The sequence below is a fragment of the Dromiciops gliroides genome, chromosome 1, assembly GCF_019393635.1.
Source record: "Dromiciops gliroides isolate mDroGli1 chromosome 1, mDroGli1.pri, whole genome shotgun sequence".
In the NCBI taxonomy this organism is placed as follows: Eukaryota; Metazoa; Chordata; class Mammalia; order Microbiotheria; family Microbiotheriidae; genus Dromiciops; species Dromiciops gliroides.
Window position 1 is genome coordinate 554,225,044 of NC_057861.1, and position 129,599 is coordinate 554,354,642.

A 129,599-nucleotide genomic window follows, 5' to 3' on the forward strand; every position below is an offset into this window, starting at 1 on the left:
TAATTATAATAATTTAAATGGGAAGAACAATTAAAAATAACAATTTCAGCTAAATGTTTTAAAATTATAATGACTGGGGAAGCTAGGTGGCACAGTGGATAAAGCACCAGCCCTGGATTCAGGAGGATCTGAGTTAAAATCTTCAAATCCGACCTCAGACACAACACTTACTAGCTGTGTGACCCTGGGCAAGTCACTTAACCCCAACTGCCTCACACAAAAAATAATAATAATAAAATAAATAAATAAAATTACAATGACCAAGCTTGGTTCCAAAGAAGCATAATATAAAGGAATTTTCTTCCTTTTTTTTTTTAATTTTTTTTGCAAAGGTGGGGGACTATGTAGAACACTAAAGACATGCCTGACTTTTTCAATATGTTGATTAGTTTTACTAAACTGGGGTTTTTTTTCCCCTGTCTCTTTTATTCTTTGGTATAAGAGGAGGGCCTCTCTGGGGGAGACATATTTTAGAAATTTAAGTAATGTAAAAGCAAACAATATAAATAATTTTTAAAAACAAAAGTTACTCAATGTACAAAATAGATACCAAGCATATGACAGTTATTTAATTACTCTACCACAAAAGAAATACATAAAATACAAAAGACTCATGACACATTATAATCTGCTCAAGTGATAGGATAGACTCTCAGGAAATTTAAGAATGTAAAAGACTCAGAGGAGCTCATAAACAGATACAGAAACAAGCTACCTATCACTTCTATTATTCTGTCACTGCAGACGAAGGGTCCTATGAGACATGGTACTGCTGAACAGATTTCACTTTCCTCTTCCTCAGCACGATCAAAGCAGTAACTCAAAGAGGAAATCTTTTGGCCAGCCAGGAATCAGTGGCCCATCCTTCTGCTCATTTCCTCTGAGAAGGGCATATTTTCAGAAAATACATTCTGCTTCCAGTCAGCACCTAGGAAGTTTTACCTCTGAAACTCATAAGATAGACACCAAAAGTAAAAACACCCATCTCAAGATGGATCCATCTCAGTCTCTTGCATTCAGAAAATAAAGCACAAAACAGAAGAGGCAGGTAAGAAGTTGAGATAAAGTCTCAGACTTATCTAGACTACAAGAAGCAGGCAAATACATGTACTCACTGGCATGTATGTGTCACTTCCATAGCTAGTGGTGAGGAGTGGTAGGAGAAATAAATCTTTCCCTTCCTCCATTAGAAAATCCCAGAAATGATGTGGATTTCCCAAGCCGCATGTCCAAAAGAGAGGAAAACTTGAAGTTGTTTCTCCTTTTAAAAACTACTGATTTGGTAAGTGATCTTGAAACATCCCCCCCATAACAAAGACCCTGGGAACCAATCGGTAGCCTCTCTATGTGCATGTCCTTTATTTTTTAAACTAAATTTTATTTTTTCAGTCAATTAAACTCTCTCTTTTCTTCTCTCCTCCCCTGCCATTATTCTCACATTGAGAAAGCAAGAAAAACAAAACCCTTGTTACAAACACATAAGCAAAACAAATTCCCACATTTGTTATGTACCCAAAAAAAGTCTCAACCTGCACTCTGAGTCCATCACTTTTCTTTCTAGGGGTAGGTAGCATGTTCTTTCATGATTCCTTTGGTCATTGATTTGATCAGACTTCCTAAGTCTTATTGAATAGTTATCCTGGTTCTGTTCACTATGCTCTGCATCAGTTCATAGAAGTTCTCCTTGATTTTCTCTGAAACCATCCTTTTTATCATTTATAGCACAATGGCATTCCTTCATATTTGTATAAAATAACTTGTTCAGCCATTTCCCAATTGTTGAGTACCCCACCAATTTCTAATTCTTTCCCACCAAAAACCTACTTTAAACGTTTTTATGTGTTGTGGTTTGTTCAGTCACTTCTGTCATGAATTCTTTGTAACCCCATTTGGGGTTTTTTGGCAAGGATACTGGTGGTTTGCCATTTTCTTCTCCAGCTCACTTTATAGATGAGGAAACTGAAGCAAACAAGGTTAATTAAGTAATTTTCCCAGGGTCATCCAGCTAGTAAGTTTCTACCAGATTTGAACTCAGGTCTTCTGACTCTGGGTCTGGTGCTCCACTGTACCACACAGTTGCCCATTTTTGTATATATGGGTCCTTTTCCTTTCTTTTATCTCACTGAGGCTATAGACTTAGTAGGGGTATCAATGGATCAAAGGGTATGCACAGGCTAATAACTTTGGGGGCATAACTCCAATTTTGTTTATGTTTTCTAGCAAGGGTACTAAATATGGGCTAACTACAACCAAGGCACAGACTCAATGCCAGGAGAAAGAAGTTCCTTGATCCAGCAGATCAGGTCCTGGTTACTGCTATTACATAGACATAAATATGGATTCATGCCTATGGATTCAGCAAATAAATTACATGAGCATAAAGAGCAGCAAATGTAGAAAGGATCTAGGAATTTTAGTGGACCACAAACTCAATATGAATCAAGAGCATAATGTGACACTGTAACAGAAAGGTGATATAACAGCCAAAAAAGATTAATGTAATTTTAGCCTTCATTAATAGAAACATAGTTTCCAGAAACGGGGAAATAATAATCTAAATGTATTTTGTCCTGGTCACAACATATCTGTGTTCAGTTCTGAGCACTGCATTTTGGAAAAGACATTGTCAATGTGGAATGCATCTCTACAATGATAAAAGGAATGGTAAAGGAACTTGAAACTATGCCAAATGAAGATCATTTGTAGGAATGGGGCTGGGGCTGGGTGACAATTAACTTAGTAAAAAAACAGATTTAGGGAATCACATGATTAGTGTCTTAAAATATTTGAGAGGCTGTCATTCTGAAGAGGGATTAGATTTATTCTTCTTGGTCCCAGTGGATCAAACTAGAACCAATGTGTTGAAAGTACAGGGAAGAAGACTAGCTTAACATAAAGAACTTCCTAACAATTAGAGCTATCCAAAATAGAATACAGTAGTAGTAGAAGTTTCTCACCACTAGAAGTCTTGAAGATGAGGCTAGTTAAACACTTGTCAAGGATATTGTAGAATGAATCCCTGTTTCAGGTAAGACATTGGACTGGATGGTCTAGGGTTCTTTCAAAAACTGAGACTGATTCTATGACTGTGCTCACATACTGTTTCAAATACTCAACAATCTATCCTTCCTTATGTGCTCTCCCCCTTACTCTCTGTCCAATTCTCACCCCTCTAGGCTCCTGTGTAATATCTGGACACTTTTATATTAATAGTCACATTAGCAGAAATTTATTACCAAAGGATATAGTTTACATCAAACATAGCTGCCCTCTTATGGATACTCTTAGTAGTATGTAACAGTAGAATTTCAGACTCAGAAATCTTAGTGGGGGGGGCAGCTAGGTGGCGCAGTGGATAGAGCACTGGCCCTGGATTCAGGAGGACCTGAGTTCAAGTCCAGCCTCAGACACTTGACACTCACTAGCTGGGCAAGTCACTTAACCCCCATTGCCCTACACACACACACACACACACACACACACACACACACACACACAAAAGATGAAGAAAGAAATTATACTGAAAATAAAAATATTTTTAAAATATAAGTTCACAAACCTCATGTTAGATCAACACTCTCCTTGTACAGTTGAGAAAACTAAAGTCCATTGAGTTTACCTGATTTGGCCAGTGTCAGCGACTAAGCTGAAATTCAGACCCAAGTCTTTTGACTGCTAATTCAGTGCTCTTTCCATTACACCATGGAGTTAACATTAAGATTAAAAATGAAGTTACAAATCTAGAAGACTAGGGATATGGTGGCACCTTTGAAGGAAATAAGGAGGTTTGATAGAGGGGTGGATTCTAGGGTGAAAGATAATAAGTTTTGATTTGGAAATAATGAGTGTAACTGAGTATTACAAATTGATTCCTCTGAAGTCAGAGAGAAGGCTTTCAGAAATCAGCTGCATGTGCTTCTGGGAAATGTAGTCCAGCATAGTTTCTTCCAGGGCTTTACTGAAGCAAATTGGAAAGAATAGTTTTCAGGGTTTTTGGAGAGGGGAATCAGGGGGGAGGGCCAGTTGATAAATATTTATCTGCACATTCCTGGTGTTAAAGTAAAAATATTCCCACTGATTTCTTGTGATAGGTAAATATTGCCTAATAACACTATCACCACAAAAATTATAGAGGTTAAAACCTAGGTTTTATTAGACTTAAGTACAAGTTCACAAAGCTCAAAAAAAAACCCAAAACCCAACTCTGATTTTCAGTTAGGGTTTTAACAAAGCTTATATAGTTTCTAATTACATCAGAGAGATAGAGCAATGATTTTTGTTTTAAAACCTTCATAAGGAAGACAGAATCTCACACATTAACCAGGAAAAGCAGAAACAAAGTTTGACAGACATAAATTTAAGGGAACTACTTTTCATTTTTAGCCTGGTGACATTTGCCCTTCAAGGTCATATTTACAAAGGGCTAATTGAGAAAGGAAATTTATATGCCATAAGATAACAAGGTCAGAGCATGTTGGGATCCTTCCATAAATAAAGCAAATCAAATTACTTTAGGAAGCCTGGCCTCCATTTTTACTTCTTATCTCAAGAATGTCTGAGGAATTTTATTAAATTTTAATACCCCATGGTACAGGTTTCAACCAACCAACCAATCTTCTAAACAGGAAAGGTGGCCCTGAATCCCAAATAATAAAGATTAATTAATGGTTATTACTGACACTCTCTCCTGTAGAACAGGTATCAATAGGTATCAGTCTCCCCTCCCCTTTCCTTTCCACCAGAGTGGGGCAGAAGCTGATAACTAAATTTATTCTGTTCTTTTGACTTATTCTTCTAATTTCTGTTTCATTATTTTATTCCAACTTGTAGATCCATGTTTTATTAGTTTTTTTTTTTCATTTTAGATGAAATATGAATTATCTTACTGTTCTTGACATGGGTAATGCTTTATTTTGGAATGGGGAGCTACAAAAGAGGGAATGTCTATGATTACAGAGATATAGAAGAAAAGGACCCAGGTTTGAACTTAGCTTTAAAATGTCACACTTTTCTCCAGGCTGGGGACTGAGTGAAGTAAAAATAGTCTTATGGTTTTTATTTTTATTAATAATCCTTACAAAGTCCCCAATAGTAGAGAAAGATACATGAATCTGGACCATAGGTAATACAGTGAGGCAAGAGTGAATATGTTTAAGTGGTTGAAGGAGGCTTAATAAAAAAAGCATGTTCTATTCAGGGGTAAATAGCCTCACACAATTTTATACACACACACACACACACACACACACACACACACACACACACACACACACACCCTTCTACTCTTGAAGGCAGTTTAATGCATTCAATCTCTTCCTCAGTGAAGTATCACTGTGATATTAAATTTCCCTAAAATCCTTAAATAAGTCAATTTTAGAAAAAGAAATGAAAGAAGCCATCAATGAACTCCCCCCCCCAAAAAAAAAAATCTCGGGCCCAGATGGGTTTACAAATGAATTCTACCAAACATTTAAAGAACAATTAATTCCAATACTATGCAAACTATTTGGAAAAATAGCTGAAGGAATCCTACCAAATTCCTTTTATGAGACAAATATGGTGTTGATACTTAAACCAGGAAGAGCAAAAACAGAGAAAGAAAATTATAAACTGATACTAAACTTCCCTAAACACATTACAGAAGGGGAGGCAAGGGGGGGGGAGGTGGGAGAAGGTGGGGTAGGGGAACTACAGAGGGAGAGAGGGGATCTAGAATGAAATGTCCAATAACCAATAAGTGATGCCTACTGAATCTCAGGAAAGAGTCTAGAGCTGGATTTCACCAATGTAAGGATTAACAATCATGGAAGGTAATGATGTCTCAAAATCAGAGAAAAGAAAAGATAAGATGACCCTGGATAGAGCTTTGATTAACACCCACAGTTAGAGGGTCAGACTGGTAGGAAGAGAACTAGGAGAGAGAAGTGTCATGAAAACTCAAAGAGAGAATTTTGGAGGTGGTCAACAATTTCAGTTGCAGTAAGGATGATGTCAAGAAGTACGAGAATTAAAAAACAAAAGCAAAAAACCAAATTTTTTAAAATTTAATTTTTTTAATTAAAAATTTTTTAAAAAGAAGTATGAGAAGGGGCAGCGAGGTGGCGCAGTGGATAAAGTACCAGCCCTGGATTCAGGAGGACCTGAGTTCAAATCCAGCTTCAGACACTTGACACTAGCTGTGTGACCCTGGGCAAGTCACTTAACCCTCATTGCCCCACCAAAAAATAAATAAATAAATGAAATTTTAAAAAGAAGTATGAGAAGCGAGAAAAGACCACCCACCAGATTTGAGAATTAAGAGATAGTTGATAATTTTGAAAAAGGCAGTTAGCAAATATGGCCTTTACTAAATTGGTTGTTGAGTGAATGAATCCTGACAATAGGATTTACATGCTATATAAAACCAGGATGAAAGGAACCATATTTAATTAAACCAAGTACTTTTACAGATAAGGAAATTGAAGCCCAGATTAGGTGACTTGCCTGTCAGTGGTCATAAATGGCAGAACCTAATTTTCAACCCCACAATTTCTGTCCTTAAATGCAGTGTTCTTTATATCATTCGATCTCCCAAATTGATTGGTTAAACGTTTTATTTTTGCAAAAAATAGACAAAATGTATATTTTTCTAATATTTGTACATTACAAAACTTTTCCAAATGTATTAATGTTATGCAATAGAGGGCAGGAATTATTTCATTTCTGTCTTTATTCCTAGCACCTACCACAGTGCCTTACACATAGGGAATGTCTGATAAAAGTTTGGTGAATTACCTTTTTTTGGTAATAAACATTTTTTTTTTATAGTTTGGGGTTCCAATTTTTATCCCTCTTTCCCTCCCCCTCTCCCTTTCTGAGGCGGATGTCAGATATGGGTTATATATGTTTGATCATGTAAAACATTACTATATTAGTCATTTTGTACAAGAAAACTTGAATAAAAGAAAAAAATGAAAGTGAAAAATAGCATGCTTCAAGTCTGTGTTCAATCAATATCAGTTTTTTCTTTGGAGGTGGATAGTTTGTTTCTTCAATAGTCCTTGGGGATTGTATTGGATCATTGTATTGTTCTTTTTTTTTTTTTTTGTGAGGCAGTTGTGGTTAAGTGACTTGCCCAGGGTCACACAGCTAGTAAGTGTTAAGTGTCTGAGGCCGAATTTGAACTCAAGTACTCCTGAATCCAGGGCCAGTGCTTTATCCACTGCGCCCCCTACCTGCCCGGATCATTGTATTGTTGAGAGTGAATTACATTTTAAGTCAGGAAAGTGGCAGAAGAGAAACATTGCTTATCTTTCAATTTGCTTTCATGAATGATGAATTCACTACAGGAAGTATGGATGTGCATCAATGCTTTATGACTCTCAGCTTTCAAAGTCTAAATTTGCCTGCTAAATCAGAATCGCACACTTCCACTCTAAGCCTTAGGGGTGGTCAAGAAAAGCAGGAACCACTTTAATTCTTTCACTGTAATTCTGAACATGGGGGCGGGGGAGAGGGGAGGGGGGAAACGGGGTGGGGCCAAGACATCTGTGCGAAGGAAGCACACGCACGCACGCACGCGTAGATCCTCTCATGCTTCCCACCCAGTCCTCTCACACTCCCCTCCTATATTTCCATCATGCTCAGCGTCAGCCTATCGTTGGAGCAGGCTTGGTGCTACGTCATCAGCAGGCGCCAGCGCCGCTTAGTACAGTCTCGGCAAGGTCGCTTGGTCGCAGGGAAAGGGAATTGGTGTCCTAGTGGGTCTCTGCGACCCGATCCCATTTGTTCTAGGCGGCGAGATCGAGGAGATGTCGGGGTACACGCCCGACGAGAAGCTGCGGCTGGAGCAGCTGCGCGCCCTGAGGAGACAGTGGCTGAAGGACCAGGAGCTGAGCCCCCGGGAGCCCGTGCTGCCCCCGCAGAAGGCTTGGTCGGGCTTCTGGGATAACTTCCTGAAGACCGACTCCATCTGGAGGGGATTTGTGAGTGATTATGACCCCGGCCCACTTATTCCTAGGACACTCCTCCTCCCTCCCCAGAAAAAAAAGGGGGGCGTGGGGGGGCACCTCCAAAGGCCCTGCTCCTCTGAACATCTGTCCCAGAAGCATTTCCTCTTAAGTCTGTCAGTCAATAAGTTTATTAAGCGCCTCCTGTGTCTAAGTAATGGTGATACAAAGAAAAGTAAAAGGCAGTCTTTGCTCTCAAGGAGCTCACAATCAAGAGACAGTGTGCAAATAACTGTACAAACAAGCTATATATAGAATAAGTTGGAAACAATACAGTCGATAGTGGAACAGAGACATTTCTGAGGTTTCCAACCTCACTGAGACTCAGTTTCCTCTCTTGTAAAGTCTGCCTCAGTTTCCTCATCTATAAAATGAGGATAATAATAGCACCTGCATCTTGTGGTTGTTGTACTTTGCAAAACGTAAAGTGCTGATTACTACTAACCACTATTGTTAAAGTGGCCATAGCCACAAGATTGTTATGAAGAAGGTAAATGGTAAAGCCTAAAGGGCTATATAAAATCATTATCGGTGTTAGAAAAGATTGTTTCCCAAAACAATTCCTCTGGGGTACTATTCAAAACTGAATATAACACATTGTGGGAAGACTTTTCCCTCTTTTCCCTCTCCCTCATTAATACACTGCTCCTGGTCTCTTCCCTTAAATGTCTGGCTTGTGGTGGGGTTGTGAAGGGGTTTTTAACACCACATATTCCCTTTCTGATTCTCAAGAATGTAAGGGTCCCGTCCTACTCCACTTTTTTTTAAAGACCATACATTGTGGCATGGTTTAGGAAAAGCCATGTCTTGACTTAATTATGTTAGAATAAGGAGGCAAAGCTTTCTTGAGCTCCCTCTAAGATGCCCTGCATCTTATCCAGCCCTTGCCTCGACTAGTTCTGACAAGTAAAATTTGAATGCTATTGGTTGAAAGTTGCCATCCTACAGAACAGCCTGTGAACTTTCCCTAATGTCCATTGCCACCAAACTTACAGTGAGAACTTGACCTAGTCACCAGTCTACTTCAAATTAGCTGTGTCCTTGGGCAAGCCACCTAACTTCTTTGGGTCTTGGTTTGCTAATTCGAACCAAAATAAAAGAAAGTGGGCTTGGAATAGATGATCTCTGAAGTCCCTTCTAGCTTAAAGTATCTGTGACTTAAAGGCAAGCAAAGGCAATTTTATCTGAATGAGATATCCTTTATAAACAGGGGCATGCAACCTGGTAATAGAAGGGTCTTATTGGCAATAATTCAGAAAGACCAAGGTCACCCACTGTATCCTGGGCAATCACCAGTTATCTTGACCTTTGTCTTGCCTCTGGACTAAAGATGACTCTGAAGGAGTGTGCAGCTGACTTTTCTGCAGCCCTGCCCCACTCATATCTAATTCATTGGAAAGCCAAGACATCACTCTCATGATGCCATTGGTCCTCTTCCAGAAGGAAAGGATGAACAGTAACCACTGTCACCTCTTCTGTTTGGGATAGCAATAGGAAAGCTGGACATAGAATTAAGACAAGAACAAAATTTACTGTAAGTAAAAAAGAAACAGTTATTCCTTTTTGCAGATGACAGAATGAGGTACTGAAAGAACCCTAAAGAGTAAAAAAAAAATTAATTCAAATAATAACTAAGCAAATTTGAAGGACATAAAATAAATCCATAAAAATCATCAGCATTTCTATATAATGCCATTAAAACCTAGCAGGAAGAGATAGAGAAATCCCATTCAGAATTAACCAAAGATGTATAAAAACTACTTGAGAGTCTCCCTTTCAAGATATATACAAGAACTATGTAAATAGAACTGCAAGCAGCTGTTTACAAAATAAAGATATAAATAATTTGAAAAATACTAATTGCTTATAGGTAGAATGAGATAATATAAACAATGACAATACTGAATTAATTTACTTATTCAATGCTATACCAATCAAATATCAAATTATTACTTTATAAATTAGAAAAAATAATAGTGGAATTCATATGGAGAGAAAAAAAGGTAGACTGATCTCAAGAGAAATAATGAAATGGGATCAAAAAGGGCCTAGCAGGGGCCGCTAGGTGGCGCAGTAGATAGAGCACCAGCCCAGTATTCAGGAGGACCTGAGTTCAAATCTGGCCTCAGACACTTAACACTTAATAGCTGTGTAACCCTGGGCAAGTCACTTAACCCAATTGCCTCACCCCCCCCCCAAAAAAAAAAAGCCTAGCAGTGCCAGATCTCATACTATACTACAAAGCAATTATTATTCATTTGCTACCAGTTAAGCAATACCAATCAGTGGAACAGATTAGATATGCAAGATACAGAAAACTTAATACCTCACTATTTGATGAACACAAAGATTTTAGCTGCTCACTATTTGATTAAAAAAAAAAACTGCTGGGAAAATTGGACAGCAGTGTGGAAGAAATTAGATTTAGATCAGCATGTCAACATATGAAGGTAAACTCCAAATGGGTATGTGACTTAGAATTAGAGAAACATGGAATAAATTACCTATCATATCTATGGGTGGGATTAAAATTCATTATTATTATTCCAAACAAGTAATAGAGGATCACAAACTAGTGAGGATCAAATAAGATATTCATAAAACACGAAGCACAGTACCTGGTACATTGTAGGTGCTTAAAAATTCCCACCCCTCAAAAAACAAAACAAAACAAAAATTCCCATCCCTGGGGGCAGCTAGATAGCTTACTGGATAGAGCACCGGCCCTGGATTCAGGAGTTCAAATCTGACCTCAGACCCTTGATACTTACTAGCAGTGTGACCCTGGGCAAGTCACTTAACCCCAATTGCCTCACCAAAAAACAACAAAAACAAAAATTCCCATCCCTTCATACAAGATAAAATTGATCATTTTGATTTAATTTAAAAGTGTTTGTACAAATAAATCTAATGAAGTTAAGAATAAAAAGGAAATAATAATCTAGGGGGACAATCTTCACCATTTCTCTGGTATAAGTCTTATGTAACAAGTAAAATCTGAAATAACAGGAAACAAAGGTTTAACCTTCTGAACATATTGATACTAAGCAAGGCATGCCCAACTGCATAACAAGGCCTCCTTGACTTGGCACTGTACCCTAAATATGAGGGGAGACAGATTTTTATACATTAAAAGAAAACAGTTAACAGGATATAAACCAAGATACAAGATGGTTATCTGATTTCTAATTGGAAGAAAGATTAGAGACTTTTCAGGTTGTGAGCAGAAGAACAAACAGGTAAAATTTCCTAAAATCAGAAAAGGTATGCCACTCTCCTCAACCCCAAATGTCTGTGTTCAGTCAAAGGAACAATGTACAATAACTGATTGACTAGTACTGGGCCAGTTTTCAGATAAGACATGGGTTCTTGAGTTGTTGTTATTTTTTTCCTTCATTCTCATTCTCTTTTTTGTGGTTCACTCAATTCCTATACATTTCCAGGATATTTAAGGAATTGATTCAAATTTATAAGAAAAAGAGTCATTCTCCATTTGATAAATGGTCTAAGAATATGAACAGGTATTTCTCAAGGGGAGAAACCCAGTCTTATGAAAATGCCCCAAGTCATTCCTAATTTTTAAAATACAAATTAAAGCAATTCTACGATTCCACTTTCATACTCATCAGAGTGACAAAGATAACAAAAAAGGAAAATAATAATTGTTGGAGGACATTGAACCTGTGAATTGGTACAACCATTCTGGAAAACAGTTTGAAATTAAATAGAAAAGGTTTTTTTTCTAAATAAAATCAGCTATGCCACTGCTGGCCTTATACCCAAAAGAGATCAACTAACACTTGGAAAGTCTTTTGTTTAAAAAAAAATTATAACAGCTTTTTGTGAGGTGGCAAAGAACTGGAAATTAAGGGTATGCCCATCAATTGAGGAATGATTGAATAAGTTGTGGTATAGTGATATGGTGGAGTATTATTGTGCAGCAAGAAATGAGGGAATAGGTGATGTCAGGGGAGAAAAAAAGCAGACTTCTATGAACTGATATGGAGTGAAGTAGAACCAGAACAGGTTACATACTGACATCAGTATTATAAAAATGAACAATTTTGAGGACTGTATAAACTAATAGAGGAATGAAATGAGCAGAACAAGGAAAATAGTAACTTTGAAAGCTGTAAGACCCATGATCAATCCAATGGCCATTCATGATTTCAGAAAACTAATGATGAAACATTCTATCCATGACAGAGAGATGATCAATTTAGGAAATAGCATGAGATAGACATTTTTGTTTTGTTTTTTGTTTTTGGTGGGGCAATGGGGGTTAAGTGACTTGCCCAAGGTCACACAGCTAATAAGTGTCAAGTGTCTGAGGTCGGATTTGAACTCAGGTACTCCTGAATCCAGGGCCAGCGCTTTATCCACTGCGCCACCTAGCCGCCCCCGAGATAGACATTTTTGTATGCAGTCATTGAGGTAATTTGTTTTGCCTGACTGCATGTATGTTTCAAGATTTTTATTTTATTTTATTTGGTCAGTGGGGTAGGGAGAGGGAGAAAAAAACAATTTATTAATTTTAAGAAAGAGGGAAGGAGTGCTATACATGTGAAATGTGTATACTTTAACAGTTTTACTGTCATAAAAGATCTTGCAAAATGTGAGTAATCTATAAATGTAATGTAAAAACAAAATATCAATAAAACATTTTTAAAAGATCTGTCAATATGGTCAGGATTTAATATTATTTTCTTTCAGCAACTAAATAATATGTTGAAATGATACTTAATATCCAAGTCAAATCAACAAGTATTTATTAAGCACTACTGTGTACTAGGTACCATGCTAAGTATTGGGGATATCAAGAAAGGCAAGAATAGCCCCTACCCTCAAGGGGCTTCACTGCAGCTAAAATAGAAGTGTTTCATCCATATTGACTCTCAGATATTAACTATTTTAGTCCAATTTTAAAATTAAATTAAATTTTAAAATTTAAATTAAAAAAAATTTTAATGGGGGGGCATTTCAGGCCTAGCAGTCAACAATTAGTCATGAGTGAAATAGAATAAATATTTGTCTAATGCTTATTGTGTACCAAGCGCTCTATTAAGTGCACTTACCATGTGCCAAGCACTGTACAAAGCACTTTACAAATATGATCTCATTTGATCCTCACAATCCTTCAAGGTAGGTCCTGTTATTATCTCTATTTTACAGTTGAAGAAATTGAGAAAGACAAAAAAGTTAAGTAACTTGTCATCGGTAACATAGTTATTAGCAAGTGTCTGAGGCCTATCTTGAACTCAAGGTTTCCTGACCCAAGGTCTAAGTACTCTACACCACCCAGCAGCCTTACATAACTTGAATTAGGTAACTTACAGATCTAGTAGGCAGCAAAGATGGGACTCTAATTGACCTAGTCCGTCATGACTTATTAGTGACTCTTTACCTAATGCCTAGTATTCACATCTTTCCCCTCTAATTGTTCACATTGGAACATGACATAGAAGTAAATATAGCATTATTGTTATTTTGTTAAAGGTAAAATATATAGCCTTTTAAAAAAAACAAGGTGATTTTATGATTTCATGTATTGTTTTTATTTTTTAGTTAGATTAAGTTATTGCAATTGGGATAAATTTGAGAAATCAAGCAAGTCAACAATTTATCAGGTATTTTACCTTTTGTGAGATCACAGATTTAGAGCTAAAAGAGACTTTAGAGATTATCTAGTCCTTTGGTCTCATTCTACAGATGAGAAAACTACAAGGCCAGAGAGGTAAAAAATGAATTGTTTCCTGGTTAGACAAGTAGTAAATGGCAAAGCCAGAATTTGAACCCAGGTCTTCTGACTACAGATCAACCACTCTTTACACTGCACTATTCCATTTATCTTCCCAAACCCCAAAATTTTAATTTCTCCTTTTTGCCCCCCCCAGATGCTAGTGTCTCATTTTCACATTTTCAATACCTTTTATGTTAAGAATATCATTGTACAAAAAAAATATCATTGTACTTTATTAAAACTTTGTCAAGGTATCCAGGCAAAGCTTCTTTTCTTTTATATTTACAAGCTACATGTTGATTATACAGATATTAATTAACCCTTACACTATATTCCCTGTTTGATTCCCCATTACTGGCTTCCCTGTTAGTCCTCTCAGGAATGTTTTTGTGTTGAGTAAGTTTATGAAAAACTTCAGACCAGACAAATAAATTGCTGCTGATTCTTGCTCAGCCCCAGAGAAAATGGTTTTCTCACTTTGCAGATTTAGTGTTGCTTTCCTTATGTTTAGAAGCACAGAATAAATGATGCTTAACTCACCATACCTTTGGGATTGGAAATTGATGACGCCATGGGTTAACTTTACCTAGGGATTTCTATTAAACAAAACTTTTCCATGATTTATGTGTAAAATCTTAGATTTTATCAGGATTATGTAGTAAAAAAAATACCTCTGCTTAGATGATATATTTCTTTAAAAGTCTTACTCAGTTATTCTTACAAAAATCCCTTTGCCTTAATGCCTGACTTGCTCTGTAATACATAATTCTACTTCAGCAAATCCAGCTTTGAGTAGGGAATCTTAGGTCAAGGTTTTTTTGTTTCTGTTTTTAAACCTATGTAAATATCTTGTAGAGGTTTAGAAAACACATGACTTATATGTACAGATAGTGTTATTCCAGTGAATTCAGTTGATGTGTGTGTTGCAAATACTTCTTTTGTTTATTTACAGGTTTTTAAGACATACCGAAAGGGAATGTTCCTTTTTGCTAATTTCCTTGTACCAGCCTGGATTATTCACTATTATGTCAAATACCATGTACAAGTAAGTATTTGAAGTAAATATTGTTTGGAATTATGTGTTTATTTTGTTGTAAAATAATGAAAAGCTAACTGCTATCCAGGTATACCTTAAATTGCTTTACTTTATATATAATTTCCAACTTAAAAACTGAAGGGGCATTGTCCCCAAGACTCCTTCTTTTGAATTTGGTCATTTGGAATGCATTTTATTAGAGAAATAATGTGTGTGTGTGTGTGGGGGGGTGTCCTAAAGCAATCCATGAAATGCATAATATAGTTGAACTCTAGAACTAATTGTATTTGCCTTAAATTTGAAGCCTAGGGGGCAAGGGACCTGGCCTGGTAAGGTGGAGGAGAATGAGTTAGTCATTTAGCGTTGGTTAAACACATAATATATACAGGCATTGTGTTTGGTACTGGGTATTCAAAGGCAAAAATGAAAACATTTCTGCCCTCAAGGAGTTTGCCTTCTGCTTGGGGAAATCCTATATGCTCACTGATCAGTAAAGACTAGATATGTTCAAAGTGAACGGAGAATTATCTGGAGGGCAGGGGGACACAGCCAGGGAAGCAGAAGAGTCAAGTTAATGTTTGGGAACTGAAACAGGACGTGAAAGAGTAATACTGAATCATTCTGGAGAGATATACTAGAGCCAGATTGTGAACAACTTTAAATGCCAAGGCAGAGGAATTTGACACTAAAGGCAATGGGGAACCACTAAAGCACCTTGAGTAGAGAAGAGACATAGTCAGCCTCATGCTTCCGGGATATCAGTTTGGCAGTTTTCTGGAAGATGGATTGGAGGAAGAAAAGACTGAGTACAGTAGTAATGAGAAGGCTACTGTTATAGGTAAGAGGTTATGTTGATCTGAACTAGGGTGGTGGTATGAATGCAAAGCACCCCCAAATGTCCCAAATCCAGCCCTCTGATATCTACAACTTACTGCTTGACATCTCCACCTGGATAACCCCGTGGGCTCAGCTGAGCATATCCAAACCAGAAGTCATCTTCCTCCCCTGAGCCTGCCCCCTCTTTTAACTGCCCTATTTCCAATGGGGGTGCCACCAGTCTAACAGACTTCTTCTTAACTCTCAGTCCCATTTATCTCTGAGCCCATTGCTTACCAAAACTTGTTGCTTGTACTTCCTCAATGTTAGAAGGAAATGAAGACTATAAGTGTCTAATCTGCAAAAATAGAAGGTGTTTATACACTAAAGAGTTCACTAAGTCTTCCTGAATATTCTCAACTTCTTGGGTTTTTGCTATACACTTGGATAGTGGTTGTCTTCTGACAAGCCTGACAGATTCTTCCCTGCCTTTTTCACAGGATCAGTAGGAGCAGTCTTTTTTTTTTTTCCTTCTTTTCCCCAAGGTCTGTGTCCCACTCCCTTTATTTGAGTATACTCCAGTGCTCTTTCCTAGACCCTTCTTTCTCTCTCAGTGATCCCAGAAACTTTCAGGGATTCATCTTGGTCCACAAAGGCACTTTTCTTCTCTTCAGAAGTTAATACTTTAATTTCTCTTTTTGTTGCTTAAGCTTTATGCATTTGTATATAAATATATCAGGCCATGAATTTTTTTTTACTGCTGGTTCCTTTCTTGGATTTTGTTCTTCTGGGAACTTCCAGATGTCTCAATTTCTATTCTTCATTCACTAAAGCTATGTTATCTAGGTTGTGGCTATCCAGTTTTCTCCCATAGCCATCTTTTTTAGTTTTAAACCCCTTTGATTGGATTTACAAGATACTGTCATGGGGAAATGGGTGGTGGTAGTGGTGGGGTCCTTAGGTATTTTTTAAAGAATTACACCCTCTCAGCAAATAATCTTTTATTTAGGCACTAGAGAAAGGAGACCAAGAGAGAAGTCTAGTTCAGAGAGACATGGTTTCCTTGAACAGGAGAAAGGCAAAAGCTTTTATATATAAATGGTGTCGAAAATTAAATATAGTTTTTATTTGTCTGTCTCCTACCAAAAAATAATAAACATCAGAGAAATTAATTTTATAAAACTCCTATAGTTTGTTTCCATACCTGTCCTCCTATGAAAGAAACAGATCAGAGAACGTGTCTCCTACAAGAAAAACCAGATCAGAGACAGACCAGAAAAACAGTACCAGTTTATTTGTCCCAAGAAGAAACAAGCATGCTGGAGATCCCTTCCCAAGAAGCTCTGAGGGGCAGCTAGGTGGCGCAGTAGATAGAGCACTGGCCCTGGATTCAGGAGTACCTGAGTTCAAATGTGACCTCAGACACTTAACACTTACTAGCTGTGTGACCCTGGGCAAGTCACTTAACCCCAATTGCCTCACCAAAAAAAAAAAAAGAAGCAGCAGCTCTGAGACTCCCTCTTTCTGAGGGTATATAAGGTTTTTTTGTTGTTGTTCACTGGTTACAGGGTGTTGTCAGTTTCATTAACGTGATACAAATCAACCCAAAAGCAAATACTATAGCAAGAGTGGATGTAATGCAAAGCAGTTTTAACAATTTCAGTTATAACAAACAAGTATGAAAGAAATATGGAAGCACCATGATAAGATTACAAAGTTCCAAAAAGGAGTTTGGCAAGGATGAGGATGCCCAGATGTCCCCGCAAGATAGGGATTTACTATCCTGGAGAAAGAAGTCAGTAGATAGTGACTTATCTGCTAGCTATCTGGGTTCAGTTTGAAGTTTAGTCAAAGGGCATTTTGCACCTATCAATCCAGGGTTTCATAAAATACTTTTGGATAATAAGGCAGCTCCATCAAATCCAGGCGGTCCATACATTCATCCTTTTTTTTTGTTTTTTAGTGAGGCAATTGGGGTTAAGTGACTTGCCCAGGGTCACACAGCTAGTAAGTGTTAAGTGTCCGAGGCCAGATCATACATTCATCTTAACAGTGGCAGATGGGGTGATCACAACCTCACAATAGAAAGTTCCCTTTGGGGGTGGGGGAAGGCTTGAGTGAGGTGGTTTTCCTGGCTCAGATTCAGGTAGCAGCCACACCTAATGGGTTTATCTCTCTTACTTCTCAAGGTGTGTCCTTTAGCTAGTGGGCCAGTTTCCCAACCCCATTACACCCACCAAATAAACTTTCACCTTTGTTAGGGGCACTTCATCCCTGAGTCATAGTCTAATCCATTCTTGTATATGATGTTCTTAGTTACCATCCACTGGACAACAGTGGAATACACAGTTTGGGCCACTATGCTCTTCAGTTTCTTGTTTAGGATTTTGTAATTTGGGACAATACTTTTTTTTCTTTTTGATAATATCATTTGTGTCCACATGAATCACAAGAAGTGATAAGTAGTCATCCTTTTTTGGTTTTGTTTTCTTTAGTCATCCATTTTGATAATTCTTGGGAGTTACTTCCCGAGTAGAAAAAGAACCACCATTACTTTTCTTCCTTTGAGATTTATTTTGATATTGTACCTAAAAGCTTCTTTAGCTCTACTATTTCATTCCTTGAAGAACAAACATCTACTTTCTTCTCACAAGTTTTCCCTCTTAAAGTAAAGCCTTAGTTTTTTTTAGTTCCAAGTGTACATTGATTCTTTTATTTACTTTTTCTGTGTTTAATTCTTCCGTTCTTTAGCCTCTTGACAAGGGTAAATTTCCCCTCCTCCATTTCAGATACTTTTTTTAAAAAATTGAAGCCCTACTTCTATTTAAAAAAAGAAAAGAAAAGAAAGAAACATTTGGGAGACAACTAGGTGGCACAGTAAATAAAACACCAGCCCTGGATTTAGAAGAACCTGAGTTCAAATCCAGCCTCAGACACTTGACACTTACTAGCTGTGTGACCCTGGGCATGTCACTTAACCCTCATTGCCCTGCAAAAAACAAAACAAAACCAAAAAAACCCAACATTTTTTGTTCTCATAATTTTGAGTGTATTCAAGGTTTCCCTCTACAAGAGAGAAACATCTATATTTGAAACTTAATAGTCACTTAATGTGGCCAAATATTGCAAAATTCTACCTACTCTCCTACTGATTTCCATTTTGTAAAGTCTTTTGGTTTTTTGAGCTACCTATGTGTTGTTCAAAACACCCTTTAAGCCCCTGGACCATAGCTACAGCCAATCAACTCTTAATTTAATAGTCAAAAGCAATTTATGTTTTAGTCTGAACAACTCCATAGCTGTTCTCTATCTCCTCTCTCCTCTCCCACCTCCTTTCTTTCACCAGCTTACCTCACTCCTTCATCCATCCTCTCTATCAAATTGCTTTATGCACCTATTTCTTTGATTTACCCTCTCTTTCTTGTTCTGCCAACTACTGTGTCCTTTACCTTCTCTTTGAATACTTTTCTTCAAGTTCTTGCTCACTATTCCTTAATCAGACTCCCTTTTTCTTTTTCTTAATGGACAGAACAACTTTATTAACATGACACTTCCTTTGGTTAACTAATGTTGTAGGTAACATGTAGATAGAACCTGAATTCTGTATCATGAATGTTCCCTTTGACTGGGGAAGGCAGGGACAAGGGATGGACCACAAGCATTAGTGCCTTCTATGCCAAGCACTGTGCTAAGCCCCATACAAGTCTTATCTAATTTGAGCCTCACCACAACCTTGGGAGGCAGGTGTTGTTATTATCCCCATTTTACAGATGTGGAAAATGAGGGAGACAGGTTTAATGACTTGCTGAGGAACAAAAAAGTACTTTATATCCAACCTACATCTGGTGTATTAGCTGACATGAAGTGAAAAAAGAATGAATTCTTTGAGGCTATAGGATTCCTTGAAATAACTTATTTAAATAACATATTCTGAAAAAACTGGTGACCCTCAAAAAGTAGGCTCCTCTTCCAATCTTCACTTGTAGAATCTAGACCTGAAGATTTTCCTCAATTTCTCCAAAACTTTTCTTCACTAAATTTAGTTGCTGTCCTTGATGAACCAAAACCTCTCCAAACCACCAATTGTTTTCCTTCTTATTCAATTCAGTTACTTCTCTTTTTTTTTCATAACCTGTAACCCCTAAGTAGCCAGAAGCAGAACCTCATTTTACAGATGAGAAAAAAGACCTATAAAGATTAAGTGACTTGTCCAGAGTCACATGGTTAATAAATGGCTTAGTCAGTAATAGATTCCAGATTTTCTGACTCCTGTAGTGTTCTTAAAATACTAACATGTCTGGACTACGTAGCATCTAGGTCAGTGGTTCTCAAAGAATGTGCCACAATATAATAATATGCTACAAGTTTTACAAAATATGCCATATGTTGGATTTTATGTTATTACAGATAAAATAAAATTTATAAATGGTTTTGCTTAATATAAATTTTACTACCCCATACAGATTGTATCCTCTTTTCAATTTATAGCTTTTTTAGAAAGTTACTTAGGGCACTGATAGGTTAAATGCTCTATCCATATAAATCATTGTCATAAATTGTGACAGATCATTGTCAGAGTCATTATGTATTTAGAGATAAGACTTGAACCCAGGTCTTGATTCCAAGTCCAGCAGCTTTCTGTCCTCTGTCATTTTTTCTCTCTCTTTTTTTCCTTTCTCCTTTCTTCTCACCACCTCCCCATTTTTTTTTTAAACCAACCAAGCACATGTATGGCAAAATAGTATTTGCAAAATAAACAATACTATTATTATATGTATGCACTTAACCTCAGAATACATCAGAGCTCAAACTCACAAAAAAATCAACAAAAACAGTTATTAAAGGGAAACTACATATGCATGACCCTCCTCGCTCTCTCATGGTGTTGCCAAATTAAATATTTAAAGTGCCATAATTCCATACAGCAAAGAGTACTATGCTTTTTGAGAACCAAGTTTCAGAACTGACCCAGACCCGGAGTATACCTATATAAATCATTATTTTAAGTATATTATTTCTGGGCACCCATGTTAAATGAGTACATTGTAAATCCCATATCTGTGTTATGTTTCCTTTTTTTGGATAGGTATATACCATAATTTAGGATGGTTTAAGCAAAATTTTGCTCCAATTGCTTCCATTCAAGAAATGTAAAGTCTTATAAATTGAGTGATAAAAATGATGGGAGAATGATGGTGGAGTGGTTATTTTATTTTATTTTAGCAGGGCAGTGAGGGTTAAGTGACTTGCCCAAGGTCACACAGCTAGTAAGTGTCAAATGTCTGAGACTGGATTTGAACTCAGGTCCCTTCTGAATCCAGGGCAGATGCTTTATCCACTGCACCATCTAGCTGGCCCCCAGTGGTTTTTTTTATCCAGAGGTGTATGTAGATGATCTCTTCTCAGTATTCTTAAATGAGTTTGCTTTTCCTGGTCATCAAAGTTAATTTGGTTTAGTTTTATTCTTGGCTTATAGATTGAGAAATTCTACTATGTTTCAAGTGACACTTTAGATAAGTAGAAAATGATTTTTTAAATTGGGAGGAAATTTGGGGGCATTTATTTCATTGGAAGAAAATGTTCTTCAAGATTTTTGCCATTTGTGAATATAAAGGTTATTTTTATATTTCTGTGACCATATGACTTTATAAACTGTTTATTCCCCAAAATAATAGCTATATAACAATGTTCTTAATGTCCTTTCTGAGAGGAAGAACCATTTATGTTTTAAGTACCTATAACAAAGAATTTAAACAATTAGACAGGTGTATATATATTAAATAAGTGTTTGTTGACAACACTATAGTTTTAGAAAAAAGTATGAAAATACAATTAACATAACCTCATTTTTGTTGCAGACAAAGCCATATGGCATCGTTGAAAAGAAACCCAGAATATTTCCAGTAAGTCTTATACTTATTTTTCTGATTTTTTTTTCTTTTGGTTTTTTTTTTTTTCATTTCATGTTGTCTCTACTGTCATTTAACTAATAACTTTTACCCCTTGCTGTCCAGAGCTTGATTTATGAATTGTAAAAGAAAAGGTAGAAAATGAAAGCATTGCTTGGTAGTAGTAATGGTTGGAGTGGGCAGTCTGAATAGAAAAGTGACATGTTATGTGGCCTTGAACAGTGTTAAGTTGTTTTGGAGAATTTATGGTTCCTATAATTTGTCACTGGCAAATTACTTCTCTGCAGGGGTAGGAGGAGGCAGCATCCTGCCGTCAATTAACCTTCCCAGATGCTCACTGGGGACAATGTCCAAAAGATGCAGAACTCTTTGGCACACTTCCTGGATCACCTAGAGTAGGTTGAGTTGCTCTTCTTAATTAGCATGGTAGCCTGACCTGACATATGGGCACAGTGTCTCCAGTTCTAATCCCTGGATCATTCCTAGTAACCTGCTTGTCATTTCTTCTTACCAAAAGCTCTTGGCTCCATTTTCAAATTCTGATTTTAGTTGTATATATAGCAGTACATGCAATCATGGTAATTTAATGTCATCTTTTTGGATTCATAAAATTTGTCTCCTGCTGTGGGAAGGACCCTCAGTTCTTACTGGCAAAGCATGGCAGTAGGTCCTTTCAGACTGAAACAGTTTTGAATAGGGACCTCCAGTGGACTCTGTCACCCTAAGATTAGTTAATAGCTAAATGGGGAAAATAATCAGCCCTGCATGGTCAGCCGCCAGGTGATTGGGGGGAGGGGGGGTGCACAGAAACTCATTGGATCATCTAAGGTGTAGAAAAGTCAACATCAAAGTCATTGGTAGAAAGTTGAAATCACAGATCCCTGAGATGTTGAATTATGTACTCATAAAAGCAAAGTTAGTATTTATAGTCAGTCAACTAGCATTATGTGCCTTACAGATTAAGCTTCCTAAGACATTATTTTGAGCAAAGTAATAAACCCATTTATGTAAAACTTGTAAGCTCACAAAATGTTTTCCTCCAAAATAACTTTGTGAGGTAGAGAATGCAAATAATATCCCCATTTTTATGGGTAAGAAAGATGACTTGGATTAAGTGATTTGCCCAGGGTCACACAGCTACTAAGCACCAGAACTGGGATTTAATTTAAATTTAGATCTCTTGACTGCTAGTAAAGTCCTCTTTCCACTAAGCTGTGTTACCACCCTGCCATTCCTTTATCTCAGAGGCTTCCCCTTTAATTTATCATTTAATATTCTCCATATTTTGGCCCTAGAGCTTTTTGAATTGTGGAGTAGAAACTGAACCAGGTCTCTTGTTGCCTAATTTGAAATTGAAGAAGATTGGAATATTACAAAGCAAAAGTAACCACACATTTAAAACCTTTTTACTTGTTGGGTATAACAACTGCTGAATATTTTCTTTGAATACCTGATACAGCTTAAATTTCCGAAACCACAGACTGGAATCTCATGTTCTGAAATCACCTGAAGGTGATTTATGCAGAATGGAATTTCAGGTGCTTTGCCATCACCTATAGTTTTGAGCTGGGTGAGGGTGGTCCTAGGAGGAAATGTTTGTGTATCCCGTCTGAGCCCCCTTCTCCCCATCCCCCAGTGAAAACAAGATGCTCCAATAAAGGTTTTATTAAGCTAAATAATGTCCTAATAAACAAAAGGTGCCTTTTATTCTCCTCATGAACCATCTTCTCTAAATTTTCCAATTCTTTAATAATTTAATTAATAGGAGTTTCACTTTTCTGTAAAACTTCATGCACATGCATGGTAAATATAGTATAAAATAAACACTATTATTACACATATGCATTAATCCCAGAACACATCAGAGTGCAAACCTTTCCTCTTAACACTCATTAAGCCTGGTTATATTTACCCCTACCTCCTCCTAGCTTTTGTTAGTCCTGTCAAGTCTCAGAAGCTTCCTGGGGTTGTGAATCAGGCTGGATTTTGCCTCCAGAACTTAACAGCTTTGAGACCTTGGGCAAGTCATTTTATCTCTTTGAAACTCAGTTTAAATAAAATAAAAAAGGAGAATAAAAGTGGAAACCAGAGCAACTACTTGTAGGGTTATTGTGAGCACCAAATGAGGTATTTGGAAAACACTCTGCAAACTTTAAAGTGCTTAAAATAAGCTATTATTTTACTTCACCTCATAGTTACCTTTATTGTACAAAGCCTAGTTCAATTCCCTCTTTTGAAGCTTTCCGAGAATAATCTCTTCAACACCTATGATTTATTGTCTTTGTCACTTAGTGAACAAATAATCCTTTACAATCATTTGCATCACTAAATTTATGATCCTATGTTCTGAGTACATTTCACCAAGTCACCTCCATCCAATTCAGGACTAAAATTGTATAATTGTTTTTCTTTCAAGCACTGTAAAAATGTCAATAAATATCTTGCTTTACTTTGTAGGTTTGTAAGTAAATGGAACTAGCTAAACTATCATCTTTATTTTTTTATAGGGTGATAAAATTCTGGAGACTGGAGAAGTGATTCCACCAATGAAAGTTTGTGATATACATGATTATCATTAAAAAAAAAAGCTCCTAACAATTCCAAAAGCTTGTGAATCTTTTGTTTCTATACCAGTATATCCACTGAAAATATTTTCTGTAGAAGCAACTTAATAAAGTTTACGCTTTAAAAAAAATTGCCTTCATACCTTTCCTTTACACCTAGGGCCTAGGTCTTTTTGAATTGGGGACTAGGAACAAGTGTTGAAAAGAATGGTCTCTTGTTGCCTAATCTGAAATTGAGAAAACTGGAATACTGCAAAGCAAAAATAACCAGACATTTAAAACTTTTTTACTTGTTGGGTATAACTACTGCTGAATATTTTCTTTGAATACCTGATACAGCTTAAATTTCTGAAACCACAGACTGGAATCTCATGTTCTGTAACACCTGAAGGTGATTTATGCAGAATGGATTTTGAGCTGGGTGAAGGTGGTCCTAGGAGAAAATGTTTGTGTGTCCTGTCTGGGCTCCCTTGTCCTCTCCTCCCGTACCCCCCAATGAAAACAAGATGCTTCATTATAGGTTTTATTGAGCTAAATAACGTCCTAAACAAGGTATCTGGTTGAGGTGAAGTCAGATGCCCCAGTGGCTGAATTTTACATCTGGATACTTCTTCTTCAGCTCTGACTGCGACACCACCGCGCACGCATAGATCACGAATCCCCAAGAGAGGAAAACGATGGCCAGCAGCAGCTACAGCAAGGAGAGGGAGGGGGGGAGTTAGCAGGGGCCTCCTCTACAGTGGGGGGCGGGGACCGCTCCGTGGCTCCAGGCAGGCTTCTTAACGACTCAGGGCTCACCATGGACGACCAAAAGTGAACGCCTCCTTACACGCAGAAAGAGGTCTGCCTCTCCTGGAGCTTGGTACCCGGGAAACTGGGTCCGATACAAAAAGAAGGTGGAAGGAGGAGGAACCCGGACGCCACCCTGGTGCCCATGCAACAAGAAATGATCAGGCGCTTGCAACGTATCCGCTGTCGTTCTGAGTGGGGGAGATACCAACCCAAGCGGAAGACAGCCAGTGTCTCAAAAGAGCTTATGTTCTAAAGGCGGAGGGATACCTCGAGTTCTCTCTGCCCCAAACTTACCACCGAATAAACGAGGTTCAAAGTGCGGCGGCTAACGGGCCTCATCCCGAGCTCGAGCCGGCAGGCTGGGCGGGACCCCGGGCAAGGATCGGACTACGGAGCTCCCCTCAAAGAAGGTTTCCCCACCCAGGTGGCGACCATCTTGTTTCCGGGCACAGAGCGTCTACACCCTCGGACTGGCCAGCTTCTTCCGCCTGGAGATGACGTCAGGACGCTGCACGGGGATCTGAAATTGGCAGCTGGTAGTTTCAAGGCTTCCCTTGGCCCACCCGGGTGATGAAAGAGGAAAACCGCAAAGGTGGAAACGCTTCTTTATAATGCCCTACGTCGTCAGGTGTCTAACGTGTACCATCCTACGGAGAAAATCTCTTTTGTTTTTATTAAACCCCTTCCCATCCGGCCGTGAGGTTATCTTTCAGCCTGTAGAACGTCCTTGAACAAACATACTGATTGCACGGGATGATGTATTTAAACCAGTATTTTTTTTTTCAAATAAAGTTTTCCCATGTAACTGAAACAAGTACTCATTTTTTAAAATTATGATACCTTGTTTTATTCCTTTACGGAGTAACAGCGGTATTTTTTTGCCATTATATGTTCCCATGTTTTGTAGATACTTCTTTCCACCACGTACATTGTTTCTTTGAAATTAAGTTTTATTAATGAAATGTTCTCAATATATTTTCTTATTTAATGGGGGGGGGGGCGGGAGAGATAGTAGCAGCCACCTGTTTGTTTGGGGTGATACTGTGAAAGCTTAGGAGAGGAAGGGACTTTTCACTTTTTACTTTGTATCCTAAACAGCCAGCAGATTGCATGGGTCAAAAGGAAATAGTTAATAAATAAATGCTTGTTGAATTGTACTGTATGTTCAGTTACTTTTATGTTGAGCACTTGCTCTATACCTAGCTGAGTGAAACAGTTAAACTAAGAATGTAATACAGAAGCCTATAATACAATATCAGTTATTGAACGTGGATACTTCTGCTACTTGCTCAGATCAGATTTAGAGCTAAAATTAGGTCGTTGTGACCTTGGGTCACAAAGTTCAATTTACTCACCTGTAAAATGGGCCAGTTTTTGTACTTAGCACCTCAAAAGTATAGTAAGAAAAGTACTTAATTGTTCAGTGTCTCACTCTTTGTGATCCCATATGAGGTTTCCTTGGCAAAGATACTAAAGTAGTTTGCCATTTCCTTCTCCAGTTCATTTTACAGATGAGGAAACTGAGGCAAACAGGGTGAAGTGACTTACCCAGGCTCACACAACTAGTGTCTGAGGCCAGCACCACCTTATTTTTAAAAGAAATTTATCAGGGCAGCTAGGTAGTGCAGTAGATAAAGCATGGGCCCTGGAGTCAGGAGTACCTGAGTTCAAATCTGGCTTCAGACACTTGATACTTACTAGCTGTGTGACCCTAGACAAGTCACTTGACCCCAATTGCCTCACTAAGGGAAAAAAAAAAGAAAGAAATTTATTCATTGCATGCATTTATGTCTTTTCCAATCTGTCTCCCCTTCCTATTCAGCAACAACTCCTCACCAATACCCTTCCCCCTCCAAAAAAGGGGAAAAACTCATAAGTATGCATAAATCCCCCCCCCAAATAAATTCCCACATTGTTTGTTTCCCTGTATTTAAATTCATCATCTGTTTGACAGGAGGGGAGTGATGTGTTTTATTTTCAGTACTATAGGCTCATGTAGTTCCAAATTGCAAAAAAAAAACCTAAGTATTTTAAGCACTATGTAACTGTGAGTAGTTTTTCCTAGTCCAGTACTTTATTCATACATATAAGGCCTCCTGATCACACAAGTTGAGTGGTCTAGCTTCTAACCCACATCTTCACATTCAAAATTTCTTCATTTATAAAATTTCCACTTCCTATGGCTAATTCTACAACCCTTATTTTGTTCCTTTTGACATTTGTAGTTCCTGAATGTTTGGGGGTGCTTAAATTCCCTAACTGTATATTAAAGTCCTCACAAGTATATAGAATCATATACAAAGAAACACCTAAACTGGGCTTAGCACATTTAGCCAACATTTTGTTTTTATTTTGGACCACTGGCATTTCTAAAATGGACAGGATGTTGTTGGGGGTTAGGGTGGGACTGATACTGAAATTGAACTTATTTATGTATCCAACAGTATTTGGGTTTTGCTATCCTTATAGACCAGTGAACTCTGACATCCTCCTAGGGGGGAAAAAAACCTTTGGAGCTGTGGCCTGGTAACTTCCTGAAAGTGCTATATAGCCCCAGCTACTGAAGACCCAGAAAAAAAAGGTTTTGCCATCAAAGTCCTTGGGCACTGTTAAATAGTTCAACCTCAGTCAATAAATATTAAGAGCTAACCATGTGCCAGGCACTAAAATGAAATTAAAGGAGAGATAATAACATCTGCTTTGTATGGGGCCTTTCCATTTGACTTCTGGTTGAAACCTTCCATTTGTGTTGTCTCCTCCATTAGAATGGATGATAGAATTTTCTATTTTTATCTTATTTGTATTTGATAGCACTTTGCACATAATAAACACCTCATAAATCTTTCCTTCCTTCTTTCCTTCCTTCCTTTCTTCCTTCCTTCCCTCCTTCCTTCCATCCTCCTTTCCCTCTCCCCAAATTTGGTGTTCTTGTCATTTACACAATATCTGAAGAAAACTGGGAGTGCACTGTATTTGCTTTCACAAAACTAGCTGAATCAATCAGGAGTTACACGTGAGAACTGTCATTTTGTCTGTTTTCAGGTAGATAAAAAGAGCAGTTTGGTATACTTGGACTCACAAAACTGAATTCCCTCTATAGCTGATTCTCCCTTGGAGGACACAAAGGGAGGAAATGAAATTCTGTAAAAGGGATGGTTTGGTGAACTGGATTACCAATTGTTATCTTCCTCTGCTAGAATGTAGTTGGCTTTTTGAGGGTGTGAGAATATTGTTATTACCAGAGGCCCTCTGCTGTGAGAGCATGGGTTGACCTTTCAAACTATTCACCTTTTTCTTTGCTTGTACCCCTGGTAGCACTTAGGACAGTGTACAGTATGGTAGGTATTCAATAAATCCTTGTTCATATATTGATTTGTTTTGTGATAGTAGTTTGAAAAAAACTATTTGAACCTTAAAATCTTATTGTTTTAGCTAGGTGAAAATGATTTTTGTTTTATCAAAGTGATGCAAATTTTACTATTCTTTGTAACAACTTATTTGTGCAAGATAGGATGATAGAATTTTCTACAGTAGCTATTTGACAAACTATGGATTCTGTTTAGAAGTTTTAAAAGAATGATAAATTATATTGCTATATAATTGTTAATGCACCACGAATTAGAATAATTTACTGGACAGAACTGGCCTTGGAAGCAGAAAGCCTGTATTTGTCAGTTCCCACCTCTGACACTTACTGGCTGTGTGATACTGAGTAGTCCTTTAATCTTTCAGTACTCCCTACTAGTTTTCTAAGTTTGTAAATTATAGAGGAGGTCCTAATTGCTTAAGAGTTTTCCTCACTCGGGGTATTCCCTATACTAATGAAATCACAGGACCAGACTTTATTATGATTGATGACATGTTTAAAAAAACTACTTTAAAGAAAAATCCATCCATCACACCAATAATAATATGTCATGGCTATTATTTTAAAGGTATAAATATGAAAATTGCTAAGGGTTTTAATTAGAAACTATAAACGTTGTTTACCTAATGTTTAAGGCTTATTATTAAAGAATTAATTTTATTTAAATAAATACCAAGATTATTTGCATGGAATGCTTTATAAAAGTGGGAGGAGGGATGTTGGGGGAATAATACTTTTTGGAAACCACTGCATTTTTTTTTTTTTGCAGGGCAATGGGGGTTAAGTGACTTGCCCAGGGTCACACAGCCAGTAAGTGTCAAGTGTCTGAGGCCGGATTTGAACTCAGGTACTCCTGAATCTAGGGCTGGTGCTTTATCCACTTCGCCACCTAGCCGCCCCAACCACTGCATTTTTGAAGAATTAAAGCTCTCTTATGTGGTCTTAACAGAAGCTACAGGAACCTTTGAGTTGTCTTTTTTTTAAAGAACGGGTTTCTTAATTGGTAGAGAGCTAGGTCAAATTTTAGTTCATAAGTTATCAATAGAGCTAGAGAGGGAAAAGGAACCTCGGCAATAATCTAGTCCAATTTCCGGATTTTACAGATGAAGAAACTGAGGCCCAAGTAAGTAAAAATAAAAGGAAATAAACATTGAATAGCTACTATGGGCCAGGGCACCGTGCCAAGCTCTTTAAAAACATTATCTCATGTGATCTTCACATCCACCCTAAAAAGTAGGTGCCATTAATGTCCCCGTTTATCAGCTGAAGAAACTGAGGCGACTTGCCCCAGGTTACAACATTGCTGGTCTCAGGCTGAATTTGAAGTCAAGTCTGGCTGACGCCAGACCCACCGCTGCACCCCCTACTGGTCCCTAGGACGCGCTCTACAGGTATCATGAGAAGCAAGGGTTGAACTTTGGCCCCTGATTCCTTAGCTAACTACGTTAAAATAGCTTGGTCATTTGTCCCTCCAGGAGGAAACCGAAAGGAAGGCTTGCAGAACGCAGGATAGCGCCGCCACAACCCCAGCACAACCCCTTTTCACTGGGCCCCACCTCCTCCCCAGTGGGCGTGCCTTCATAAAGCCACCCCTCCCTCACGCGTGCGCAGAGCGGTTGGCGGTTTGGGAGGGCGAGCGGATGTTGTCTTGTGACGAGCCTCGGGGGAGGATCCCATCCGTTTCCTGCGTTAGCCGGGAGCCTGCTATTGGTGACCTGCGCCCTACGACACAAAGGTCGCCGCCGCTGGCTCCTCCTCCGCTTGAAGGGGGGAGGGGAGAGACTCTGGTTTTCGTTGAAAGGCAGAGAGCGGTTCTTGCCGGTCGGCAGCTGTATCGTTTCGGGGTATTCCTTGCCGGGACGGCGCCGGAGCCCTGAGAGGTAAGTCATGGGGGCGGGCAGGAGGCCCGGGACGAGGGCGGCGGCCCGAATCCGGAGCCCTGGGGTGTCGGGAGCGCTCTTCCCCGCCTGACGAGGCCGGGCCCTGGTATTCGAAGAGCTGGGCCGGGGCCTGGCAGCTGTGGCCGTTGCTGCGGCCTGGAGGGGGCTCCCCGAACCCCCGCCGAGTCTCGAGGTTTATGAGTAGGGGAGCCGCCCGGGCCCTCGGGGGGCCTGCGTTTGTGGAGAGGTGCCGAGGGATCAATATGGAGCTTCCTTCTACCATAAGAGGGAGGGCCGCGGCCGGGCTGGGGCCGCAGCTCCTTGGGGCTGGGGGGCGCCCAACTACGAGGATTTGGAAGTTCTTCGAACAAGAAAGTGCACGTTCCCGTGGGCGTTATTCGCAGCTCCGCCATAGGGGCAGTCTAGTATGAGTACCTACTGTGTGCCAGGCACTTACTGTGCTGGGTGCTGGGTATACAAAGAAGGGAACATCCCGGCTCACTTCTCATCTAATGAGGACAAGTACTTATAGGTGTACGCGTATTCAGTAAAAATATACACACGTGTGGAGTTCTGAACCGGTGATCTTGGTTTTTAAGAATATTTTAAATATTAATTATATTTTGATATAATTGATTTCCTTTGTTATCCTACGGATTTTATTTTTGTGCTTGTAAAAACATTTTTCTGAAAAATGTATCTTTAAGCTTCCCCAGACTGCCAAAGGGGTGAGAACCCCAAAAAGGTGGGAACTCCTAGTTAGTGTCTGTCTCTTTAATCTGTCACAGCTAGGTGGCACAGCGGATAGAGTGCTGGACCTGTAATTAGGAAAACTTGAAATTCCAACACTAGCTATGTAAGTTACTTACCCTGTGTTTGCCTCTACCTCGTATGTAAAATGGGGCTAACAATAATAGCACCTACCTTCCAGGTTTGTTGTGCGAATCAAATAAGACAATATTTGTAAAGCACTTTTCAGAGTTTCTGTAAAAGCTGGTGTTTTGCAAACCATTTGTATAGCACCTTAAGGTTTGCAAAACACTAGCTTTAGCATTTATATAGTGCTTTACTAATATTTTATCTGCATAGCCACCTTGGCATTTGGGGGCTATTATTAACCTAATTTTACTGATAGGGAAACTTAGGCTCAGAGGGACTTAAGTGACTTGTGCAGAGTCACAACTAAATGTTTGAGATAGGATTTGAATTGTGGTCTTCTGACCTGTTGAACTTGGGTTCTTGTACAAAGTAGTTAAAAACAGGATATTCCAAAAGTCTTGGTGCATTTTAGAGGGGGAGGGCACTAGCATTGGTTCAGAGGGGTTGGTCAGGGAAAACATGCAGGAAAGATGGTTTCTGAGCTTCATCTTGAAGGAAAAGAGATACTGAGGTAAGAAAGGTGTGCTAAGTTGAATTCCTCATTAGGATGTGATCTCCTTTAGGACCCGAATCTTTGTTTTTATGCTTCTTTGTATCCCTAGCATAAGCCAGCATTCCTGTTTAATAAATTCTTCTTGATTTAGTAGACAGTGCCTTCCAGGCATGTGGGACTACCTATACAAAGGGACTGAGAGGAAGATGGAGAGAATAAAGCTTGTTGATTTGAATAAAGAGCAGGATCAGAGAGAACAGGATGTTTTGGTTGGATTGGATAACTTGGGTATTGGATAAGAGATTTTTTTTTTGTTCACCAGTCATGTGGTAGGTAGTCACTGAGGGTAGAGCAGATTATTCAATAACATGGTGGATACCTTGGAGATAGTGCCAGGTGGGTTCTAGACCCCTACAATAAAGCAAATAGTCACATGAATTGTTTGGTTTCCCAGTGCATATAAAAGTTATGTTTATACTACATTGTAGTCTATTAAGTGTACAATATTATGTCTAAAAATGCACATACCTTAATGAAAAAATATGTTATTGCAAAAAAAAATAATTGCTAACCATCATCTGAGCCTTCATTGAGTTATAATCTTTTTGCTGGTGGAGTCTTGCCTTCATGTTGATGACTGTTGACTGATCAGGATGGGGGTTGGTAAAGGTTGGGGTGGTTTTGGCAATTTCTTAAAATAAAAAAATGAAACTTCCTTCCACACACTTAGAAGCCATTGTAGAGTTCTTAATTGTCCTAATTTCAATAATGTTGTGTCTCTGGGAGTAGGGAGGCCTGAGGAGAGAGGGAGAGAAGAAGAGAATGGAGGAAATTGACAATTGGTGGAGCAGTTGGAACGTATACAACATTTATCAATTAAGTTCACCATTTTCTATCAGCTTGTTTCATGGTGCCCTAAAACAATTACAATAGTAACATCAAAGATTACTGATCACAGGTCATCATAACATATAATAATAATGAAAAAGTTTGAAATAGTGTTAAAATGTGAGACAGATATGATATGAGCACATGTTGTTGGAAAAAATGGTGCTGGTAAACTTATTAGAGACAGGAATGCTACAAATCTTCAGTTTGTAAAAATTTAGTATCTTTTAAGCACAATCAACAGGTCTGCCTGTAAATAGAATGAGGTAATCTTTGATTCAATTCAGTAATCATCTTTCAAGCCCTTCCTGTGCACAAAGTAAAAAGGGGGGGTGGGGCTTGTCTACCCCCAAGGAGCTTACTATTACTATATGGCAGAAACATGAGTAAGTTTATATGGATAGAATGTGCTGAGGGGAAAGCAAAGATCCAGGCAAAAATACTCTAGAAAATTTGATGAGCATGAGATCATTTTCAGTTGGGGAGAAAGCTTCCTGGAAGAGATAACCCCATACCTTGTCTTAAAAGAACCAAATAAACTAACTTAGCATTTATTAAGTACCTACATATTGCTATGCATGCAAATACAACAGATAAAATGATCCCTTATATATTTTGTGGTTAGATTTATCTAATTCTGAGAGTAGAAGGTTCTGATCCCCCACTAGTATAGTTTTGCTGTCTATTTCATCTTGTAACTCATTTAACTTCTTCCCTAAGAATTTGGGTGCTAAACCACTTGGTGCATACACATTTAGTATTGATACTAATTCATTATCTATCTTACCTTTTAGCAAGATGTAGTTTCCTTCCTTATCTCTTATAATTAGATCTATTTTTACTTTTCTTTGTCTGAGATAAGGATTGCTACCCCTGCTTTTTTTTACTTCAGCTGAAGCATAGTATATTCTGCTCCAACCTTTTCCCTTTACTCTGTATCTCTCTGCTTCAAATGTGTTTCTTGTAAACATAGTGTAGGATTCTGTTTTTTAATCCACTCTATTTGCTTCCATTTTATGGGAGAGTTCATCCCATTCACATTCAGTTAAGATTATCAACTGTTTATTTCCCTCCATCCTCTTTGCCCCTTTGTTTGTACTCTTTTTTTCCCTTTCACCCTATTCCTCCTGACCTTGTTTTATTTCTGACCCCTGCCTCCCTCAATATGCCCTTCCTTTTTTCCCCTGCTTCTGCCCTCCCTTCTATCAACACCCCCCTTTTCCCTTTCCCCTTTTGCTTCTTTAAAGAGTAAACTAAGTTTCTTTATACAAATGGGAATGTATGTTATTCCCTCCCTGAACCAAATCTGATGAGAGTAAGGTTGAAACAATGCTCACCCCTCTCTTCTTTCTCTCTATTGTAATGGGTTCTTTTTGTGCCTCTTCATATGATATAATTAACTCCATTCCACCTCCCCTTTCTCCCCCTAGTCTCCTTTTATTCTGCCCCTTAAGTTCCTTTGTATCATCACATCAAAGTCAATTTAATAACAATACCTTAATAGAGATACCCATCCCAAGAGTTAAAAATATTATCCTCCCTCCTAGGGATGTAAACAGTTTAATCTCATTGAACAGCCTCTCCCCCCCCCCCCCCCCAATTTACTTCTTTATACTTCTCTTGAGTCTTGTATTTCGAGATCAAATTTTCTGTTCAGTTCTGGTCTCCGTGCCCCCCCCCAAACCTTGGAAGTCCCCTATTTCATTGAATGTCCATCTTTTCCCCTGAAACAGAATGATCAGTTTTGCTGGGTAGTTGATTATTGGTTGTAATCCAAGCTCCTTTGCCTTCCGGAATATCATATTCCAAGCCTTGCGGTCCTTTAATGTTGAAGCTGCCAGGTCCTGAGCAATCCTGACTGTGGCTCCATGTTATTTAAATTGTTTCTTTCTGATTGCTTGGAGTATTTTCTCCTTCACCTGATAATTCTGGAATTTGGTTACAATATTCCTTGGGGTTTTCTTTTTGGGGTCTTTTTCAGGAGGTGATTGGTGGATTCTTTCAGTGATGATTTTATCCTCTGTTTCTACAATATCAGGGCAGTTCTCCTTGATAATTTCCTGGAATGTGGTGTCTAGACTCTTTTTCTGATCGTGGCTTTCAGGTAGTCCAATAATTCTCAAATTATCTCTCCTAGATCTATTTTTCAGGTCAGTTGTCTTTCCAATGAGGTGTTTCACATTTTCTAATTTTTCAGTCTTTTGATTCTGCTTGACAGATTCTTGGTGTCTCATGGAGTCATTAGCTTCCATCTGCCCAGTTTTAATTTTTAAGGCATTATTTTCCTCAATGAGCTTTTGCACCTCTTTTTCCATTTGGCCAGTTGTATTTTTTAAGAAATTGTTTTCTTCACTTAATTTTTTTGCTTCTTTTTCCAGAGTAACTCTCATTTCTCATTTATTTTTCCATTTTTTCTTCTACCTCTCATTTTTTTTTCTCATTTGGTTTTCTAAAAGCCTTTTTGAGCTCTTCAAAGGCTTTTGGGACTTGAGATAAGATCATCTTCCCACTTGAGTCTTCACTTGTAGGCATTTTGACAAACTCATCTGAGTTTGAATTTTGGTCTTTTCTTTCACCATAGAAGCTGCCCTTTTTTGTTTCTTACTCATATTATAGCCTATTTTTAAACTTATAAAGATGAAGTCAGCTCCTGGGGCACAGGGGTCACTATTGCAAGCTTCTTACAGCTCCCAGCTACCCCACTCTCAGCAGTGTCAAGCTGCCAGTAAGTTGGCTTAGCTGCCCTCCCCTTTCACCCAGGTGAGACAAACCTTTCCTGAAGTCTTCTAAATTATCTCAAGTAGGAGGATTGTGTATCTCTGTCTTTTTTTAGGTTCTGTAGTTCCAGAATCTGTTTAGACATAAAGGATAATACCATAGATAAATTAGGAGAGGAAGGAGTAGTTTACCTCTCAGATCTATGGAGAAGAAAACGATTTATGTCCAAACAAGAGATAGAGAATATTATGAAATGTAAGATGGATGACTTTGATTACATTAAATTTAAAAGGTTTTGTACAAACAGAAGCAAAAAGCTTCATTTCGAATGTGATGTTTGATTGCTCTTGAAATAAAGGGATTCTAAAGAGCACAAGTGAGGCAGTGAATTTTCAGGTATGGAGGATGGCCTGTGCAAATGGGAGGAAGAGATTGGCAGAGAGAGGGCTAATTTGGCTGTTTTAAACTAGACTGAAAGAGAGGGAGTAATGAATATTATATTGTCCAGTGAGGTTGGAAAGATAGATTAAGAAGAGCTTTTAAAAGCCAAATAGAGGAATTGACATATGATCCTAGAGGCAGGAGTGACATGGCTAGGTCTTCTCGTAAGAGAAATAACATTGGCAGCAGTATGTGGAAGGACTGGAATGGGGAGTAAGACTAGGAGACCAGTTAGGAAGTTGTAATAATCTAGTCAAGAGTTGGTGAAGGATTTAACTAAGGTGGTAGCTGTGTGAGTGAAGAGATCAAATTGGTAGTAGAAAATTTGGTCACAACTGAGTAAAGATACATATATACACATATCATGAGTGTGACAAGTTAAACATGAAAAGGTTGTAAATTATCAATCTGGGAAATTGGAAGAATGATGGTACCTTTGGAAAAATATTGATGTTTAGAAGAGGGGACTGAAGTTCAGGAGAAGAGACTAAAATGTTTAGTATATAGATGTATGAATCATCTCCATACAGATGATATTTATGAGAGCTGAAGTGGTTACCAAAAGAGAGTGTAGAGAGAAGGCCTATGACAAAACCATGGGGAATACCCACAGTTATGATATGATGAGCAATCAAAGAAAACTAGAAGAGCAATATCAGATGTAGAGTAGAATTTAGGAGAGAGCAGTGTCATGACAAAACCCTGAAAGAGACAGTGACCAGCAGTGCCACGTGCAGCAACTAGGTGGAGAAGGATGAAGACTAAGAAAAGACAATCAGGTTTGGCAATTTAAGGATGAGTGGTAACTTTGAAGGGAGCAGTTTTGATTGATGAGATCTTGAGCCAAATTGAAAAGGGTTGAGAAGTGAGAAGAAAGAAATGAGGTAAGGAGAACAGACAGCTTGTTTGGCTGAATGAGAAAGAGAAGAAAGAGATATAGGGGATCATAAAGTCTACTTAAGGTTTTGAAAAACTTTTTTTTTTTAATTAAGGAAGGGGGAGGCTTGGGCATGTTTGAAGGTAGGAGAGGATCTAATAGATGGGGAAAATTCCAGAAAGGTTGATTGAGGTTGCAATCTGCTAGAGGAGATGAGATCAAGGAGTTGGCCTTGGTATTGGCCTTGGACTGGCTCGTTGTCAGAGAATGGGGGAAAGGTGGTAAGAGTGTAAAGTGATGTCACATGGTTTTGAACTGAAGAAAATGGAAGAGGGAGCTCTTAAGCAAAGGGGTTCTCTGGTTGTATATAGGTTGTAGACCTGTAGTCAGAAAGATTTGGCTTCAAATCCTTTATCGGTACATTTATCGTGTGGTCCTTTGCAAATCATTTAACCTTTCTAAACCTGTTTCTTTATCTGTAAAATGGGAACAGTAGTAGTTTTTTGTGAAAAATAAGTCATATAAAGGATGCACTTTGCAAATACCATAGTAATGTCAGCTGTTATCTTGCTGTTCCTTACACACACTCCCTGGTCACAGGCTTAGAATATACTCCAGTTTCAACTTTTTAATCTCTTGCAATTCCTAGCTTTCTTTAAAATTCCACTCAAGCAGCATGATCAATCAGTATGAGGCCTTTCTAGATTCACCCAGTTGCTAGTGCCCCTCCTCTCCTCCAAGAAAAAAGTTACTTTGTACAGGGGTGTGTGTGTAGTTGCCCCCAGTTTCCTTAATGACAGAGGCCGGTTTTTGCGGGGGGGGGTGGGGGGGGGTTCCTGTTTCCCCAGGGCCCAGCCAAATGCCTGGAACACTGTGGGCACTGGATACTATGTTTGTTGGTTGATATTAAGATATGAAGAGAGCTTGTTCTAGCCTTAAAGTAATACACAGTTGGGAGAATATGCAGTATCAGTTTTCAAATCTGCAAGTAATTCATTTAGCCAAAGCAAGAGTATGTGAATGGAAAAGTAATATGAAATCAATTTTGAAAGGAGTTTAGAGATGATGGAAAGGCCTTAACGGCTGTTTTATTTCATATTTTATCCCTGTACTTAAGCAGGATCCAGCAAAGATTTTTTTACTTAGATGAGTCATAATCAGAATGTAAGGGACAGTAGTGGTCCAGATTTAAGGGTGACTTAAAGCATGGTTTTTTTGGTTGTTTGTTTTTTTGGTTGTTTGTTTTTTTGGTTGTTTGTTTTGTTTTTTGTTTTTTGGTGAGGCAATTGGGGTTAAGTGACTTGCCTAGGGTCACACAGCTAGTAAGTGTTAAGTGTCTGAGGCTGAATTTGAACTCAGGTTCTCCTGACTTCAGGGCCGGTGCTCTATCCACTGCGCCACCTAGCTGCCCCATGACTTAAAGCATGTTACTGGCTACTGTTGAAATGTAGATAGGAAAATAGATCTATACTTAACAGGTGAGGAATAACTTACCAATCAACATTTTATACTGAGAATAAAGTAAAATTTCACCCCATCATTGATAATATCTTAATCTGTTTTAGGAAATACTGACACATCTGTTTCTATCCTTAAAATGGGGAGGGCAATGGGAGACTGATAGCAAAATATGAGCTAATTAAAAAATTAAGAGACTAAGTAAGGAATGAGGAGTAGTGATATAAAATTTGTAAATATAGCCCTCCATTTCAGACTGGTATTCCATATAATAATAGGGATTTGATTGTCATTTCATTGATCTAGAGAACTTCTAGATGAGGAAACTCACTTTTCAAGTAAAGGTCAGTACCTTCTGCCAACCCCAAACCCTGTTCTTAGTCCACACCATGACCTCTAATCCCTGGATTCCCTCAGTTCTCCCCAAGCCATCACCCCTTTACTAGCTATAATCTTTTTTTTTTTTATCTTGATCCATTGGCGAACCAGTTCACAATTGTACAAAGTTCTTCTTTCAGAGCCAGCTAGGTGGTGCAATGGGTAGTGCTAGACCTAGAGTCTGGAAGACCTAAGTTCAAATCTAAACTCAGATACTTACTAGCTGTGTGACCCTGGGCAAGTAAGTTATCCTCTGCCTATGTTTCCTCAATGTAAAATGGGGGTAATAATAGCACTTATCTCCCAGGGTTGTGAGGATCAAGTGAGATAATTGACTCACGTGCTTAGCACAGTCCCTAGTATATTGTAAGTGCTGTATAAATGCTTATTCCCTTCCTTTCTCCTGTTCTCTTGGGTCCTACTCACCACAGCAGCATTTCCAAACTTTTCCATTCCCCCTTAAAATTTCCATGACTTCCCCTCCCCTAACCCTTTCAACCAACAACCTTTTTTTTTTTAGTGAGGCAATTGGGGTTAAGTGACATGCCCAGGGTCACACAGCTAGTAAGTGTTAAGTGTCTGAGGCTGGATTTGAACTCAGGTACTCCTGATTCCAGGACTGGTGCTCTATCCACTGTGCCACCTAGCTGCCCTCAACCAACAATCTTGCTTCATTTTATAGGGAAAGGTTGAGCCCCATTTGCCAAGAACTCCACTATCTCATATTAGATGTCTTCTACCACTGTCTCCTCCTTAACCCATATCACATGAAGAGATGGCCATTTTCTTTGCCAAGGCTAATCCCTCTGTACGCGCAGGTGATCCCATTTCATCCTGTCTTCTCCAGGAGATTGCCTCATTTCTCATCCCCAGTCTCACTTTTCTTCAATCTCTCTTGGTCTGCTGGGTACTTCCATACTACCTACAAACGATCTCTATCTTCCTGTCCTCTAAACCCTCTCTCGTTTGGTCAGCATATCATCTCATATTGCTTCCTTTTTATAGCTAAACTTCTTGAGAAGGCTGTCTATAATAGGCGCCTCTTCTTTTCTAACACTACAGCCTGGCAGCTGGCAGTTAAAACTGCTCTCTCCAAAGTTAATGATCCTTTACTTGCTAAATCTAATGGCTTTCACCGGCCCTGGATTCAGGAGGATCTGAGTTCAAATCCAGCCTCAGACACTTGACACTTAGTAGCTGTATGACCCTGGGCAAGTCACTTAACCCTCATTGCCCTGACCCCCCCCCCCAATCAATCAGTCAATCAGTCAATCTAATGGCTTTTTCTCAATCCTCATTCTTCATGACATCTCTGTAGCCTTTGACATTGTTGATCACCCACTTTTCTGTGATGATACTCTTGAACTGAGTTTTTCCTAATACCAATCTTGGGTTCTCCTCCTGCCTGTCAGTCTATTCCTCAGTCTCTTACTGGATCCTCGTTGGTCATGACTACCAACTGAGTGTCCCACAGGGCTTTTTCCTGAGCCCTCTTCTCTTTTTACACTGTTTCACTTCCTGATTTTATCAGCTTACATGGATTCCATTATTTTGAACACTGATGGTTCTCAGATCTCCTCAAATTTGACTTCGTCTGAATTTCCAACTGCCTATTAACCATCTCACATTGAATATCCTCTAGACATCTTAAATTCTGCATATCCAAAGCTAAACTCAATAGCTTTCTCCCCCAAACATTCTCCCTTTCTGAACTTCCTTATCAGAGAAGGGCCCTACCATTCTCCCAGTATGGAAACCTAGGAGTCATATTCTCCTCATTCTTTCCAGTCGCTCCCCCCCCAGCCCATGTTCTATCTGTTGTAAATACCTGTGAGTTTTACCTTTGTAACAAGTCTCTTGTTCATCCCATTCTTTTCTCTGACATTCCTACCATCCTGGTACAGGCTTTTACCATTCCTGGACTATTTCAATAACCTTTTGGTTGGTCTTCCTGCCACAAATCTCTCCAAACTCCAGGTCATCCACTCAACTGCAGAGTGATGTTCAGTAACTCTAGTAGTTCCCTATCACCTCCTGGGTCAAATATAAAATCCTCTGACAAGCAAAGACCATCAAAGCCTGCCCCTCCTCCCCTCCCATCACTTTTCAAATCTTCTTAACCACTTTTGACTGTACCATGTTCTCTTAGATCCAGTGACATTGACCTTACTGTTCCTCAGAAAAGACACTCCATCTCCTGACTCTTGGCATTTTCATTGGTTTGTCCCCATGCGTGATGCTAGATTTCTTTTCTCATCTCAGTCCCTGGCTTTCTTGGCTTCCTTCAAGTCCCAGTTAAAATCTCACCTACAAGGAAGCCTCTTCCAATTTCTCTTCATTCCAGTGCCTTCTTTCAGTTGATTATTTCCATTTTATCTTCTATATAACTTTGTACATTACAATTTGCATATTGTCTCCCCTGTTAGATTGTGAGCTCCTTGAAGGCTGGGACTCTTTTACCTTTCTTTGTATCCCCAGCACTTACCACAGTGCCTAGCACATAGCACTTAATAAATGCCCAGATATCACACAAAACCGGTAAGATTTGAACCCATACCCTTCAAACTCCATGGCCAGTCTCTTATCCACAATCTGAAGGTAAATTAGTTGCTTTTATGAATATAAATATGATTGATGTCTCATGGCTTAGCCTTTCACTGGTTTATCAGATTTTTGAGTATAGAGTTTATTGCCATCTCATTATGCAGTATTTTATTTGTGCTTCTTCCTAATTTTCATTTTCATCTCATTCTTTGAGTACCCTTTAGGCTAACTAATATAATCTTCATAGGATGTTGAAGTATTCAAGAAAAAATGTATACTGTAATATAATACCTGTCTTATGAGTGAGGTTATTAGAGTCTCCTTGTGGTCTTTTAACAAAAGGGTAGATGGACACTTATCTTTATGGTACTGTTTAAATATAATCCTGTCTAGTCAGTGACAGGGAAGGTTAGATCCTTTCCAAGATTTTAATTTTTCTAGTTAGCCATTTCATTCAGTTAACAGTGTAAGGAGGGGGGGCAGCTAGGTGGCGCAGTGGGTAAAGCACCGGCCCTGGATTCAGGAGTACCTGAGTTCAAATCCAGCCTCAGACCCTTGACACTTACTAGCTGTGTGACCCTGGGCAAGTCACTTAACCCCCATTGCCCCACAAAAAAAAACAAAAACAAAAAAACACTAAGGAGATGGCATGCCTTTTTTTCTTTTTTTTTGGCAGGGGCAATGAAGGTTAAGTGACTTGCCCAAGGTCACACTGCTAGTAAGTGTCAAGGGTCTGAGGTCAGATTTGAACTCAGGAATTCCTGAATCCAGGGCTGGTGCTTTATCCACTTCACCACCTAGCTGCCCCAGGCATGCCTTTTATTGAGTAGAAGAATATGAGAAATACTTAAAATCATCTAGGAACTTCAGACTGAACACCACTAACATTCTGATTTTTCCCCTTTGTACCGTGGAGATGACTGGAGTTCTCAGTAGTTGTGTCTGTGGATCACAAGCTCTGTCAGGTCCTCCAAAGCTGGAGAAGCTTTAAGTATGAATACAGTGATCCTTTGTAATGTCCATATAGGACATGAATATATCATGAATTTAATAATAATATTCTGAGATGTGGTCAATAGGTTTCATCAGACTACCATGACATGAAAAAGAAGCCACTATTTTAATTGGCTTCACTTAAGAATACATACTTTAAATGATTCCAAGTTGCTGCTTGCTACTAAAGTTCTCCCTTCCCCCCCACCCCACCCCCAAAAACCAAAAACTAATCCAGCAGTTATGCTATATAGAGCTAAGTTATAGTAATGTCTCAGTTGTATTATTAAAAATAATATGACAGTGTCCTGGTATTATTAAGTCCTTTGTCTCGTTTGAATGGAGGGTCTAATCAGTTGTCCTTGAATAGAAGATAATTTGATGACTGACCTTAATTTTCTTACTAGATTAATAGATATTTTGCTAATGATAACCAAACAAATAAGAATTTCGTTGTTTTAGTTGAGACGGCATTATGATTAGCTTTTCTCCATTTGAACCACCCCTAGCAGACATGCTTGTCTTTAACAAATTGTCTTACAGATTTGGACTAAAATGCAGTTTTCTTCCATATTGTGAATCAAAGATCAGCACAAACGCCAAAGAATCAAAGTTTCAGATGACAAAAGTGCAATATAGAAGAGTGGGATGATTGCACTTTCAGTGGTAACTTTCATATGAGAAATGATGGTAATATATCATCAAAGACATGTAACACTGGTAGAAAACTGGTAGTGAGAGAGCAGTAAAACATGAATCTCTCAAGTTCTGTGTTGGTATCCACAGAATATTAAGAGACCAAGAAAGTGGCCTCTAGTACATTTGGTCATCCTTAATGGGAGGGATTGTGAAACTGCATTAGTAGAGGGAGTAATCTTAGAAGAAAACTGCTTCAACTTTGAGGTTTTATTTCAATGGCTATGAGCTCATGGATGTGGATACTCCCTCTACTAATGCAGTCTGAAACCCATCCATGTCTTCTCCTCCTGTTTGATTTTCACAATCCCTCCCATTAAGGATGACCAAATGTACTAGAGGCCACTTTCTTGGTCTCTTAATATTCTGTGGATACCAACACAGAACTTGAGAGATTCATGTTTTACTGCTCTCTCACTACCAGTTTTCTACCAGTGTTACATGTCTTTGATGATATATTACCATCATTTCTCATATGAAAGTTATCACTGAAAACAGGCCACATCCATGAGCTCATAGCCATTGAAATAAAACCTCAAAGTTGAAGCAGTTTTCTTCTATGATTACCTTGTTTAGACTTGCTGAATTTAGTGTCTTCGATACTCTTAATTGAAGATAAAGGAAAGAGGGCCAGTATTTGTGGATAGTGAACAAATGAAATCCATGACTAATCCAATATGTTATTTTAGATCTACTTCAGATCTACTATCAAACATTTTCCTTAAGCAGATAACAAGTAGTAAGACTGAATTATGGGCTGTTAAACTTTTTAAAAAGTGTATTTTAGGGGGCAGCTAAGTGGCACAGTGGATAGAGCACCGGCCCTGAAGTCAGGAGGACCTGAGTTCAAATATGGTCTCAGACACTTTACACTTACTGGCTGTGTGACCCTAGGCAAGTCACTTAACCCCAATTGCCTCACCAAAAACAAAAAACAAAAGTGTATTTTAGGAAATAACAGCATGATGAGGTTAGACAGTTCATGAACTACAGACATACACAGTCTCACAGTAATGGATGTGACTTTTTTTTGATAGGTACCTGCAATTTGTAATCCAATAAAAACTGTGAGGCATAACTGTCTCCTATAATTCTTTGAATACCATTTGATGGCCATGTATTATAGTGTTGAACAGTGGATTTGGAGTCAGAAGACCTGGGTTCAAATGTTGTCTCCACTGCTTACTACTGTGTCATTTAAAATCTAAATGTGTGGTCGCCTCAAATTAGAAGCTTTAGCACACCAGTCTTTGGGCATTAAGCATTTATTAAAGCAATACTAGATATTCACGTGGAGTTCAAAAAGTTAAGAAATGACTGTCTAGCTTAGAGTTCCAGCCTGGTCAGGTTCTTCCTCAAGTCCTTTGCCATGAGCCTGCTTCAATCATGTACTCCCCAGCAGACTGTGTGTGGAAGCTTTTTATAGGTCCGGAGCATAGGTGGTCCTTACACACTGATTCAAGCTGATTGGTAGGTGTCATCCAAATCCATTAGTTCACTGAACTTGAAGGGTGGTCTCAAGTTGAATTCAAAGTCCTTAGCTTCTGAGAACAATACCTTCTTAAGGGCTAGCCAGGTGTGGTTACAATCTAGTTAACTTGAAGTAGACTAATCAGCAGTCAATTACTCTCACTTAATTCAATCAGTTTAGATTAATCTCCAGGTGGGCCTTTGAGTATCTGCCAAATAAATCCCATTATTTTCTCACACTACTGTGTATATGCATGCATGTATGAAAGAGAGGCAGAGACAGACACCTTGGGCAGATCCCTGAATACCATCTTCTAGCATTACTTTTTCTTACTGCAAAAAAGAATGGGTAAGACTAGAAAACCTCTAATGGCTCCTCCAGCTTGAAACCTAAAGGATAAAATGAAATGAGTGAATTTTTAACTTGGTTAAGCTGGTTGCCTCTCCACAAAATGCAGAAAGCTTTTGTGTATGTAATGTACATGTGTACATAATGAGTTTAGAGGGAATCTGGTTACTGACTATACTGTTGAAGAAAGATAACAAATGAAACTGAGGCATGAGATAAAAGTAAACAAAGTTAGGACAGGGGAGAACAGAACCACAGTGGGGGAAAAAAACATAGTTAAAGAGGAGAGGAAATTTCTTTTCTTTTTTTTTCTTTCTTTTTTTTTTTAAAGGACAATGGGGGTTAAGTGACTTGCCCAGGGTCACACAGATAGTGTCTGAGGCCAGATTTTAATTCAGGCCCTCGTGAATTCAGGGCTGGTGTTTTATCCACTGCACCACCTAGCTGCCCCTTAGGAGGAGAGGAAATTTCAAAGGGAAAAGGGTATTTGTGACATGGAACTACAAGGAATCTTCATGATCATATAGTTCAAACCCCCCTATCCAATGAAATTGGAAGCTTGGAGGGAGGATGATTTTCCTTTTGTCACAAGTGCTAAATAACAGAACTGGGTGTTGAACATCTATCTTCTGACTGAGATCCAGTGTCCTAGTTATTTTGTTTTCAATAAATCCTATCAGCCAGTGTCAAGATGACTAAAGAAACAAGCAGCAGGGCACAAAAAATCTTCCTACAGAGTCCTCTTGCAATAGTAATTAGGTAAACCATGGAGGGAAATAAGTCTTTTTTTGGGAACAACAAAAAAAAATTTCCCCAGCAGTCCAACAAATTAACCAGAGGACAAACTCTGGATACTAGAAATTAATATAAAGTAATACCGAATACCCATTCTTTGAATACCACCTTTTGTTGATTTTCAGAAATCCAAGAAATAGAAAAATAAAATTCAATAAAACAGCCTTCCTTTCTGCTCCCAAAGTAAAGAACTCTGCTTATTAGTTGAAGAATTTAACTACTCTTTGGGTACTTTTACTATTGTATGTTGTAAGTTTCTGTGTTTCATTTATTTTATAATTTCATTCTTAATAAGGTTAACATCCTAGTATACTGATGTTTCTTTTTCTTTACAGGTAATGGCATCGGCAGCTGAAGAATTTACAGTGGACAACTTTTCACCTAAAGCTGGTACCAGCAAGTTGCAGTGGACAGTTCCTGCTGATGCCTCACCTGATTCTAAGTGTCCTATATGTTTGGACAAATTTGACAATGTGGCATATCTGGGTCACTGCTTACATAAGTTTTGTTTCCGCTGTGTACAGGAATGGTCAAAAAACAAAGCTGAATGTCCACTCTGCAAACAGCCATTTCAGTCTATTTTCCATTCGGTGAGGGCAGAAAATGACTTTGAGGAATATATCCTAAGGCCCTCATATAGGAATATGACCAAGGAATATGTTCAAGGCTCTTTTGCTAGTCCCGATGGGCGAAGATTTCGCTACCGAACCACTAGCTGGAGAAGGGAAAGAAGTGCTTCTGCTTATACCCAAAGGAGTGCTTCTCTTCGAAGGACTGAAACACCACCTGACAATGGAGTACTGTTTGAAGGATTATCAGCTCCACCAATACGACAGAGAGACAGTGGAATTCATCATATATTGAGGCAGGAGGGAAGATCCTTGCGAAAAATTCAAGAATCAGATATGATTAATTTCAGAAGAACCCTATATCGTTCCGGTATTCGTGTTAGACATATTCAAGACGGTGGTCGCTACAGGGATATTTCGGCTGAGTTTTTCCGTAGAAATCCTGCTTGCCTTCACAGATTAGTTCCATGGTTAAAGCGTGAACTAACAGTTCTCTTTGGAACTCATGGATCTTTAGTCAATATTGTTCAGCATATCATCATGAGTAATGTTACTCGCTACGACCTAGAGAGTCAAGCTTTTGTTGATGACTTAAAACCTTTTTTACTTAACCGGACTGACCATTTTTTACATGAATTTATCAGTTTTGCTCGATCTCCTTTTAACATGGAGGCTTTTGATCAACATGCTAATTATGACTGCCCTGCTCCTTCATATGAGGAAGGTAGCCAGTCAGATTCCTCAGTCATTACCATATCTCCCGATGAGGCAGAAAATCAAGAACTAGATGCTAATGCACTGACTGCTAGTCAAGCTCCATGGGATGATGAAACTCCAGGACCATCATATTCAAGTTCAGAGCAGGTTTATGCTACTGTGTCTTCCCCTTTAAATACTTCTGACAGTTCAGATGAAGAACTTGTAAGAAGTAGACCCCAGACTCCAGTGGGTGTAGACACCAATCAGGACCTAAATGATGATGCTGATTCTTCATCCGATAATTGTGTCATTGTTGGATATGTTAAACCATTAGCTGAGAGAACCCCAGAACTTGTTGAATTGTCTTCTGACACTGAAGAATCAGAGTCTGAGAAAAATGAATCTGTGAAGAAGCCAGATCCCAGCTCCAGTGACAGTGATTTTAGTAGATGTTCATCTCCACATTCATTCATTTCAAAAGATGGGCAAATAAATAAAAGTCATTGTAATTCTGATATCTCACCCTCTGGTAGGATACTTAGATCAAAAAAGGAGAAACGGTCAGTTTCATCATCCCCCAAGGACTTGAGCTCATCAGTGACAGTAGAGAGAGTATGTTCTCCATGTAGCCATAGATTGTCCAAAAAGAGGGGACGATCAAGAAGTTCAGATTCATATTCTCACAGCAGAGATGGACACGACCGAAAGAGCTGTAGGAAACATCATGGAAAGAGACGGACAAAAAGCAGACGATCAAGAAGCAGAGATAGTAGTCAGCTTAAAGATAGAAAAGACAAGAAAACATCGAGAACTAGAGATAACAGTTGGTCAAGAAAAAGCCAAACAGTATCCTTAAGCAGTGAAAGCACTGTTTCTAGAGATCGAAGCAGATCAAGGTCCCGGAGTAGTGATCATGGTAAAAGAAGATCAAGAAGCAGGGATAGGGAACGATATTATTTAAGAAATAATTATACAAGACGATATCAATGGGAGTATACTTACTATAGTAGAAACAGGGATGGCTATGAGTCATCATATAGGAAGAGAACTCTAGCTCATTATCCTCGACAATCTTCTAGTCCAGAATTTAGAATTCAGACTTTTTCTGAACGGACAAATGGTAGGAAGGAAAATAGTCACAGTGAAAGAAGGCACTACTACAATGAAAGGCACAGGTCAAGGAGTCGGTCCAGTAATAAATCAAGAGATGTGTCTGTAGGATCTGATCGAGTAAGATGTGAAAAGCCTGGCGGGAAACGAAAGTATAAAACTCGGCATTTGGAGGATACCCATAAAGAAAATGAACAATCTTATGAAGATTCTTCCAAGGGAAAGGAAGAATGTTTTGACAAATCGTCCAAGTTTGGTGAAAGCTACAAAAATGAGAGTGACAGCTTTTCAGATCGATCCAGCAAGGATAGACACAAGAAGAGGAAAAAGAGGGCCCGAAGTCTAAGTGTAGAGATAGTTTATGAAGGCAAAACTACTGACACAAGTAGACATCATAAAAAGAAAAAGAAAAAACATAGGAGGAGACACAAGAGACATCATGCAAGTAATTCTTCACAGTCTTCTCCAATTGTGATTACAATTGAGACTGACAGTGACAAGGAACCAGAAGTGAAAGAAAACGTTGCATCTGACAGTCGGGCCACCTTGGTAACTCATCAGAGTAAAAACGAATCTTCCTCTCCTGTCTTGGGGCCAATTATGAGGAAAGATAGATATTCTTTAAGTGATGAAATTACTATCCTGGACAAGGAATGTGAAATCATCCCATGTAATGGTGATTTGGATGATCTCACCAAGACTGTAGATAATCTTCCACTCCAGGAAACTCCAACTGAACAGACTTCTTCTATGAGAGAAAACACCTTTCTTTCTGGTATGGGCAACCTACACAGTGACATTGAATCTGTACAGACTGAACCATCTGTACATTTGCCATCTCCAAAGACATCAGTAATAGAGACTTCTCCAGAAAGACCATCATTAATACTAAGACTGCCAAAGCATCTCATAGAGAAATCTTGTATTGGTCCTGAAGAAAAGACATAACATGTTTTACATTGAGTTAAGATATGTAAAGATGAAACTTTTTGGTGAAGATATTTTTTCTTCCCTTTAAACTCAAAGTGATTTTCAAGTTAAGGTTTTATAAGATCATTTTATTCAGAAAGTGAACAAAACTCAAAGATAAGCACTTTTGAGTAAAAAAAAAAACCTTGCTAACAGTTTATTTAAAACTTGTATTCTTTTTTCTAAATAAAAATGTAAATTTTAGAAGTTGTAATTCATAAAGCCATATTGAATTCTCATTCTGGAAAATATTCAATGGATATTTTAAAATTATGATTTTTAAGAGAGAATTATTATGGAAATTTGCTTATAAAACTTTATGATGGGTAATTGTCTTTGGTTTTTTGGGTTTTGTGTTTTGTTTCGTTTTTTTTAGAAAATTTGTATAATTTGAAAAAAAATCTTCAAAGGTTAATTCAGACTATTTTTATCTGCATGAATTACTTTGACTTCTGCCAAGAAATAAGTTTTCATGTTTTTTGTATACATGTCGAACTTGACTGCTAATGAAATATGAGTTCAGCAAAAAGCTCAATAAAGCAATAATATTTTAACCAAAAAAAAAATCCACAAATTTCCCACCAGAATATTTTTTTTTCTAGCATGACTCAGTCCTGGAAAATATCTGATGGTAAAGCTGTTTTTCAAACTTTATTTTAAATGGTCTTTAAAAGTTATATACTAGTAACTTACATATTTATTAAAGATTATAAGTATAACATTTGTGTCCTCCATCTAAAAAGCTTAGCATTTATTTTGCAAACTATTTTGCCTTAGTTTGGTATTATACTTTACTATAACATATCCTCAGTAGGAAATTTTTCATCCATGTCTCAACATTGTTTTATAGTTGAGAAAGGAGGTTTAGAGGTTGAGCAGCAGACTTTGGGTTTATTATGAATTTGACTTTTGAATAATATTTCCTTCAGTTAGGAGTTAAAAATAATGTACAGGTAGAAAGTTAGTTTAGAAGTGGTAATGAGAAATTGGTTTAATACTAAGTTATATAGGTAAAAGGAACATTGAGGAAGGTTGAAGTAAATAGTTATTTTTATTTAAAGAGATACAATGTTGGGCAGCTGGGTGGCACAGTGGATAGAGCACCGGCCCTGGATTCAGGAGTACCTGAGTTCAAATCTGGCCTCAGACACTTAACACTTACTAGCTGTGTGACCCTGGGCAAGTCACTTAACCCCAATTGCCTCACTAAAAAAAAAAATAAGAGATACAATGTTTTGAAAATGAGAAAATTTAAGAGTATATATAGGAGACAATTTCCTTTATCTGTTATATTTGTTTCATGTAATTTTTCAAATTATATATTTCTTAGTAATTTGGATTTAGTGATTTTTATTTTTAATATGATTCGTAATTTAATAACAGCCTTAAGTGTAATATAAATATATTAAGTAGTCTAAAAAAACCTAAAATTACCTGCTGAAGAATTTCTTCAGTACCTTTTCCCCTTTTTTTGACATATATATCAAATCACACATCTTTGCATCCTCTTTAGTCTTAAAGGTACCTTTAAATTATTATGCATATGTAAATCTTAGGGGTTTTGTCTCTGTTTTTCTGCTCCTCACTAACAAAGTTGGGCTTCTGTAAAAGTCACTATTTTGGGGCAGCTAGGTGGCACAGTAGATAGAGCACAGGTCTTGGATTCAGGAGGACCTGAGTTCCAATCCAGCATCAGACACTTGACACTTACTAGCTGTGTGACCCTGGGCAAGTCACAACCCCAATTGCCTCACCAAAACAAAACAAAATGTCACTATTTTGTCAATTTTAGCAGTATTCAATAGAATTAGCAGTATTTTATAGACTCAGATATTAAGTGCCTACAGATGAAGATTTGTCTTTCATGGCTAAAAGAAGAATATGTGCTATACATAGCTTCTAATGTTATGTGATCTGGAGGCTTAGAAACTAAGAGGGGATATGACAAAAAACATAAATATGATATTAAGAGGAATGTGACTGCTTTAATATGTAGGACTACATAACATGAAGTCCATGGAGGAAGAGGCATTTCATGAAGAATGGGTAGGATTTCATCAGGTTTCAGAGATGAGCAGACAGTTCAGATATAGTGAACAGTGTTGGAGGTAGAAGAACATAAGATGTGTATAGGGAGAGTACAATATATTTTTTAATTTAGTGACTTTATTCACTTATTAAAGTTTTTCTAGAAGAACATCTGTATTTGAGGATTTAAAAGTCAGTTAACTAGTTTTAAAAATAGGTTTACAAGTCTATGATCCATATTGTAGCAACATTTGCTAAAAATGACATGAGAGGAGGCAGCTAGGTGGCACAGTGGATAAAGCACCAGCCCTGGATTCAGGAGGACCTGAGTTCAAATCTGGCCTCAGGCACTTGACACCAGCTGTGTGACCCTGGGCAAGTCACTTAACCCCCATTGCCCCGCATAAAACAAAACAAAATGGCATGAGATTTGTGGGTTACAGTGTCTTCCATTTTCTTAACTATTTTCTTCTTTCCCATTTTGATTTTCTGAATTTTCTGATTTCTTTAGAATCCTAAAGGAAAAGATAAAAAACTTTGAAAACTGAACTAGGTGCTTAATAATATTTGAATTCAAGAAGTTGAGAATGAGGCAGTTTGTTCTAACCTGGCTTGCCCACTTAGTTGTGTGGTTTTTAGGCAAAGTGCTTACCCTCTCTAAACCTCATTTTCCTTATCTGTGAAATGAGAATATTGAGCTAGATCATTATTAGTTCTTAAAACTTCTTTGGTCTCAGGACCCCTTTACACATTGAAAAATTATTGAGGATCCCTTTTGGGGTTTTTTGTTTATGTGGGTTGTATCTTGATTTTCATGGTGTTAGAAATTACCTGATAGTTTTAGAATATTCATTAAAATTATAATAAACATTACATGTTGACATAACTTTTTTATGAAAAATGTATTTTCCAAAACAAAATGTAATGAGAAGAATGGTTATCAGCTTTTGCATTGAACTGTTGAGATAGGCTGTTTTGACTGAAGTATATAAAGAAATCCAGCCTCACATAGATATGTAGTTGGGAAAAGGAGTATTTTAATAAGCAAATGATGTCTTAGTATTATGAAATTAGTTTTGGCCTTGCATACCACCTTAAAGGGTCTAGGGGACCTCTAGGGGTCTGTGGACCACACTGAGAACTAGGGACCTAGATAATTGCTACGGTTCCTTCCTGTTCAACACCCTACAATGTGTGAGAATCAGGGTACCACCCCCTGCTGAGAAAGACATTGTGAGAACCAGGGCAATGCCCCCTGAAAAGAAAGTATGTGACTAGTGTCTAGAAGTTAAGTCTTTTCATAGACTGCCTGTAAGTCATGTCAATCAATGGACCAGCCAGTTAGCTTGGAGCTGCGTGTAGGGACTGCCTCTCTTCCGGTCCCATGGGAAGCTTCCACTGGAACACAAAGAGGAGTGTTCCTTTTCATGGAACCGGCTTGTGCTAGCAGAACTTCACATGTTCTCTTTGGAAGCGTGGATAGCTAAATGAAGGTAGCTCTCGAGCTCTCGCTCTTGCTCTCTCTCTCTCTGTGCTAACTCCTAATATACTTCAATAAATGCTTAAGGGGCAGCTAGGTGGCACAGTGGATAGAGCACCGGCCCTGGAGTCAGTAGTACCTGAGTTCAAATCCGGCCTCAGACACTTAACACTTACTAGCTGTGTGACCCTGGGCAAGTCACAACCCCAGTTGCCTCACTTAAAAATAAAATTTAAAAAATAAATGCTTAAAAGCCTAAATTGTTTTCTAATTTTTCTGTAAACTTAGCTAGTTCTACCCCCATTCCCACACTGGGGGCAGATAAGGTGATCACACATTAGATTTTAAACATCACAGATGGTTTCTATACCTAGCCCTTTTGTTTAAAGACCACTTTCATTTTTTATTTATTTGCCAATCTGTATTTTCCATCAAATGTTTTAGTTATTATTCACACTTTCCTTCACCTTCTACTCGTAACTTCATGGAGACTACCAATTGTCTTCATTTACAGAATCAGACTCTCAGAATAGGAAGGGGCCCCTCTAGTCCAATTCATAGCTGAAGCAATAATCGCCTATATGATATCCCTTAGTGGATCCCTTATCTTGAAAACCTCTAGTGATGGACTTGGCTATTTTCTGAGTTCCATTTTAAATTTAATGTTTGTTATATTGACCTTAAATTGGCCATGAACAAGTTGCTTTTTCAACACCCTCTGAAAACGTCTAATGAACAAATTCATTTTAACTGGCAAAGGTTTTCCTTGAGAAGTATTGACTTCCCAATATCTAAGTTTCATTTTAATCCATTGTGGAACAAATACTGGTTTTGAACTGGGGTCATTTGAGTTTGTACCATGACTATTTGCTAGAATTGTAGAAATAGAAATGTCTACCAGCATCTCCCACATGGGCTAGGCTAGTCTTATTCTCAAAAGTTACTGAGGTGGGGCAGCTAGGTGGCTCAGTGGATAGAGCACTGGCCCTGGATTCAGGAGGACCTGAGTTCAAATCCGGCCTCAGACACTTGACACTTAACTAGCTGTGTGATCTTGGGCACACTTAACCCTCATTGCCCAGCAAAAACAAAAAATAATTACTAGCTTGTGTGACCCTAGGCAAGTCACTTAATCCCAATTGCCTCACCAAAAAAAAAAAAAAAGTTAATTGAGGGGCAGCTAGGTGGCAAAGTGGAGAGAGGGCTGGCCCTTAAGTCAGGAGGGACCTGACTTTAAATGTGGCCTCAGACATCTATTAGTGGTATGACCCTGGACAAGTCATTTAACCCTAATTGCCCTCTGTCCATCTCCCCCCCCCCCCAAAAAAAAAAAAAGTTATTGAAACTGTCCTTGAGACTTGAATGGTTTAGGGCTTTGACTATCTTCTTAGTCACCTGAGTACAAAAACAAAAATACTGGAAGCTCCATTAAGGTCCAGAGGCTGGATGTGTGGACCATCGTGGGCTACAGGTGAGGAAACTGGATTCAAATTGAATCAGTGATGTGTCACTATCAAATTCCCATGGGGCCTCCCCTAATTGGACAACTTGGACCATGCCTCAGACTTGTGGAGAAAAAAACACTGTAGCCCATAAAATGCTATATAAATGAGAATTTTTCAAAACCCTTGTATAAATTTTGCTGCCACAAAATCTGGTTGAACTCTTCTGCCACCCAATCTCTATTCTCTCTGGTGAAGGTGTATGAAGGGGAGTTAGGTTTAAGATGGTGAAGATTGGTTTATGAGATCTTTGAGCTTGAGGAAGTAGAAGAGAAATTTGGGCAGAATAGTAAGGTCTCCTGATTTGGTTCAAGGATAAACTGAATATTCTGATTAGCTTTACAGTAGGATCCTTCTTTACATACCTTATAATCACTACAACTGGCTAGCTTGAGAAGGAAGGAAAAACATAGTACCTATGTGCCAAGGACTCTGCTAAACACTACAAATATCCCATTTGATGCTCACAACAACCCTGGGAAGTTGGTGATGCTATCTCCATTTTACAGTTAAACTGAGGCAGAGCTTAAATGACTTGCCCAGGTCACAACTAACAAGTGTTTGAAGCTGAATTTGAACTCGAGTCTTTGTGATTCCAGGCTATCTACAGACCACCTAGGTGCCTCTAAAACCAGAAGAGCATGAGATTTAATCTAGTGGGTTCAATTATCTCAATGCAGATGAGCCACCATACCTTTCTGTCTTTCTGTCCTGCTCTCATATCCTGTCACCTTCAGAATCATCAGACATCTGCTGGTCTTCTCCATTTACATGACTCATAGGCATTTCAACATGTCAAAAAATATATTTTTTAAACTACAAAACACTTAACTTCCATATTCCTGTTATGGGCCTTACCCAGACTTGCAACCTTGGAGTGACTCTCAACTGTTCCTTATCTCTCATGATTCATTTCCAATCAAAGGCCAAGTCTTAGTGATTCTACCTCTATAATATCTCTCATCTTGACTCCTCACATGGTCACCACTCTAGTTCAGGCCTTTGCCTATATCATATATTCTCCTAATTGGTCTCAATCTCTGTTTTCTCTTCACCATTTTACACAATGTCAAATTGAGGAACATGTCTTAGAATGTGAAACTTCTGCTTGAGTTAAAATACTTCTATTTTATTCTATAGTAGACTCCTACTGCTAGGTTAAAATAGTTCTTTTTGGCGATTAAAGTCAAAGCCCTTCACAGCTTGTCTTCATCCGGTCTTTTCCAGATATTTTGTCTCACCACCTTTACCATACTTATGTTTTAACTAAAGTGAAACATCTATTTCTGTTGACCTGTGTACAATAGTCCATCTCCTGCCCTTTTGCCTTTGCTCAATTTGTCCCCCTATGCGTGGAATAGTTTCTTTCCTTATCTCTTTTGGAATCCTCGGCTTTCATTCTCCACTCAGGTGGCAATCTTATTATACAGTAGGCTTGTGTTTGATGTTTTAAGTTGTCACTGCTCTTCCATTGGCCCCTATCACTTTTTATATAAGTAAAGCTTTGTAAATATTTTGTATTTACTTACCTGTGTATAAGGCCCCTTCACCCCTACCCCAGAAGAATATAAACTTGAAGCCAAGTACTGATTTTCATTTTTAAAAAATCTACAGTGCCTGGTGAAGTGCCAGTGTTTAAATGCTTGTTAAGTTGAATTGACTTGCCCAGAGAGTTAAGTATGGCAGTTACATCTGGGACCTGGGGAGATGGCATCTTTGGACCTTGCCCTTTCAGGAGTCCTTCCCCCAATATATCTGCCCACCCACTAATGTGTTCCTGATAGACATGAATCAAGCTTATGGTTTCAGGGCTGACATGGCCACTTTGGAAGTCACCAACTACAGTTCCTCTGATAAGATGGACCAGAAGACCTTACTGTCTATTCTGATCATGAAAAAGACCCCTGGGCTTTACCATTTATCCTGTTAATCTGTTTTCCACACCCAGGTATTGCCATCTGCCCTGTGACTAAACCTGTGTCACCTCCACTAATTAGATTGTAAACTCCTTGAGAGCAGGGACTGTCTAGCTTTTCTGTTTGTATTTCCAGTGTTTAACATAGTACTTGAGACAATAAGTTCTTAATAAATGCCTTTTCGTTTATTCATAAGCATGTCATTTCTCAGTGGGAGTTTGAGAGGGGAGAGATGACAGAACAGTTTACTCAGGTCATGAGCAGTGGTTTTGTGCTAGGGCTTTGCAATGATCTAATAATCACCAATTTTCTGCAGCTAATTATTACCTGGAGCAAATCAAGAAGTTTTTTCTTTTTGCAGTAAATTAAACTTCTCTCAGGAGTTGTAGTGTTCAGTAAATGTGCATGATAGACAGCTTGGGCAGCTAGCATTTGTTCACTGCTAGTATTAGCCATCACAATATCTGACAATGTTGAAAAAAACCTGAGAAACTAACTCCTCAACAGTGTGGAGGACAGGGAGGATTCAAAAGTGACCTCCAGAGAAAACACTCTTGGTTCTTCCAGTACCAAGAAACAGCCCTGTTACTATGAGGAGTAGAATCTGTCTTATGAAAGAAGCTGAAGAGCACCTCTCAACTTTCTATGGGATTGTGGAAAATCAAATATTTTCAGAGAATGGAAGGAGTGCTTGAAGGAAGAAACAAGAAAAAAAAATCTGGAGAGGTGGGGGAACCTCACCTGTTAGGAGGTTAGAGGGTAGAGTAAGTGACTGAGGCAAAAGGAAAGTACAACATTTAAAGCTGTATTCAAAGAAGGTTGAGTGGGCCTTGGAGTAAGAAAGGCTAGGTTTAAGCTTTGCCTCTGGACATATTGGCTTCCTGCTTCTGGTCAAGCCACTTTGACTTCACTGCCCTAGCAACTAAACATTCTACATGGCATAAATGGAGCTGGTCTACATTGATTGAAGGAGTTTTCTCACCCAGGAATTACCTATACCAATGTAATCACTGGGACAGTATGTTCCCCATAATAGGTTTGAAACTCATGCTGAGGGAACAGCTTCTACTCAGGAAGAAGTAATTTCTTGGGCTAACTGGTGCTATCAGGGAAAAAAAATCAAGGAATGATCAGATGAGATCATTAGTGGTGATTGGTGACTCCTGCTGAGTTACTTGTCACTGAAGCAGCTATTTGTTAATGTTATAGAAGGTTGGGTTTGGGATTTGGGGTTGGGTGGTGGTTTTTGCCCATCTCTGAGCATAATACTCAAAACATGACAATATTTCTCAAAAATAATTCATTTATAAATAAATTATACCACTGTTAATGATCACAAAATTTGGGCCAATAAGATTTTGAGAGGCCAGGTTGCCAATTGAAGCAATAGGATTCAGAGAAGTATATTCGAAAAATGACTAACTGGGTAAAGATGATGGTGTCTAAAAAGATCTGAATTTCCAAACCATAACTTAGAATATAGGCTCTTGTTCAAGAATTAAATGCATCTAGTAAAGACTGATAGCCTCTTTCTCACACAAACTCCCCCTTCCCCCAGCTTAGCCTAGCCCAGCCTGGCCCTGAGGGGCCAGCAGAAGCCTCCCAGCAGACACCCAGGTAGTATATATCTTCCTTTTAAAGCTGGGAACAGGAAAATTTTTTGAATAATAAAGATACCTAAATTCAGGCGCCACCTAAATTCAGGCGCCGCCTAAATGATGATGATGTCACTGGTTCTGTGAAAAGTGAAAGGAGAAATCGTTTGGAAGAAGATTCAGATGAAAAAGAGGATTTTTTCCTAAGGGCCCATCTGGAACAAAATTTGGACCTCGGAATGACAAAATTAGGCATGTACAGAATCAGGAAGATGAAGTAAGTGATATTACACAAAAGAATATTATAAAAGTGATTGAAAAAGGAGAGAAACTGGATGACCTACAAGGCAGAAAGCTTATCAGATAATGCAACAGCTTTTAGCAAGAGATCTTAATAGCTTCAAAGATAAACATGGTGGCAAGGATGCAAAATGAAGGCTCTGGTTGCTGTTATCCTTCTGCTGGTGATTATCATTCCTATTGTCCTCAAATATCAGACTTGATTCAGTGACCAGAGATTTCCAATAAAACAGTTCTGGGACAATTAAACAGAAACATCTACTCTGTTGTGTACTAGTGTGTAATTTAAGATTCTAAATGTGGATTCTAATATGTTCCCCCAGTTTTGGGGGAAAATGACTAAAATCACTGATAAAACGAGTTTAGGTTTTTAAGGGTTTATTGAAAAATAGAAAGAAAAAGATTGAGAACAGAATTCTAACAGCCTGGCATTCCTATCTTTCCTCAAATTTCCTGTGAAGTCCTCTGCCGCCGCCACCACCACCATCAAGTCAGGAACCCAAAAGAGAGAGCGCTCTCCGAGCAGGCCCTCTTTCCTCCTTCCTATCTCCTCCCAGAAAATAGGAGGCTCCTCAAGTTGATTGGCTGGTAGACTTGATAGACAGCACCCACGAGCAAATGTCATTTCCTTACGCCAAGGAAAAGCCACATGGCCTTGCCCTCTGAGGCATTTTCCTCATGGTGGAGCTTTCCTATAGTAAGTCTCCAGTAGGTGGCATCATTCCAATCATTACACTAGGAACCTAATTTGAAACTAGATACCTGTCAGATACTTGCTAGATACTTGTATATAGAGTTCAGCATTGATGATGGTATTTCTAATTTAACATAATTTCCTAAGATAACCTAGAGAGGTAGGGATTTATTATTGCATTCAGGGATAGGGTGGAAGGTAAGAGATGACACATTATGTAAAAAGGGATGGTAATCATTCAGTTAATGATTATAAAATGTATAATTTTTCTCATAAAAAATTAGGTTTTGGAAATGGTTTCCATATTGTTACAGATAAACTAGTTTTCAATACTGCTACTTTCAACTGTGACTAAAGACATTCCAGTAAACCAATTTTGCCTGTTAAAAAAAATAGCCTGCGTGTAATATTGACAGGGATCACCCCATCCTTAGCAGAACCAGTCCACAGTTTTAGGTAAAGGAATCTGTTGTTTATTGGAGAATGCTCTAGGATGTGGGACTTCTCAAGTGGCCTTTTGCCTCTACAGAGGAAATCATATGTCCCAAACTTGTAAAAGGAGCCACCTGAAAGCTAAGGAAAAATTGCTTGACTCAAGCTTTGGGAGACCTAGGGTGTTTCTGAGCAGTTGTAAGAACAGGAGTTAAACCTGGAAATCATAGGATCATGGATTCAGAGACTGAAGGGATCTTAGATACTGGATTAGGTAAGATCTCATCCATTCTCATTTTAGAGATGAGGAACCTGAGGGTCAGAAGAGTTAAGTGACTTCTCCAGAAGTGAGATTTGAACCCAGGTCTTCCTAATTCAAACCCTGCACTTAATCCTAGGTGTCACACTCCCTCTAAAAATGTGGGTATGTACTACAGAATAGATGGTGTTACATTAAAATTAGCATGAGTAACTCCATTTTGCCGCTTTTCCATCATTTTGTGAAGTTAACTTGTAACTCCATGTAAATCATCTGATTTTGGAGAGTTCTCAAGAGTACTCCCCCTCTCCAATGTCACTTGACTTAAGGAATGTCACAAAACTACCCCCTCTCCTTAATCACCCCTACACACACACACACACACACACACACACACACACACACACACACACACACACACACACACGAGAAACCAGATGTTTCAATTCTTATAATCAATGTTTCCTGTTTTTCACTCTGGGTCCTTGGTTTAGCAAGAGCTTTAGACCTGGTTTATTTTGTAGCCACATTTATTGCCAAATAAATAGTTGCCTAAGTGTAATTACTTGATTTATTTATTCCACCATAAGTGGTAACAAGTTAATCATTTGTGTTGTAGAGGTCACTTGGACTCCTTCCATCCTTATCAAGGGGAGTATTAATCTTTCATGCTTTCATATAACACAAATGGAAATAAAGTGGGGCTGTATGAACCACAGGAACCAAGAATATTGCAGGTTCACTCATGACCACATAGCTGAGGCAAACCAAGACATATCAGATTCTACTCTTCAGGCAGGGGACTACTTAGTGGTTCTTCAATCCTCTTAACTTTCTCCACTCTCAGTATCTAACTACATACCAAGGTACAATTTTCCTACTCCATAATTTTTCCCTGAAGAAGTTTCTATTCTATCAGCAGGGGAAATGTAATAGATTGTACCCATTTGTGTTTGGGGCAAAGAATGCTTCTACTATTTGATTCCTTTTAGGTACAAGAATGTCTGTGTAACTGGGACCTCATGACCACCAGCAGTCATTTCAAGCCCCCATTGTGTTCCCCTAAGGTGGAAGATGGAATGCCAAATAAGGGTATAATTAAGTAGGCCACTTTGGTTAGACCAGGAGTTTACAAAAAGGAGTCATGTGAGATCAACATAGGCTGGTTCCTGATTGTGAGGAATTTTAAATGCCAGACTGAAGATTTTGTACTTTGTACTCTATCTTGGCATTCCATCTTCTACCTTAGTAATTTACTACAGTCTCCCAAGCCTGGAACATATATACTTCTGCCCTCTGCCTCTCAGACTACTTAGACCTAATTTAGGTACCATCTCTTATAGGAAACTATTCCTAATCTCTTTCATTATCACTCTATTCTTCCTCAAATTATTTTGTATTTATATGTCTGTTTTACATGTTATTTACCCTAATAGAAAGGTAAGTTCATTGAGAACCTTTTCAGTCTTTTACTTTTGTCTTTCTCCAGTGTCTTGCATATATTGGGTATTTAGTTCATGTTTCTCAAATGATTTATACATTAAATTCAATTAGAAGTATGGCACAATTAGGCTTACTGTAGAAAGCCCCCATAACCCCCTCCCTGCAATGTCAGAAAATGGTCCAAAGACTGGGGTTTCCTATTATAGATTCCTCTTCTTGACACAAGGTTCCCTTATGGTCTCCAAGACCACATATACCCATCACAGCCTATAAAATTGCTTCTACCTATGATGTTCTGTGATAGGTTAAATATATGGATAGGTAGAGGAGAGAAGGTGAGTATCCTAGGTTTTTGTGAGGATTTTGGATGAACAAAGGCATAGAGTTGAGAATGGACATGGTATATTTCCAGGGACAGTGTGAAGACTGACCTTACTAGAATGTAGGGCACATCTTGGGGGAACAAGAACAAAATGTCTGAACTACTAATTTGTCATTATGTCTGTGTGTTCTCTTATTTTCCAGACTAAATTGAAATTTCTCTGTGGGCAGGGAGTCTCCTTAAACTTATCCATTGTGAGGAATGGGGGGGGGCGGGTTGTCTCCTCTCAATAAGGGTTAATTCAAAGGCTAATTAAGACTCCCCTCACAAATTTAGACCAAGAAATTTGGGTCAGAAAAACTGGTTCTGGTTAGCTAGTGTTTGCTCATGGAATGGTGCCTCTTTCTTGTGAGAATGACAATAAATACGCCTTTGACACATCGCTGCTGCTGAATTCCAGAGAATTATTGAGCGGTCATTTTTCTCACATCCATACTTTTTTCGGTGCCACATATCATCGTAGGTGCTCTATAAATACTAGGTGAATGAATAAATAAGGAATGTATGATTGGGAAAATGTTTGGATAGTTAGGTTGGAGTCAGATTATAGAGGGCCTTAAAAGTCTGGAAAGAAAAGGATAGTGTCATGGGGTACAGAGCACCCCAGAAGTTCTCTGGGGCACATCAAGGAATCTTCTCCTTGAGAAACTAAACCAGAGGACAGATACGCCTAGAGAGATAAGGGGAACCAAATCGGTCTCCCTTACCCCTGGGGAGATAAGTTTGGGTGTGGCTTCGACCTTTGTGTCCTGAAGAGAGATCCGTAGCCACCCGTCACCCAATTCCTCCAGTCACTACCAGTGGGGGATGGTCCTCCCTCACTAAAGGAACTGTCATGGGGTGCAGAGCACACCAAGGAATCTTCTCCTTGAGAAACTAAACCAGAGGACAGATAACGCCTAGAGAGATGAGCTGAACCAAATCGGACTGAGCTAGCTTCGGATTCCTACCCTTCATTCTGGTCTCCTTTGTGTTCTGAAGAGGGATCCGTAGCCACCCCTCACCCAATTCCCCCAGCTACCACCAGTGGGGGATGGTCCTCTCTCACTAAAGGAACTTTTCACGGGCAGATGGTCCACCCCCATCAGTCCTCTATAAAAGTACCTTCCGGTTGTTCGGGGAGATTTGGTGCCTCTGAGCCATGTGCTTTATGCCAAACCTTCCCATGAAAAGTCCAAGGATTTCTTTCATGGTTTCCCTCCCCCCACCCTTCCCTTCCCTTGCTCCTAAATAAACTATCACCTTATTCTAACTACGTTTTGTGTGCAAGAGGGTGTAATTCTTTAAAGAGGAATTCCTAAGAACCCCAACCCCAACCCGTACCCCATTTTCCCACCATATCAGAACTTTCCACAGGCATATGGTCCACCCCCATCACTCCTCTATAAAAGTACCTGCCTTTCTCCTGCTTGAGGAGATTGGTACCTTTGAGCCATGTGCCTATCTCCCCATGAGAAGTCCAAGGATTTCTTTCATGGTTTCCCTTCCCCCCTTCCCTTCCCTTCCCTTCCCCCTAAATAAACTACCACCTTATTCTAACTACTTTTGTGTGCAAGAGGGTGTAATTCTTTAAAGAGGAATTCCTAAGAATCCCAACTCCTAACCAAACCCGGTACCCCATTTCCCCCCATAACAATAGGTTTGAACTTGTGAACTCAGATAAGGAAATTCCCTCTACTAATGACGTTTAGCACCTTTTCTGTAACTTACAGTTTTAGAAAATTGATTAGGGCACTGAGATGGATCCAAATGCAGTTGGAGACCTGGGCCTTTTTAAGCAAAGGCGTTTCCCAGGACTCATTTTTTTTGTTTGTTTTTTGCAGGGCAATGAGGGTTAAGTGATTTGTCCAGGGTCACACAGCTAGCAAGTGTCAAGTATCTGAGGCTGGATTTGAACTCAGGTCCTCCTGAATCCAGGGTAGGTGCTTTATCCACTGTTCCACCTAGCTGGGGGCGGGGGGGGGGGGGCGCCCCCTTCTCATCTCATCTCTATCTCTCAGAATTCTTGTCTTCCAGCCTCAGCTCAAATGCACCCTATTTCTTTTCTTTTTTTAATTAGAATTTTGTTTTCCCCCCAATTACATGTAAAAAACAATTTTAACATCCATTTTTAAAACTTTATGTTCCAAATTCTTTTCCTTCCTCTCTGTACGACCCCTGCCCTTTAACAACGCAAGCAATTCAATATAAGTTATATATGTGTAGTCATGCAAAAAGTTTCTACATTAGTCAGGTTGTGAAAGAAAACAAAAAAAAAACTTAAGAAAAAGAAACTTTTTAAAATGCTTCAATTTATATTCAGGCACCATTAGTTCTTTCTTTGGAGATTTACTGCATTTTTCATAAGTCCTTCGGTGTTGTCTTAGATCATTGCATTGCTGAGCATAACCAAGTCATTCACAGCTGATCACCTTGCAATATTACTGTTACTTTCTATACAGTACATCTCACTTTGCAACAGCTCATGTCTTTCCAGGTTTTTCTGAGAGCATCATGATCATCATTTCTTTTTTTCTTTTTTTGGTGAGGCAGTTGGGGTTAAGTGACTTGCCCAGGGTCACACAGCTAGTAAGTGTCAAGTGTCTAAGGTTGGATTTGAACTCAGGTCCTCCTGACTCCAGGGCCAGTGCTCTATCCACTGCGCCACCTATCTGCCACTTGCTCATCACTTCTTCCAGCACAATAGTGTTCCATCATAATCTCATCCCACAATTTGTTCAGCCATTCCCCAACTGATGGGCATCTCTTCAATTTCAAATTCTTTGTACCAGAAAAGGGCTGTCATAAATATTTTTTTGTATATATAAGTCCTTTAACTTTTTGGTTTTTATCTCTTTTTGGATACTGATGTAATAGTGGTCTTACTCTGTCAAAGAGTATGCAGGGTTTTATAGCCCTTTGGCCATAGTTCCAAATTATTCTAGAGAATGTTTGATTCAGTTTACAACTCTGCCAACAGTGCATTAATGTTTCATTTCCCCCATATCCACTGTAACATTTATCACTTTCCTTTGCTGTCCTATTATTCAATCCAATAGGTATGAGGTAGTACCCAAGAATTGTTTTGACTTGCATCTTTCCAATCAATAGTGAGTTAGAGCATTTTCTTTCATATGGCTCTAGATAGTTTTGATTATTTCATCTGAAAACTGTTCATATCTTTTGATCATTTATCAGTTGGAGAATGTCTCTTATTTTAACAACTTTGACTCAGTTCTCTGTGTGTTTAAGAAATGAGGCCTTTATCAGACAAACTTGCTTTAAAAGTTTTTCAGTTTCTATTGCTAATTGAATTTCCCTCCATCCTACTCCCTCCCCATGTCGTTTACTCTATTCTCTATCTCCTTTCACCCTTTCCTTCCTCAAAGATGTTTTGCTTATGCCTGCCCCCTCCCCCAATCTGCTCTCCCTTCTATCACCCTCCCCAACCCCTTCCCCTTTCCTGCAGGGTAAGATAGATTACTATATCCAATTGAGTCTGTATGTTATTCCCTCTGAGCCAATTCTGATGAGAGTTAGGTTCACTCACTCCCCAGCACCCCTCCCATCTTCCCCTCCACTGTATAGCTTTTTCTTGCTTCTTGTTCTTGTTCTTTTTTTTTTTTTTTTGGTGAGGCAATTGGGGTTAAGTGACTTGCCCAGGGTCACACAGCTAGTAAGTGTTAAGTGTCTGAGGCTCGATTTGAACTCAGGTACTCTTGACTCCAGGGCTGGTACTCTATCCACTGAGCCACCTAGCTGCCCCTTTTCTTGCTTCTTTTATGTGAGATAATTTACCCCATTCCACCTCTCCCTTTCCCTTTCTCCCAGTAATGCTCCCTATTTCTTGAAGCCTTCCCTGACCCTCTTTTTTGGGTTCAAGCACTAACCCTCTTCTGAGTATAGAGAATCCCAAAGAGGGACTCTTTTAAAAATTCATTCATTTATTTATTTATTTTTGGCAGGGCAACGGGGTTAAGTGACTTGCCCAGGGTCACACAGCTAGTGTCAAGTGTCTGAGGCTAGATTTGAACTCAGGTACTCCGGAATCCAGGCCCGTGCTTAATCCACTGTGCCACCTAGCTGCCCCCCCAAAGAGGGACTCTTAACAATGATCATGTCATGGACCTTTTTGGCAGTCTGATGAATACTTCTTAGAGTAACTTCTTTAAATGCATAAAATAAAATCTATAAGATACAAAGGAAATCAATTATATTTAAATATAGTTATCAAAATATGGGGAGAAACCCATTAGTTCACAGACTCTAGGTTAAGAACCCCTGATCCAGAGCTTGTAGGGACCTTAGAGATTATCTAATTAATCAACCAGCTAATATTTATTAAGCACTTACTATGTGTCAGGTACTGTACACTGATACTTTAAAAAAAAAGGCTTAAACAGGATACCCACAACCCCCTTATTTTACGGAAGAGCTTAAGAGAGGCCCAGATAGGTTAAAATGCCTCCTTGTTCAAGGTCACAGGTGACAGTTTTGGGCTTATTAAGCCCCAAAGGGCTACTCAATAAATGCATGCCTGTCTGATTGAAATGCTTTCTAAGTTTTTTGTTGTTTCTCCATTCTCGGTTTCTTTTCTCCGGGGTTAGTTGCAGTTTCGATTTTCTTTTTCTCCCATGAGCTTCCCTCTCATCTCACAACAACGCCAGCTATCAGCTGATTTACAAGAACAAGCGTCTTGCACGGTTCTGGGCTCTGGGAGCCGCCCACATCCTTCCCCACCCTGCCCTGGTTATTAACAGGAGTTTGAGCGCCGGGCGAGCTCTTTCGTACACTCTTTGCTCTCCTCCCCACTCCACCCCCCACCCCCCACATTGTTGGGTGCTTGGAGCCTCCCGTTTCCCCCTAGAGCTGCCTCGGGTTTTAAAGAGGAGACAACATGACTGAAGAGGAGAAGAAAAACCTGAAAGTTTTCGGAAACTACATAAGGAACATACTGGACCCAACTTATATCTTGAATTATATGACTGACTGGTTCTCGCAAGGTGAGATGCTGCCGCAGGCGTCCAGCTAGCTGTTCCTTCCTCTACATTCTTCCCGGCTCAGGGCTTTCGGGTGGTTAGTCCTAACCTGGAGCTTTAAGCCTCAGCGACTCCTTCTGGCAGGCCGACCTGCAGGCATGCAGCAGGTGGCGAGTGGTTTGCGGGGCATCTGGAGGTGCGGTTTATTCCGTGGTTTTAGTTTTTTGTCATTCCGCGAGAAGCTCTGACTTCGACAGTGTGGGGTTGGGGGTGCGGGGGGGAAGGATGACTGAGAGTCTTTGGAATGGTGGTAGAAACCATCTGGTCCAGACCTTCCGTTTTAAAGTTGTGGAAACTGTCCGGAGAGATGAACAGAAGCACCCCAGGTTGCACAGCTTGCTAGGGGCCAACCAAAATTACGAATTCGTTAGTGTTTCCATAGTTACTGTAATTTTTTTGGCTAGCCTTTCCCCTTGATGCGTTGTTTTGTTTTTTAAATAGAGATTTAATAATAATAGTTATTATTATTAATGAAAGAGTGCAAGAATTTCCACCTGAGGAAAAACTGAGGTTCTGAGTGTAATGACTTGTCAGTGTTAGTTGATAAATATTTATTAAGCACCAATTATTTACTGGGCACTGTGCTAAGCCCTTGGAACTGGGGGATGGGGGTTGGCGGGAATACAAAGAAAGGGGGAAAAAGAGTCCCTGCCCTCAAGGAGTTCACAATCTAATAGGGGAGGCAAGAAGCAAATAACTATGTACAAACAAGCTATATACAGGATAGATAGAAAACAATCAAGAAAGGGGCCCCAGAGTCCTTCTGACTGTACATCCGGTGTTCTCATTCTGCTATATCACACCATCTCTCACACCTAACAGAGATTCTTTCTGTCCTTTGATCCAGATTCCCTAGGCTAAGTGATATACCACCTATCTACTTCGTAGTTGAGTATTCACTGACAACAGCTGCACAGGTTCAGAAGGCGAGGCAGGATTTGACTCAGTAAGTGGAGGGAATGAACAGACAAAGGTGATCAGGGACCACTTCAGGTGTGGGAGTTAAATAGTTGAGGAATAGCAGGGCTAGAGGGCAGGAAAAGGGAAGATAGGTAAGGGGTTACCGCTGCTGCGGTATCATGGCAAAACGGTATGGAAAGACGACTGAATTTGGAGACAGAGTTTGAGTTCTGATTCACCATTCCTCTCATTATATAGCAGCTCTTCTAAACCTTTTTAGCCATCATCCAACCTCCCATGATTGCAGCCTTGGATGGTGCCAATAGCTCTGTTCTAGATACTCTCTCCTCTAGGTTTCTGCTTTTCCAACCACTCCTTCCCAGACTCTTTTGTCATATTATTCTTTAGGTCATGCTCACTAACTGTTCTATCTTATGCACTCCTCTCCCTCTATACTGTCTGTTGTGGTTATCTCATCAATTCTAATGGGTGATTCTCAGCACTATTTATTGAGCCCCGCTATTTCTCCTCACCTCCAGTCTTATGTCACCAAATACCTATTGGACATCTTGAATAAGATATCCTGTAGACATTTCAAAATCAAAATGTCCAAAACATCTCTCTCTCTTTCTTCCCAAGACCTCCACTCTTCAAAACTTCTCTACGATAATCTGAGGCACTGAAATTTTCCCTAGTAAGTACCCCAGGCTCACAGCCTACTTGATTCCTTGTTCTCACTCTCAATTACCCCACATATCCAATTTGTGGCAAAGGTTGGTAAGTCAATATAAGTTCTTCCTTATGTCACACAATAACTATGTCTCAGAGGTGGCATTTGAGCTCAATTCTTCTCGGCTCAAAGTCCAGCTCTATATCCACTATACCATGTTTCCTTTCTCTTTGGGTACATAGAAAAGACAGTGGAGAATTGAAAATAATTCTAATCTATGTACTAGTAATTTCTGTAGATACTTTGGGTTATAGAAGAAGTTAATTGCAGAACAGGACAAGCATATATAATGCACTTTATCTGAAACAACAAGGTGCCCTGAGAGGGAAAGACAGAGTCCTGTGCCATGAAGGCCAAATCACTACAACCTGCCCTTACACCCCCCCACCCCTCGCCCCGTGCCCCAGCACAGGGGCTGCCTGAGACCTGTACCTGTGAGCCCTGGGAATAGCAGCATCCCCCAGATCACTAGGGCTGCCTCCAGCCTAGTCCACTAAACCTTTATCCGGTGAAGCAATCCTACATACCTAGATACCTGGCAGAACTCTCTCTATAGGTATTATGGCCCTCACTTCCTCCATAGCCTCCACTACTGAAGACCCAGAAAGAAAAGTGCTCATCAAAGTCTTTGGCCCTGCCAAATGGTTCCATATCAGGAAAGGATGTGGATTTTGTCAATAGAAATGACACTTTACAGAAGACACATTTCCATCTGCATTGCACCTAAAAGACCTCTGAGCCTTTCAATCTGTGCTAAAGCTGAACCTTTCTATGTGTCTAAGTATGTTGTTTTCCGCCATTAGAATGGCAAGTAGGGATTGCCTTCCTCTATCTCTATCCTCAAATATACTGACATACTGAGAAAAAGTAATTTCTGGAATTACAAAAATGCCCAAACTGAAATGGAATATTGTGGCACAACATTGTACCTTCCACATGTCATGAGAGATTAAAAAACTTATCTTAGAGGTGGTGATAAATGTTTCATTTCCTGGAAACTCATATTTAAACCTCATTGAAAATTTATGGGTTATAATCAAGGCTAGACTTGGAAAATGGACAATTCATCAAAGGTATATTTAATATCTAATGTAATAAAAATGTAGTTTCAGGATTAAAGGATGTGTTAAAAAATGAACTCAGTGTTAAAACATAAAAAAAATAATGGCAGGGGAAGCTAGGTGGTGCAGTGGATAAAGCAGTGACCCTAGATTCAGGAGGACCTGAGTTCAAATCCAGCTTCAGACACTTGACACTTACTAGCTGTGTGACCCTGGACAAGTCACTTAACCCTCATTGCCTTGCCAAAAAAAAAAAGTAATTGTAGCAAAAGCATGTATTGCATATTAACAGTTTTTAAAGATATAAATAGTTACAAGGATTATTGTTTTAGTCAATAAATTTAATTACTTTAATATATATGTACTATACTATTTTATGAATTACTTTAATAAATTTAATCGCAGTTAATTTTGACATCCCAGTAACACTTACTCCCATTTATTTAATGTTTTGTAGTTGATAAAGTATTTTCTTCATATCAATTTTTTGAGATAGTGCAAAGTATTATTGTCCATGTCTTGTAGATAAGGGGTGATTTGGCTTGGAATCCTGGCTCTGACACTAGCCACTTAATCTTTATATATATATATATATATATATATATATATATATATAAAACCACTTAATCTTAGCCAAGTCTCTTTGATAAAAAGGGTAAGATAATAGGAGGCCTTGAATGACAAGCAGAGAATTGAGAGTGTATTATGATAAGCAAGAAGGAACCATTACAAAATTTTGAACAAGGGAACTATGTATTGAAAGCTATGCCCCAGGAAAACTGTAATCTGGAAGTGATGTGCAGGGTAATTTGGAGGGGAAAGGACATAGAATGGCAAGGAGGAGACTGTTGTAGGAATCCAGGTGTGTTGTTTGTCCTTCATTCTCGAAGAGGACCATGACATTGGGGTGATGTCATGACTTGCACTGAATTGGATTTAAATAGGGCAGTACAAGGTCACCAGCCTCACTCTCTCCTCCAGAACCATCTGGGTCCAGTGGCAAGATACATGAGGACAACTGGAGATGGCCTTGGATGTTTAAGGCAATTAGGGTTAAGTGACTTGTCCAGGGTCACGCAGCTAGTAAGTATCTGAGGTGAGTTTTAAACTCAGGTCCTCCTAACTTCAGGGCCAGTGCTCTATCTACTGCACCACATAGCTACCCCAAGAGTTCAAGTGCAAACTGATGAGGAAGGTAGGAATAGTGATGGAAAAGAAGTTTATTCTGGAAAGTAGTTCTGAACTATTCCCCTAAATTACTAAACTGTGCATACTGTTTGACACAGAAATCAAAGAGGAAAAGACCTCTGTGTACAATTTATACAACAGAAACATTATAAAGAGCACAACTCTGAAAGACTTGAACACTCATCAGTACGATGTCCAAACTTCATTACAGAGAAGAATGCTACTCAATTTCAAATAGAGAGATAATAGACTCCAGATGCAGAATAAGACATATCTTCAGAGAGAGTGTGAGAATTTATTTTGCTTGACTTTGCATATTTGTTACAAGGGTTTGTTTGTTTTTTCAGTTGGGTGGAAGAAAGGGGGAGGTAAAAAAGAAGAAGAAGAAAAAGAAAATAAAGTTTTGTGAGGAATCTTATTGAAAAAAAAATAACGGAATAGAAGGAAGGCCAAAAAGAATTATAGACAGGTAGGACAGTTTTGAAAATGAGATTAGAGTTTATTACTGCTCTGTAACAAGCAATGAATATTAAGAATGATATGCTGGGGTGGAAAAAAAAGCAGATTAGGAAAGCAATATACACAGTGATTACAATGTAAATCGAAGGAGCAAAAAAAATTAAAGCTATAGATCAGTATAATTATAATGGTTAAGGCTGGCCTGAGAGAAGAGATGGGAAAATGGCAGCTCCCTCCCTTATTGGCAGAGGTGAGTATATGATGTTTGGAACATTGCATAATGCCAGACTTGGTTGATGAGTTGGTAAGTTTTACCGACTTGCTTCTTTCTTTTTCTTTATCATAAAGGATGCTTCTTTAGGTGGGGTGGAAAGTAGAAATGGTTATGTTAGAAATGAAATATAATAATTGTTGAAAACTATTATAGATCATAGAAAGTTAGAACCCACTGTGATGACTTGACTTGCCCAAGGTCACACAGCTGATTAGTGACTGACTCAGACCTCGAATGAGGTTTCCTTAGTTCCACTATAGTGCTTTTCTCTTTGCACAATGTCACTTGGCCCTCTGAGTTCCTTCTAATGCTATGATTTATATCAGCCTATGTATTTGTATCCATATTTATGAGGAGTTTGTGGAGAGGACTGCTACTACATTGCTTCTTATCATGCCATCATCTTGGCTCTGCCCATCTCTGTCCATATTTATGTAAGTGTTTGGTGATCATATATACACATACATATATATGAGAAAAAGAGAGGGAGGGAGGGGGGAAGAGGGAGAGGGAGAGGGGAACTAACTGGAGGGAGAGTATTTCATGAGTCACAGGAAACCTCGGGGAAGGGTGAGATTCAGTTTTTGGTTGGTTTTTAGTTGTTCCTTTGTACAATACTGAGTGGTTCACCTTTGTTTCATTTATTACTAGAAAATATACAAAGTATCCAAGCTGTGAAAACAAATAAGGGAGTCACAGCAGCCGCTACACTTTTTCTCGAGTGCTTATTAAAATTTGAAGAGACTGGTTGGTTCAGGGGCTTCCTGGATGCCCTTCATGGAGCAGGTCAGTATCTTCTTTCTGACAAATATAAGAGTAGTACAATTTAGTGGCTGATTAGTAGCCTAAAGGCACAAATCTCTAGCTTTGGTTTGTTAAAAGTCACATTTATGTTGTGCAGAGAATTACATTGTGAATCTTAAAGCACAACAGCCTACTGAATGAGGTTGTAAAAATAGTATTATTCCCATTTTACAGATGAAGAAACAGAGGGTCAGAGAGGTTATGGGACTTGTCCAACAAATACAGAAAGCAAAATGATAGATTTTTGTCATTTGAAGCACTGAAATCCAGTGCTCTTTTCACTACATCACACTGATTTTGATTTATTAATTATTAGAGCACAAGATCTGAGGGCTGATTTTGATTTTCTTATAAGCAAGTTGACTTACCTTTTTTTTTTTTTTTGTGACCACAGACTAAAATCTCAACTGTGTCTTGGCAAGGTATGCCAAGAGTGATGGGAGGGAAAGTGGATACCATTGTTGACCCAGGGAACATGGCTAGAGTCTAATTCAGCACTGCTTGTGGCACATGTTATACATACTAAATTCTTGTTGATGGATGGGTCCAGAGCGTTGTCCTGGGATATGTCATTCAACAAACATTTGTTAAAAAGTATCTGCTTTGGGGGCAGCTAGGTGGCGCAATGGATAAAACACTGGCCCTGGATTCAGGAAGACCTGAATTCAAATCCAGCTTCAGACACTTGACACTTACTAGCTGTGTGACCCTGGACAAGTCATTTAACCCTCATTGTCCCTCAGAAAAAAAAAAGTGTCTGCTTTGTGCCTGGCACTGCTGTAGCTATGGAAGTTACAAAAGAAAAAGAAAAATAGTCCCTGCCCAAAGGGAATTTAGATTTAATCAGTGGAGACAACATATGCATATAAAAGTTAAGTGCATACAAAATATACTTGAGGTAATTTGGAGAAGGGGAAAGGTGCAAGCACCTCAGGCTTAAGGAAAGGCCTTATAAAAAGTAGCAGGTAGGGGCAGCTAGTTGGTGCAGTGGATAAAGCACTGGCCCTGGATTCAGACACTTGACACGTACTAGCTGTGTGACCCTGGGCAAGTCACTTAACCCTCATTGCCCTGCCCCCCCCCAAAAAAGTAGCAGGTAAATTGAACTTGAAAACAAAAAGATGAGAAGGGAATTTATTGCAGGCAAGGGGTGGGGGGAGAGGGAGGGGAGGCAGGGATAGCATACTCATAGGCACAGCAACTAGAGAGGTTTGGGGAACATTGAGAAGACTATTTGGCTAGAGTGTAGAGTTCTTGAAGGGAAGTTATGTATTATAATTCAGAGAAAGTAGCTTGGAGCCAGTTTGTGAAGAGATTTAAATGCAGAAGTTTATATTTGATCTTAAAGGAAACCATTCGAGTTTATTGAGTAGTGGAATGACAATCAAAACTGAGCTTTAGGGGCAGCTAGGTGGCGCAGTGGATAGAGCACTGGCCCTGGAGTCAGGAGGACCTGAGTTCAAATCTGGCCTCAGACACTTAACACTTACTAGCTGTGTGACCCTGGGCAAGTCACTTAACCCCAATTGCCTCACCAAAAAAACCCCACCAAAAAACAAAAAAGCAAACAAACAAACAAAAACTGAGCTTTAGCAGCATCACTTTGACAGCCATATGGAAGATGGATTGGAGAAGAGAAAGATTTGATACAGGGGCCCAGCCCGATATAATGCTAAAAGCCAAAATCTATGCCACCCTCCCACACCTCATTCATGATATATGTTTTAAGGGTTAACAAGAGAACAAAAACCAGAAACCCCAAACTGAAGCTTAGCCCTGCAAAAATAAGGGGGGGAAATCTACTTCCCTTCTTTCTTTGAAGTGGGGGACTAGGGATGTGGAATACTGCATATATTGCCTGATATCCTTCTGCTGGTTAGCTTTGCTAACTGTTTACGAATTTTTTGTTATAAGGAAAGGCCCTTTCAGGGGAGGGGCGAGGAAGATGGAAGGAATATTTGGAAATGAAGGCGATAGCAACAAAAAAATTTAGAGTTATTCTCCAGGTATGAATTTACAGGTAGGGTTTTGATTCAAAAACAAGTTTAAGGTAGAAAACTGAGATGTCTCATTTTCTCCTGTTTTTTAAAGGTTATACTGGTCTTTTGGAAGCTATTCAAAATTGGAATTTCCAGAAGATTGAGAAGTTGGAGAAGCCCAAAGAGCTCTTGAAATATTTACATAAAGAATTTAGAGATGGCATTCATGCAGACATCATCCTTCCTAGAATTTCTAAGTGCCTACTAAATCAGCAGTGTGAAGAGATCAGACAGGTACAGTTCTTCAATGCTAAGACAAACAAAAAACCCCCACAATTTTTATTTGTTTTAAAAACTTTGAGAGGGGAAATACATTCATCTTCTAATTAATTTCTTAGGACTACAGAAAGTACTGAGAATTTAGAAATCTCCAAAGCTCACTTTATGCAATAACATTTAACATTGTTGCCTACCTCAGAAACAACTTAGAAGGAAAAAAAATCTTTAATGGACATCTCCATCTAGATGTTCTGTAGGCTTCTCAAATAGATGTCCCAGACAGAACTCTTGACTTTTCTTTGCAAACCCTCCATGTCTCAGTTTTTGTGGAGGGTGTTACTATACTTCTAGGCACCTGAGTTTTCAACCTTGGAGTCATCCTTGACACACTCACCCCTATTCTTCATGTGCAATAAGCCGCAAGTGTTGATCTTCCTCTGTAGTTCTTCTTGATTCCCCTTATTGTTGTAATTATTGGAATGATGCCACCTGCTGGAGACTTACTGTAGAAAAGCTCCGCCATGAGGTGAAGGTCTCTGAGGGCAAAACCATGCGTCTTTTCTTTGGCGTCAGGAAGTGACGTTTGCTTGTGGGAGGAAGAAGGGGGACCCTGGTGCTCTGACTCTCTCTCTTTCCTGAGGACTCCAGTGGAGAAGGGAGCTAGAAATGCGCTGTCCCTTTAATAGATAGTGCTTTATCCACTGCACCATCTAGCTGCCCCCCAACAAGTATTTTTAAATGACAACCATGTTCCAAACACTATATTGTAAGTACTGGGGCTGCAAAGGCAAATGAATAACAGCTTCTTCCCTCAAATAAGTTACATTTTTACCAAGGGTATACAGCATAGTGCAACAGAAAGAGCCCAAGACCAAAAGTCAGAAAGGTCCAAGTTCAAATCCAGCCTAAAATACTTACTACCCTCTGGTCTGGTTCCAATGTGAAAAAGAGGAGCTTTTTGACTGGCTGCTGAGCTGGAACTAAGAATGCTTACCAAAGTCGCCAACTCCATGATTATTCTTGTTTTGGTCCAGTTATTATTGGATTCGTGCATCAAACTCAGAAACTCCATTTTAAGTATATCTATCTCCTTTTAAAAAGCATTCAAGGGGGCAGCTAAGTAGTGCAGTGGATAAAGCACTGGCCCTGGATTCAGGAGGACCTGAGTTCAAATCTAGTCTCAGACCCTTGACACTAGCTGTGTGACCCTGGGCAAGTCACTTAACCCTCATTGCCCTGCCAAAAAACACATACACAATACTTGTTGGATTGAATTGGATTGAATCAATATCTGTACCCTCACCCTTTTGGTTATGGCATCCAACTATCAGTGAAATAACTAAAAACTAGACAGGGAAAGGGCAGAGAAGAAGCAAATTCACTCAGTTTATGAAAGGGATACAGCATTTTAGATGGATGCTGTAGTGTCTGTGGTGCTGCTGTTTATACAGTTGTTAAACAACTACTGTCACTACTGTGGTGAGTAAAACTATATGTGGTTGCCTTATCTCTGTCCCAAGTTTAGGGAAAATTAGCTGGGGTTTATCATATATTTGTTACTTAGAAATTAGAGGCTACTGTACCAGTTTTGGGGGCAGTAAGCATTTATTAAAGCATATCAAATATTAGAAAAGAGAGCGCATATGGCTCTGAAAGATAGGAAAACCTAACTAGCGGGGGGAAAGAGAGAGAGAGAGAGAGAGAGAGAGAGAGAGAGAGAGAGAGAGAGAGAGAGAGAGAGAGAGAGAGAGAACGAGAACGAGAACGAGAACGAGAACGAACTGGGCTGCATGGTTTCCCTTCGGGGTTCCCAGGGTCAAGAGAGAGATCAGCAAGCGTAAGCTCTCTGAGGGAAGAGGGAGAGGTTGTCCTTACACACTGCTTAAAGCTAATTGGCTAGCATCATTCAAATCTCTATTGGTTCACTAGATTTGAGGGTAGTTTGGCTCAGTCATGCTGATATCAGAGATTAGAGAACAGATCCTCTGGTGGGAACAAGGCTTTCAGGTGGGTGTGGTTTTGAGTGAGGTAACTTCCTGACTCTGGGCTGGCCTTAAGAAAGGTCTAGCCAGGCTCTCTCAGCAGGGGGCCTCTGGGAGTCCCCAAACCCCTATTATTAATAATTTTCATCACCACTACCACCACTATTACTGCCACCACTAAGATAAGCATACAGCAAGAACTTAATATTCGTTATATATGGACAAGTAATTTTTAATAATAAAGGAATATATAATTATATAAAATAATAATACATAAGAAATATAACAATACATTATAAAAACTGATATATAATAATAATAATTGTTTCTACTCCTATAGGTTATTATCAAAAGTCTCAAACCGGGGTAGCTAGGTGGTACAGTGGATAAAGCACCGGCCCTGGAGTCAGGAGGACCTGAGTTCAAATCCAGCCCTAGACACTTAACAATTACTAGCTGTGTGACCCTGGGCAAGTCACTTAACTCCAATTGCCTCACCAAAAAAAAAAAGTTTCATACCGTTTCATCAGAATGTAGGAGGATTGGGCATAAGAAATAGGAATTGGACCACTTCTAATATGGGAATAACTTTTAAAATAAAGACAGACACAAGTGAGAGGTGCTGTTATGTGGTTAGGAAGACAGCTTGAAGTCTGGAGGTATTGATTGGGGTCAAGTTTTGCCTCTGACATACTGTCTCCATGACCTAGCACAAGTCACTTAACCTCTTAGGATCCCCAAGCAACTCTCTAAGACTGTAAGTTGAACAGCAGTTAATTACAGCCTTGCACTGACAGAGGGATTTCATCCTCATAGGGAATTAGTCCCCTGTACAAATAAAGTCACAGTATTAACTAGGGGCAAAGATTTTCTCATTCACTGCTATAAAAGCATTCTATTACATTCTCAGATGTGACTTCATCAGACCTCAGGGGCCCAAAATCTTTATCAGAGGGATACTTCTCCAGTGTTACCATGAGATAACATGTATCAGTGAGTAAATTAATAACAGCTGCCATTTATATAAAACTTTTTAGTTTGCAAAATATTAGCATATATCTGGTCTTTTTTGTTTTCATTAAATTCTATGTCAGATTCAGTTTTTGGTTGGATAATCATCTCTGCTTTTTTAATTTGCTGCCAAACTTGTATAAACGCCTTTTTCTCCCATAAGTGAAAATATTCTCTAATAAGGAAAATTATTTGGGGGGGTTCTGTCACTAACAGGTAGCAGCATGTAATATAAAAAACAACCACAACAAAAAACCCCACTTCTGACCTAGGTTTTAGTCCCCACTCTGTTACTGACTGATCTTTAAACTTGGGCTAATTACTTAGCCTATTTCAGCCTCAGTTACTTCTTCTGAAAGATGAGATCTGCCTAGATATTATAGGATGACAGATTTCAAAATGGAAGACTGAAAGTGTCTTCCATCATGTAAAACCTCTTCATTTTTCAGGTGATAAAACTCAAGTTCAGAGACTTACTCAAGGTCACACAGGTAGAAATGGGCAAAATGAGGAGTTGAACCCAAATCCTCTGATTGGAGATCTAGTCCTCCTTCCATATTGCCACACTGCTAAGGTCCTCTCCTTCTCTGAAATGATGTGAACTGAATATCTCAGTAACCCAGGTTTCGTAATGCCATAAAACAGGACTTGACTCTAAGCTCTTCTTGAGAATGCCAGTGGGAGAGATGGTATATTGAATTGAAAGTTGAGAAGCCCAAACTCTATTGTTTTTGGTTCTGAAATTAAATTTCCTTGTATTCTTTTCATTTCGTTTTGTTTTTGTTTTGGTGAGGCAATTGGGGTTAAGTGACTTGCCCAGAGTCACACAGCTAGTAAGTGTCAAGTGTCTGAGGCTGGATTTGAACTCAGGTCCTCCTGAATCCAAGGCTGGTGCTCTATCCACTGTGCCACCTAGCTGCCCCAATTTCCATGTATTCTTTTTTTTTTTGGTGAGGCAATTGGGTTTAAGTGACTTACCCAGGGTCACACAGCTAGTAAGTATCAAGTGTCTGAGGCCAGATTTGAACTCAGGTCCTCCTGACTTCAGGGCCAGTGCTCTATCCACTGCGCCAACTAGCTGCCCCAATTTCCATGCATTCTTACACCAGTACTCCCTTAGTTTCCTCATCTTACCATTAGATAATAGCTTTTTAGAACCTTTTTACCAGAGAACTCATGGAACCAAATGAGAGCATCATAACCTAGCAGCTATGAAATTGGTGTTCTTCCTATGGATGGCTAGTGTGGTAGTGAAAAATACTTTTCAACCAATTTCATATCCCTTGTTTAGGCTCAAAACAATGCTGGGAACATTGCTGGTGCAGATAAATTGGCTGAACATCTTCTTCGATCAGACAAAGAAAACTGGCCCAGAGTACTGAAGTTGGCTTTAGAAGCTGAAGAATATGAATTTAGTAAGCTGTGGACCGTGGAGGAAGGTAGAGTGTCATAAGTCAGACTGCTGAAATGGGAAATGGGAGGATACTGAAAAATACAAAACACCAAAACTTTTTCCCCTCCTTTTTTTTTTTTTTTTGCTTGCTTATCCCTAAATACAAGGGTAAGCAGGTATGGTTGTCTCAAAGAGAGGCTGTGAAATGATATTTTGGAAATTTAGTAGATAGCAACCCACCTAATGGTTTGCTTCTGATTGAACTCTAGAGGTAGACAGGGGTTAGCTTGTCTTGATATAGAATAGACTGAATGGGCCATACAATCTCAAAAGATTAATTTGTTAAAACTCATTCTTGGGGCAGCTAGATGGCGTAGTGGATAGAGCACCGGCCCTGGAGTCAGGAGTACCTGAGTTCAAATCCGGCCTCAGACACTTAACACTTACTAGCTGTGTGACCCTAGGCAAGTCACTTAACCCCAATTGCCTCACTAAAAAAAAACCAAAAAAACCCCAAAAAACCCTCATTCTTTTGGGGGGGGCAGGGCAATGAGGGTTAAGTGACTTGCTCAGGGTCACACAGCTAGTGTCAAGTGTCTGAGGCTGGATTTGAATTTGGGTCCTCCTAAATCCAGGACTGGTGCTTTATCTACTGTACCACCTAGCAGCCCCCTAAAACTCATTCTTGATAGACTTGGTGTCATTAGAACTGAAATCTTTGGTGTGTTTTTTTTCCTTTTGGTTTCTTTTTCAAACTTAAGTCTTCATAGTTGGTATATAAAGCTAGGAGTTTTGCCTCTAGCTTGGGTAAATTACTTAAATTGTTTGATCCTCAGTTTTCCTTCTTGAAAAACGAGGATAACTTTTCCCTTGTGCATAATATGATGTTATAATTATTACTTTATAAATGTGCTGTTGTTATTGCATTCTCAAAAGATCCATGATTTTTATCACTCCTCACCAATGTGTGTCGTATTAGACACTGTGGCCAAAAAAAAAAAAAATACATCAATTGGTAACCGATTTTCTGGTGACAAGATTATAGTGGTGATGATGATTGTCAAAAATTCTAGTCTAGACTTTCTTGGACATCTTTGTAAGTCTAGCAATCAAGTTCATAGGCATGTGCTTTCTTTGTGCTGGAGTTATTTAGAAATGGATATTATCAAGGCTTGTCGAGTCACATTAGAATGAGTTACATTATGGGATTCCAAACACTGAATGGTTCTGACTTTCAGCTGAAGAATATGTAAAGGGAGTAGAGGTGAGATATCTAAATATTTCAAAACCTTACGTTGTAAAAATTGAGAATACCTGATCCATTGACCCATCCATTTATCAAGTTGTCTCTGTGGTATGAACTGGATGAGTGAATTTTTCATATTACTCTTCCTTGGGATTGTGTGGTCATCAGTCTTCTGTATAAACTTGCAATGTCCACCCTAAATATCCCTAAAAATTCCCCAAAATGATGAAATTGATCATATTAAGATTCTAAAATGCTCAATGGCCTTGTTCAGATATAAATGGAACAGAAGATGTTGAGATTGATGACTCTCAGGATGAAGATGGTGGTATGTCTTCCATACAGATATGCTACAAAGAAGAATCAGAAGAGCAAAATCTCAGTGAGAACTCGTGTCCACTTTCTGGTATGCAAAGCTATTTGTTCTTCTAATCAATAACACTGTGTCCTAAGAATCTAATATGGAAGGATGATTGTAAATTTTTTCTTTTTAACATTGCCAACAGGAACCCAACTCTAGTCCCTCTTCCATAGGACAACTCTTTGGTTATTTAAAGATAGCTAACCTCTTTGTTCTAACAACCTATTTACCTCTCTTCTCCTGATTAAACATTCTTGCTTCAGCCAATCCTTGTGTAGCATGTTGTTTTAAACTCCTTTATTCCTCTGGTTGCCTTCCTGTATATGCATTTCAGATTGTCAATTGCCTTCCTAAAATGTGACTCCCAGAGCAAAACTCAGTACTTCATATGTGGTCTAATGACAGCAGACCACGATGGGACTATAGCCTCCTTTGTTCTAGACCACTTAAACAGCTTAATTAATCAACTAATTAATGCAACTTAAGACCATTTTAGTTTGAGGTGGGGACTGTTGTTACACTGTTAATGCATTGAAATTAATAGTTAATGCAACTCAAGTTTTTTAATTCAGCTTGGGTTATTTGGGGGTGGGGTTGCCATATTAAATTTTTGATTCATTGAACTTTCAGTCTATTAAAAAAAACAGGTCTCATCATATAAATTGTTTTTTGGTCATGTCTCTCCTATCCTATTCTACAGTTGAACCATGTGTAGCACTTTATATTTATTCTCATTAAACATTAGATTCAGCCCATCACCCTACTATGTTGAGATATTTTATTTTTTGGTTTCTGTTTCTGTCATACAACGTTACCTATCTTTCCCAACTTTGTTATCTGTAAATTTGGTAAGCATGCCATCCGTTCCTTCATCCACAAAATAAATAAATGCTTTGAAGAAACCAGGGACAAGACACCAAGGATGTTACATCAGAAGAAAAGCCTTCATGCTAATGTTAATCACAACCCTTTGGATCTAGTCAAAGTTTCAGAGCTGAAAAGTACCTTAGAGGTCAGATCCAAACCTCTCATTTCACCAAAAAGGAAACTGAGGCCCAGAGATGTTAAGTGGCTTCCTCCATGTCACAAAGCTAAGTAAGAGTCAAACCCAGGTTTTCTAGACTTCATCTTTACTGCACTGTCATCCAGCCATTATCTAAATACATCTAATTCTTCTATGATCTAGTTCACATTTCTCTATTTTATTCATTAAGAATATTATTAAAGGCTTTCTTAAATGCCTTGTCAAAATCTAGATATGCCAGGAACACTAGATACAGGGATTTGGGCAAAGAAGGTCAGGGTTGATCGATAGAAATTTAATAGAAATTTTAAATTTATATGCTTAGAAGTGATGGTCACTGAGGCAATGGCAGTGAATAAGATGTCCATGGGACCTATTGCACATCTTCAAGTTTGGGAGACATTCTCAAATGTTGTATTTGGAATATAGGAACTGATATTCCGTTGTATTTTGTGGTTTTTTGTTTTGTTTTGTTTTGTTTTTTTGGCAGGGCAATGAGGCCAGGTTTGAACTCGGGTCCTCCTGACTCCAGCGCTGGTGCTCTATCCACTGCGCCACCTAGCTGCCCCTATTCCATTGTATTTTTTTTTTTTTTGCTTTTTTTTTTTTTTGCAGGGCAATGGGGGTTAAGTGACTTGCCCAGGGTCACACAGCTAGTTAAGTGTCAAGTGTCTGAGGCTGGATTTGAACTCAGGTCCTCCTGAATCCAAGGCCAGTGCTTTATCCACTGCGCCACCTGGCTGCCCTCCATTCCATTGTATTTTAATAAACATTTGATTTTGAGTTAACTTTCAGAGCAAGTTACCTTTCATTCTATAAGAGCCAAGAGAACATTGGGGAGAGTAGTGATTAAAAATTAATTTTATTTATTTCTCTTACTAATCTTCTCTTATTTTTTATTTATTTTATTAGTCCCAGAAATACAATATTTTCACAATTAAATGAACAAATGTCTTAGCTGATAAAGAGAAAAGTTTTAGTCTTTTAATTTGGTTTACATTTATGGACAACTCCCTAACTTCTCATTCATAATCAATGGATATTTTAAATTCTTCTTGACCTATATTGACCTATCTGGCATGATATAATGGATGGAGAGTTAGCCTCAAATTTGGGAAGACCTGGGTTCAATTTCTGTCTCTGACAGTATTCTAAGCAACTCTCTAAGACCAAAAGTTGCAGAGAAGGTGCCACCCACACCTGGAAACTCCTGCTACCAGTGAAATCTCTTTCACTAAAACAGCCATTATGTGTTTGTTACCCATCATCTGGATCCATGAAGCTACTTCTTCAAGCTTGATATCAAAAGGTATTGCTCTTCTTGGCATGTATCTTCCTTGCAAGGCCCTAAGATCTGTTCCTTAAGAGCAAATCTATTGGACTTTTCCTTTTTTTTCCCATCTATCACTGACCTGATTGATCTCCCTGCTTCTAGTCTCTTTCCATCCCCTTTCCCCACATCTGACCATGTCACTCCCTTATTCAACAGACTCTAATGTCTCCTTATTACCTCTGGGTTCAAATACAAAATCTATCATTTGGCATTTAAAGCCTCTCACAGGGGGCAGCCAGGTGGTGCAGTGGATAAAGTACTGGCCCTGGATTCAGGAGGACCTGAGTTCAAATTTGACCTCAGACACTTGATGCATACTAGCTGTGTGACCTTGGGCAAGTCACTTAACCCTCATTGTTCTGCCAAAAAAAAAGCCTCATACAGCCTGGCTTCAAAACACATTTCCTGTCTTATTATATATTATTTTCTTTTAGGCATTTCATGATCCTTCTAAATCATCCTTCCTTATAAAGCACCTTACATTTATAGGTTGCCTGGAATGGTATTCCCTTATCACCTCTGTCCCTTAGAATGTCTAGTTTCCTTCAAGCATTCCTACCTTTTACAAAAGGCCTTTCCAAACTTCTCCCTACCTCTCCTCCAAAACTATTCTGAATCTGTTTTGTGCATTTATTTTTAATGTACATTGTGCGTGTATATGTTTTCCTTGATACAATAGAAGCCCCTTGAGGATAGAATCAGCTTTATTTTTTTTGCCTCTGTGCTTACCATAGTACTTAATAAGTGTCGATTGATTGATTCTCATTAGTTGAGGGCTGCCGTAACTATGGTTAACAAGGATACAAAGTCCATGGTAAAAGCAATATGGTAAGTTCTTGGAGCCTTTGGAAGGAAGACTTTCTATAAATAGGATGGTAGTTACTTTCCTTTGGAATAGAGATGTTACGAAATATGAAACTACCCTTTAGAATGCTAGATGTTTAATCACTCTACATCCCTGTCTTACAGAAACTCCTGAGAAGTCACAGTATATCCCACTGAAGCCAAGGAGTTACCAACTGGAGCTCGCCAGCCCAGCTTTAGAAGGAAAAAATACAATAATATGTGCACCCACTGGTAAGCCCACCTCCATCCTTTCTCTGCTCCATACAAGGGAAAAGGTTGGAACCTGCCCATCTTCTCTAGTGATATGCTTTTTTGAAAGAACTGACATAAAACATATATGATCCCAATTATTTTAATCCCAAGGTATTTTGTTGTTAATTCAACTTAAGTTTGTTAAGTCGGCTTAAGGCTGTATTAGTTTAAAGTGAAAGACTAGTATGGAAGATTGTTTTGGACACTTAGACGTCAGAATCCATGATATGATAGCAGCTTGTATTGTTACAAAGTAGCTGTAGATTCTTAGTTGGACATTAACATCTGTAGCCATTAATTTTGTCATTATTTAACTTGAAAAAAATTATGATTCAATCAGTATGGGTATTCCTTCCACCAGTGCAGATTGCAACCCTTCCATTCCTAAGTAGATGGTCATTATGAGATTTTTTGATGCTGAACCTATCAGGTAACAGAAGCTAGTTCTTGAAGGACAGATGCATAGGTCATTGCCAGATCCACATTTGGGAGCTTTTCCCGCTTGGTGTGACATGACAGAGCTAGACTTCAGCCACCCAGGTCACCTACATATAATGAAGTATAATAGTATAACTTTAGGTCGGGGGAGGGAGCAAGGACAGTAATAGCTGCTTAGCAGATTCTTAGTAGATGCTTAGCAGCTTTAGGGGAAGGTAGCAGAGTATTACTGTTGACTGGATTTGTGGTAGAAGAAAAGACTTTTTTAAAGTGACCTCTTTTTTATTACATCTATAATTTTTTTCCCTCTATGCAAAAAGGAAGTGGGAAAACCTTTGTTGCACTTCTCGTATGTGAAAGTCATCTAACAAATAACCCAATGGGACAGAAAAGAAAGGTTGTCTTCTTGGCTACTAAAGTCCCAGTGTACGAACAGCAGAAATCTGTGTTCACAAAGCACTTTGAAAGGCTGGGGTAGGTATAACTGTCAGTTTGGCTTCTATTCCTTGTTTTACATGAGTGCTGTTTCTTTGGAAGGGACGGTATATAGCGGTATACTTGGAATCAAAAGGACATGAGTTCAAATCCTGCCTGTGACACTGGCTGTTTGACTTTGAACAAGCTACTTTACATTTTCTGAGATTTTTATTTTCATCTATTGAAATAGGGATAAAAATAGTAACACTAGTTTCAAACGTTTTGTGATCAAAATGAGATAGCATACAGCACTTTACAGACCTTAAAATGCAGTATAAGTATTAGCCATTATTATTTGGAAGTATCTCAAATTGATCATTTCTCTTTCGTTCAATGAGCATTAAGTGACTTGCCCAGGGTCACACAGCTAGTAAATGTCAAGTGTCTGAGGCCGGATTTGAACTCAGGTCCTCCTGAATCCAGGGCCAGTGCTTTATCCACTGCGCCACCTAGCTGTCCTCTTCCTTCCTTCCTTCCTTCCTTCCTTCCTTCCTTCCTTCCTTCCTTCCTTCCTTCCTTCCTTCCTTCCTTCCTTCCTTCCTTCCTTCCTTCCTTCCTTTCTTTCTTTCTTTTTTCAAATTGATCATTTCTTAAATTTATTCTTGAAGCATTATGCTACTTATAATTTTTGCTTGAGAGGCAGCAAGGCATTATAAATATAGGGCTGACCCTGGTGTGGAACTGTGAGACCACTAGCAATTTAGTTAATGCCTCAGTGCTTTAGGTGACTTCTCTAAAGCTAAGTCAACCAAGTTGCTGAGCTGTATCAGGGTGGGGAATTTTCTTTCTTTCTTTCCTTCTTTTTTTTTTTTTTTTTTTTTTTTGGTGAGGCAGTTGGGATTAAGTGACTTGCCCAGGGTCACACAGCTAGTAAGTGTCAAGTGTCTGAGGCTGGATTTGAACTCAGGTCCTCCTAAATCCAGGGCCAGTGCTCTATTCACTGTGCCACCTAGCTGCCTAAGGGGAGGGAATTTTCATACTGGGAATTCTCCACATTCATGAAATGAAAGTTTCGGTCCAACTTGATGTGGGCCTTAAGTTGTACCCAGATTGTTAGGTAAACTAGAAATCCTGATCTCTCTGGCCACATTGTTCCAGATGAATAAGCAACTTATGCAGACATAAATTTGACACTTCAGATGGTACTTTTGAGTCTCATACCTTACAGTTGTCTTGACTCTGTTTAGTATGAACCTCTCCTAGTGTTCTGAAAGAGTTAACATACTTTCAAATTAGAGTTGTTTATGCCCAGGTAATAACTGCTTCATCTGGCATCTGCCATCTCAGCATCTCCTTTTTCTGTGATTCCTCTGTCTTGTCACACTGGGTTTAAAAGAGAGAGGGATAGAGACTGGACCTGTGATTTCATTGGAATAGGGTGCTCCTAGGTGAAGAATTCCCTCTGCCAATGCAGGTTTGTACCTCCTCGACAAATTTGTTTTGTGGAGTTGCCCAGAGCCTTGAGAGGCTATGCAATTTGCCCAGGGTGACCCAGCCAATAGGTGTCAAAGGAAAGCTTTGAGCCTGTCTTCTTGGTTCCAAGGCCATCTCTCTGTCCATTACACTATGTTGCTTCTAGTTGGGGTTTTTCATGAAAAAAAAATTCTTTTCTCTCCCAGGTACAAAGTCACAGGCATTTGTGGAGAAACTGTTGAAGATGTCCCTGTGGAACATGTTGTTGACAGCAATGATATTATTGTGCTGACCCCACAGATCCTTGTGAACAGCCTCAGGAGTGGGACCATTCGATCCCTCTCTGTTTTTACTCTGATGATTTTTGATGAATGCCACAACACCAACAAAAACCATCCTTATAATGTGCTCATGATCAATTACCTGGATCAGAAACTTAGAAGATCAGCAGGCCCACTGCCTCAAGTGCGTCATGAAGGGAATTAGTTGTAGCAGCTAAGTGACTGCCACATAGTACAGTAGAAAGAAAGAGTGTTAGGGGCAGCTAGGTGGCGCAGTGGATAGAGCACCGGCCCTGGAGTCAGGAGTACCTGAGTTCAAATCCGGCCTCAGACACTTAACACTTACTAGCTGTGTGACCCTGGGCAAGTCACTTAACCCCAATTGCCTCACTAAAAAAAAAATTAATAAAAAGAAAGAGTGCTAGCTCTGGAGTTTGAGGGCCCAGATTCAAATCCTGCTTTTGACAGTTCCAATCGGGCAAGTCACTTAATCTTCCTGGGCCTCAGTTTTCTCATCTATACAATGAGAGGATCAGTCATCAAGCATTTATTAAGCTTGAATTTCAAACTATCCCTGGTGCTTCCCCTCTGAAGTCATTTAGTCTTTCCCTTGAGCACCTCTACAGCAGACATAGCAAACGGAAACTTCAGCAACTTACACCACTTGTGACCACAGTTGAACAAAGATTAAAATGTAACTGTGAACCATAGATAATGTTAATAGGTGGTTTTCTAGGTCAATATGGGACAGCAGGGAACCTTCCACTGCCCCTGTCTCTTTTTCAGTTTTGTTATACCTCCTCTAGAGGGAGAATGTTTGCTTTAATGTAAAGAATGCAGGATCAGGTGGGTGGGAAACCTTGCTGCTAATCCTGAAGGCAATTCATTTTCTACCAGGGAGTGTTTTTTGCTTTTTTGGAAACTAGTTCATAAACCAGCTTCTTTGATAACTCATTTACCTAACTAATTCATTGATTCGGCTGTCAGAACTAAATTCTCTTTGTTCTAAATGTTAGCAAAGTAACTTTGCTTGTTCTTCAAGTTCGTTTCCTCTTTTTTTAAAAAAAATGTTAACTGGAGGGAATGGGGCAGGTGACATTTTAGAAGCTTACTGCCTTTTTTTTTTAAGAGGCAGTTGGAGTTAAGTGACTTGCCCAGGGTCAAACAGCTAGTAAGCATTTGAGACTGGATTTGAACTCAGGTCCTCCCGACTCCAGGGCCAGTGCTCCATCCACTATGCCACCTAACTGCCACAAAGCTTATTGCTTTTCCAAAAAGTGTAACTGTTTGGTAATCGTGTGTTCTCAGGTCATTGGATTGACTGCTTCTGTAGGAGTTGGTGATGCCAAAGATAAGTCTGACACAATAGAACATATCTGTCAGCTCTGTGCCTGTCTTGATGCATCAGTCATATCAACAGTGAAGAAGAACGTGAGTGACTTGGAGCAAGTTGTTTATAAACCAGAGAAATGTAAGTGAGGTCTGGGAATAAGTCCCTAGGCACTCCATTTTATTCAGCTGTTAATGTTAGGTACTTGACTGCATTTAACTCAGCTGCTAACATTAAGTACTTTTCATCCATGCTCCTTAAATGAGTTCAGTCTCTCCCATGGACATGGAACTTTTGTCTTTACTGATCATAGAAGCTCTCTTCCCAATCCATTCTCCTCTTGGACCATCTGATATGATATTTGTTTGTTTTTTGGTTGGGCAATGAAGGCTAAGTGACTTGTTCAAGGTCACACAGCTAGTGTTAGGTGTCTGAGGCAGGATTTGAACTCAGGTTCTCCTGACTCCAGGGCTGGTGCTTATCCACTGTGCCGCCTAGCTACCCCCTTGATGCTTTTTTTTTTAAATACGTTTTTTTACTCACTAAGTAGTGGGAAAGCACCAGTGGTGTTGGGCCTATTGAGGTCAAGACCCCTGTTGGTTTGGACTACATAAAGCATATTTATCGGGCAGTTAGGTGGCAAAGTAGATATAGTGCCAGCCTGGAAATCAGGAAGACCTGAGTTCAAATTTGACCTCAAACTCTTACTAGCTATGTGACCCTGGGGAAGTCACTTAACCTTGTTTGCCTTCCTTCATCATCTGTGTAAAAAAAATTAATAATTCACTAGCTAATCTAACCTGGAAAAATTATATAATTGGATTTATGAAAAATTATAAACTTAGAGAAATTATAATTGGGCCATAAGTCCCTTCATGGTTGGCATTCAAATGTAGAATTATTTTTGTTTGATTGGCCCTAATTTTGGGGGCTAATCTGACTGGAGGACTAATCTGGGGACTTTTGACTGTTTGGCTATCTGACTTCATTAATTTAATGTGGGCTGTTTATAAAGTTCTACCACACTGCTCCACTCCCAAATTGATAAGCAAAATATTAAGAAGCCTCTTAACTAAATAATCAAAGCAGAGTTTATTTATGAGATACTATTTAAAATTAAGAATACAGGGAAATAAAATGTACAACCTGACTGCATTGCAGTGTCTCTTTCCCACCTGCTGTGCCCCTAACTTTTTTAATACAATAAGGGCATTAGCCGCCTCTTGCCTCAGGGTAAGTACTTTACCTGCTCAGCTTCTTTCTTCTAACTCCTCTTAAGCTTCACTTTCTCCAACCCTGTGCTGACTGCTTCTATGCTCTCCGCTGCCTCCTGTTCAGTCTGTCTTCTGCCGCCTTTGCTCCTAGTCCTGCGTTGCTGTTCCTCTCGTCCCCCTCTTCTTTCTAATCTCATCAGCCACCCTCTTGACCTCTTCTCCGCCTCGTCTCGTCTGTCAGAACCTCTTCTCAGCCTCTCTCATCTGCCCCTGTCCAACCGAACCCCCTGTTGTCTAACTCCCAGGTCTATATATACCTTTCTTATCTCCACTCAAATCTCGGGGCTTCCTGTGCCCCCACAGACCAAGCTAATCCACTAGTCAGGGCTGCGGCTGGGGCTGAGGGGATGCTCCAGCATCACGTGCCTCACCAGAGCCCAGCCTGGACAAGCCTGGTATCTCTCGGATCCCTCCGCTCAGGTCGGAATGAGCTGGGGCTTTTTCCCCTCAGCTGTCTGACCTGGCGTCTTGTACAGCTCACGGGGCTTTTTGGCTCAGCTGAAGCTGAGGAGAAGGGGAAGAGACCCTGAGGGCCTAAGCCTTTCTAATCTCAGCCTAAAGGTAGGGTCCCCAAATCAAAATAAATTTCCACATCTGTAAGATGAACTTGAGAAGAAAATAGTCAATCACCTTAGTATCTTTGGTAAGAAAACCTCAAATGGGGTCACAAAGTGTCAGACATGACTAATGGACTAAACAACAACAACAACAAAGCATATACAGGTTCCTTGGTGGACAGAGTGCTGGACTTAGAGTTAAGAAAGACTTGAGTTCAAATCCCGCCTTAGATGCCTACTAGCATCAGGACCCTGAGCAAATCACTTCCTGTTTGTCTCGGTTTCCTCATTTGCAAAGTGAGGACAATAATAGCACCTACCTTATAGTGTTGTGAGAATTAAATGAGATATTTGTAAAGTACTTTGTAACCATAAAGCACTATATAAATATTATTAGTAGTAGTATGGTTAATGTGGCATGGAAATGGGAGGTGCCAGTCAAAAATTAGCTAAAGGCTAATGAGTTTTGAACATATTCAAGCTACCAGAGATAATGTGGGGGAGCCACAGAGGGAGATGAAAAAATGTGAATTATTGAAGTCCTCTTGAAATGTAGAGATGAGGCCTGTTAGATGACGAAGATGAGGAGGAGGAGGAGGAGGACAGCATCGATAAGGATGATGATGGCGATGATAAGGATATGATGATGATGATGATTGAAAGAAGGAAGGAAATTAGCATTTATTAAGTATCTATGTGTCAGGGATGGTGCTAAAAGTTTCACAAATAATATTTAGTTTGATCTTCACAACAATCCAGGGGGATATTATTATCCTCATTTTACAGTTGAGAACACTGAGGCAGAAAAGGTTAAGTGACTTGCCCAGGGTGACACAGCTAGTAAGTATCTGAAACTAGATTTGAACTCAGGTCTTCCTGACTTCAGGCTCAGTGCTCTATACACTTCGTTACCTCACTGCCTCGAAGATAAGACACCATTGGCAGCATAATAACAAAAATAATAGCTAACATTTACATACCATTTACTATGTACCAGGTACTCTTATAAGCACTTACAATTATTACCTCATTTGATCCTCACAACAACCCTGGAAGATAGATGCTATGCTTAATTCTATTTTACAGATGAGGAAACTTAGGCAAACAAAGGTTGTGACTTGCCCAGGGTCATACAGCTAGTAATTGTCTGAGGCCAATTTTGAACTCTGATCTTCCTCACTCCAGGCCTGGTGCTCTATCCACTGCACTAGGTAGCTGCCTCAGAGGCAGGAAATCACTGACAGAAGGATATCATAAGCAGATATGATGAATTCCAGAAGACAAGAAACAGTTTAGTGGCCAGAGAAACACCCTATTAAAAAAGAAAGCTGAATCTTCTCCTTTATCCAAAGGGAAAAGAAAAACAGAAAATGAGGCTTCCATGGAAAATCAGCATGGCAGTTGGAAAGAACTGGACGTCTGCTCTAGCAGGAGAGAAGCAGTGAGAATGAGGTTTAGAAAAAATGGGACTTTGCCCACAGTCTAAAGGAAAGGAAGTGGAGTTGAGCAATAGGAGGTGGGACAAATTATTATAAAAGTTTAGGTATTAAGAATTAAGAGATTTGGGGGGCAGCTAGGTGGCGTAGTGGATAAAGCACAGGCCCTGGATTTAGCAGTACCTGAGTTCAAATCCGGCCTCAAACACTTGACACTTACTAGCAGTGTGACCCTGGGAAAGTCACTTAACCCCCATTGCCCTGCAAAAAAAAAAAGAATTAAGAGATTTTCTCTTGGTAACCTTATCACATGTACATACACATATGTACACACACTTGTATCCACACACAGCCCCAATCCTTAAGCTTCCATTTGACTTCAACAAACCATCTGTTGGGAGTTTCACATTGAATATCCCATAGCCATCTCAAACTCAGAATATCCTGAATTAAACTCATTACCACTCTTTCCCCCAGACCTTCTCCTCTTCCAAACTTCACGATTTCTGTGGAAGGCACCACCATCCTTTCAAATTCTCAGGTTCATAACCTTGGCATTATTCTGGATTCCTTATTCTTCCTTACCCCACATGCCCAGTCAGTTGCAAAAATCTTGCTGTTTTTCCTACCACATTTCTCCATCTGATTTCTCTATTCATATAGCTATCAACTTAGTTCCTTCTCTCCTCACACCTTGCCTAGAATATTACAGTAGCTACCAAAGTAATTATCCTTATATAAATTTGCCCATGTGAGTTTCCTACTCCATTGGCTTTCTATTGCCTCTACAATAAAACACAAACTTTTAAAGCCTTTTTCAACCTATTCCCAACCAATCATTCTGTCTTCACTAGATAATCTTTCCTGATTCCTATACTCTATGAGCCAGCCTACCTGGACTTCTTCTTGTTCCCCATACTCAATAATTTATTTCTTGTCTGTGTGACTTTTCTTTTTCTTTTCTTTTCTTTTTTTGTGGGGCAATGAGGGTTAAGTGACTTGCCCAGGGTCACACAGCTAGTAAGCGTCAAGTGTCTGAAGCTGAATTTGAACTCAGGTCCTCCTGAATCCAGGGCCACTACTTTATCCACTGTGCCACCTAGCTGTCTCCGTGTGACTCTTCACTAGCCATTCCACACACCTGGAATATATTTCCTCCTTACTTTCACCTTATAGAAAACCTCTCTTCCTTTAAGATGAAGTTCAGGCATGAAGCTTTTCCTGATTCCTCTCCTCTCCCAAGTGCTGGTACCCTCCCTACCTGAACTTTATATTTGTGCTGTGTACACTTGTGTGTGTGTGTGTGTGTGTGTGTGTGTGTGTGTGTATACACACACAGAAATGCTGTATATACTTGAGTATGTGTGTGTGTGTGTGTGTGTGTGTGTGTGTGTGTATATGTATACATATACTTGTCTCTTCTTTTAGAATGTGAGCTCCTTACAAATAAATATAATTTCACTTTTTGTACATATGCCCCTAGTATTTAGTGTAGTACCTGGAAGATGGGTGATTAATAAATGCTTATTAATTGATCAGTGACATAGACTTAGAAATACCTATTTAGAGGAATGGAGGCATACAGAAGTTACATGATTTTTTTCCCCCTAAAAGCATATAACATGATTAGAACTAATGTATTCTAAACAGGTTAAGCTTATTCTCTTCTCATGGTTTTAGTTTTCAGAAAAGTTCCACCACAGCCTGTCAACAAATTTAAATTTGTGATTTCTAAGTTGATGGAAAAGACAGAGAATCTGATAGAAAAGACTTTTAAAGAATATGGTCTATTCCAAGGAAATAAACTAGGTGAGTAAATGTCTTAAATTCCCTTAAAATCCCTCCAATATGGCTTATTTTAAGACTACTCTACTGAATTCATTTTCTCACTGGTCACCAATTAACACTTTCTTGTTGATTCCAATGCTGTTTTTTCATACTCATTCTCCTTGACCTCTCAGATGCATTAAATATAGTTGACTGTCTTGTCTACCAATTGCTTCTCTGATGTGGAAGCGTTTTCAAGGTTTGCGCCAGCAGTACATAAATTATAGCATGTCCTTCTAAGTTGGACAGGCTTTAAGCGTGGGGCCAACATGAAATATCACACATCTATTTTCCAAGAGCCAAACTGGTTAAGAGGCTTATCAAACAAAAGACCAGTTACCAAGGAATTATTATTATTTTTGCCATGGAAAAACATGAAATTGTCAGGGGATGTCATCTGTCGTTCTAGAGGTCTGACTCCCATGGATAAAATCACTGATCCTTTGAACACTGAAGATCACTTCTTGCATCTTGAATTTCCATGGCACTAGTCATTCCCCTAGCTTTTGGAGCATGATTTTTCTTCTTTGGAAGTCATCTTTGACTTTGCTTTCTTCCCTACCCCTGAAATCCAGTGAGCCCCAAGTCTAAGTGATCTTCCTGCATCCACTAAGATGTTTTTGTTTTTAATAGGAGTGAATATGTTGATCCTAATGTTGAACCATCTTTGTTCATCTTGGTCATAATGATTGATTCCTGAAATAATTTGCTATAGTCAATTGACAGAATTTTATTTAAAATTTTTGTTTTGTTTTTGTTTTGTTTTTTTGAGTGAGGCAATTGGGGTTAAGCGACTTGCCCAGGGTCACACAGCTAGTAAGTATTAAGTATCTGAGGCCAGATTTGAACTTGGGTACTCCTGAATCCAGGGCTGGTGCTCTATCCACTGCGCCATCTAGCTGCCCCTATTTAAAATTTTTGAATCCATATTCATTGATGATATGTGATCTTCTTTCTTTCATGCATTCTTTCCTTCCTTCCTTTCCTGTCCCACTGATATTGCTTTAGTTAAGGCTTTTTTATTCACCTTATACCAGACCCGGCGAGTCAACAAGTGCGTATTATATGCTAGGCTTTGTGCTAAACAGTGAGGAAATAAAGAAAGGCAAAATGAAAACAAAACAAAACAAACAAACAAAAACAAAGAGCACAGAATAGTCCCTGTATTCAGGGAGCTTGAAGTCTAATGGAGGAGATGGATGCTATTCCCTCCATGAGACCACTCCGATGAGATCAAGGTCCCTGAGCTAATTCTGGAAACAACATGCAAACAAATATGTGCAAACATGTGTTTGTGTACAATGTTATACACATATGTGTATATATACATATACATACATGTGTATGTATATATAAATTACATATGTATAGTAAATTGGAGATGATTTTAGAGGAAAAGTACTACCATTAAGAAGATTTGAAAAGGCTTCTTGTAGAAGGTAGGATTTTGAACTAGGACACTAAGGAAGCCAGGAGGTGGAGATGAGGCAAAAAATTGTATGCTTGGTTGGCAGCCAGTGAAAATGCATGGAGTCGGGGGCAGCTAGGTGGCGCAGTGGATAAAGCGCTGGCCCTGGATTCAGGAGCACCTGAGTTCAAATCTGACCTCAGACACTTAACACTGACTAGCTGTGTGACCCTGGGCAAGTCACTTAATCCCCATTGCCCCACAAAAAAAAGAAAGAAAGAAAGAAAGAAAGAAAGAAAGAAAGAAAGAAAGAAAGAAAGAAAGAAAGAAAGAAAGAAAGAAAGAAAGAAAGAAAGAAAAGAAAAGAAAATGCATGGAGTCTTGAAATGGAGTGTTTTGTGGAAGGAACAGAAAGGAGGCCAGTATTACTGAATTACAGAGTACTTAGAGGGCAGTAAGGTGAAAGAAGACTGGAAAGGTAGGAAGGGGCCAAAATATGAAGGACTGTAAAAACCAAACAGAGGATTTTATATTTGATCTAAGGTGATGAAGTGAAGCAAAGAGCAGTAAAATGAGGTATGCCTGTATAAGATGTGATGCAAAGGTAGATACAGCAGGACTTGAACAGGAGGAGTGATACAGGATGTGGGACTAGACAGAATTCAACAGCGTAAAAGTTGAACTGGGCTATTATAGTACCCTCAAATGATCTCTCAACCTGTAGCCTCTCTTTTCCTCATTCTTACACATTGCTGCCAGATGAATTTTTCTTTTATATTATTCTATATATTTTAGTGTTTTCCCTTGACCTATGGAATCAAGTATAAGCTCCATACTTTGGGTTTTTCTTTTAAAAAGTATTTTAAGGGGCAGCTAGGTGGTGCAGTGGATAGAGTACCTGCCCTGGATTCAGGAGGACCTGAGTTCAAATCCGGCCTCAGACACTTGACACTTACTAGCTGTGTGATCCTGGGCAAGTCACTTAACCCTAATTGCCTCATCAAAAAATAAATAGATAAATAAACAAACAAACAAACAACTAAATAAATAAAGTTTTAAAAATTATTTTCCAGTTACACAGAAGAATAGTTTTCAATATTTGTTTTTATAGGATTTTTAGTTCCAAATTTTTCTCCCACCCTCTCTTCCCTCCTTCCTCCCCAAGACAGAAATCAATGTGATATAGGCTATATATGTTTACTTACATTAAACATATTTCTGCATTAGTCATTTTGTGAAAGAAGAGTCAGAGCACAAGAGAAAAACCTCAAAAAAAAAAGGGGGGGAACCAGCCCCAAAATAGAAACAGTATGGTTCATTCTGCATGCATAACCCACAATTCTTTTTTCTGGATGTTGAGAACATTTTCTATCATGAGTTCTTTTTTTTTTTTTTTTTTTTTTGGTGAGGCAATGAAAGTTAAGTGACTTGTCCAGGGTCACACAGCTAGTAAGTGTTAAGTGTCTGAGGCCGGATTTGAACTCAGGTCCTCCTGAATCCAGGGCCGGTGCTGTATCCACTGTGCCACTTAGCTGCCCCCATCATGAGTTCTTTAAAACTGTTTTGGATCGCTGCACTGCTGAGAAGAACCAAGTCTATCACCATTATTCATTACATAATGTTGTTGTTACTGTGTACAGTGTTTTCCTGGTTCTGCTCCTCTCAGTCATCATCAGTTCATGTAAGTCCCTCCAGGTTTCTCTGAACTCCTCCTGCTCATTGTTTCTTACAGCACAATAGTATTCCATTACATTCATATACCACAACCTGTTTAGCCATTCCCCAATTGATAGGCATTCCCTCGATTTCTAGTTCTTTGCCACCACAAAAAGAGCTGCTATAAAGATTTTTTTACATGTGGGTCCTTTTCCCTCTTCTGTGATCTTTTTGGGATATAGACTTAGCCATACCTTGGCTTTTAAGGTTGATCATAGTCTGGCTCTTACCTAGCTTTATCACTTATTCCTTTCCTACTTATAGAAGCATCAATTTTAGAACTGGGAAAGACCTTAGAGATCATAAATCCCTACAGCTAGGGAATCCTTTATGCCAGCTAAACTGGTCTACTTGTCTTTAGAACACACAACTGGCATATTTTTCTGCTTTTGCTCTTCATGTTTCCTCTAGCTGGAATGAACCAACTGTCACACCCCCAAACCATCTTCTACTATTAAAATCTTAGCTCTTGATCTGGGTCTTAAAAAGAAATTGTCCTTCTTCCACTTTCTCCCACCACTAAGCTTCTATCTCTCCTTCCTCTAGATTTCTGTAGCACTTACTTTTTTTTTAAATCTCTTCTGTTTTCATGTCATTCATTAGCAACAATATACCTCCCCTATCTCCTGCCCACTTAGCCATTTCTTTTTTTTTTTTTTTTGGTAAGGCAATGGGAGTTAAGTGACTTGCCCAGGGTCACACAGCTAGTAAGTGTTAAGTGTCTGAGACCAGATTTGAACTCAGGTCCTCCTGAATCCAGGGCTGGTGCTCTATCCACTGCGCCACCTAACTGCCCCCACTTAGCCATTTCTAACAAACAAAGAATAAAAAACACTGGAAGTGGCTCAGTAAATCCAACCAACACACCATTGAGGTCTGATAGTATGCACCCATAGTCCTCTCTCTTCTGCAAAGGTGAGAGAGAAATATATTTACATCTCTTCTTTGGGTCTAAACTTGGGCATTATAATTGCACAACATTCAATTTCTTTGGTTGTTCTTTCCATTTATATTGTTGTAATCATTGTGCAATATTATTTTCCTGATTCTGCTGATTTATATGTCAGTCTTATAAGTCTTTCTATATGTCTCTGAATTCTTCATATTCCTCATTTCTTATGGCAATTGATATTTTGTTACATTCATGTAACATACCTTATTGGATATTCCCATTTGTTGGACATCCATTTTGCTTCCAACTCTTTGTATTCACAAAGAGTGCTGTTATGAATATTTTGGTATGTAGAGATTTTCTGGCTCTGACTTCCTTTGGCATAGGCCTAGCAGGAGCACAGCATTTAAAAATAATTAATTTATGTTGTGATGCTTCCAAATAAGCCCCATCTATAATGTTTATTCCTCAAAATCATGTAAGCAGAAATAACCAATAATGCGATTACAAACAATAGCAACATGTCACTTTCCATTTGTGTAGTTGTTGACTGCTAAAAGAAAGGAAGTACTTGTGCTTTAACTTTGATAGTATGGTACCATCATTATCATTAGATCTGACCAGAGTCCCTCTACCTCTTAGTCAATACTCTTTTCTATACTACTTAAATGGCACTCAACATACACATTGTTTTGGAATTATTTGTATACAGTCATACCTTGGACCAGGGGTAGGTGAGGCAGGATAAAAAAAAAATCTGAAACTAGGAGGAATTTTTGGGGGGGGGGCAATGAGGGTTAAGTGACTTGCCCAGGGTCACACAGCTAGTACATGTCAAGGGTCTGAGACCGGATTTGAACTCAGGTCCTCCTGAATCCAGGGCCGGTGCTTTATCCACTGTGCCACCTAGCTGCCCACTATAGGAGGGATCTTAAACATCATTCAGTCTAATTTTTCATTTTAGGATGGAAGAAACTAAGGTGTCTAACACTGATGATTACTCAGAGAATAATTGATTTGAACACAGATCTTCTGACTCAAAAAACCCCAATTTTTTTCCACAACAATCCTCATTAACTGGTTCTTATCTTATTCTCCTTCTTTTGATGAATAAATCAATCATTTTTTAAGGGCATTTAAATATTTTCCCTCAGTAGCTTTGGTTGTCAGAAGAAAATATTTCCGAAGTCAGAGCATTTCATAGGATTGTTGATTTATAGCTGGATGAGATCTGAGGTTATCTAGTCCAGCTCTCTCATTTTAAAGATGAGGAAAGTGATGTACAGGGAAAGGAAGTGATTTATTTGGAATCACAGGTTAGTCTTAATGCCCTCATTGGTTAAAATTCAAGGGAGGTGGAACTGGGAGTGAGGTTGTTAAAGCTTTAGTGGTTGCAATTCATGAACAGTGCTGAATTATGTTTGTTTGGTTTTCAGAGAATTTATCTAAAATTCAGAATAGAGTCTTTGGAACCCAGAAATATGAACAGTGGGCCATTGATGTCCACAAAAAGTGCATGCTATTGCAAATGGAGGACAAAAAGAAAGAAAGAAAGATTTGTAAAGAGCTTTTTCTGTATACTTCACATTTACGGGTAAGTACTTTTTTCCCCTCAGTTTTACTGGGTGACGCTGTCATTAAGCTCACAGTATAGACTAGCTTTGTGCCTTGACTCCCAAGGACCTCCAAAGAAAGTTTGTAGGAGGCCCATGCTTACACTGGGGCTATTCAGAGAGAAGAGTAAGCTAGGGTTTTTGGGTAGCCTTTGGCCTAGAAACAGCTGATAGGCAGAAATTGTCTTTTACGGTCATCAGAGGAACATAGTTATTATTTTACAGATTAGGAAACTGAGGCCCAAGGAAATTAAGTGACTTGCCCAAAGTCACACAGGTAGTAGGTATGAGAGGTGGGATTTGAATCCACACCCTCTGATTCTAGAGATAGTGCTCTTTCCACTGTACCATGTTGTCACCTCATTGTAGCCTTTTCTGGACTCTTAGACTTTATTTTATTATATTTTATTCTCTCCTTCCATTCTGTTCTTTGCCCTCGTTCTATCTTCAATATTCATATTCATAAACCAGCTGTGCCTACTTTGTCCTTATGTTTTCTCATCCTCTTATTCTTGTTTCTTCTTTTTTTATTAATAAAGTATTTTATTTTTTTCCCGTTACATGTAAAGATAGTTCTCAACTTTTGTTTATACAGGCTTTCCAATTTCAGATTTTTCTCCCTCCCTCCCCTCCTTCCCCCCTCCCCTAGACAGCAGGTAATCTGATATAGGTTATTTATATATATATACACACATAATAACATTAATCCTATTTCTGTATTTGTTATGTTATAAGAGAAAAATTAGAGCAATGATGAAAAACCTCAAAATAGAAAAAACAACAGCACCAAAAACAAAAGAAATAGTATGGTTCATTCAGCATCTATACTACACAGTTCTTTTTTTTTTCCCTTGGATTTGGAGATCCTCTTCTATCATGAGTTCCCTGGAACTCTTCTGTACCACTGAATTGGTGAGAAGAATATAGTCCATCACAGTAGATCAACACTCAATGTTGATGGTACTGTGTACAATGTCCTTCTGGTTCTTCTCATCTCACTCATCATCAGCTCACGCAAGACCCTCCAGGTTTCTCTGAACTCCTCCTGCTCACCGTTTCTTACAGCACAATAGTATTCCATTGTATTCATATACCACAACTTGTCCAGCCATTCCCCAACTGATGGGCATCCCCTCAACTTCCAATTCCTTGCCACCACATAAAGAGCAGCTATAAATATTTTTGTACATGTGGGTCCCTTTCCCCTTTCCATGATTTCTTTGGGAAAAAGACCCAAAAGTGGTATTGCTGGGTCAAAGTGTATGGACAGCTTTATTGCCCTTTGGGCATAATTCCAAATTGCTCTCCAGAATGGTTGGATCCATTCACAGCTCCACCAACAATGCATTAGTGTTCCAATTTTCCCACAGCTTCTCCAGTTGTTTCTTCTTTTAATGGAAACTGCAATCTTTTTTTCTCTTGGTAGAGAGCAAAATATAGGTTTGCATTAGTCACAGGTTCAGTCCGGCTTGAAGAACACAAGTTGAATCTTTCATGTCCATTCAGAGAGTTGAAATCTTACTTGTGGTACATGGGAGCCAAAGGTAGGAAGTGAGGTAGTGTGATGTCTATTTCTGGCTCTGACCCAGGAGAAGGAAGGCCTTCACAAGGTCTGCAATGAGGCTTGTCCCCCATATAAAAGGAACTCTTCTATAGATACATGTGGGGGAGTCTCAAGGCCTGAATGAAGAAAGAGTCTTCAGGGGGTGGGCTGATGACAGAGAGAGAGAGCTGATGGGACTTTTCCTCTTAACTGTTTCAGCCATAGAAAACTAGGTAATAGTCATTTTCTCTTTATGATGACTTATCTGTTGAAATTACTACTCTTCCTTCTCAGCAGATTGGCCACCTTTAATTGTCTTTCTAAATAGGTCTAAGATCTGGCCTGGTAGTTTAAGCTAACTAGGAGTCAGATTACTATTATAACACTTAGCACTCCTTTGACAGATGCTGGTTTGCAAAGAGACTGATCAGAACTAGCAAATATATAACTAAACTACCTCTTCAGAAAGAGATTTTATTCATAGCAGGAAGGAAACATAGACCATCTAATGCCACCTCTCATTTTACTGTTGAGGAAACTAAGGTAAAGTGACTAGTTCAGGTTCACATATCTATTTTGGCTTTCTGGCATTATATAGTGTAAGACAGAGCTGTCAGACACACAACAGCAGGCTGCATGCCTCCCCTTGACACCACCCAACTTTGTGCCAGAACTAGATTAAAATAGAATTAGGAGGGGGTAGCTGGGTGGAGCAGTTGATAAAGCACCGGCCCTGGATACAAGAGGACCTGAGTTCAAATCCAGCTTCAGACACTTGACACTTACTAGCTGTGTGACTCTGGGTGACTCTCAATGCCCCCCTCCCAAAAGAAAAAAATAGAATTAGGAAATATTTAACAATAGAAATACGGATACGATAAAACAGAATAATATTAGACTTTACAGGGATCCTTATGTATGGGCTAGTGACTCCTGTTTCTATTTAAGCTTGATACCACTGATGTAAAATGCTGGTCTAAATCTAATTTCTGCCAGATTGCTTTACAGTTTTCCAAGCAATTCTTATTAAAAGGAAATTCTTCAATGGGTCAGTTATTGGGGGGGTTATTATTGGGTTATTGAATTCACTTGTTCTTCTAATCTAGTCACTGATCTATTTTTCTGTAGTATCAAATAGGTTTTGATAATTATTTTTTAATAATATAATTTGAGATCTGGAAGTGCTAACCTCAAGTTGTTTTGGCTTATAATGATCTTATTCTTAGTGATTCCTCACCTTTAATTCTAAATAGAAATACAACGATGCCCTTATCATCAGTGAAGATGCTCGGATCCAAGAAGCTCTGAGATACTTGAAAGAATTCTTTAGAGCAGCAGAATCAATTGATGAGACTGAAAAATACCTCATTCATCAGTTTGAAGGTAGGTAATTCTGTTGGGGAAAGAGAGTGATGGAGAAGACTGGGGACCAGTGCCCTGTAGTGACACATTTCCCAAACACCACAGTAAGTCATCTATGTATCTATTTTATTTTATTTTATTTATTTATTTATTTTAGTGAGGCAATTGGGGTTAAGTGACTTGCCCAGGGTCACACAGCTAGTAAGTGTTAAGTGTCTGAGGCCAGATTTGAACTCAGGTACCCCTGAATCCAGGGCTGGTGCTCTATCCACTGAGCAATCTAGCTGCCCCAAGTCATCTATGTATCTAACACATAAAATTGGTTGTGAAAGGAATATTGCAGAATGGTTAGAGATTTGGTTTCAGTCAGAAAGACTTGGATTCAAGGCCTGACTCTGGCATATATTATATAGTCCTGGAAAAATCAAAGAACCTCTAAATGCTCCCAGACAACTCCCCAATATTAGAAATTACAGAGCATGAGTAGCTAGATGGTGCAATGGATAAAGCAATGGCCCTGGAAGCAGGAGGGCCTGAGTTTAAATCCAGCCTTAGACACTTACAAGCTGTGTGATCCTGGGCAAGTCACTTAACCCCAATTTCCTCCAAAAAGTTAAAAAAAAAAAGAAAAAGAAATTACAGAACAGGTACTTATCTACATTGGTAGAAGGATTTTTCACTCCTAGTGAACATTTCAACTCATAGTGAAATGTAGCAGATTATGGAAATAATTCTGAGTCAAGTATGAGTTGTAAGATACATTGCTGGAGTCACTTATTATTTTGAGGAGATTAAAATACAAGGATATAATACTATTAAAGGAAAGGGAAAATTACTTACATGTACAAAAATATTTATGGTAGTTATTTTTGTGGTGGCAAAAAATCAGAAATTGAAGGGATGCCCAATAACTTGGAGAAAGGTTAAATGATTGTGATGGCATACTATTATGCTGTTAAAAAATGAACAGAGGATCAGCTAGGTGACGCAGTGGATAGAGCACCGGCCCTGGAGTCAGGAGTACTTGAGTTCAAATCCGGCCTCAGACACTTGACACTTACCAGCTGTGTGACCCTGGGCAAGTCACTTAACCCCAATTGCCTCACTAAAAAAAAAAAAGAACAGAATAATTTCAGAAAAACTTGGGAAGATTTATATAAACTAATGCAAAATGAAGTGAGAAGAACCAGAAAATTGCACAGTAACAATATTGTAGTGGTAATCAATTGTGAAAGACTTTGGTACTCTGATCAAGAGTCCAAAACAATTCCAAAGGATCCATGATGGAAAATATTCTCCACCTCTAGAGAAAGAGAACTGATGAATTTAGTGAAGATTAAAGCATAATTTTTCACTTTTTTATAGTTTTTTTAAAGCAACATCTTATACAGAAATGTTTTGGATGAAAAAAGGATATAATAGCATTAGTAGCATATAGCATTGTGAGGTTTGTAAAGCACTTTAAAAATATCTTGTTTTGAGGCAGCTATGTGGCACTGGCCCTGGATTCGGGAGGACCTGAGTTTGAATTTGGCCTCAGACACTTGATACTTACTAGCTGTGTGACCCATGGCAAGTCACTTAATCCTCATTGCCCTGCAAAAAAATCTTGTTTTATTCTCAAAATAACTGTGAGAGGTAGATGCTATTAATATTCCCATTTTAAATATGAGAAAACTGAGGCAGACAGGTTTAATCATTTGCCCAAGACTGTCAGTGTCTGGCATTGTGTTTGAATTCTTTCTTTCTGACCATGAGGTCCCACCATACTGCCTAGTCCCTAAAGATTGAGCTCAATTAATCCAGCAGAGGAAATAGTCTTCACATGTTGAGTTCCTCCAGTAACTGCTTGTTTTATATAGTTCTCTGTAGTCTTCAAAGGGCTCTAGCTTTCCTTAGTTGCACTAAAACCTGGCCAGAGATTAGAAGACCAGTTCTGGAGCTACTTCTATTAGAGTATGTTCTAAGTGTTGTTGTTTGCCTTCATTCTCAAAGATGACCATGACATTGGGGTAATGTCATGACTTTCAGTGAACTGGATTTAAGTGAGGGAGGGCTGTGCAAAGTCACCAACCTCACTCTTTCCTCCAGAGCCATCTGGGTCCAGCGGCAAGATATCTATCAGGATGACTGGAGATGGCCCTGGATGTTTATTTTTAAATTTTTTTCTTGTCCTCTTTATTCAAGTATTTCACAGCAGGTATATTACAAATTACAGTAAATGTTCAAAAAGCCCTGGATGTTTAAAGCAATTGGGGTTAAATGACTTACCCAGGGTCACACAGCAAGTAAGTGTCTGAAGTTAGATTTGAACTCAGGTTCTCTCAACTTCAGGGCCAGTGTTCTATCTGTTGTGCTGTGTAGTTCTAATTATTAATTACATGAAGCCTCATGTTCTAATTACTGATGAGTCTAAGGAGGCCTTAATAAAAAAAAGTATGTATCTTCACTCACCCCCCCCCTTTTTCCCCCCAGAAAAGCTTCAGGAACTGGAAGCTATTTCCGCAGATCCAGCCAATGAGAATCTCAAGTTGGGTGACCTCACCTTTGTCTTGGACGAACAATATCACCAGAACCCAGAAACCCAGACTATTCTCTTTGTAAAGACAAGAGCTCTGGCAGATGTAAGCCATCTTTTTCTAAACTTTGGAAAGGAGTACTCTGTGGTAATGGAAAGAACATTAGATGTGGAGGTAGAAGATTTGGGTTCTAATGGTTCTGCTATTTACTATCTGTGTAACCTTGGAGAAAGTTAGGCCTCCTTTGTGGGTCTCAGTTTCCTCCAGTGTAAAACAAAGGGGCTAGAGTAGCTGGCAGCTAGGGTGCAATGAATAGAGTTCAGAGCCTGAAGTCAGGAAGACTCATCTTTGTGAGTTCAAATCTGACCTCAGGTTCTTGGTAGCTGTGTGACTCTGGGTAAGTCACTTAACCCTGTTTGCCTTTGTTTGCTCATCTGTAAAATTAGCTGAAAAAGGAAATGACAAACCACCACACTATCTTTGCCAAGAAAAACCCAAATAGAGTCATGAAGAGTCGGACATGACTGAACAAGAGAGTAGCTGACCTCTTGGGTCCCTTCCGGGTCAGAATCTGTGACCCTATCCACAAGATGAACCCAAAATATTCATTAGCTGGTGTTCTATGAAGTAGTTAGGAAAAACAAGAACAAAACAAAAAACCAACCAATCCACCAAAAGCCAAATCATTCTCCCCTTTCTCCTCCCTTCATAGTCAACATTCTTTGCTTTGGTAAAATTTTGTCAGGGCTTGTTTAAGTTATTCATACGGTATGTCTGGTGACACATTAAGGAAATTACTTTACAGAATGGAGAGCTAGCTAGGTTATTTAATTTTTTTAAATTCAGTTTTAAAAATTTAAGTGTTATTGGTGTCTTTTGCTTATATAACAATAATTTCTGGATACTCCTTTCCCTTTCCACAAAACCCAGTAGTGAGCCTTCTCTTATAAAAAAGGAAAAAAAGGAGTTAAATAAAACTAAAGTCATGTCTGAGAATATGCAACAGTCCATATCTTTAGTCCCTACCTCTCCAGTGAAAAAAGTAAGGCACGTTTCCTTTTTTTTTTTTTTTGGAAGGACAAGTAAGCTAGCTTATTATTACTGTTGTTATATAGCATCCAGCTTTATTTTACTGTTTAAGCAGGTATTTCTTAAGCATATGCCGTGTGGCTGGTACTCTACTAAACACCAGGGATACAAAAGTAGCCTAAAACCCCAAAGCAGTCCCTGAACCCTTGTCTTTCTGACTCTAGTCTGGTACTCTGTCATATAGGCCACCTGACATGCTCATGGCTTTTCTCTGAAAATAATTACTAATGGATAATTTGTACTTTAGGCCTTGAAGAAATGGATGGAAGAAAATCCCAAACTTAGCTATCTAAAACCTGTTGTATTGACTGGACGCGGCAAAAGAAATCAGAATACAGGTATTTTATATTAGAATGGCTGTAGAGTGAGAATGAATAAGTGTAAGTCCTTAACTTTATTTTTAAAATATTTTTATTGATAGTTCTTGTTTTTATATCATTTAATTTTCCCCTATATCTTCCACTTCCTCCTGTCAGGAAATTATTCCTTATGAACTTTAGGGGAGGGAAAAGAGGTAAAAAAAATCAACAAAACTGATCAATACATTGAAAAAAATCTGACAATATATGGAATGGTCCCCATTTATAGACCCTTTCTAGTCCTCCCCCTCCCCACCACCTCTGCAAAGAGAGGTGGTATCTTCTCATAATTCTTCTTTTGTGGCCAGTTTGTTCATTGTAATTATGCAACCTTTATTTTAGATTGTCTTGTGGTGGTGGTTCTTTCACACAAATTAATCTGACTAAAAATCAATAGATGTCACTCCCTTTTCATGAAATGCTTTTCATTTCTAACTAATAAAGTATGATCTACCAGTAAGTTTTGATGGCTGATCATCACACCCACTCTGTAATTAGATGATTGTAGCCAATGCTACCACCATCCAACTTTTATTAAGTACAGCATCACCCAGCTCCACTGACAACCACCTCTGTGGTGATAGGAGTTGAGAAATGAAACAGAAATCTAAGCTCTTGAAAAGGTCAGTGACCCCTAGTCTACAAGATAAACTACAGACTACCTTCCCTCCCCTAGGACGTTGCCCTTAATAGATGTTTAATATTTGTTATTTATGTTAATGAAAAATTCATCCTGAGCTAATGAGATCAAGCTTGTTACCTTAACTGGAAATGTAGGGGGTAATAAACTCAGAACTTATACTGACCCCATCAACTCCAATGAAGACATTTGAAAGAGCCCTCTAGTCTCTACACTATGGGTTCTTTACTTTTTTAGGGGTCATGGTACCTTTGGAAGTCTCATGAAGCCTATGGGCCCTTTCTCATAATGATGTTTTTAAGTGAATAAAAGAATATATAAAGGATTACAAAGGAAATAATTATATTGAAATATAGTTATCTAAGTCAGCTCTTTCTCTATTTTATTGACATAAGTCTTTAGAGATATAAATTGGCCACTCTTCTTTGCCTCTGATCCATGGGTAGGGCCCTCAGCTATATGGTCACCACAAATGTTCTTGTTCCTTTCAGTCCCTCACATGGCTTCACACTTCACTTCTCCCCTCTGCCCTGGAAAAAAAAAAACACAGGGACTCTGCTTTCCTGTGAGTGCCCATGGCAAGCAGGGTCCCTTTCCCTCTGCTACTGCAGTTACCAGGCACAAGCTCACCCTTCACCCACAGGCACAGACGGATGACATCTGGTCAGCATACCTTATTTTCAATTATTTCTCCAATTTGTTTTGAGTTGATTTTGTCTCATTTGTGGAAGAAATTTGGAGTCCAGTATTTCCTGTCTTATTCCACCATCTTCAAAGTCATCTTTTCCAATCTTCTCCTTTTATAAGTGATGAAAGTGAGGCTTTTGAATCTTGCCCAAGGTCACACAGGCAGGAGGCATCAGAGCTGTTGCCATGTTATAGATATAGCTATAGCTGCATTTAAAAAAATTTATTTTATTTTGTTAAATATTTCCCAGGTACAGGTAAAATGTTTTAAACATTCATTTATAAAAATTTTGAGTTCCAAATTCTCTCTCTTCCTCCACCCTTTGAGAAGGTAAGCAATATGATATCAATTTTACATGTGAAGCCATGCAAAACATTTTCATATTAGGAATAATGCAATAAAAATCACACACACACACACACAACCAACCAAGAAAAATAAAGGAAAAAAAGTATGTTTCAATCTGTACTCAGAATTCATTAGTTCTTTCTCTGGAGATAGCATGTTTTTTTGTGGGGCATTGTGGGGTTAAGTGACTTGCGCAGGGTCACACAGCTAGTAAGTATCAAGTGTCTGAGGCCGGATTTAAAGTCAGGTCCTTCTGACTCCAAGGCTGGTGCTCTATCCACTGTGCCACCTAGCTGCCCCTTAAATAATTATTTATTTATTTATTTTGGTGAGGCAATTGGGGTTAAGTAACTTGCACAGGGTCACACAGCTAGTAAGTGTTAAGTGTCTGAGGCCGGATTTGAACTCAGGTCCTCCTGACTCCAGGGCCAGTGCTCTATTCACTGCGCCACCTAGCTGCCCCTCAGCAATACAATTTAAGGAGAATATAGATAAGGTGTGATCTTGTACACGGTGAGTATCTTTCCTCATATCTACTTCTGAACTGTCTTAGGGCCTTCAATGTGGCCATTGATGCCCTGGGGTGGCACTGAAGCTCAGGTGGCTATTTGGCAACTCTTTCCCCTCCCATTCATATATCATAAGTCCTAACCCTTTGCTTCTAAGGGGTCTTGAGGAGCAAGTGTTTCTTTGACTCCTCATCAAATGGCTATACTCTTCTTCAACCCTGGAGTGCTCATTGTTCCTTGCTGCAATTGCTACTTCTCTTTATTGTCTAGTCTCTATTACTTGCTTTCCACTTCATTTTGTATTTCTTGCCTCTTCTATCTCCTCTTGCTTCTTTGACACTCCTTGGCTTTTGCATGAAAAGGCTTGACTTTTAAAGATATTGTTAGCAAATCAGAGCATCCTTTTCTAGGATACTGTTATTGGTTACTGAACCAACCAGCTGTGCATTGAGTGTAATATTTGGGTTTTTGAAAACAATTGTAAAGAGCCATTACTAGGTGCTTAGTTGTTTGGGGTCTTTCCATATACTTTATTTTTATTTATTTATTTTTACAGGGCAATGAGGGTTAAGTGACTTGCCCAGGGTCACACAGCTAGTAAGTGTCAAGTGTCTGAGGCCGGATTTGAACTCAGGTCCTCCTGAATCCAGGGCCAGTGCTTTATCCACTGCGCCACCTAGCTGCCCCGTTCTCTATCATTCTTAACCATATTTTTCCACTAGTCTGCTACAGAGTATTTTCCCAGTGCACTAGAGATTGTTCTCTAAGACTTTTCCTGGAGAATAAGTGTGGTGCAGTGGAAAAGGACTTTGATTTTGCATCTCTCTTTGCCCTTTTGTGATCTTGGGCAAGCACTTAGGCAAGTGAGGAAGGTAGGGGGTGGTGTAGACAGAGCACTGGGCCTGGAGCCAGGAAAACCTGAGTCTAAATTCAGCCTCAGACATTTTATTAGCTGTGTGTTTCTGGTCAAGTCACTTACCCTCCGTCTTTTCATTCATAAAATAGGGATGATAGTAATAGCACCTAATTCCCAGGGTTGTTGTCAGGGTAAAAGGAGATAACATCTAAAGCTTAAAGTACTATATTGATGCTCTTGTTGTTTTCGTTGATGATGAAAGATGAATTGCAAAATGAAAGTGTTGGATTAGATTGCCTCTACAATCCGGTACTCATCTGGATCTATGATTTGCCTGGAACAATACTACACCAGGCTTGTAACTCTATCTTAGCAGTGCTTTACAAGGATTTCCCCCAGCCCCCCGCCCCCCTCCTCCGCACTTTCCAGGTTAGGAAACTAAGGCCAATTGATGTTAAGTAACTTGCTGAGGTTCACACTGAATCTGTTCTATTTCACCGTTATCATAACTGGGTCTTTTTAGTTATGAGGATCAATTTTTTTATTTGTCTGTTTTGTGGGATTCCAAAGTTGAGCTTGCTTTATTCCATTATTGTTTTTTGACTTCTAACACTGCAACACAGGTATGACTCTCCCATCACAGATGGGTGTATTGGATACATTCAGAACCAAAGGAGAGAACAAGATTCTGATCGCCACTTCAGTTGCTGATGAAGGCATTGACATCGCACAATGCAATCTGGTCATTTTGTATGAATATGTTGGCAACGTCATCAAGATGATTCAAACCAGAGGTCAGAGAAACTTTGGTGTCATTGTTTTCAACTAGCTGATTCTCTTGCTTAGACCAGACTCAATCTCTACAATATTTTTTGTTTATCTCAGTCTTTGCTTTTTTAAAAACTCTCTTGACAACATCTGGGTTTGTGACTCCATTGGTCATGGAAGGGATTGAAGATATTTGTCACAAATTCTAAATTCTAGCCAAACCAACCCAGATGGTATGAATTTGTAAATTAGTGATTTGTTTTTGTTGCTAGTCCATGCCCTACTTCAGACTGTTTAAGGTTCTTTAGTATTTAACTAATTCTTCCATTAATTTGTTATTTTGCCACTAACTAGAGTTGACTTAATGAAAACACAAGAAGAGATTAAACAGGATATTGTGGATTATTTTTTGTAACACATCTTATTACATGGTTTAATGAGGCATGTAGAGAATACAATGTGTTTGTTGCTTACTTTAAAATAATTGACTAAGTATACCAAAATTCAATTTTAAAGGCTTTCCTCCAGAAAGGTTTTATCCACACATCTGTCAAGTTCATGATACATGCAACCACAGAAATAATATGTTCACTGATTTGCTGAGTATCAACATAAAGTAAAACATTAAATAAAGAAATTAAATAAGGTGTTAGATGTAGTGTTTGTAACTGTTGTAGAAAATGTCCATATCCTTTCTAAAAGTAAAATTTGGAGAGATATGATCTCACTAGTACAGTGAGACTCTCACCTTCCTCTTTCTACTTCTTAATGCAACATAAAATTGAAATGACTTTTTTGGGGCTGCCAGGTCATATGGTTGGCTTATGTCAAGTTAGTAATCCAGTAAAAACCCCATATTATTTTTCATATCAATTTTGTCTAGCTATCCTGTACTTGTACCATTGCTTAATTGATTGTGAGGAAGAACCCAAGTGTAGGCTTTTATTGTAATAAGTGTTGTGGAGATAAAGGATTCAGTTAGCCTAACCAGTTAACTTTGTAGGATTATACCCGCCATATGATCCTACCTTTCTAGATAAAAAGAATTCCAGAGTTGGAAGGAATTTAGGGGCCATGTAGTTTCCCAGCTGCATCTCTGCTGGACACATAGAACATTCTGGAAAACTTTTACTACTAAGGGTACTTTTTATAGTCTCTAAATGAAAAAGAAACTCCCCTGGCTCATCCTCTCTTGTTCCTCTTGCCTTTCTCTGTATCCCCAGTAATTAATGCCTGGAACAAAATAAGCAACCAACGAATGCTTTTTATTTGATTCTCCCTGTGTCAGGCTCCTAATTTCACTCTAGCTCCTGTCCCTGCCTTCTGAGCCAAAGGGGACCTCAACACAGACTAAAAGGTTAAGAGACAGATATATGGCAAAATATAGTTTAATTATGGTCTGGGTTGGAAAAATGCCAACTAGTCCATCTTCTCAGGAAACATAAGTTCCTTCTACCTCTCTGACAGGTGATAATACTAGCTCTGCTAAAGTATCTCCACTGGAGAGGTCAGTACATCATCAGGCAACTCATTCCATTTTTTAAGCAGCTCTAATTGTTTGGAAGTTCATTGGATTTAAAGCTGGGAAGGACCTTAGAAATGATCTAGTTTTACCATTGCATGTTACATATGAGAAAGCTGAAGCCCACAGTAGTTCAAGGAATTGTTTAGGATCACATAGATAATAAATGATGGGGCTGCATCTTTTGCCTCCTCTTCCCCATTTCCTGTGCTGCCATGGAAGTGGTTCAAATCAAAAACAGAGTGTCTACTGTGTATCAACACTGAGAGGCAGCATGGAATAGTGGTGGACAGCATGTTTCAGAGTTAGGAAGACCTTGGCTGAAGTCCAGTCTCTGACAAATAGGGCCTCATGGAACTTTAAGAGATAAGAGGCAGAGAAGGTGATCATCTGCATTGGTAAAGGTAGATATTCTATACCAATGAAATTATAGCTCTGCACTGTCTATCTCCCCACCCCCATCGTGCCCCCCAACAAACCAACCCTAAAAATTTTAAGTACTGTGCGAGAGAGAGAGAGAGAGAGAGAGAGAGAGAGAGAGAGAGAGAGAGAGAGAGAGAAGGAAACAAGCATTTATATAGTACACTGTGCTAAGTGCTTTACAACCATTATCTCATTTGTTCCTCACAACAACCCTAGGAGGTAGGTGCTATTAGTATTACCCTCATTTTACAATTGATGAAACAGGCAAACAGAGAATAGGTGAGTTGCCCAGGGTCACATGTTAGTGAGAGTCTGAGGCCAGATTTGAACTCAGGTCCTCCTAATTCTAGGCCTACTTCTCTCTATATTCATTATCACCTGGCTACCTCTTAAAATATGGCACATTTTCACATGTGTGTCTATCTGTGTGAATATCTATATCTATATCTATATCTTTCTCTGTATATGCGTGAATAGACATGGTTCTGTGTGTATGTATGAATCTGTGTATGTAAATTTATGTTCCATATGTGTATGCATGTATTTCTAGAGGGAATTCACATACATAACCAAAACACAAGGTACTCAGTGATGGGAACAAAGGAGAGATCCAGACAATATTCTAGGAATATTTAAGGGAGCAAAGAATACTATTAATCCTGAAATATGGTGTCACTGGAAGAGAAGGAAGAAAAAAGGAAGGTAGAGGTGAGGGGTAAGTGCATTTCAGATCCAGGAAGTAGTCTAGACAAGCAGAAGAAAATGCCATGTTGGCATAGGGGAATACCTGGTGATTTAGTTTGTTTGTTTTTGTGGGGTAGTGAAGGTTAAGTGACTTGGCCAGGGTCACACAGCTAGTAAGTGGTGGTTTAGTTTGGCCAGGATGTAGAATGTATCAAAACGAATACTGTGAAGTAAGTCTAGAAAGGTAGATTGGAACCATATTGTGGAAGTCCTTAAAGGTCAAGCTAAGGAGTTTCTATTTTTAAAAATTGGAAATAGGGAACGTGTTTGTCCCATAAAGCAAGATAAGACCATAGACATTGTCCTTTGTTTTCCTCTTTTCTGATGGCACTGATGTGGTCTTCAAGTCTGAAAACCTTTAATCAATGGCAAATCCTGTCCTACAGGTCGTGGAAGAGCAAAAGGGAGCAAATGCTTTCTTCTGTCTAGTAAGGAAGAAGTCATTGAAAAAGAACAGGCCAATCTATATAAAGAAAAAATGATGAATGATGCCATAGAAGAAATACAGACATGGAATAAAGATATATTTATTAGAAAGGTGAGTTTTCTTTTTCTTTTTAGGTGTCAGGGTGGGGCAGTGAGGGTTAAGTGATTTGCCCAGGGTCACACAGCTAGTAAGTGTCAAGTGTCTGAGGCCGGATTTGTACTCAGATCCTCCTGAATCCAGAGCCAGTGCTTTATCCACTGCACCACCTAGTTGCCCCCAAAAGGTGAGTTTTCTTATCTGGCTAATTGTTGGGGTGATAAAGGCCTGGGCAAGAACTAGATCAGGGTAAGCACAGATATGATAATGGTCCTGATGAAGCTCTAAGGATCAGGCTTCCGTTGCCTCCTTAATACCTTTGTTTGCTAGAGTTGGGGGAAATATCAGACTAAGGCTTTTGGAGTTTGTCAGATTGGCCAGGGCTTCTTAAACTTTTTCCATTGGTGACCCCGTTTTGCCCAAGAAATTTTTACATGAGCCCAGGTATATAGGTATAGAAAAGAGGTATAAATAACCTTTTACTGTTTTTTTAATCATAAAAGTATTTTATTTTGTAGTTACATGTAGAGATAGTTTTCCACATTTTTTTTTTGGTGAGGCAGTTGGGGTTAAGTGACTTGCCCAGGGTCACACAGCTAGCAAGTGTGTAAAGTGTCTGAGGCCAGATTTGAACTCAGGTACTCCTGAATCCAGGGCCAGTGCTCCATCCACTGTGCCACCTAGCTGCCCCTCCACATTTGTTTTTATAAGATTTCTGGTTTCAAATTTTTCTCCCTCCCTCCCCTTCCTCCCCCCTCCCCAAGACAGCTAGCAATCTGATATAGGTTATATATGTACAATCACATTAAACATATTTCTGCATTAGTCATGCTGTGAAAGAAGAATCAGAGCAAAAGGGAAAAAGAAAAAAAGAAAAACAACAAAAACATAGAAATAGTATGGTTCATTCTGTATCTAGATGCCACAGTTCTTTTTTCTGGATTTGGAGAGCATTTTCTATCATTTGGAAGTATCTTGGACCATTGTATTACTGAGAAGAGTCAAGTCTATCACAATTGATCAACACACAATGTTGTTGATACTGTATACAATGTTCTTCTGATAACCTTTTACTGTTGCCAATTTTTTGTGACCCCCCCCCATATTTAGTTACATGACCCCAATATGGGGTTGCAACCCAAAGTTTAAGAAGCTTTGAGGGCAGCTAGGTGGCGCAGTGGATAAAGCACTGGCCCTGGATTCAGGAAGACCTGAGTTCAAATCTGGCCTCAGACACTTGACATTGACTAGCTGTGTGACCCTGGGCAAATCACTTAAACCTCACCGGCCTACCAAAAAAAAAAAAAAAAAAAGGAAGAAGCAGCAGCAGCTTTGATCTAGGCTAAGGAGTCACCAATATCTTCAAGGCTCTATTATATGGATTGGTGAGTGGTTAGATAGATTGGACTGAAGAAGAAAGGGATGGGGAAAAGAGGATAGCAGGAAAAAGAGAGAGATTGCCACTATAGGGAAGCATGACCATGTTATGAAGCCACAGATGAATACCTGGCTCCAGATCGAGCATTCTATCCGTTACACCACACTGCCCTTCTTGGCAAACAATAGCACCCTGCTCCTCTTAGACTGGCTTCCCCTTTAGAATTTTAATAATAGAATAAGGAGAATTCTTATTTTTCCTCTGAAGTTTGAAACTATCTCTCCCCAAACTCAGAGTGCCTACACTTGCCCAGACTTTGGCCTTCCTTGTCTAACATGAAGATGAGATGAATTAATTACTTCCTTTTAAATTTCTCATCACTTTTACTCAAGCAACCAGACCTGTGAAAATACATTGGAGCAATCTAAGAAAAAGTATTTCTTATAAATGTCTTAGTGAAATTTCATTCCAAGATGCCCTAGAAAGACACTGAATTCCTTCTGGGGGGGAAATCTTTTGGCTTTATGCAGGATAACCCATAGAATTTTGGAGCAGGAAGTTCTCATTGACATCATGTTCTACTTCCTCATTTTATAAATGATTAAAAATGAGAGAGTGAGTGAATTTCAGGACTATACCACCAACAGATTTTTGCTAGAGAATAATTTCACTTCTCTCTTTCTCCATTCAACTCATAGTTTTCCAGATAGAATCATTCACACTTCATTTCATACACTCATGGGCTAATTTCTCCCACTACAGTTTTTAAGGAGACCTGGGTGAAATTGTGAATAAGTGAATACTAGTTTGACCTCTGGCGCACAGTTGTTCTACCTTTATTCTGGGACATCCTCAGTTTCAAAATCAATGTTCTTTTAACTATAAGATACTCCCTCCCTCAGTCAGGGAAAAGTAAGTAAATATCAGTATGCCTGTTGCTTCAAAAATGAGATCTCAATGCATGAGAAAGTACTGAGAAGCAAAGATCTCCTTGAATTGGAAATATGTCTTTTTGGGGGAGATGGGGAATAGAATTTTCTTTAGATAAAATATTCTTCATAAAAAGTTCTGACATCTGTAAAGAAGCCTACCTAAAATTTGGAAAGATGTATTTTAAAAATTATTTATTATTTTCAATCAAAGAAAATGCTTGCAATTTTTTCCATTTTACCAAGGGCAAACCTCTTTTTCATGAAGTTGCATTGCTATCTAGTACCATTTTAGTGTATTGACATTAAAAACAAACCACCATCGTCATTATTATTGTCACCTGGAAGCAAAAAAACCTTTTAGATACAGTAGAGGACCTTGGGTTATAGATTTAAAGCAGAAGGTGGTCTTGGAAATCCATCTCATTTCATTCCCTTATTTTACAGTTGGAGATATTAAGGCTCATAGAGGTAAATGGACTTGCCCAAAGTCTAGGTAGTCAGTAGCAGAACTGGAATTCCCATAACTACAAAATCTCAGGATTATAAAGGATAACCATACCTGAACAAGAATCTGTCTTGCAACGTACCTAATAAGTGACTATCCAGCTTTTCCTCCTAGTATGGTGGAGTCCAGTACCTGTTGAGACATCCCCTTTCACTTTTGCATAGTTGTAATTATCAAGACATTTCTTTATTTACAATAAGCCTAGTTTGTCTATTTATAACTTCTATGCATTGCTCCTAGTTCTGGCCTTTGAGCCAAACAGAACAAGCCCAATACTTCTTCCTTGTAGCCTTTGAGCTACTTGAAAACAGCAGTCATGGTCCCTTGAAGTCTCATCTTCTTTTTGGTTAAGTATCCCCAGCTCCCTCTATTGTTCCTCAGTTGGTTAAAACTGTCCCTTTTCATTACTGGAATGATTTTTTGCTTTCAGAAAGCTTCCCATCTTTCTTGGGTTGACTTTCTTTGTAGAATTTACATGGAATTGTAATTATGCTTTTAATGAATCCTCTGACTCCAATTCAAGTCTCTGATCTGTGTCAATCTGGTCAATAAACTAGGAATATTGGCTTTGAAACAGACACTGACATCCCTTTATCCTGAGCACAACAGAAGAGGTAGGGTACGGAAAACTTTATAATCCCAATAAGGGTGTGGGTTGTGGGTATTCACTATTCCTCCAGTGTTGAGTTAGAACATGGATGTGTATGTAGACTGGGACAGTGGTCATGAAATACCAAATGTCAACCAGGGACAGGAATACAAGGCAGGATCACTTGTTATCCCCATAACACAGGCCCCAATCAGTAAACATTTATTAAGCATCTACTGTGTGCTACTAAAAGTGTTTTGTCCAGCCAGTCTACCTGGTTTTGCCTTTTCAAATGCCACTGCTGAATGGTGCTATTCTGATATCTTCAGGACTAACATGTTTTTAAATAATGCTTTGGTTTCCCTTAGATCTGCCATTTACAACTTCAAGAAAAAGCCATCAGAGATAATGTAATAGTCCCTAAACCACAGCTGGAAGAGAAAAACAAAAGACTGCTTTGTAGGAAGTGCAAAATCTTTGCATGTCATATAGCTGACATTAGAGTGGTGGAGGTAAGCAAAATTTCCCTAACTTGTTCCAACTACTATTTTAGTAGTTGGTTAAAGCTTACTCATGCATTTATTTTTAAATGTTTTGATAACTTTTATTTTTACATAATAGCCCATTTCCTGACATTTTCAATCCTTCTAAACTAAAAGACTATTGTACCCTCCCTTGTATCACAGAAAAAGCAGTTAAGCAGAAACAATCTGTTGTTTGTCCTTCATTCTTTTTAAAAAAATATTCCTATTGCTGATTATTAAATATTATATCACCTTTTATTATATTATGTACCTCTTACACCCAGGCAATGCTGAGACAATGTGATACAGTGGAAAGAACACTGGATTTGGATACAGAACTTATTATTATTTTGGGTGGGGGGCAGGGCAATGAGGGTTAAGTGACTTGCCCAGGGTCACAGAGCTAGTAAGTGTCAAGTGTCTGAGGCTGGATTTGAACTCAGGTCCTCCTGAATCTAGGGCCGGTGCTTTATCCACTGGGCCACCTAGCTACCCCTCTCCTTCATTCTTTTTTTTTTTTTTTTTAGTGAGGCAATTGGGGTTAAGTGACTTGCCCAGGGTCACACAGCTAGTAAGTGTCAAGTGTCTGAGGCTGGATTTGAACTCAGGTACTCCTGAATCCAGGGCCGGTGCTTTATCCACTGTGCCACCTAGCTGCCCCCCCCCTCTCCTTCATTCTTGAAGAGGACCATGACATTGGGGTGATTTCATGACTTGCACTGAATTAGATTTAAGCCAGGGAGAGCTGTGCAGTGTCACCAACCTCACTGTCTCCTCCAGAGCCATCTGGGTCCTGTGGCAAGAAATATATTAGGATGACTGGAGATGGCCCTGGATATTTTTAGGGCAATTGGGATTAAATGACTTGCCCAGGGCCACACAGCTAGTAAGTAAGCAAAAACAATCTACAGTTGTCATGACTGACTGTGTACAATAATCCTACTAACATATTTACCATTTACACTTACTATGTGCCAGATACCATGATAAACACCTTACAATTATTATCTCACTTTATCCTCACAACAACCCTCGTGAGGTAGATGCTATTATCATCCCTGTTTTTGTTTAGTTGTTTGTCATGTCTGACTCTTTGTGACCCCATTTGGAATTTTCTTGGCAAAGATACTGGAGTGGTTTGCCAAGTCCTTCTTCAACTCATTTTACAGACGAGGAAACTGAGGCAAACAGGGTTAAGTGACTTGTCCAGGGTCATACAGCTAATACGTGTCTAAGGCTGCATTTGAACTAGGGTCTTTCATACTCCAGGCCAAGTGCATCAGTAGCCTCATCTCATTTCTCTACTGAGAGTACAGAAATGTTTTCTCATCTCTTTTCATGGATCAAGATTGATCATTGCAGTTAGTCATAATCCACTTGCCTTTCATTGTGGCTTTCATGTCTGTTACTATTGACATTATGTATCTTCCTCTGGTCCTGCTTCTCTCCTTCCTGCAGGTGTTCATGCAGCTCTTCCCATGCTTTTCTGAATTTCTCATGTTTGTCATTTTTATAGCATATTAAAGTTCTATTCCATTTATCTACCATAACATGTTCAGCTATTCCCAATCAAGAGGCTCTCACTTTGTTTTTTGCCACCAAAAAGGTTGCAGTTATGAATATTGTATTTTTGCAACCTTTACTTCTGTGTTATGGCATGTACCCTGTATTGGGATCACTGGGTCAAAGGGTTTGAACAACTGAGAGACTTCTATAAGTTAGATGAATTAAGAGCTCCAATGTGTCCGTCTTCCCATACCCACCTCCAGTATTTTCAGTGTCTAGCTTTTGTGATTATAGCCAAGTTGATTGGTATAAGGTGAAAAGAGTTATTTTAATTCTCTGATTAGTGATTTGAAGTATTTTTCATGTGGATATTAGTAGTTCATAATTGAAAGCTGTTGGTTCATGTCCTTTGTCCACTTTGTTGGGGAAATGCTCATATATGTTAGCAAATTTATAGCAAGAGTCTTTTCTATTTCAGTGATACTATGGCTAATGTCCACTTTGGGTTAATATTTATAAATGTTTCTAGTAGCAAGGCACCTGTCACGTATGTAGGCAGCTACATAGTTATACCTTTTGTTTTTATGTTTCTGAATGTAAAACTCAACACCTTCTGTCCAGCAAGCTTTCCCTTGTTATAGACTGAAAAGGGGGAGGGAGAAATGTTCAGCAAAACCAATCAACTTATTAACCATGTCTGATAGCATATCCATACCCACCACCCCCCATATCCTTAATGAAGAGAGAGAAATTTGTTTTCTTGTCTCTTCTCCAGGACAGGCCATGGCCCCAGTGTGAAGGCCAGTCGTTTTACCCATTTGACGAGCTTTTTAGTATAGCTCTTTCCTTTGTTGGCTTTGAAAGAAAGGTGATGCTTTTCAACTTTCAAAGACCAGCTTCCAAGTTTTGGAGGGGTTGAGATGTGCATTAATGAAAAGGGGGGGGGCAGCTAGATGGCGCAGTGGATAGAGCACCGGCCCTGGAGTCAGGAGTACCTGAGTTCAAATCTGGCCTCAGACACTTAACACTTACTAGCTGCGTGACCCTAGGCAAGTCACTTAACCCCAATTGCCTCACTAAAAAAAAAAAAAAGAAAAGAAGGGTCCAAGATCTCCCTTTGAAAATTACAGATTAAGTATGTTAAGCATCATCTGTGCTTTGAATGAGGTTTCCTTCTGCATCCAAAAGCGTCATTGTAATGCTTAGCTTACTTTTTTTTTTTTTTTGGTGGGGCAATGGGGGTTAAGTGACTTGCTCAAGGTCACACAGCTAGTAAGTGTCAAGTGTCTGAGGCCGGTTTTGAACTCAGAAATTTCTGAATCCAGGGCTGGTACTTTATCCACTGTGCCACCTAGCCGCCCCCTAGCTTACTCTTTACCAAATTGGAATCCATAATCATTTCTAACTACCATTGGATGAAAGCAATAAAAAATTGTCCTGGGTAACTTCTTTAACACTGACAAATCACTTCAGTAGGCCTCAGTTTCCTCATCTATAAAATAATGGGATATGACTAGATAACATTCTAATTAAGTTAAATGTGGGGTTGGGCCTAGATAATATACTAATGAAAACCTGGGAGGACTTTAAAACCAAGGAACCCTTTTGAGACCAGCAGCATTCCTGTAAATAATAAGGTTGTTTATGAGAATTTGAAAATTTCTTTCATTCATTAGTACTATTCCCATTTTTCTAAATTCTAAATCATATTGGCCTTTGTTCCTAGAAAATAGTTTATTTGCAGGTAAAAGAGGTGAGTTTGATTTAAAACTAAAGTTTTAATAAATGGATCAGTTTTTATTGAATTCTCTCATGACTACAACTATTTTTGTAGCTTGACCATTTTTTAAAAAATTGAGCATTTCCCTTTAATATGTTTCTATGTGATTCCCTATAGGATAATGTATACTCAAATATACATTAAAAATTTTTTTTGCCATTTCTCTTAGGCTATTATTATTAGATTTATAAAATTATTATTATTTTTAGATTATTATACAGATGTGGCTTTCGGGGAATTCAGGCCATTTAGCTAAGAATTTGAGAGTTTTTGTCCTAAATTCATGAAGGCTGCCTATCTTCCAAATAACTCTCATCCTTCCCCTTCACATTTTAGCACCAATGTTTGTAAGATGGGATTGCCTGCTTGAGAATACTTAGACTCAATCAAAGGATTATAGATTAGGAACTAGAAGGGACCTTAGAGAACATGAACAACCCCTTTGATTTACAGTTGAAGAAATTGAGGCCCAGAAAGATTCAGTGACTTGCTCACTGCCTTACTGGTAGCAAAGGTCCATGCTGGGAGTTGAATGGAAGGTCCTTTGATTTTACATACAGTCTTTTCTACATTTACTAATTGTACCATCTGTAAACTGGGGCTAATATGGCCTGCCCCTGTTCCTGCATGGGTATGGCCTTTGACAAATCTTTTTATTGACCATGTTCCTGCTTTAGCATTTGCCTTTGATGTATGTGATTGTTTTTCCTTTTTAGGACACTCATCACACCGTGATAGGGGATGCATTTAAGAAAGCATTCGTGACTGAGCCACACCCCAAACCAAAGAGCTTTGGGTTCTTGGAGAAGAAAGGAAAAATATTCTGTGCAGAATCTAGCTGCCATCATGACTGGGGTATATTTGCAAGATATAAGACATTTGATGTTCCTTTCATAAAAATTGATAGTTTTGTTGTGGAGGATGTTGCGACTGGGGCTCAGACTCTGTACTCCAAATGGAAGCATTTTAATTTTATGAGGATCCCATTTGAGGCTAGAGAAATGTCAAACTGAGGACAGGTTTTCCCTCTCCCCAGCTAATGTAAATGCTATTGTAGATTCCACTCAGAGAACAGTTCATCAAAGGCCCATCTAGAAAGTGCCTAACATGATCTAAATCTCAGTTCTTCAAAAGTTCTTTTGTACCCCTTTTGTTAAAAAAACAAAAACAAAAAAACCCTTTGGTAAGAACAAATATTCATTTCTCAGTGTACCATAATTTGTAGTCATGCCCCAATAGATGTGTTCTTCACCCCTCCATCCCACCCCCGTTTTCCATTTCTAGTTGGTCATCTGAAAAAGAGCTGCCAGGCACTAAGAAGTGCAAATAATGAATCCAGTGAAGTGGTTCTGTTATTCAAATTACCGGTGACCTTACTTCACACAATTGTTAGTTTGAATAGCACAAATTCAAATATGTGCAACCACTTCAAGGAATTATTTTCATTAATCAGGACCTAGTTGTAAATATTTTAATACCTATGGATCCTTTTCTTTTCTTTTCTTTTTTGATCTTTTTGGTATATATAGGCCTAATAATGATATCAATGAATACTCACAGGGTATACATTTTTTTGGGGGGGGGCGAGGCAATGAGGGTTAAGTAACTTGCTCAGGGTCACAAAGCTAGTGTCAAGTGTCTGAGGCTAAATTTGAACTCAGGTCCTCCTGAATCCAGGGCCAGTACTTTATCTACTGCGCCACCTAGCTGCCCCATAGAGTATACATTTAAGTAATTTTTTGGACATAATTTGAAATCACTTTCTTATGATGGCTGTAAATACATATTGATTTATAGTCTGTGCTTGGGTTTTTCATCTTAGCCTCTCTCCTCTGAAAACTGAATCCAATAAATAGTTGTGATTAAATGGTGGTGTAAGGTTTGTGAAATACTTTATACATGTGATTTGATTTGGTCCCCAGAGATGAAAGTGACTCACCTGAAGTTGAACAGCCAAGCAAACATTCCAGGCCAGGATTTGAACTCTGGTTATTCTTCACTCTAAGGCCAGTGTTCATTCCACTGCAGCATGATGCTTTTCACATAGGATCATCTATTCAGAGCTGGAAGGAACCTTAAAGGATATCAGGTCCAACCTCCTCATTTTACAGATGGGGAAACTGAGGCATAAAATAGCTAATTTCTCTATATATGGTCACACAGGTAGTAAGTGTTGAATGACAGATTTGAACCCATCTGGCTGAATTCTACTGTCCTATCCCTTACATGATGCTGCCTCTTAAATACATGGCTCATGTTTTCACTGACTGCTAATGAAAATTAAAAGAACCCTTTTGAGATCAGCAATATTATGGTAAACAGTTGTTACTTGTTTAAATGAGAATTTGAAAATACTCAAGAACTCTTGTTTGTAAGTGGCATTCCCATCTTTCTAAAGTCTAAACCAACAATCCCTGAGACATTTTCATAGGGTCTGCTAGGTCAAAACTATTTTCACAATAACACTGGCATTATTTTCCAGCCACTAGTTTATAAAGTATACTTGAACTGCTTCTAAATAATTATCTTCTTAGAAATGCAAATTAAAACAACTCTGAGGTACCACCTCACACCTATCAGATTAGTTAAATGTTGGAGCATATGTGGGAAAACTGGAACATTAATGCATTGTTGGTGGAGTTGTAAACTGAGAACCATTCTGGAGAGCAATTTGGAATAATGTCCAAAGGGCTATAAAATTGCATATCCTTTGATCCAGCAATACCACTCCTAGGTCTGTATCTCAAAGAAATCATAAAGAAGGGAAAAGGACCCACATGTACAAAAATATTTCTAGCAGCTCTTTTTGTGGTGGCAACAAATTCAAAATTGAGGGAATGTCCATTATTGGGGGAATGGCTGAATAAGTTGTGGTGTATCAATGTAATGGAATACTATTGTGTTATAAGAAATGATGACCAGGCAAATTTCAGAAAAACCTGGAAAGACTTACATGAATTGATGCTAAGTGAAGTAAGCAAAACCAGGAGAACATTATACACAGTAACAGCAACACTGTTCAATGATCAACTATGATAGATTTAGCTCTTCTTGACAATATAGTGATCAAAGACAATTCCAAAAGAGTTACGTTAAAAAATGCTGTCCACATCCAGAGAAAGAACTATGGAGTCTGAATGCAGATCGAAGCATGTTCTTTTCACTTTTTTTGGGGGGGGGTTTCTTTCTAGTGGTTTTTCCCTTTTGTTCTCATTCTTCTTTCACAACATGACTAATGTGGAAATTTGTTTAACATGATGTACTGTATAACCTAGATCAGATTGCTTGCTGTCTTAGGGAGGGTGGAAGGTGGGGAAGGAAAGGAGATAATTTGGAACTCAACATCTCATACAAATTAATGTTTAAAATTATCTTTACATGTAATCAGAAAAATGAAATACGATTAAGTAAAAAACCAACTAAAACGACTAAAAAAAGAATCAATGATGCGCAAATATGGTTTTAGAAAACAACTTTAAAGACATATAAATTGGTACACCAGGAGAAAGAACATTGTATACAGTAACAGCAATATCATGATCAAATATAAATAAATGACAGTTATTCTCAGCAATACAATGATCCAAGACAATTCTGAAGAACTTTTGATGAAAAATGCTAAACACCTCCTGAGGAAGAAACTGATGGAGTCTGAATACAGAATGGAACACCTTTTTTTTTTTTAACTTTATTTATTTTTCTTGTGTTTTTTTTTTTTGGTCTGTTTTCTTTTGCAATATGGCTAATATGGAAATATTTTGCATGACTGTACATGGATATCTATATTAAATTGTTTGCCTTTTCGAGGAGGGGGGAGGAAAGAACAAGTGATAGAATTTGTAACTCAAAACTTAAAAAAAATGAATATTAAAACTTTTAACATGTAATTGGAAAAAATAAACTTTAAAAAAAAGTTATCCTCTTATCCTTAAGCTGGTTTCTCCCTGTACTGTCCCATCTTTATAATACAAGAAGAAAACTGTGAACTCCCAAACTCCCAGGCTTCTGTTCTCAGTTGGACAAATCATTTAATATTGACCAACATTTATGTAGTGCTTTGCAGAGCACACATCTCACTTGAACCTCACACCAACCCTCTGAGGTAGTTCCTATTATTATCCCCTTCATACAGATGGGGGAACTGAAGCTGCAACGCTAAGTGACTTGTCTGAGGCAGGATTTGATCTCAGGTCTTTCTTACTACAAAGCCAGTACTTTTTGGGGGGGGGGGAGGGCAATGAGGGTTAAGTGACTTGCCCAGGGTCACAGAGCTAGTAAGTGCCAAGTGTCTGAGGCTGGATTCGAACTCAGTTCCTCCTGAAGGTAGGGCAGATGCTTTATTCACTATTCCATCTAGCTGCCCCCTACAAAGCCAGTAAGTACTTTTACCCGCTTACCCTCTGCCTGCTTCAGTTTCTGCATCTGAAAAACAGGGATAACAACAGCAACTGCTTTTCAGGGTTGATGTGAGGATCAAACAATATGTAAAGTGCTTTTCAAACCGTAAAATGCTAGCTATTATTATTTTCAAGGAAGCATGCAAAGCTCTAATGTATTTTGATGACTGATTAGTGAAGAAACAGATTGATAAAGATCTCCCTTATAGTCTTTTGTGATTCCATCTGACTGCCCTCAGCAAATTAATGAAGAAATCACATATTGGATTTTAAAACAAATGTACTTACTTTTAAGTTTATTTTCTATTACAAACTGAATTGGAATGGTTTACCATAAATTAAACAAAACAACAACCCTGAAGAACCACTTCATTATTTTTATGCAAGTGAACCACTCAAATTAGAGGGCAGCAGCCAGCTGCTGCTCATTTCCCCCCAAGGACAGAATAAGGAACAAGACATAAACCACAACACGAGAAATTTAGGAAGAAATTCTCAACAGAAAAAGTTATTAAACATTAGAAGAGAAGATTCCATAACTTCCCTTAGTAACCTAGTCCAGACCTTTAAAAATAGGATAGATTATCAACCATCTGCAAAAGGTTGGCTACTAACTAGCTAGGTCATTTTGGTCAGGATTCTTCACCTCTCTTAGAAGGTTTTCACCTCTTTAAAATGAAGGGAATCACTCTAGATGAAGTTATTTTGTAGACCAGGAAAACTGACATTTCCCATATGGAGACATTTCAGGATGGTGGTTTCCAAGAAGGAGAGTGAGTGAATCAGATAGAAGTGTTCCACCCAGTAAAAGGACTTTGTCGATAGCTTCCTTATTAAAATTCTAATATTATCATAGTTTCAAAGATCATCTACCAAATCAAAATTTAGAGGCTATCTTCTAATAAGGAAGACTGCTTTTTTAGATCATGGAGCCTGGTTTTAGTCTTGGTCACAAATAACTTCCTGTGGGCTCCAAACCCATTTTTTCATCTTTCAAATGGAGTCAGACCAAATGATCTCTACACTCTCTTCTGGCTCTAAATCTCAAGATCCTATAAATGTGATCATTGACCCTAGGCCAGGAGGCAGTTTTCCAGGTGTGGTAGGAGTTTATCTCCTTTTCCTTTATGAGAAGGGAAAAAATGTTACGTGACACCTTCTGGAACTTTGACAGTCCTACAGCACCTTTGAGGGGACCTCGCCATGCCATTCACTTCTTCAGAGAACAAGATTAAAGGTCACCTATTCTAGGTCCTGATAAACACCTTTTATCTAATTGAAGAACTATTTCTACAATAGAGTCGAATGACATCCTACCCACTTTATTATTTTTTTAAGATCAAAGATCACTCCTCTCACCTTTGTCATCCTTGGGGAGTGGCAAAAAATATATTGTTAAATTGATGCTAACATAACCTTAGTCTAGCTAATTGAACACAAACCACAGTTCCTGAGAAATTCCACTTGGGATCCAAAATGGCTCCAACTTGCTTTTCTAGTCTGATTTCCCATTACTCCCCCTTTATACAGACCATATTGTAGTAAAATTACCTGTTTATATGAAAAGTGCTATATTAATTCTATTTTACTGATGAGAAAACTGGGGGGGGAGGGAGGGAGAGAAAGGGTTAAGGCTAACCCAGGATGTGATCAAGTAACTACTAAGTGTTCAAATCCAGATTTGAACTAGGGTCTTCCTGATTCTAGGTATAATACATTGAGCCACCTAGCCACCTCAGTGTTATCATCTCTCTCAAGTGATTTATGTATGTCCTCTTCCATCTCTGGACTTCACATTCTCTGCCTCCCTTAAGAATCTTCTGAGCACATTAAAGGTGCTGCCTCCCTGACTGGTCCAGACAATGTGTCTTATCCCTTCTTGAATTTTCCTTGAATACTTTAGTCTTCTCTTTTGCCCCTCCTCACCTCCCAGCCTACCATGTATTTTACTTACCTGTGAATATTCCTCCTGGTATACGGATTTTTAACTTGGGGCCCACAATTTTTATCTTGTTAAGTTTATTTCAATAGGCTGATTCCCTTTGTAATCCTTTGTATTTTATTTTATGCATTTAAAAACATTAGAGTGGTTCATGGGTTTCACCAAGTCCATGACCTAAAAAAGGTTAAGAACCCCTGCTCTAGTAGAATGTAAGCTTTTTGAGGACGGGTGCTATCATCTCTTATATTTGTAGTCTTAGGGCCTAGCAACGTCTTTCATATAGTAGGTGCTAATAAATGCCTACCCTCATCCTGACATAGACACCCTTGTATCTAATTGAAGAAATAATATATTACATTTAAGCTTCTTAAAGGTAGGGACTTTTTCATTTTGGGGGGGAGTGACTTCATTGCCTTACACATAGTGCTTTTTTTTTTTTTCCAGTGAGGCAATTGGGGGTTAAGTGACTTGCCCAGGGTCACACAGCTAGTAAGTGTTAAGTGTCTGAGGCCGGATTTGAACTCAGGTACTCCTGACTTCAGGGCCGGTGCTCTATCCACTGCGCCACCTACCTGCCCCCCACATAGTGCTTTAATAAGTGTTCAGTGGATTGAAATTTGAGCTGTGATATGTGACACTTTCCTAGAGTCTCTGACATGGTATCATAGTAAAATTTCCCCCATAAACTCCAAAAAAATGATTTCTGGTCTTCCTCACCACTGCCCTAACTTAACCATGAACAACAGCAAGCTGAGTAAAACATGGTACCTCTCTCTAATGACTAGGAAGTAAGTATTTCTACATCTTTTTTACTCCCTTCTGGAGAATATCCTGCAACTCTTCAGAAGGCAACAGAACACATCCCACATACAGACATTAAATAACTGTGGAAGTTGTCTGTGGGTAAACCAGTTGAGCTTCTGTCATTTTTGAGGAGGGGAGAGAAAGTCTGCAACTTTAAGTTTAGAGAAGAGTAAAATTTTTAATAAGTTGGGATACTAGGCTTTCTGAAAGGAAAGAATGGGACCAACAAAACTTCTCAGGTAGCCAAGGGAATAAAGTTAAGTTTAGATCAAGAAAAGAGAATGCAGACTTCCTGAGGAGACAGTAAAAAAAACCACACAAAACAACAACCCTGAACCAAAAACAGACTCACCCAGAGGAATTTACAGAGATATTTAAACCTATCTTAAGAGCTAAAATATGCATCCACTCTATGGGGAAAACCCATTAGCCAATGTTGAGACAGCCAAGGAGGTACACCATGTGGCTCGACTGCTTGTGGGTGTGCCTGTCTTCTCTCTCCCCATTCCAACCTATCCTCTATTTTAGCCACCAGTGATTTTGTGCAGGTTCACCCGTGTCATTCCCCTACCTAAAAAATTGCAGTGGCTCCCAATAACCTCTAGGATCAAATACAAACATGCTCAGTCTCTCAACTCTTGTGTATTTTCTTTTGCTGTTCCCCATGCCTGGAACATTCTCCCTCCTCCACTCCATCCACTTACTTCCCTGGCTTTTTTTTTTTTAAGTCCCAACGAAAATCCCCTCTTTTACAGGAAAGCTTTCCCAACCCTTCTCCTTTTTCTTTTTTTAGTGAGGCAATTGGGGTTAAGTGACTTGCCCAGGGTCACACAGCTAATAAGTGTCAAATGTCTGAGGCCGGATTTGAACTCAGGTACTCCTGACTCCAGGGCCGGTGCTCTATCCACTGCGCCACCTAGCTGCCCCCCAACCCTTCTTAATTATAGTGCCTTCCCTATGGTGATTTTCTCCTACTGACTGTTGTTGTGAAGATCAAATGTGATAATATTTTTAGACGATTAGATTGGAGTGGATGCTTAATAAATGCTTGTTTCCTTCTTCCCTTCCAATTAAAGATCCATAATTATCCTCCTTGCATGCAACAGAGAGTAGAAAAAGGTCTTGAAAAATATCAGGACTATGTTCCTGAAACAGAAGCTTGCTAGTGACTCCAACTTACTAAGGTAGGAACCTTAGGGTAGCCCATAGCCTGACCAGCTGCCAGGTTAGCCTGTGCTTTCCAGCAGCCATTGACTTTAAGTTTATGGAGGTGAGGTATCATCAAGGGAATGTCTGTTCTTATGTCTTTCCCTGGTTGGGATAGGTAGGAGGCAGGTAAATGGCTCAGTCAATAGAGCAAAGGGCTTGGAGACAGAAAGACCCGAGTTCAAATCCAGCCTCAGACACGCACTAGTTGTGTGACCCTGGACAAGTCATTTAACTACTATTTGCCTTAATCCATTGAAGAAGAAAATGGCAAACCACTCTAGTATCTTTGCCAAGAAAACCTCAAAGGGGGTCACAAAGGGTCAAACAGGACTGAACAAGAAGTCATGACAGACTTATCAGCATATTAGAAAGAACTCTCAAAGATCCCCAAATAATGTGGGTGGGAAAGAATGCCCCCTTCCTAAGAAATTACAAATCCTTGGGTGATCTAGAGTGGGGAATAAAATCTGGCTTTAATCTTTGGTCAATATTTGTGGTGAGACTGAGGTAACAACTTGAGAAAAGTACATACTTAAGCCAGTTTTTTCATGTGCACCCCATGCACAAGTTTGAACTTAGTGACAACCTCATTCACTTGGTTTTTAGTCATGATACCATGAGAGTTGATGCTTTCTAATTTACATCTGTGTACTACTCTTTCAAAGAACCAGTTGCCAGTTGATGCAAATCACAATTGCTTAAGGTTAGAAATAATCTGGGAATTCTGTGATTGCCATTTCCTTCTTCAGTTAATTTTACATACTAGAAATTGAAGTAAATGGAGTCAAGTAAGTGACTTGCCCAGGGTCACACAGCTAGTAAGTAAGTGTCTGAAGCCAGATTTGAACTCAGGAAGATATCTTCCTGACTTCAGGTCCAGCACTCTATCCACTATACTATGTAGTTGCCTTAGTCATAATACACAATATTGTACAATAAATGAATTATTGAAGTGCAAATCAAAATTCTGTGTGAGGTCAAGGGTGAAAAGTCATTACTACCTTGGGCAGTGGGAGAAGGGATAAAATCAGAGAAGAATTTGAGCTGGGAGTCAAAAAGATGGGTGACAGCAGCTTCCATAGGTTTAATTATCTATAAACAGATGAACCCCAAATCTATAGCTCTAGCCTCTTCTGAGCTCCAGCTGCATATTAGACATCTCAAACTGGATGTGCTATGTGTCTCAAATTCAGTATAGCCAAAACCCTCTCCTTCATCAGGACGTCCCTATTTTTGCATTATAATCCTTCACCCAAGTTCCCAATTCTGGCATTATTCTTGACTCCTCACTCTTTTATCCTGTCAGTTGACAAATCTTATCATCTGTACCCCTAACAAGTCTTATCTCTCCCCTTCTCTCTCCTCATATGCCTGCCAACTCTGGTTTTGCCCTCATCACACTTACCTCAACTACTGCACAGACCTCCTGGGTATTGGTGCTTTCTTTCTCCCCTCTCCAATCCATCCTCAGTACAGCTGTCAAAATGATTTTCCTAAACTGCAGGTCCTATGATATCCAGAAACTCCCCTATTCAGTAAAATCCAATGGTTCCTGACTCCCTTTATGATCGGATATAAGCTTCTCTTAGTTTTTAAGGACCCTCACAATTTGGCCTCAATCTTCCTTTCCAACTTTATTCTAGAATACTCTCCCTCGAGCCAAACTAGTCTTCTCTGTGTTCTTCACAGGATGCTGTCTCCACCCTTTGTGCCTTTGTCATGTCCCTTCCCTATACCTGAAATACTCTAGACTAGCTCACCCTCCCCACTTTCATTTTCTGGAGTCCTGTTTTCTTCAAATCTGCTCAAACTAGACCTTCCTTTCCTGATCCTCTCAGGCTTGTGTTCTCCCTCATCCAATTAGCCAGGTCTATCTTTTGTATCTATGTACATATTGTGTTCCCTGATATGATGCGATTTCCTAAAGGACACAGGCTATTTCATCCAGTGTGTGGCACCTAATAGATGCTGAATGGGCTAATTTACTAGAGTAAGAAAGAATATAAAGGACCATTGGTCCTTTTCCCCCCCCTTTTTCTTTCTGCTTTTCTCTCTAGACCACAGCACTATACTAGAGAAAGGATACTGTTACTTACTAAACTTACACTTTAGACACACACTTTTTTTGGCACTCTAGGGAGGGAGGCCGTTAAGCATCAATGGATTTCCACTCTCTATAGCCTATGGTTTGAATACCTACCTGTTTGAGGGGTATCAAAGACCCCCTTGTAGGAGAAAAATCTGGTCATTTTAATCAGGGCTGTTACCTACCAGCCCAATGAATGTTTATAAACATGTCAGATCTCTCTCTCTCTCTTCTCTCTCAAGCTCTTCCTCTCTTAAGCTTTCTCTTAAGCTCTCAGAGCTCCTCTGAGAAAAGCAGGGTAAAAATGAGATGTCATTCTCATCCATTCATGTGTCTGCATCAAGTTATGGTGGAAAGAGTATTAAGTTTGAAGTCAGAAGACCTGAAATCTAGTTCTAGCACTGCAAAAACTTGCTGTATATTCTTGGGAAACAAACCTCTCTAGTTCACCCCTCCTTTATAAAATGAGGGGTTTGGAGTAGATGAAATTCTAAGGCTCTTTTCATGTCTGCAATAGTCTATAGAAATATTGAAATACTAATTTTTATACAGTCAGAAGGCATGAAGAAAACCTGTTATATACCCAAGGGGCCCTAAAAATCTTTTTTAAAAATTTGGTTACAGCAGAAAAATTTAAAGGCCAACTACGAAATAGCATGTATGCATATCCTTTCCAGTGATGATTCAAGATTTAATTAAACAGGATAAAGCTGAATTTGAGGTTAAAGCTTCATTACAATTTCCATATGATATCAACTAGTAAGTTATAAAGTATCATTTCCCTGTTTAAAGTGAGTGGATAA

The 129,599-nt window shown here is 39.0% G+C and overlaps 4 protein-coding genes, 1 non-coding gene and 1 pseudogene across 5 annotated transcripts; 4 read left to right on the plus strand and 2 right to left on the minus strand.

Moving 5' to 3' along the window:
* Positions 1–7,653: 7,653 nt before the first annotated feature.
* On the plus strand, positions 7,654–24,087 carry NDUFB6 (NADH:ubiquinone oxidoreductase subunit B6). The gene is made up of 4 exons (XM_043979686.1): positions 7,654–7,964; positions 14,681–14,773; positions 21,439–21,483; positions 23,997–24,087. Exons 1-4 carry the CDS (start codon positions 7,791–7,793, stop codon positions 24,066–24,068), a joined length of 384 nt encoding a protein of 127 aa, XP_043835621.1. The 5' UTR covers positions 7,654–7,790; the 3' UTR covers positions 24,069–24,087.
* A 476-nt stretch (positions 24,088–24,563) lies between these two features.
* SMIM27 (small integral membrane protein 27) lies at positions 24,564–25,335 on the minus strand. The gene is made up of 2 exons (XM_043979687.1): positions 25,140–25,335; positions 24,564–24,744 (listed from the first exon to the last, which is right to left on the minus strand). The coding sequence occupies exons 1-2, from the start codon at positions 25,182–25,184 to the stop codon at positions 24,625–24,627; spliced, it is 165 nt and encodes a 54-aa protein (XP_043835622.1). The 5' UTR covers positions 25,185–25,335; the 3' UTR covers positions 24,564–24,624.
* Positions 25,336–29,961: 4,626 nt separating this feature from the next.
* TOPORS (TOP1 binding arginine/serine rich protein, E3 ubiquitin ligase) lies at positions 29,962–49,518 on the plus strand. Its single transcript, XM_043979418.1, has 2 exons — positions 29,962–30,092; positions 45,407–49,518. The coding sequence occupies exon 2, from the start codon at positions 45,410–45,412 to the stop codon at positions 48,395–48,397; it is 2,988 nt and encodes a 995-aa protein (XP_043835353.1). The 5' UTR covers positions 29,962–30,092; positions 45,407–45,409; the 3' UTR covers positions 48,398–49,518.
* Positions 49,519–56,758: 7,240 nt separating this feature from the next.
* On the plus strand, positions 56,759–57,488 carry LOC122751609 (annotated as a pseudogene).
* A 1,694-nt stretch (positions 57,489–59,182) lies between these two features.
* LOC122737844 lies at positions 59,183–59,309 on the minus strand. The gene has a single exon (XR_006354603.1). It is a non-coding gene; the product is annotated as a U6atac minor spliceosomal RNA (small nuclear RNA).
* Positions 59,310–65,228: 5,919 nt separating this feature from the next.
* DDX58 (DExD/H-box helicase 58) lies at positions 65,229–121,004 on the plus strand. The gene is made up of 18 exons (XM_043975232.1): positions 65,229–65,431; positions 70,731–70,865; positions 72,975–73,156; positions 77,426–77,573; positions 79,048–79,179; positions 82,461–82,568; positions 83,348–83,501; positions 85,124–85,382; positions 86,507–86,669; positions 91,476–91,604; positions 97,075–97,232; positions 100,048–100,177; positions 102,632–102,780; positions 104,012–104,102; positions 107,788–107,958; positions 111,008–111,159; positions 114,917–115,060; positions 119,075–121,004. Exons 1-18 carry the CDS (start codon positions 65,326–65,328, stop codon positions 119,369–119,371), a joined length of 2,808 nt encoding a protein of 935 aa, XP_043831167.1. The 5' UTR covers positions 65,229–65,325; the 3' UTR covers positions 119,372–121,004.
* Positions 121,005–129,599: the final 8,595 nt, after the last annotated feature.

What these genes read in the sequence shown, in the direction of transcription:
- DDX58 (XM_043975232.1), top strand. Translation starts at nt 65,326, where the DNA reads ATGACTGAAGAGGAGAAGAAAAACCTGAAAGTTTTCGGAAACTACATA. An exon ending in TGTTTATAAACCAGAGAAAT is followed by an intron (nt 86,670 to 91,475) that starts GTAAGTGAGGTC and finishes TCATGGTTTTAG; the next exon opens with TTTTCAGAAAAGTTCCACCA. An exon ending in AGACAAGAGCTCTGGCAGAT is followed by an intron (nt 102,781 to 104,011) that starts GTAAGCCATCTT and finishes TTTGTACTTTAG; the next exon opens with GCCTTGAAGAAATGGATGGA.
- NDUFB6 (XM_043979686.1), top strand. Translation starts at nt 7,791, where the DNA reads ATGTCGGGGTACACGCCCGACGAGAAGCTGCGGCTGGAGCAGCTGCGC. An exon ending in ACTCCATCTGGAGGGGATTT is followed by an intron (nt 7,965 to 14,680) that starts GTGAGTGATTAT and finishes GTTTATTTACAG; the next exon opens with GTTTTTAAGACATACCGAAA. An exon ending in ATGTCAAATACCATGTACAA is followed by an intron (nt 14,774 to 21,438) that starts GTAAGTATTTGA and finishes TTTTTGTTGCAG; the next exon opens with ACAAAGCCATATGGCATCGT.
- SMIM27 (XM_043979687.1), bottom strand. Translation starts at nt 25,184, where the DNA reads ATGAGGCCCGTTAGCCGCCGCACTTTGAACCTCGTTTATTCGGTG. An exon ending in TGAACCTCGTTTATTCGGTG is followed by an intron (nt 24,745 to 25,139) that starts GTAAGTTTGGGG and finishes TCCTTGCTGTAG; the next exon opens with CTGCTGCTGGCCATCGTTTT.
- TOPORS (XM_043979418.1), top strand. Translation starts at nt 45,410, where the DNA reads ATGGCATCGGCAGCTGAAGAATTTACAGTGGACAACTTTTCACCTAAA.